The 138861-nt window shown below is 51.3% G+C and overlaps 6 protein-coding genes, 1 long non-coding RNA gene and 1 pseudogene across 10 annotated transcripts; 2 read left to right on the forward strand and 6 right to left on the reverse strand.

Annotated features, from left to right (window-relative positions):
- Positions 1-2341: 2341 nt before the first annotated feature.
- Ak1 (adenylate kinase 1) lies at positions 2342-12160 on the reverse strand. The gene is made up of 7 exons (XM_051166934.1): positions 12041-12160; positions 8578-8615; positions 7166-7201; positions 6682-6845; positions 5730-5846; positions 2727-2918; positions 2342-2571 (listed from the first exon to the last, which is right to left on the reverse strand). The coding sequence occupies exons 2-7, from the start codon at positions 8582-8584 to the stop codon at positions 2503-2505; spliced, it is 585 nt and encodes a 194-aa protein (XP_051022891.1). The 5' UTR covers positions 8585-8615; positions 12041-12160; the 3' UTR covers positions 2342-2502.
- Positions 12161-19427: 7267 nt separating this feature from the next.
- Positions 19428-33476, reverse strand: St6galnac6 (ST6 N-acetylgalactosaminide alpha-2,6-sialyltransferase 6). Of its 2 annotated transcripts, none has more exons than XM_051166909.1 (7): positions 33332-33474; positions 32336-32390; positions 31046-31136; positions 27495-27674; positions 24424-24830; positions 20431-20538; positions 19428-19667 (listed from the first exon to the last, which is right to left on the reverse strand). In XM_051166909.1, the coding sequence occupies exons 2-7, from the start codon at positions 32359-32361 to the stop codon at positions 19478-19480; spliced, it is 1002 nt and encodes a 333-aa protein (XP_051022866.1). In that variant the 5' UTR covers positions 32362-32390; positions 33332-33474; the 3' UTR covers positions 19428-19477. The 2 variants fall into 2 exon arrangements, with proteins under 2 accessions (XP_051022866.1, XP_051022867.1); XM_051166910.1 differs by lacking the exon at positions 19428-19667 and adding an exon at positions 19743-19807 and having other exon boundaries at positions 33332-33476.
- Positions 33477-33903: 427 nt separating this feature from the next.
- LOC127207496 (uncharacterized) lies at positions 33904-34634 on the forward strand. The gene is made up of 2 exons (XR_007832920.1): positions 33904-34217; positions 34514-34634. It is a non-coding gene; the product is annotated as an uncharacterized LOC127207496 (long non-coding RNA).
- A 9887-nt stretch (positions 34635-44521) lies between these two features.
- St6galnac4 (ST6 N-acetylgalactosaminide alpha-2,6-sialyltransferase 4) lies at positions 44522-55908 on the reverse strand. The gene is made up of 6 exons (XM_051166912.1): positions 55769-55908; positions 55318-55418; positions 52500-52685; positions 47776-48188; positions 46280-46387; positions 44522-44753 (listed from the first exon to the last, which is right to left on the reverse strand). The coding sequence occupies exons 2-6, from the start codon at positions 55327-55329 to the stop codon at positions 44564-44566; spliced, it is 909 nt and encodes a 302-aa protein (XP_051022869.1). The 5' UTR covers positions 55330-55418; positions 55769-55908; the 3' UTR covers positions 44522-44563.
- A 3731-nt stretch (positions 55909-59639) lies between these two features.
- On the reverse strand, positions 59640-67588 carry Pip5kl1 (phosphatidylinositol-4-phosphate 5-kinase like 1). Its single transcript, XM_051166932.1, is given in 12 exon segments — positions 59640-60222; positions 62321-62474; positions 62721-62833; positions 63997-64052; positions 64144-64178; positions 64461-64585; positions 64824-64978; positions 65164-65217; positions 66093-66311; positions 66926-66967; positions 66970-67060; positions 67062-67588. Coding segments are annotated over 12 exon segments (1461 nt in total). The 5' UTR covers positions 67211-67588; the 3' UTR covers positions 59640-59954.
- A 3753-nt stretch (positions 67589-71341) lies between these two features.
- Positions 71342-74488, reverse strand: Dpm2 (dolichyl-phosphate mannosyltransferase subunit 2, regulatory). 3 transcript variants are annotated; one of them, XM_051166913.1, is made up of 5 exons: positions 74234-74488; positions 73840-73929; positions 72204-72306; positions 71850-71972; positions 71342-71561 (listed from the first exon to the last, which is right to left on the reverse strand). In XM_051166913.1, exons 1-4 carry the CDS (start codon positions 74471-74473, stop codon positions 71884-71886), a joined length of 522 nt encoding a protein of 173 aa, XP_051022870.1. In that variant the 5' UTR covers positions 74474-74488; the 3' UTR covers positions 71342-71561; positions 71850-71883. The 3 variants fall into 3 exon arrangements, with proteins under 3 accessions (XP_051022870.1, XP_051022872.1, XP_051022871.1); XM_051166915.1 differs by having other exon boundaries at positions 74106-74362; XM_051166914.1 differs by lacking the exon at positions 71850-71972.
- Positions 74489-77925: 3437 nt separating this feature from the next.
- Eeig1 (estrogen-induced osteoclastogenesis regulator 1) lies at positions 77926-108355 on the reverse strand. Its single transcript, XM_051166907.1, has 11 exons — positions 107392-108355; positions 86712-86832; positions 86472-86501; positions 84265-84381; positions 82043-82089; positions 81735-81892; positions 80156-80260; positions 79857-80073; positions 79298-79419; positions 79134-79203; positions 77926-78098 (listed from the first exon to the last, which is right to left on the reverse strand). Exons 1-11 carry the CDS (start codon positions 107535-107537, stop codon positions 78053-78055), a joined length of 1179 nt encoding a protein of 392 aa, XP_051022864.1. The 5' UTR covers positions 107538-108355; the 3' UTR covers positions 77926-78052.
- A 28859-nt stretch (positions 108356-137214) lies between these two features.
- The window catches only part of LOC127206995 (AP-3 complex subunit sigma-1-like), a 6933-nt pseudogene continuing 5286 nt past the window's right edge, over positions 137215-138861 (forward strand).

Below are 138861 nucleotides of genomic sequence, written 5' to 3' on the forward strand. Positions count from 1 at the left end.
CTGTAGTGTAAAGTTTTCCTGGTCGTTCAGGTTTTCATAAACTGGGGCCCACTTGAATTAACTGAGCTGTAATTAACATATAAAGATAATGGGGATTTCAGGACGTGGTGGCGCATGCTTGTAATCCCAGCATTCAGGGAGGCAGAGGCAGCTGATTACTGGGAGTTCGAAGCCAGCCTGGTTTACAAGGAGAGTCCAGGCCAGCCAAAGCTACACAGAGAAACCCTGGCTGGAAAAAACAAACAAAAGATAATAGGGATTTTCAGGACTTTTCTACAGCTTTCTCCTCTCCTGTGCATTTTCTGTCCACCCCAATGCTGATCTTAAGACAACCACATTTATCAGGGCTTTGAGTGGGAGTCTGTGTGAGGGCGTATGCCTGCCCAGTTACAGATAGGGTATAGTGTGTGTGTGTGTGTGTGTGTGTGTGTGTGTGTGTGTGTGTGTGGTGTAGTATATATGTGTGTATATGCGTGTGTGTGTGACTGTGTGTGAGTGTGTGTGTGTGTGTGTGTGTGTGTGGTGTAGTATATATGTGTGTATATGCGTGTGTGTGTGACTGTGTGTGAGTGTATGTAGTGTGTGTGTGTGTGTGTGTGTGTGTGTGTGTGTGGTGTAGTATATATGTGTGTATATGCGTGTGTGTGTGACTGTGTGTGAGTGTATGTAGTGTGTGTGTGTGTGTGTGTGTGTGTGTGTGTGTGTGGTGTAGTATATATGTGTGTATATGCGTGTGTGTGTGACTGTGTGTGTGTGTGTGTGTGTGTGTGTGTGTGTGTGTGTGTGGTGTAGTATATATGTGTGTATATGCGTGTGTGTGTGACTGTGTGTGTGTGTGTGTGTGTGTGTGTGTGTGTGTGGTGTAGTATATAGTGTGTATATGCGTGTGTGTGTGACTGTGTGTGAGTGTGTGTGTGTGTGTGTGTGTGTGTGGTGTAGTATATATGTGTGTATATGCGTGTGTGTGTGACTGTGTGTGAGTGTATGTAGTGTGTGTGTGTGTGTGTGTGTGTGTGTGTGTGTGTGTGTGTTATGTGCACAACACTGGGGGGAGCTGTCACAGAGTGGCATGGGGCTCCAGAGCCTTCCGCTTTCTTGAAGTCAACATAGGGGACAGAGGAATAGGTCTTGAGGCGTCACCCCAAAGCCTGGCCCAGCAGAAGCCTGTGCTTGGTGCTGCGGGCCCTCTCCTCCTACCAGCCATTGGTTTCAAGGTCTTCTTCCAGTACACTCACCTTTTATACCTGAAATACGTTTATTTCTTTTAAAGGACAGCTTAAATAGGCAATGCAAAAGGAAAGGTGGCCCCACTGGCAGTAAACACAAGGGAATGAGCACCGTCACCCCCAGGGGCAGGTGTCCCTGGGGCAGTTGTGGCTGCTGGCTACAGGCTATCTGGGCCAGGGGAGAAGTCACAAGGGATGGGGACAAGAGGCCAAGGACAAGTGGGCACCAACAGAGCCTTCCTATGTGATGGGATCAAAAAATCAAAAGGCAAAAGAGAGGTGGCAGCTCCCCTGGGGGTCTCTAGCTGTCCTCTGCAGGTCCCAGGCCTGGCCCTCGATCCCACATCCTTAATGACATCTCACATTCCTTAATCAGTATGTTCTCGTCCTAACGCTGAGGATAAGGGTTGGGACACGGCATGACAGAGTCAATTTTAGGACCAGCTCAAAGGGTGGTGAGGCCTTTGAGTCTGTTCCTCAGGAAGACCACCCCTGACCTCAGCCTCCCACCTAGCTGTGGGCCTACCGCCCGGTAGCCACGTGGCCCCGGCTGCTGTGCCCACCGCCCACCGCATCCCAGGCCCCAGTCAGGCATAGAGAAACCTTCCCATCCTGGGGATGCAACTCCGTTTGTAGAGCCCTGGCCTCTACAATGGGCAATGGGCATGATTCCGAGCACCCCAAAACCAGCAGCAGGGGCGTTACAGCCCTGCAATCTCAGCACTCAGGAAGAGAAACGGAGGCAGGAAGATCAGAGTATCCTCAGTTACATAGCAGTTTGAGGGTTTGAGGCCAGCTTGAGACACATGATGCTGTCTACAAAAAAGGAGAAAAAGAAAAAGAAAAAGAAAACTGACTCTAGAGATATGGTAACGTAGGGCTAAAGCCCTACAACAGAGACAGAACTCCAGACCCTAGGAACAGCCTGTCAACCCAGGGGCCCCCAGGTTTGACATGGCCTGGCTAAGGAAGGACCTAGGGTGCCAGCAGAACTGGACGGAGACAAGACAGCTGGGCTGAGGCATGGGCAAGAATGGGCCGGGAGTGCTGGAGTCCGGCTGTGGCAGCATGAATCACCTCAATTGAAAGCAAAGAAAAGGGAGTGAGCCCAGACGTCCTTGGCAATTCCTTTAGTGCTCAGATGTCCACGGGACAGGATAAGTGGCTTCCTGTGTCTGTGCACAGCCCAGCAGGGTGGAGGTGCTGGGCACGAGCCAGGCTGCCTGGGGTCAGGGGGCAAGGGTGGGGCGGGCTAGGAGCTAGCCAAGAGCTCCAGTTACTTCAGGGCGTCCAGGTAGGTGCAGACCTGGGAGAAGACAGAGTCCACTGTGCCTTCAGCATTGACCTGTGGGGATAGGAGCCATGAGGGCAGAGACGCCATGAGCAAGAGCCACACAACCCTACTCTAGTCGCCACTTACTGAACTAAGGGGAAAGGGGGAAACTGAGGCAGAGGGAGAGGGATGGGCCTAAGGTCATTAGACCAGGAGGAGTTCCCCACCTTGTGCACAATGCCACGCTGCTCATAGAAGGAAATGACCGGTTCTGTGGCCTTGTAATAGGTCTCCAGCCGCTTTTTGATGGTCTCCTCGTTGTCGTCCACACGGCCACTGGTCTCGCCTCGCTTTAGGAGTCGTTTGGTCATGGTCTCGGGGCCTGCGTCCACATACAGCAGCAGTGTGGGCTGTCCAATCTGTGAAGGTGGACACTGTATCATTCGGAACCTACCCCTGCCGCCATCTCTCAAGCCCTCCATGAGTCCTGCTCAGAATGTCAGTCCCTTCCTGAGGGCAACGGGAGGGCCTTCCCAAAACCACCTCCCAAGCTGGGCATCGTGGTGCACGCCTTTAATCCCAGCACTCAGGCAGCAGAGGCAGGTGGATTGCGTGAGTTCGAGGCCAGCCTGGTCTACCTAGCGAGTCTAGGACAGACAAGGCTATACAAAGAAACTTTGTCTTGTTTTGTTTTGTTGAGACAGGATTTCTCTGTGTAGCCCTGGCTGTCCTGGACTCACTTTGTAGACCAGGCTGGCCTCGAACTCACAGAGATCCTCCTGCCTCTGCCAAGAAACCTTGTTTTGAAAAACTGAAAAAAGCAAAAACAAAAACCCACTTCCCCTGTCGCCCACTCCAAACCTCTTGCCCATCTTCCTAGAACCTTTGAGAGAAAGCTCTAAGTCCATACCAGATCTGGAGCACCTGTGTGTCCTGGCCTCGACCCTCCACACCGCTGTTCCCTTGACCCCCGCCCCCGCTGCTCTCCCTCCTTTGGCCACACTGACCCATGCTTTTTATCTGTCTCCACCTCATGTCAAGACCAGCACGGGCCCCTCTGTTACCCTTTCCCACAACTGGGACTGACTGAACTTCAACTAGACTCTCATCCCTCTCAGACGGTCTCGTCAGATGTGACCCCCCACTATTCCTGGTCCCCTGGTCTCTCGCTACTTACTTGGCACCTCCCACTTTGCTCTGCCAAGGTTGGAGCTGAGGGCTGAATAAGACTTGACTGACAAAAGATTCCAAGCAGGGTCAGGGTAAGGACTTTAAGGAAATCCAAGTGACGTCACTGTCACTGGCATAAGCCACTCATCACAAAGATGGCTTGGAGAGGTGAAGGAATAGGGCCTGGCAGGTCCAGACCTCAGGTTGGCCACCGCTGTCCCTTCACAGTGTCCCCTGCCTAGTCTGGGCCTTGCACTGAAGCTTGTGATGGTCACCCTTCCCTTTCTAGGCTATAAGGTCCCTCAGAGTGGGGAGCCTGCCTTTCTGTCACAACCAGGTCCCCAAGCCTGGTGTGGTCTAGACTGGGTTTATGAGAGAAAGAGAACTCTAGGACTTCCAGACCAGAGAAAAGGAAAGCCAGGATTGGGCCTGGGCCGGGAGGTCTACGCAGCCCTCAGGCCCTCTGTCCTTTAGATCCCAGCTGAGTCAGCCCCAGAGGCCTCTAAGCAGCTGTTGTCATCCAGACAGCACATAAGACTGTCACTCACAGCCAGGCGTGGTGGCGCACGCCTTTAATCCCAGCACTCAGGAGGCAGAGGCAGGTGGATCACTGTGAGTTCGAGGCCAGCCTGGTCTACAAAGTGAGTCCAGGATGTCCAAGGCTACACAGAGAAACCCTGTCTCGAAAAACCAAAAAAAAAAAAAAAAAAAAAAAAAAAAAGACTGTCACTCACAGCTCCTCTCCTGCCTCTGCCCAAGCATGTAACCTTATGGCAGGCTACTGGGCCTTCTGAGTCTGGTGTCTGCCTCCTGGGTGGGTGTGGATTCAATGTGGCAACATTAGCTGCCCGTGGGGAGGAGTGATCCTGCCATCTGCTGACTTAGGACAGTTTGCCAGGTGCTTCTCTCAGAGTGGCAAAGGCCAGACAACAGCTGCCACCACCTGTCCATCAGCCATCAGATGCCAAGGGCCGCTGAGCCCCCAGGACCAAACACAACGGATTTGGTATCCACACTTTGGGTGGGTAGTGGGGCTTGGTACCGGCTAAGGCTCTGGGCAGGGCACCCCTGCTTGTAGCCTCGGTTTCTCAATCTGGAAATGGGCATCTAGCCTAAGGAGAAGGCACTGGAAGCTCTGTGCATTTTAGCCAGTTGGACAAGTCACTTCCAGGCCCACCCCTCCTCCTTCAGTGCAGTTCTGGCACCCCCTAGCGTCAAGATCTGAGAACTTCAGCTACTTGGAATCCAGAGGCTGCCACCAAGCCCTGGGTGGAGCCTGGAGTCTTTGGAAACTCAATAATAAATAGCACAGGACTGATGGGCACTTTCATCTGATGGATGTGGCCCTGAGGGTTGCAGGTAACCTCACACAGCTGGAGGAATGGGGACAGACTGTGCTTCAGGGTTGCCGCAGGCTCTTTGGCCTCAAGGAAACTAGACCAACTCCCATTTCAAAGATTGGCAAGCTAAGGGTCAGAGCAAGGCAAGCGTTTGGCTTTGAGGTTGTGACGTAAAGTCTTCTGTTCCGGCTGAGCCCCACAGAGGTGGGCAAGAGTGAGGCTGACCCCAGCCCATCAGGATGCCCTGTTAGCCCTCCACCCTGCCCTCGCCCTCAGCACCTCCAGTCCCACAGAGTCCCCCTGGTATGGTCTTCTATGACGTAAATGTGTGCACACGTATTACGTGCCAGCATGTGGGTTCACGTGAGCGCACCCATGTAGTGTGTGCTAATATCCAGGCGCACACGTGTGCATGTATGTGCAGTGGACCTAGCCTTATAATGTGTGTGCATCTCACACTGCCTATTGCTTGTGTGGGCATGCACCATGCACACAAATGTCTGTCTGTATACGTGTGGGGTGACAAACCCCCCTGGGATGAAGTCTCTCAAACCCTCATGCCTTTCTTTGAGGTATTATGGGAAGTCCCACAAGGCCTTCCCAGCTGCACCCTGTAGCCTCCCCCATCCATTAACCACCCCACCCCCCCCCCCCCCCCCCCCCCCCGCTCCTTCTCAACTGCAGCCCCGCCCCTGGCCAACAATCAATCAATGGCCTTACCTTCTTTTCGAACTCTTCTCCCTGTTTCACCTCCCTCGGATAGCCATCAATCAGGAAGCCATTGGAAGAATCCACTTTGGCCAGCATGGCATCTCGGAGCATGTCCAGCACCGTGTCCTGTTGTGCAGCATAGAGTATCCTGAGCCTTCTCTCTCTGCCCCTCTGGACCTTGGCTTGGGCTCGCCCACTCAAGCTGCCCTCTTACTCAGAGCATGTGAGTCCCAGCAATGCCCCCCCTTCCAGGGTTGGGCTTCAGTGAACCCCCTGCTAGCCTCCACCCTCACCAGGCCCTGGGGAGGGAACGGACTAGGACACAATTGGCTTCTGATTCTAAGCATGACATAAAACGTAGGGATAAGGTATGGACAAAGAAGGGGACAGGCGGGTCAGCAGGATGGCTCCATGGGTGGCACTCACCCCCCAAGCCTGCTAGCCAGAGTTTGACCTCCAGGACCCACATAGTGGAAGGAGAGAACCGACTCCTTCAAGTTGTCCTCTGACGGCCATATTGGTGCTATGGGAACGTGCATACCCCTCTTCAATAAATGAATAAATAAAAATAACAAGAAGGGGAGCACTGCAGCATGAAGTTAGGGGGGATGTGAGTTCAAGGCTGGGGAGTCAAGGAGGTCTGAGTGCTGGCTGGGAAGATGATTCCAGCCAGAAAGTCCAAAACGCTGGGGAACAGAGACCAGGAGGCAGGGCTGTATCCCACCGGCTAGTAATTTCTGAAAGCAACTCTTGGCCAAGGGCAATGGGGAACCACAGCAGGCTTCAGAGCCAGAGAGGGCCAAAGTCACCGTTGGCAAAAGTGTCACAGCTTTGCTGGCTGACCCACAAGGCCTCAAACTCAGACCCTCCACCCCATCCATCCCCGGCCCCAACCCAGCCCCTAACAGCCTACCCCCCCACCCCTACCCTGCCACCCCACCCCACCCCCACCCCTGCTCACCAGCGGCACAAGCTGCCCCATTTCCATGATGGCTGACAGCTTCTTGCCTCTCTCCGATCCAGAACTGACTTCTGCTCGCAGCAGGTCCCCCGTGGAGAGGTGGGTGTAGCCATATTTCTGCACAATCTTTTCGCACTGGGTGCCCTTTCCTGAGCCAGGCCCACCTGCAAGCACCCATGAGTTCAGCAACTGCACCCACCGCAAAAAAAAAAAAAAAAAAAAAAAAACCAAAGCCCCAGGAGGGACACCGCCAGGGTCCTCAAGGAGGAACAGAGCTCAAGGAAGAGCCCCGTGTGCCTTTAATCCCAACACTTGGGAGGCTGAGGCGGCCGGAGCTTTGTGAGCTTGAGGCCAGCCTGGTTCTAGGACAGCCAGGACTACGTTAAGGAGGGCTTGCCTCAAGAAGAGGGGAAGGGGAAAAAAATCCTACAGAGCCGGCTCAGAACCTCCCTGCTTGCCCACCGCGTGCCTGCCTACAACTCACCCACCACAAAGATGATCTTGGCTTTCTTCAGCTTCTCTGCGGAGAGAGCAAGTGAGCAGGAGTCAGTTTCTGGCCAGACAAGGAGGCAGAGGCTCCTCTGAGTGAGTTGGGATGAGCAGGGAAGCGCGGGTGGGGGTGGGGGAGTGGGGGGGGGGGGGGGTTCTGGAGGCTAAGAACTCCTGCTAAGAATTCAAAGGTTAAGGGACTGGGATGGCAACCCAGAGGTGCCCTCCGGGGGTTGGGGGATCCGTGTGAGGGTGTTGGTCACCTCCGGCCTTTCTGTTTTCCTCTTCTTGGAATTCTCTAGATGAACTGCAGCCCATGATCCTGTTCATGCTGTCACCTCCCCTCCCCCCCCCCCCCCACCCCACCCCTGGGCTTGGCCCTCCCATTGCTGGCCTGCCCCAGCAGCACTAGTGTGGAGCTGGCAACCGCAACATGCGTTGCCATAGAGATGGTTGCCAGGGAGGATGGCTGCTGTGGGCAAAAGGAGCTCTTACTCAGACAAGGAGGTAAGCAAACTTCCCAAACTGCCTCTTTGGCCTTTGGTGCAAGCTCTGTGGCCTAGCTAGCGTGGGTGAGGCCCTGGGTCCCATACTTGACACTAAGAAAAGGGACCTCACAACCCACCAGGGAGAGGGAAACTGAGGCCTAGAAAGGAAGAGGCTTACCCCAGGGACAACTGAACCCAAACTAGAACCCTGGGCTTTCTCCTGGGTTTCCTGTCCTTAGGGTGCTGGACAGGAGCCTCCCCAAGAAGCAAACTCTCCATAAGGAAGTGGGCTTAATGACCCCTGAGGGGGGTGGTTTGGCATCTTGAGGAACTATCGGGGAAATGCCTAAGGCTGAGTGGCAGCTAAGGTGTAGACTGGTGACCACCGACTTTAGGCAGTAGCAGCACACAAGTCTATCAAACCCTTTAAAAAGCCACCCAGGCAGAGGCCCACTGCCAGGGAATGGAGCTGCCAGAAGCCAGGGCCCGCCCACTCCAGGCACTCTGCCCACATCCTAGAACAGAGAAGCCAGGAAGACTCAAGACTTTAGGGTCCACCACACTAGCTGACAGAGACACTGGGTCTCAGCAAGGGCAAGACATGTACCTGCTCACTGCCCCAACTAGCCCCCTCCCCATGCACCCCGGAAAGCTGCTTGGCAGTCGATACAGATGGATCCCCCTCCCACAGACCCTCCTTCCCCAGAAAAGGGGAAGCCTGGTTATAAATACCAGTATAGGTGAGTTCTGGGATCCCAGGAGCCTCCGGGAGGCCTTGTTGCTTCTAAGATTAGGAGCCAAGCATATCGTGACAGGCCAGCGGAGGAAGCCTGAGGCCTCCCACCCTCCCAGACAATCCCTGTGAGAGCCTACCGCTTAACACACAGGCACTCTGAGGCCAAGAGGGGACCGTCCGTACCTTCCATCCTGCTGAGGTCTGGGAGCTAGGTCAGCACTCTGCAAGACAAGGCACAGGCAGGGGTGACGGGCCCTCCTCCCACAGCTTCCACCAAGCCCCACCCACAGCAACGGACGGTGAGTTGTGCCGGCAGTTGCCAAGTTCCCACATGCAATTTCCAAACTGAGAAGGGCCCAAAGGGTGGATCGCGGCCCAGGAGGCAGAAGGACCTTGGAAAAGTCGCCTTCCTACTCGCTTCTACTGCCTCTCACGGCTCCAGTGTGCGTGCCTTGGTCTGCCGGAGGCACCTGGGTAGAGGTCACAGAGGAGCATGAAGGTTACTATGGAATCCCAAGAGTCCCTAGTGTATGAAGCCAGCATCTGCCAGGTGCCTTGACAACACTCCCCCGGGGTCTAGGAATGCTGGCAGGAGTTTCCTGTTTTCTTGCCTAGGGGACAGGACAGGTGGGCAGAGGGATATACAAAGACCCAGAGACACTCCTGGGGCACAGTCCTGTATGGTTTGTTGTTTTGTTCTGTTTGAGACAGGATCAGTCTCTGTAGCCCAGGCTGGCATCAAAGTAACAGTAATCCCACTGCTTAAGCGCCCCCCCCACCCCCAGCACTGGGATAGCAGGTGTGCATCACCACCCCTGGCAACCTCAGGTGTGCTCCTCCACCTCTGGTGACCTTGGGTGTGCACCACCACCCCTGGCAACCTCGGGTGTGCTCCTCCACCCCTGGCAACCTCAGGTGTGCCCCACCACCCCTGGCAACTTCAGGTGTGCTTCTCCACCCCTGGTGACCTCGGGTGTGCACCACCACCCCTGGCAATCTCAGGTGTGCCCCACCAGCCCTGGCAACCTCGGGTGTGCTCCTCCAACCCTGGTGACCTAGGGTGTGCACCACCACTCCTGGCCACTGTGGGTGTGAACTCCCACACTTGGCCCTTTGTGGTTTGTTTTGCTTTTAGTTTTACGTGTATGAATGTTTGCTTGCATGTATGTAAGTGCAGCATATGAGCGCTGTACCTGAAGAAGACTGCATGGGATGTGGAGTCCCTTGGACCTGGGATTACAGGTGGTTGCAAGCTGCCATGTGGATGATGTTAGGAGCAGAACCCAGGTCCTTTGGAAAAGCAGCAATTGCTCTTAGCTGCTGAGCCACCTCTCTAGCCCCTTTCCAGTTTTGGGGTTTTTGTTTGTTTTTGTTTTCAAGACAGGGCTTCTTTGTGTCGCCCTGGATATTCTGGAACTCACTAGGTAGACCAGGCTGGTCTCGAACTCAGAGATCCACCTGCCTCTGTCAAATGCTGGGATTAAAGGTGTGTGTCACCACTGCCCGGTCCCTTTCCAGTTTTTAAAGTAACTTGGTCCCTGGCTCCTGCCTGAAACAGGCCCATGACCACCTCACACATGGCCCTGCCACTCACCCCCTGGGGAATTCACTTCTCTGTTCTCTGTCCCCAGCTTGCCTGTCCTTTCTTCACAACTCCCCTACCTGCTCCGGCCTCTTCAAAATTATTTTCTCACTCCCTACCTGTCCCCACCATCCTAAGACCATCAACACTGCTCTTGTCAGCCTTCTGCCCTGGGTCTGTGTCCCTGGTACATGCTTCTGTCCCCTCACCCCGGCTTCAGGCCCCAGGGACCTCCCCATCCCCACCAGTGCAGCCAGTCCTAGGTCAGCATGCACGCTCCCCACAACCCGTCCCACCTCTGCCCTGCACACTCATATCCCAATCTCCTCTCCAGACTTTCTCCAGCCCAGACCATAGGCCACACACACACACACACACACACACACACACACACACACACACAGACAGCAATGGGCATATTTTCCTTGGCAAGCAACAATTATGTGACCCTCCTGCTCATAGCCTTTCATGCATGGTACTCTTGGCTCCCTAAACAAAACCTGAACCCCTCAACCAGGCTGGCGGGGTCTGGGTAATCAGGCCCTTGCTTTCTCATCCAGTGCAATGTCTCCCCTTCTCCACCCCTCCACCAGGTCTTTGCAGTGTTTCACCTAGTGCTTGGTAGATGTCTTTCTCCAACGCTCCTGGAGGCCTCAAGTGTCACCTCCTTCAGGATGCCCTACTAGAGTCCATCCCCACAACCCCACACTGATAGGCGCTCTCTCTGAACCCAACCTAGGTGTCAGAATACTCTGTACCGTGGCCCTTGGTCCTAGCCCTGACTGGGCCTGGCAGGGGATGAACAGGGGACCGGGCACCTCATTCCATCCTGTCTGCATTCTAGGGAGGGAACTGAGCTTTGGAGAGAAAGGCAGACCAGCCCTAGGCTGTGGCTGGGGTCAAGCTCAGGCCTGGCGCCCAAAGCCAGACATGAACCCTGAGGAGCTTTGCCCAGACCCACCACCTGAGATGCAGCTTCTAAGCCTGCAGAGTGTGCAGGAGGCAGCCTGGAGAGGCCAAGGCCCTGGGTAGCCGACGAGGGGAGGAGGAATGTCTCAGGCCCTGGACAGCCACCAGCATGTCCTAGGAAATCACTCCACTCCACCTGCCCCACCCCCTTTCAGTAACCTAAGTCCCTCGGTCCCACAGACACCTGCTACTTCCTTGGTCTAAAATAACTTGGGTCGTGAGGAGGACTCCAGGAGGCCAGGGGTCCCAGACGGGGTACAATTACAGGCTAAGCAGCCAGGCCTTATAAGGTTCCCTGGGGCAGGGCCTTCAGTGCTCCTAATATGACTGCCTTCTAGGTAGTTGAGGGAGCAGAGGCCCCACGGGACGACCATCTCTAATCACCAGGCCTGGTCGTCCCAGATGCTTGCTCAGCAAAAGCTCTCACAGAGGCTGGCTAGCAGATAGGGCTCAAGTCACAAGCCATCACTCAGCTGCGTGACCTTGGGCAGCTGACGTCCCCTCTCTGGCCAGTCTTGCTCCTGTTGAAGTGACCTGGGTAAAAGCAGCTGAGCAGAACTGTGAGACAGGTCCAAAGGCTCCTGCAGAGCCCTTGATCCGGCAGGAGGTGCTGGCAGGGCTCCAACAGGGCCCCAAGTCCTCCCAACTCTTGAAGTGACATTACATACAACTCTTGGAGCACACAAGCTGCCCCTACCTAAGTCCTCTGGGATAAGGAGATGGGCCTCTGTCCATCCCCTTCCCTTAGGGCCTCTGCAGGGATAGGCCAAGGGACCTGAAGCCCCAGAAACATCAGGTGGGACAAAGGGGTCTCGGAGGCTGGGAGAGGACACACAGACACACAGACACACACAATGCACACTCACATAAACTGCCACAGGGCAATGCACCCAGAGCTGATAGAACACACACACACACACACACACACACACACACACACACACACACAGCTCTTACCGATGGATACAAACACATAAGACACACAGAATCCAAGGGTAGCCTGGCACTAGCACCCCCACCTTCCCACAGGTGATGTCTCCTCACTCCCCTTGGAGGCTTCCACACAGGCAGACAACGGAGCAGTCACACACTGACCTGGGGGGAGGGTGTGGTGTGCGCTGGGGCCAGTGCGTGCCCTGCCCGTCCTCTCAGCCGCCTGCAAAGGCGACTATTTATAAGGCTGTCAGCTCCGCACGCATGGCATGCTGGGAGCCAGCACTCTGGCGAGATGGCAGGGAAAGAGAAAGGGGGGTGGAAGAGAGGGGGAAAGGAGGGGGAAAGAGGAGGAAGTGAGACTCTGATGAAAAGCCCAGTTAAAAGGGCGAGTGTCCTCACCACGCACCCCCAGGGACTAAACCTGTACACAGAAGTTCTGCCACCCACACTGTGCCCACATGACTCTCCATGGACAAGGGATCTGTAGCTGGAGATAGGGAAGCTCAGACAACTTGTGTGTGTAAAATTTCACAGTGTGTGGGTGGCAAAGAGACCAGACCAGGGAAATGAGGAGGGAAGGGAGACCAGGGTGTAGACTTTGGGGTTCCAGGGCCATAGTCCTCGTGCTCTGAGTCCCCTACCCCTGAGACATTTCATTTATTGGGAAAAAAAAAAAAAAAACTTTGAGCTACAGCCGGGCGTGTTGGCGCACACCTTTTAATCCCAGCACTCGGGAGGCAGAGGCAGGCAGATCACTGTGAGTTCAAGGCCAGCCTGATCTACAAAGCCAGCCCAGGACAGCCAAGGCTACACAGAGAGACCCTGTCTCGAAACAAACAAACAAACAAACAAACAAAACAACAACAAAAATTCTTTGATCTCCTCTGAGAGCCCAACTATCTGGTGGTTAGGAAGATAAGCCAGCCTTGATCCCATGAAGCCGCTGGGCACAAAGATAGGGACTTTCACAAAGCTTTGTGTATGGGGGATGGTGTGTGTGGAGGTGGGTAGAGTGTGAGGGCCCTCATTTGTGAGCACCTAGGTGGAGCACTAGGTGCAAGCAGCAGATGCCAGCTATGCCCAGGGAACCCCTAAGCAGAGGGCAGATCCCAGAGGCTGTCTGAGGCTCCCGCGTGGAAAGCCATGTGCTTACAGAGCAAGTGCAGGATATGGGGAGGCACAGGGCAATGGGTACTCAAAACACAGCAGGGCAGAAATGGACCATCAGGGTTCAGATCTCATGTATTTGACCATCAGATCGCATAAGACCTCCAAGGCTGTGGCTCCAAATGATAACATGAAAGAGTTGGGCAGTGGGTGTCTGAGCAACAGTAGCAGCCTGCAGCCGGGCGTGGTGGCACACGCCTTTAATTCCAGCACTCGGGAGGCAGAGGCAGGCGGATCGTTGTGAGTTCAAGGCCAGCCTGGTCTACAAAGTGAGTCTAGGACAGCCAAGGCTAACAGAAAGACTCTGTCTTGAAAAAACAAAGCAAAACAAAACAAACAAACAAAAAAACAAAACAGCAGCAGCCTGCATACCAAGATCTAGTCCCGACTCTGCCACCTAACTTTCTCAGTGGGGGCGAGAGGTAAACGCACTGAGCCAGAGGTTCTGCGTTGGTCTGAAAGGCTCTCCCAAAAGACTTAGGTGAGTGTGTGCACTGGCACAGCTTTGGGGGAGAGCAGCTTCATAGTGTCACCCGAACTTCTTCCAGATCCCACTTCAGACCCCCCCACCCCCCCTTTGAGGCAACACCTGTGCGAACAGCGTTTATACTGGAGAGTTCTTACTCCTAGATGCGACTGACTGGGGCCATGGCACAGCAGGAGTAGTTTGGGATAGTGACCCTGCCATAAGGTCTGAATAAGAAAGGAAACCTCATTTGCCAGGGTAGCAAAGCCCCTTCGTGAGAGACAGGATGCACACTTCCCCAGGCCCAATCTCCCCTGAATAAACATTATATTAAATGCAAGCGGAACTAGGGACGCACTTGCCAAGTGTGCATGAAACCCAGGGTTCATACTGTGTAAACTGGGTGAGGTGGTGCCAGCCTATGGTCCCGGCACCGGATGAACAGAGACAGGGGGATCAGAACTTTAAGGCCATCCTGGTCTACATAGGTGGTTTCCAGGATAGCCCAAGCTACATAGAGGTACTATTTCAAAAAGCTGGCTCAGTGACTAGAAATACTTGATCTTGCAGGGGACCCAGGTTCAATTCCCAGCACCTACATGGTAGCTCACAACTGTAACTCCATTTCCAGGGGATCTGACTTCCGATGGCATTAGGCACACACATCCATCCAAGCAAATCACTTGTGCACGAAAAAATGTAATTTAAAAAAAAAAAAAAAAAAGACTCATAGCATGGACATGTGTTAGCTTGGGCTGCCTCTCCAGCTTTGTCTCCAGTGGGGCCTGACCCCAGATTTTTCCTCCATACACTTCCCCCTTCCTCTCCCCCTTTCCTCTCTCTCCCCTCTTTCTCCTTTGAGACCTAATCTCACACAGCCCTCCTGATCCCTGTTGCCTGCTGGGGTTATCCGCTCACTCACTCCACCATGCTCGGTTTCCTTGGTGCTAAAGACTGAGCCAGAGTTTTTTGGACACTAAGCTTCAACTAGGCTGTATCCACAGCCCTTTTCTTTCTTCTTTTTTCTTTTCTTTCTTTTTTTGGTTTTTCCAGACAAGGTCTCTCTGTGTTAGCCTTGGCTATCCTGGACTTGCTTTGTAGACCAGGCTGGCCTCGAACTCACAGCGATCCGCCTGCCTCTGCCTCCCGAGTGCTGAGATTAAAGCTGATTTCTTTTCTTTTACATTCATTGTGTGGGTGGGTGGGAGGGCACGTGAATGTGTGGGCATGCGTGTGTTACAGCGTACTTGTGGCAGTCAGAGGACAGCTTGAAAGAATTGGTCCCCTTCTTCCACCACGGGAACCTCAGGGGTTGAGTAAAGGTAGTCAGGCTTGACGGGGAGCACTGTTCCCTGCTAGGTCATTGCACTGGCTCTGTACTCTCAATTTTTTTTTTTTTTTGTAACTAGATTTATTCATTTTATGTGTACTTTGCCTATATGTATGTTTGTGTAGTTTGGTGCCCACAGAGGTCAGAAGAAGGCATCCAATCCTCCAGAACTGGAATTACAAATGGCTCTGAAACACCATGTGCATTCTGGGAATCAAAACCCAGTTGTCCTTTAAGAGGACCTGCTGTGCCACAGCCACAGTTGTGAGCTACAGTGTGGGTACTGGGAACTGGAACTTGGGTCCTCTTTAAGAACAAGTGCTTGGCCGGGCATGGTGGCACATACCTTTAATCTGGGCACTCAGGAGGCGAGGCAGGTGGATCACGTTAGTTCGAGGCCAGCCTGCTCTACAAAGTGAGTCCAGGATATCCAACGCTACACAGAGAAACCCTGTCTCGAAAAACCAAAACAACAACAAAGCCAAAAGAACAAGTGTTCATAACCACCAACCCATCTCTCCAGCAGCCAGCACCCCCATGCCCACACAGCCGCTTCTTTTTCTATGTTTCTTGGTTGTCCTTGAACTCACTCTGTAGACCAGGCTGGCCTCGAACTCACAGCGATCCGCCTGCCTCTGCCTCCCGAGTGCTGGGGTTAAAGGCATGCGCCACCATGCCTGGCTCTAGGATTTTGTTTTTAATTTATGTGAGTGTACAGCATGTGAGTGCAAGTAAGTACCTGTAAAGGCCAGAAGAGGGCGTCAGATCCCCTGAAGCAGGAGTTACAAGTGGTCGTGAGCTACCTGAGGTGGGTGCTAGGAATTGAACCTGGGTCCTTGGGATGAGCACCAAACACTACTAACCCTTGAGCCATCTCTCCAGCTCCGGGTTTAAGTCATTTTATAGCTAGAAAATTCTAAATCATGAGCAAATAAAAGTGAAAACAATTTAAAGTACTAAAAAAAATATTTTGAAAGCTTGGTGTGGGGGTGCACACCTTTAATCCCAGCACTGGGGGAGGTAGTTGGAGGCCAGCCTGGTCTACAAAGCAAGTCCAGGACAGCCAGGACTGTAAGAAAAACCACACACAATAAATAAATAAATAAACTTGAAGACTGGGGAGATGACTCAGCAATTAAAAGGGCATGGTGGCGCATGCCTTTAATCCCAGCACTCGGGAGGCAGAGGCAGGTGAATTGCTGTGAGTTTGAGGCCAGCCTTGTCTACAAAATGAGTCCAGGACAGCCAAGGCTACACAGAGAAACCCTGTCTCGAAAAACAAAAAACAAAAAACGCCCCCCAAAGGGGCATACTGCTGTTCCAGGGGAACCAAATTCTAGTCACCCACAATTGCATGGCTCATAACAGCCAGTAACTCTAGCCTCTGGGAGAGCCAACACTTCTGGCTTCCTTGGCCACCAGCACTCATAAGTACATTCCCCCACACAGACACAGAATTAAAAATAAAATTAAATATTTTGGCTACAGAAAGAGCTTGAGAACAGATCCTATAGGGGTTAGCATGGGAAAGGGATAGATGACCCTGGACCGGTCCACAAGCAGGACAGCTGTGGGTCAGCACTAGGAAGGGATAGGAGTAGGGATGCCCCAGGTGCACCAGTGGACCAGGCAGACCACCAACATCTGCAGGAAACATCTGGAGAGGAAGCTGAGAAGAAAAGAAGGGAGGCTTAGCAGCTGCTTTAGGGGAGATGTGATAGCGGGGCAGAGAGGCAGAGGGAGAGTAGACACAGGGCACGGCTTCACAGAGGACCCCAGAGGAGGGTAGACAGGCCAAGGGGCTGGAAACCCCCAACTGCCAATTGAGGTAGGCTTGCTCCTGGCCAGGGAATGGATGGGGAATCCGGATTTCCACAGCCATGGAGAAGTGGGCTTCAGAAACCAACAAGTGTCCAACGAGTTCCGCCTGAGGTTAAGATTTGGGGTGAAGGGACTAGGCCCTAAGACCTCCAGCCCTCAGCTCAATTGGATTCCCAATAACGGCTCCATTTCACACCCACCTCTGGGTAAGCAGTGATGCCAGTGTCACCGGAGAAAATTCTATCCAGACATACTTGGCAGGATCCAGTTTCCCAGACGCCTTTGCACGGAGGTAGAAGTGTGGTCTGTCTCGAGGGCCTACACAGGGCTCCAGACTCCCCTATTATGACACCGAAAGAAGCTTCTATCTCTCCTCACTGTCCGCATCACAATGGTTGCTCAGCTCCCTGGCCTTCCACCTTCTAACCTCCTGTCTAGCCTGCTGCTGTCCCATTGAAGGTCGCAGACAAGAAGCACCAAGGCTTTGCCACCCTCGGGCAGGTATTTCTGGTTGCTAGCCAATCCCTGAGTCACCTGCCTTATTCCCCCCTGCCCCCTCCTGTCGCTGTCACTGAGTTACTGGTCCCAGCTGACACTTTCAATGAACCCACCTTATATGGTGTGAGGCCATCGGATGACTAACGGACCCCACGCGACAAGGAACAAATGCTGGCTGTCTCTCTCGCCTCCGCCCTGGTGGCCCACCATCTCACCTGGCCCAGAGCCCAGGACAGCTCTTTTTGACCACCTCAGCAACCTGCCCTTGTCTCACACAATCACCCTTTGTTAGGTCCTGCTCCCAAGGGCATCTTATCACTCACTGTAACAGGCTGTAATTTCCTCTCTGGAGTCAGGGACCCTTCACCTCCTGTCTGGAGTAAACAGACCTTGTGCTGAGAGGCTGGCAGCCATGTGGGCAACCTGCCAAGTTCACTCTACCTCAAAGGATGTTTTCCTGCCCTCAGGTCCTGGGTCCCAGTGTTGACTTCTGGTCCCAGACCACTGCTCTCTCCCTACAGCCCTTCTCCTTCTGCTCCAGACTCCCCTGAGACCTCAACTTCCCTCAACTTGTCAAGAATTCTTCCTAGACCTCATGGTGCTCTTCCTTCCCCAGGACCCGGGCCACTTGAGGGCAGTATTTAAGCACTGATAACTCTGAGACAAATTGCCTTGCCCAATGTCACATAGACATCTATCGGGTCTGCACACAAGACTCCCCAAGCAGCTAAAACAGAGGACTGACACCCCTCTTGCGAGCTCCCAACCCAAAGGCTACAGGCTGGTCCTTAGGATACCCTGTGCGGTAGAGGGGGAGAGGGTACAAGCGAGAAATGCAGATTTTGCTGGATGTGGTGGTGCACGCCTTTAATCCCAGCACCCAGGAGACAGAGGCAGGTGGATCACTGAGTTTGAGGGCAGCCTGGTCTACAAAAGTCTAGGCAAGGCTACACAGAGAAACCCTGTTGGAAAAAGGGGGGGGGGAGGCAGACTCAAGACACTGACCTGGGGTTTAGGTGTGTTTATTTCTGTATAAATCATTACAAAACCAGATCTGGGGCTGTTACTGCCCTCATTAACAGAGTGCAAGGGCTCAAAGCTTGCCAGTCTCTCCCCATCCCCACTCCACAGCCACCTTCTGAAAGCCCTTCCCTTGCAGGCTGGGAAGAATGGGCATTACGCACCCCCCACCCAGCCCCAACCTTAATAAAGTGCTTGAACAGGGGACAGAATCCAGGTGATCCAGCTCCTGTCTCTCTATTCTCATCCCAAACTTGGGGAAGACACCGCTCCCCAAAGCCCTCAGCATCTCTCCAGACAAAGACTCTCTGGGGCCCTGGTAAGGCCCGGATACCCCTTTCTGAGCCCCCAAAGGCTCCTTGGGCAGCAGAGAGCACTCTCCTGCTGGAGGGTAGGGAGAGAGAGAGGAGATGCCTGGCCTTTCTAGAACCAGGCTAATGGCAGCTGGAGTAAGGGGCTAAGAAAACAGCTTCATGTTTGTCCCACTTCTCTCAGAGCTCCCCAACCATGGGGGCATTTGCGGGAAAATACCCTAAAGTTTCTAGTAGGAGTTGGGGAGAGAGGTTCCCCCAGGCTCCCCATCCCTAGCTAGTGGAGTCCCCCAGCGAGGAATGGTAGTTGCGCGGGATATACACTTAAAAACAATGAAGTGTGAGGTCTCTGTCTGCACACGGGAATGTGATGTCATCACTGCATGCCAGAAAGAGAAGAGGCCTCGTCCAAGGCCACTCAGGAAGAAGCCAAGAACTGGACACTGCCTCCTACCTCCTAGGCTACCCTACCACTTCTAGAAATGCACAAATCTCTGGTCTAGCCTCCTGGCAGCGCCTACCCCATATAGTATCTCTGATTCTGGCAACTGTTGGGGCAACACCAAGTCCCCAGATCCTTGGGACAGGACCCCCGTTGTCCCAGCTAAGGAGGAAGTGATTTGGAGCCCATTCCTGGGGCTCTGAAGCAAGGCCTTATGGGAAAGGACATGTCCTAGGCTTCAGACTGACTCAGAAAGACCCCTGATACCCTGATAAGACTGCGCTCAGACCCTGACTAGACAAGAAACATCCCCTGACACCCGATTAAACCACACAGAATTCCAAATCCCTGATTGGCCAAAAGAATAACCCCAGCTCTGATTGGCTGGAAGGTTAAAAACCCTCATCAAGGCCCTGATTTTATTTGACCGGGAAATAACCCAGCCAAGCCGGAGCCGGCTGGAAGATGGCGGCCACGGTCAAATGGTTGGGGCCCGGAGCCACTTCGCCTGCTTTCTGTCCCAGGTCCGCGGACAGGATGGCTAGGTCCAGGAGGGATGGGAGAAGGTGATGCCGTAGAGCTGGGCCCAGGACGAGAAGACCCTCTTCTCGGTGATGAAGCGGTGGTGGTTGCCCTTCCGGCTGTGCTCATTCTGGATGTAAGTGATACATTCATCGGGCCCCTTGGGCTCGTAATAGTGGTACGGCATGCGCTGCAGGCGGGGCCGCTGGCTGGGCACAGCAAACGGGGAGTCAGGGATATGAGGGCAAGATGGACGTCTGAGAGGGCTCTTTCCTAGTTCCACCCCTCACCTGCTCCAGGGCCTCAGTGGAGTAACTCTCTGCCCTTCCTTGAGCCTCAGTTTCCCCATCTATAAAGATATAGGTATATTACATATACATGGTATATGGTAGGGCTAGGTTTGTGGATCCATCAAGTTTCTTCCAAACAAAAGCGGAACCTTTTTCTTTCCCCAACAGGGCAGCAGTGGAGGTTGTGGGTGAGGCCGTGGTTAAGAACTGTGGGCTGGGCTGGGGGTGGTGGGGCTGGGGGTGGTGGCCCATGCCTTTCATCCCAGCATTTGGGAGGCAGAGGCAGGCATACCGCTGTGAGTTCGAGGACAGCCTGGTCTACAAAGTGAGTCCAGGACAGCCAAGGCTACACAATCAAGGCTACAATCTCAAAAAAACAATCAAACAAAATCTGTGGGCTGGGAGGCCAGGCACCTCTTACAGTTTCTGAGACCTTAGGTCCCCTCATTAAACAGGAAGACAGCAACCTGGCATTATGTGAAGAGTGAATGAGGTAGGAAATGGTGCTTGGTGCATGGTCAGCACCCTGCAGAACGTGGCTAGCACTCCATGGCTTTTCCTACTGCCGTCCCCTCTACAGGAACAGCATGTATAACCATCCAACCGAAGCCCTCAGAAATACCCAGCCCCACCTGTAGTAACTGGGCATGGCCCCCAGGGGGCGCTGGCCAGCAGAGCTTACCTGCAGTAGTCGGGAGGGACCATGCCATAAACATGGACATGGTCACACAACTCCACCGCGATCACCATGGTGAACCAGCCAGTGCTCAACCAGGAATGGGACTTTTCCCTGGGGGGCAGAGAGGAGTCACACAATGAAGGGACAGGCAGGCAGGGATGGGGAGCAGGCTAGGAGAAATGGTCCACCCCCCACACACAGAGGTTCTGAGCTCTACCAATGGTCTATCCAGGCTCTGCCTGTACATCAGAGACCTGTGTGCCAGCCACTGTGGGAACACTCAAACTGTCAAAGAGGAGTGGCACAGTGGAAATAGGGCATGAACTAAAGAGGCTAATTACACTGGGCATGCCAGGAGTAACCATGACCGCAAAGCTTGCTAGCAGCAGCTGTGCCTCCCCTGGGACCAAACTCCTATGGGGATAACTAGTCAGAGACGACCCTGGAGCTACAGCAGCCACCAGCTATGTTGGCTTAGTAAGCACTTGATATGTGTTTGAGAGGTGCTGTGCCAAATACACACTGGAGACATTCGGTACCGTGAAATGCAGAACGTAGACTATGTCATACATAATGTTCTGATGTTGGTTACACTCCCTTTTTTTTTTTTTTTTTTTTTTCTAAGACAGGGTTTCTCTGTGTAGTCCTGGCTGTCCTGGACTCACTTTGTAGACCAGGCTGGCCTCAAACTCACAGCGATCTGCCTGCCTCTGCCTCCCGAGTGTTGGGATTAAAGGTGTGTGCCACCACCGCCCGGCTTGGTTACATCTTTTTTAAAATTATATATATATTTTTTTTTTGTTTTGTTTTGTTTTCTTTCATTCATTTGTTTTGAGACCGGGTCTCTCTACCATACATGTCTGTGTAAACACCATATGAAGGCAGTGCTCACAACGGCCAGCAGAGGGCATCAGATCACCCGGAACTGGAGTTACAGGCACCTGTGAGGCACACAATGTGGGTGCTCGGAACAAAACTCAGGTCCTCTGGAAGAGTGCAGGTGCTCTTAACTACTGAGCCATCTCTCCAGCCTTAATTAAATCTTACATTGAAGACAGTGTGCATGTATTTGATGGTAAACGGCTCATTAAAACATTTAAAACTACACTTCTGGCTGGGTGTGGTGGGCGCACACTTTTAATCCCAGCACTTGAGAGGCAGAGGCAGGTGGGTGGATGTGACTTCAAGGCCAGCCTGGTCTACAAAGCGAGTCCTACAGCTAAGACTACACAGAGAAACCCTGCCTCAAAAACAAACAAACAAACAAAAAACACTATACTTCTGAGCCGGGCATGGTAGTGCACACCTTTAATTCCAGCACTTGGGAGGCAGAGGCAGGTGGATGGATGTGAGTTCGAGGCCAGCCTGGTCTACAACGTGAGTCCAGGACAGCCAAGGATATACAGAGAAACCCTGTCTCGAAAAACCAAAACCAAATAAAAAGCCCAAATCTATATACACTTCTGATAAGTCAGACAAAGAAAACAAAGATGACACAAGTCACCGAGGACGGGAATAAAAGAAGTGATTATATACTCCCTTATGGATGCTAAAGGAAAAGCCCATGAATAACTGCATAAATCTAACACCTACATGAAATGGGCTGGCTCCTTAAAACCATGAACTACCCAAGATGAAAGAGGTTGCCAGAAAAATCTTGAACTAGAACATTAAAGAAGCTGAATTCTGTGATCCTGGGGCCTGGGGCTGCAATTCTGAGAGTAGAATGTGTGCGTGGCATGCTTCGGGCCCCTAGAACTAAAAACAAAAAAATAACAACAAAAACTAAACATCTTCCAGAAACGGACTCTTCAAGCCCAGACAGTTTCACCAACGAACTTCACCAAAGACTTGACAAGAAAGCGCTTCTGCACAGTGTCACCCACAAGACAGAAGGGGGACCGTTTTCAGTTCTCAAACCAAGAGAAATGGCAGCAAAAATATCCTGGGTTGAAAATCCTAGCCCGTACAAAGAGGCAGGGAAAAAAGGGCAGAGATTGGGAAGGAAGGAAAAAAATAATCTGCATCTGCATATAACATGATTAATGTGTGAAAAATCCCAAGAATCTACAAAAATCAACTAGTTTAACAGTCATACAAAAACTTGTCATTTTTTATAAACTACACACTGGCAACAGGAGCGGAGAGACGGCTCAGGGGGTACAGCACTCACTGGGCAAATGTCAGGACATCAGACCCCCAGCACCCACCTAAACTCCAGGTGGGCACAAAATCTGTAATTCAAGTGCCCAGGTTGGGGACACAGGGATGCCCAGAGCCAACTGACTTGCTAGCCTAGCCAGGGCACTGAATCCTGGGTCCAAGTGAGAGCCTTTGTCTCAGTGTACCCAGGAAAGCATCTGGCCTCAGTGTGGGGACTCTATATGCACGTGTGCACATATGTATGCATACTTGGACACATGCATCCATGCTCACGGACACACATACATATACACAGGAAAAAATAAACCAACAATGAATAACTGGGAGCCAAAAATAAAAATTAAAAACTATTACTTGTTGGGGGCTGGAGAGATGGCTCAGAGGTTAAGAGCACCATCTGCTCTTCCAAAGGTCCTGAGTTCAATTCCCAGCAACTACATGGTGGCTCACAGCCATCTATAATGAGATCAGGTGCCCTCTTCTGGCAGAGTAGGCACACATGCGGGCAGAATACTGTATAAATAAAAAAAAAATTTTTTTTTTTAAAACCTATCGCGGGGCTGGAGAGATGGCTCAGCGGTTAAGAGCACTGCCTGCTCTTCCAGAGGTCGTGAGTTCAATTACCATCAACCACATGGTGGTTCACAACCATCTGTAATGGAATCTGATGCCCTCTTTTCGTGTGCATGAAAACAGAACACCCATATACATTAAATAAATAAATTAATTAAAAAAAAAAACCTATCCCTTGTAATAGCTACAAACCTTTAAAAATAATTAGATATAAAGGGGCTGGAGAGATGGCTAAGAGATTAAGAGTACTTCCTGGTCTTCCAGAGGATCTGGGATCACTTCCCAGCACCCACATGGTATCCCACAGCTGCCTGTAACTCCATCTCTGGGGACAGAGCACCCTTTTCTGACCTCCTCAGGCACTGAGTATATATGCGATGCACAGACACATGCAGCCAAAGGCTCAAACACATTATTCTTAGGTATAAATCTACCAGCGCATGCACAGAATGTAGTTTTAAACAACAAGGTTGAACGTACCCATTATTATGTATTATTATTATTGTTATTATTTTTTTTTTTATTTTCATTAGCTACCGTAATGCTGTAAATTAACTGTGGCCTGCTTTGTATTTATATAGGAGGGACTGACTAGGCTTCTAGAGAGGACTAGTTAGAGAAGAGCACTGCAGCAAAGATGTTTCTTTAAAACAGGGCATGCTGGAAGTACCTGTGTGCTTGAAGCAAGGCATGCTGGGAACAGTCTAGAGTCCAGACTCTACAATAGGTGCCACACTGTGAGTACCACTTGGAACAGTGGTTCTCAACATGTGGGTCGAGGCCTCTTTGAAGTCGAATGACCTTTTTACAGGGGTCATATCAGATGACCTATATATCGGACACTTACAGTTCACAACAGTAGCAAAACTACAGTTATAAAGTGACAAAGAAAATAATCTTACGGTTGGGAGCAGGGGTTCCCACATGGGGGACTGCATGTATTAAAGGGCTGCAGCATTAGGAAGGTTGAGAACCACTGACCTAGAAAATACAAGGAACCTACATAGCCTTAGCCCACAGCATTCTGGGAGCCCCTGTTCTCTTGGAGTGGAACACCCTGGGAAGAAGCCTGGGGGGAGGGAGGGAGAAAGGATGGGGGGGGGAGGCGAAGGTGGGATGAGACCATGACCAACACTTTGAAGATGACCCACGTTAACACCTGATCAGAGAGTAGACAAGAAGTGACTACACCCTCAACACAGTGCATGCTGGGAGTCTCAGGCCAGGGATGACCGCAGTGGGCAGGCGGGAGGCTGGTACCTGTCCTTGCCCGTCTCACCCCGGAAGAGATCGTCAAACTGCTGCATGCGGGCGGGAGAGACGGCATAGGCCTCCATGTTAGGGAACGCGAGGCCCGCCCGCTGGATGACACGCAGGAGGCTGCCCTGGGGCTTCTGCATCTTGTTTGGGGGTCCCCAGAAGATGAACACAGTTTCAGGGGTCCGGTTGACAAATTCCTGGGGCTTCCGCAGCACGCGGAACACACTGGAATGAGCCACTACGCGGAAGGTGGTTTTGTTGCCGACGTCGGCAGAGTAGCCAGTGGTGGGAGCATCGTTCATGCGGATGGTGCACTCAGCCCGTTCAATCTCAGGGCCCAGTTTGGTGCCCAGCAGGTGGCTGGAGCTGGTGATGATCACGCACTGGTTGCACCGAGACGGCAGCGTCTGTGGGGCAAGGAGAGGGAGGGACACTATCGCTTTGAGGAATGCTTTATGCTGGGTTCTGCACTCTACATAGCCAGGTCTGCGGGAGCTGTGACCATCGCACAACCTTTTGTGAGACCGAGTTTCTCTGTGTAACAGCTCTGGCTGTCCTGGACTTAACTTTGTAGACCAAGCTGGCCTCGAACTCAGACATATGCCTGCCTCTGCCTCCTGAGTGCTGGGTTTGTGGGCGTGTACCCCCATGCCTGGCTCCCATCCTAACCTTTCAAAGCACATTCATTCTAGGTTCTGCAGATACCCCCTTTTTTTTTTTCTGCAGATATTCCTAATTGGCTGGGGACGGAGCAACAAAGGCCAGCCAGTTCCCCTCAAGATGTCAGCCATCTAGGCAAAAGCAGAAGGCTCTAGAAGTCCAGTCCATCCTTGAGGCAGTTTATGGATGCCAGGGGAGGGGTTGAAGGAGAGAAAAGGGGCGGGGAACAGAAAGTAAGGGAGGGGCGAAGGTAACTGAAATATATTATATGCATGAAAATGTCATAAGAAACCCATTCTAAGCAGGGCGTGGTGGCGCGCACCTTTAATCCCAGCACTCCGGAGGCAGAGGCAGGCTGGTCGCACAAAGATACGGGTAGCACACTGAGAAACAGAAGACAGGCTGGTGGGAACCCAGCAAAGAGAACTCTTCCTCCAAATGCAGCAAGTCATCCGTCCACAGCCTCCAACAAGCTCCAACACCCAGAGACACAAGCCCCCTCGCTAGTCTTCCAGCCATGAGGCTGGGAGAAGTGACACGCCGGGCTCAGGCTCCTTTCCCTTCAAGCCACCTCTACTCAACAGTTCCACTGTCTGCCTTTCTGCGTTCACTCCTCTTATCATGTCCTATGGTCCTTTCCAGGGAAGGTGTGGCCAGAGCCAACAGCACTCCACCGGACACACAGAGGCTCTGAAGAAAATTCAGTGAGGGAGAGCAGTCTGAATAGATGAACACCATAGATTCCCTAAGGCAAGGGATCAAATGACTGGTTCACTAACCAGGTCCACGGAGGGGTAGCGCGCTGAGCCCTAACCAGTGGAGTCCTGTCATGTGACCTTTCTAGCTAGCGGCAGCTTAGCAAGGGCTGGAAGAATCTCCGGCCTCCCATGTCTGGCCTCCCATGTTGTGTGGTTTTAGCCAAGTGTTTCCCCTCTCAGCCTTGATCACCTCATCTCTTCCAGGGGCACAACAGCATGGAGCAGCCGGCACTTGATGATAAAGGGCGACCAAGTGGTCCCCTCCCAAGCTTATGGCAGTGTGTCCCCAGAGATCCACGAAAGCCAAAAGGTTGTTTGGTTGTTTTAAAGACAGGGTTTCTCTGTGTGGCCCTGTGTAGTGAGAATTGTGTGATTTTGGTAAAAAAGCAAACACACAAACAAAAAAACCAGAAGCTAGAGGTGGTGGCGCACGCCTTTAATCCCAGCACTCCCTTGGGAGGCAGAGGCTGGTGGATCGCTGTGAGTTCGAGGCCAGCCTGGTCTACAAAGTGAGTCCAGGAAAGCCAAGGCTACACAGAGAAACCCTGTCTCGAAAAAACAAAAAAAAACCCAAAAACAAAAAAAACCCAAAAACAAAAAAAGGAAAAACAAAAACAAAAAACAAACAGAGAAATGTTATGGGCCTATGCTTTTGTTTTAGTCCCAGGTGTGGGGAGATGAGGCTGCCTCACAGCAGGTGACTATGACTGCCTCGTGCTCTGGCAGAGCCGTGGTTTTACAGCTGCAGAAAGTTGCCGTGAGTGTGTGACCTTTGGAATTCTGGGAACTTTTCAGAGGAGATATAAATGCTAGGTCCTGGAGCGACCAGGTGGTGGTTGTTGTTGGTTGGTTGAAGTCTGTCAAGTGAGTCATGCCCAAAGAAATGAGAAAATATTAGATATCTTGAGACAGTGAAGATCATTAAACTTGCCTCAAAGAACTGGACACCCCTAATCAGCAGGAAGTAGTCGAACAACAACATTGCCCCCTTTTTCTTACGTCCCTTTCTCTCTCCTGTCTAGTGTTAGGGAGTTAACACTAGAGCAGAGAAAGGTGGAAGAGAGCAAAAGCAATTCACAAAGTAGCAAAAGCCAGCGACAGCCCTGGCTGTCCCAGTACTCCCTCTGTAGACCAGGCTGGCCTCAAACTCAGACAGAGATCCTCCTGCCTCTGCCTCCCCAGGGCTGGGAGTAAAGGGGTGTGCCACCACGCCCGGGAGGCAATATGCTTTTTAACTCTAAAGGCAGGACCCTAGAAAGAACTAAGGCCCTCTCTAGAACACTTGTCCAAGATCCTGCCTCAAGCAAAGGGCCACGATCTTGACTCACAGGCCTCTGCCATCCTTTAGGAGACAGTAAGAAGAGTCAGGGAGGTGGGGGGGGGGGGTGGGGGAGTAGGGTAGGGAGGGTGGCGCACGCCTTTAATCCCAGCCCTCGGGAGGCAGAGGCAGGCGGATCACTGTGAGTTCGAGGCCAGCCTGGTCTACAAAGTGAGTCCAGGACAGCCAAGGATAACGCAGAGAGACCCTGTCTTGAAAAACCAAAAAAAAAAAAAAAAAAAGAAAGAAAGAAACAAAGAAAAGAAAAAGAAAAAAGAGTCGGGGAGGTGGGTGGGGCGTACAGAGGCCTGGGAACTCGCCGGAAGCTTCTCTACCTTGTTGCCGAGGATAGGGAAGTAGGCATTGGAGAAACTCCACTTCTTGAGGTTAACCGGCCTGCGCGTGCGGCCCCGCAGGGAGCCGTAGTGGAAGACCTCGTTGGCACTGTTGGAGCTGTAGAGGATCAGGATGGTGATGAGGGCAAAGAGGATCACAAACACTGCTGACCGCTGCTCCTGGGGAGGGAAGAGGCCATTGAGGATCCAGGCACACTCGCACAGCAGGCTCGGTGGCCCACTTGCCCGCTGCCGTTGCTGTCCCCGCCGCCCACCATGCCCTTCATGTCAGACCAGATGAGTTCAGGTGCCACTTCCTCGCCTGACACTCCCCTTTCATGGTTCCTTTTTACTCCTCCCTCCCGCCGGGGATTGAACCTAGGGCCTCACACATAAGAGACAATTACCTTTGAACCATCTTTCCAGTCTGCTCATGTCGCTTGCTAACTGCGATCCCCTCAAACTAGACCTGTATGTAGCTCTGTGTACTGGGACTGGGTGGGGCCTTTGTTCCCAGGCCCCAGGCTGAGGCCTGCAGAAGGCTCTTAAGAAGAGAGTGGCATGATGTTGCACACTCACAATCGATCCTAGTGCTTTGAAGGCTGAGGCCTGAGGATTGCTGCAAGTTTAATTGGAGCCTGGGCTCCAGAGTACTGGGAACGAGGGTTTAAAGGAAGGGCTTGCTGCACTGAACCGGATCAGGGTGACAAGGTTCCCTGCAGGGGAGGCCTAGACACAAGCAAATGCAAGGCCATGGCTTCCCCTGATAGTGACTCTCCATTCGATGTCACCAGAGTTGGCCCCACACATTTCGGGGTCACTGAATTCAACACACCACAACCAACAGTGTGGGCAGATTGTACCAGGACTGAACAGACACAGGTTTCCTAGCTTCTTATTAGTCCCTAATTTTGTGAGGTGTGTTTTTGTCTTGCTTTGTTTTAAGAAAGTCTCTCAGCATGCCGGAGGCAGAGGCAGGTGGATCTCTGTGAGTTCAAAGCCAGCCTGGTCTACAAAGAGAGCCAGGACAGCCAAGACTACACAGAGAACCCCTACCCTGTCTCAGAAAACAAAACAACAACAAAAGAGTCTCTTGTTGGGCCATGGTGAAGCACACCTTTAATACTAGCACTCAGGAGGCAGAAGCAGGTGGATCTTTGTGAGTTTGAGGCCAGCCTGGTTCTAGAATGAGTTCCAGGACAGCCAGGACTGTTACACAGAGAAACTCTGTCTCAAAAAACCAAAAATGGCTGGGCGGTGGTGGCGGATGCCTTTAATCCTAGCACTAGGGAGGCAGAGGCAGGCAGATTGCTGTGAAGCCAGCCTGGTCTACAAAGCGAGTCCAGGGCAGCCAAGGCTACACAGAGAAACCTGTCTTGAAAAACAAAACAAAACAAACAAACAAACAAATAAATACAAAGAAAGTGTCTCATATAGCCCAGGCTAACTCTAACTCACTAGGTGATCAAGGCTGGCTTTGATCTCCTGATCCTTCCTCTGCTCCCTAAGTGCTGGGATGACAAGCACGGGCCACCTCAGCAGCAGTTTCTGTCGCACACCCACTGTCAGTTATCTAGTGATGACCAACTCTACAGAGGATACGCGCGAGTTATGTGCAATCACTAAGCCGTCCTATACGAGGGCCTTGAGATTCCATCCTTGGATTTGTGTCTCCCCAGGAGACCCCGGAAGCAATTCCTTATAAATACACAGGAACGTGTCACTTATCACTCCACAATTATCTGTTTTGCCTGCTTGGTGAAAATGGATCTGGACTCTTTCCTTGCCAAAGCATCTTAAGATTTGATGGTAGAGGACGCTGGAGAGACACTGAAGGAGTACCAGCAGGCAGGGCAGGCCCCCAAGTCCCTCTGGTTCCCACTGGGACCACAGGTTATTTAAAGTTCAGCGCACCTCCAAGGCACTCAAACCACCCAGAAGCAGGAGGAGCTTACTTACATCGGGCCCTTGACTTAACAATCAGGTTGTATCCTGATCAACCCACTGCAAGAAGAAATATCAGAAGCGAGGCAAGGTGCCTGATACACACAGCCTGTTCAGCACTACCCAGGCTCAGCTACAACTGCACAGCAATGTGTCAACTGCCTCTCTCAGCCGGAAGGGATCATGGGAAGCCCAGGCCTCCGTCCCACCCATTGTCACCAGAGGAGTGTCACAATCCAATTCTCACATTTCAAAGTGCAGGTCCCACTAAATGCTTTTCACATTTTTGTATCACCAAACTTCAGGAAGTCCGAGTCTAGGAACTGGGGGTGTGGGTCAGTGGGTGCTGGACCAGCATGCTGGCAGCCGGGGTTGATTCCCAGCATTACCTAAACCAGGCATGGAGGTGTGGGCCTGAAGTCCCGGCACTTAGAAGTTCTAGGTCTTCCTCAGGTGCATGCTGAGGCCAGCCGGGGGCACACCAGACCCCAGCACACGCAAACATTTTTTTCTCTTTTTTTGGTTTTTCGAGACAGGGTTTCTCTATGTACCCTCAGCTGTCCTAGACTTACTTTGTAGACCAGGCTGGCCTCGAACTCACAGTGATCCTCCTACCTCTACCTCCCGAGTGCTAGGATTAAAGGCATGGGATACCACAGTCAGCTTTGGATTTGGTTTTTTTGTTTTTGTTTTATTTTGTTTGAGATAGGTCTCTCTAGTTAGTCCTGGTTGTCCTGAAACTCACAGAGATCCACCTGCCTCATCTTCCTGCTGGGATTAAAGGTGTGCACCACCATGCCTGGCTCACCATTTGTCTTGTTTTGTTTCCAGACAGGGCTCCTCTGTGTAGACCTGGCTACCCTGGAACTCACAGTGATCCACCTGCCTCTGCCTCTTGAGGGCTGGGATTAAAGGCCTGCGCCACTGCCACCCCACTGTCTTTTTCTTTCTTTCTTTCTTTCTTTTTTTTTTTTGGTTTTTCGAGACAGGGTTTCTCTGTGTAGTCCTGGACTCGCTTTGTAGACCAGACTGGCCTCGAACTCACAGCAATCTGCCTGCCTCTGCCTCCCGAGTGCTGCGATTAGAGGCGTGTGCCACCGTGCCCAGCATACCACTGTTTCTTAAGAGTTTCATACCCTGTTGCCATAGCTAATTCTCTGTATGAAACTCTCCCTGTCAAAGGACTGTATTGTCTTTCTCCTAGACTCAGACTAATAAAACCACCTGCCCACTTTCAAATCTCACACTACCGTGGAGCCTGGGAAAGACGTTTGGGGATCAAACACATGGTAGGTGCTCAGGAAACAGGAACAAACGGGGATCCAGGTGCTCTGATTTTGAACAGCACCACTCCCCCACCGCCCCTGCTCACTTCCCCCGGCAGCCGATGCTTTCCCACAGATAAACAAGTCAAGCTTTTATCAGAATCAGAGAGGACCTTGGGTTTCAGGGTGACGCCCAGTGGTGAAGCAGAGTTTGAACCCAGGCCTCCTGAGTCCTGGCTCTCTCCTGTGTGGTTTAGAGTGCTGGTGCCACAGGCTCAGCACTCATTTCTCTCAGAAGGTTTGGAGCAGCTCAAACGCGGATGAGAAATGCAGGGGACTTACTTTGTTGCTACTCATCTCTCTCCGGCGTCTGCTGAGGGGTAGAGGCCAGCGTCCTGCAGGTGGCCCAGGGGGCAAGGTTGTTGGGTCACACCTGCAAGCCACCAGAAAGGGTTATGGCCAGAGGCCCCCACCCCCCCACTGAATGCAGCTGGAATACAGGTGTCGCCTCTACCCATCAGCTCTCCCAAACATTTAGGCTAAGGGCTGCATCCATTTTGTCCGGGTTCCCACTCATTCTTTAAGCCAAGATGGTGCAAGTTTCCTAGACCCTCGACTCCCCCCCAGGGGCCACCTCACAGACCTCTGAATCAATCAATTGGGTCATTGGCCAGAGTGATCTTGGAGTCAAGGGCACAGCCATGATTCTTAGAGGTATAGTGTCTAGGCTGAGAGATGTCTGCAATCACAGCCTTAGACAGGCTGTCCTGCCCAGGCCCAGCTGTGTGCCCCACTCCCTAACCCTCTCCTCCCACCTCTGGGCCTGGCCGGTCCACACTTCACTCCCCCACCTGTAAGCCGGCCATAAGTATTTGGTTCCAGCCGCCACCTCCAGCTGCAAGGTAGAAAGGGATAGTGTAGAAAGAAAACTGGGCTTGGATGTAGAGGGGTTCCCCCGGCTCAGAGCGCTCCCCTGGGGGCCTCTCGGTTCCTGTCACTATCTCCGCCCCCTGACCTAGCTGCTGTTTACTCCTACACCAGGAATAGCTAGAAACCTCAGGCCAGAGCGCCACACACTCATCCTGCTCCTGATTGGCCAGGCCTAGCCCCTCCCATCGCCAAGCACGACCCCGCCCCATGGCGGCTCCCCCCTCCTTGCCCAGGCTTGCGGGGGGGGGCGGGGTTCTCTTGGGCCACCCCTGCACCTCCTGTCAGTAGAGACCCCAGATTGCCATCCGTTCCCACCCGGCCAAACTGAGGCTCATCGGAAGGGAGGCGCGGCTTGTCCTTGGACTCAAACCGTTAGGCCAAAAGACGGGAATCCCGAATCTTAAGAGCCACCCCATCAGCCCAGCCACCTCCAGCATTCAAAGCGCTCCCCGGGCTGGCGAGCTGGCCGCAGCCCCCAGACAGACCTCGGTCTTACTACCCTGTCCTGCGCATGCCCCGTGCTCCAGACACCTGGAGCAGTCCAGGTCCCAGGCCCACGCTCCACTTTCCCACCTTTGCCTGAGCAGTGCCCTCAGCCAGGACCACGGTCCCCCTGGTCAGCCCCGTCACGGTCCTGCTCTGAGAAGGCCATGGTCAGAACAGCATATCAGGTGCCAGTGCGAATGTCGGGTCCACACTTACTGGCTGGGGGGCCTCGAGCAAGCCATGTGACCTCTCTGAGCCTCAGTTTCCTCATCTGTGAAATGGGAGTAAGAACTGGTAACTCCTGGGGTGATTGGAAGGGTGCATGCAGATGTGACAAGGGGCGCCCAGGGATTGAAAGTGCTCTATCAGACGTCCTTGGCCTTAGGGTTACTCCGTTCAATGCCCGCCCCTGCACAAGCCTGTTCCAAAAACCATCCTCCTCCCCTTGACCCCAAGCCAGGGAACTACCCCTATATTACGGAACATGCCACCGAGGCACAGCCACACGCTAAGCACCGCCTGCCTACAGAATCCTCCTTGCAAAGCCTGGTAGGTGCTCTTGCTCCCCATTTCATAGATGAGGAGACTGATGGATCAGCGAGGCAACGCGCCTTGCTAGCCCGGGGAACCTTGTAGACACGTTTGTTTACAGGGTGGAGCCAGGAGGGTCTCCCAGGAGGGTTCCCCGCCACCCCACCTCCAGCCTGTGCGTGCGCCAGGCATCTAGTTCAACGTGGAGTAGACGGGCCTGGTGGGGTCGCCGCTGACTCCCCCGGGGGAAGTGGCAGCCCTGGAGCCTAGACTCAGCCCCGAGGCTGGACGTGCGAAGGATGAGCTCTGAGCTGAGAGTGAGGGCCGCACCCTGAGCTGGGTCTGGGGCTTCGCTTCGCCAGGTGCCGGGAGCTGAGTATCCCCAAGTGCCGCGTGGGAGGCTCAGCCCTGTGCCCCCTTTTCGGCTATTGCACTCCGGGGTCCAGCATCCTGACCCCAGCCGGCTCCGCAAGAGAAGGGTGCGGGGCCGCGGCAGGGTGCCTCCATCTCCAACGCGGGTGGCCCGGAGAACCCCGCAAGCCTTTACATCTCGGGGTGCAATTAGCAAGGAGAGTGGGTTTGGGGAGCCTCGGGGTCCCCCATGCCTAGCGGTTCTCTATCCCCTAAGGCGCAAGCACAAGCCCCCACTCTGCTGCCCGCCCCCGCGCAGCACCCGCTCACCTCCGCCGGGGAGCGCCCGGCCCCCCGCGGCCCCCGCACCCCCTCACATGGCGCCGGGAGCCGAGAACCAGGGTCTGCGCTGCCCAGGCCGCCCAGGCCCCGCCGTAGCTCCGACCCGCGGGGTCCTAGCGCCGGCACCGCCGCTTCCCGACCGGGCCAGGGCTAGGCAGGAGGGCGGAGCCTCCGGGTGCGGGTGGCTCCGCCCCAAGGAGGTGCCAGAGAGGAAAGATGCTCTCCAACAGCTCTCCACTGCATCCTTTCTCTCTCTCTCCGTCTCTCTCTGTCTCTCTGCCTGTCTCTCTCTCTCTCTCTCTCTCTCTCTCTCTCTCTGTCTCTTCTCTGTCTGTCTGTCTGTCTGTCTGTCTGTCTCTCTCTCTCTCTCTCTCTGTCTCTTCTCTGTCTGTCTGTCTGTCTGTCTCTCTCTCTCCGTCTCTCTCTCCAAACGGACACCAGGACCTCGGATGAGGAAACTGAGAAAAGATCACTGGGCTCGGACTCGGGCCATTAATTCCCTGCCCCCCTGGCCCCCACGGAACAGCCTGATAGATTACTTCATTTCCTTGCCTCCGGAAAATAGAGCGAACAAGGTCTCAAAAATGTAGCTTCTGCCGGAGGTAGAAGCCTGAGGACGGCTACAAGTTCAAGGTCACCCTGTAGATATAGTGAGTTCCAGGCTGGCCAGGGCTACATAGGGAGATCTTGGCTCAGCTCTCTTCATCCTATATATCGTGTTATTTTATGTAACTACAGGGAAGCAACCTGGAACTGGAGAGATGCCTCAGCAGTTAAAAATACTGACTACTCTTCTAGAGGACCTGGGGTCTGACGCCCTCTTCTGGCGTCCATAGGTACCGCACATGTATGTGGCACCCAGCCATAAATGCAGGTAAAACACCCACCTGTGAAAAATTAAATTAAAAATTGAAAAAAGTTAAAAACAGCCGGGCGTGGTGGCACAGGCCTTTAATCCGAGCACTCGGGAGGCAGAGGCAGGCGGATCACTGTCAGTTCGAGGCCAGTCTGGTCTACAAAGTGAGTCCAGGACAGCCAAGGCTATACAGAGAAACCCTGTCTGGAAAAACTGAAAAAGAAAAAGAAAAAAGCAACTTGAGGGCTAGAGAGAGAGATAGTCAAGTAAGGCAGAAATGATGCCTGATGCCATGTTTTTGCTTTTCCAAACAGGGTTTCTCCCTGTAGCCCTGGCTGTCCTGAACCTCGCTCTGTAGACTAGGCTGGCTTTGAACCCACAGCTCTGCTGTCTCTGCCTTCTGAGTGCCGGGAATAAAGGCATGCACCGCTGCAACCCTATGATGTCATGTGTTTGTAATCCAAACTCTGGGGGTGTGAAAGAGAGATTCCTCTGGTTGGCTTATCAAGGCCTTCCAGGTTAGCAAGAGAGCCACACTGGAGGTTGACCCTTGGGCTCCACACACATGACAACGTTGGAGGTTGACCTTTGGCCTTTACCCACATGAACATATACATATGTACACACACACACGCAGAAGAGACCTAAGTAGCCCGTTAGAAGGCTGATTAAATAAATACAGACCCAGCCTGTCCACAGTGCTCTTAAGAGGCTGGTCAAATTAGTCAGTGTGCATGCCCGGAGAGAGTGGCAAGGACACTGACGGGGCAGTTTACAGAGTTTAAAGAGCTCGGCGTTGTGTAATCACTTAGGAAAACCACACAGTACACATTTCCACTCTGTACCCTGGGTACCTAGAAGTCCCTGCAGATGAACACACTGGTGTTCACGGCTGTGCGATTTGAAATACAAAACTGGAAATGGTCCAGATATCCACCAACAGGAGAATGGAAAGTTTGGTTTGTGTTTTTGCAGCAGGGTTTCTCTGTGTAGCCCTAGCTTTCCTGGAACTCACTCTGTAGACCAGGCTGGCCTCGAACTCACATCTATCTCTGCTTCCCAAGTGCTGGGATGAAAGGCATCTGCTACCACCACCTGGCAAGGGTTTGTTTGTTTGTTGTATTTTGTTTTTAGTGTTATGGAACATTCACGCTGTGGAATATGCCGCAGCAGGGACAATGGCCACGCTCCAGGTACGCTGGTGAATCCTGGAGACCTAAAGAGTAGAAAGAGCAAATGTGGCCGGGCAGTGGTTGCACACACCCTTAACCCCAGCACACAGCTAGGAGAGGGGAAATAGTAGAATCAAAGCTATCTTCAGCTAAATATCAAGTTCAAGGGCAGCCTGGGCAACTGAGACTGTTTTAAAAAACAAAACCAGATGAAACAGGACACCAGTTTTCTTCACGCCCCCCCTCCTCGCACCTCCTGCTCCAGCCCATGGATGCCACATGTTCCGTGCCCTGGGAAAAGGGACTAAACATCTTCAACTGTAAGCAAAGCCACAATTAAATACTTTCTTTTATAGGGGTTACGTTGGTTGTAGCGTCTCTTCACAGCCATGGAACACGGACCAAGACACAAACAAACCAAAAAGAAACCTACCCGGCATTGCCAAGACCAGGAGGTAGCCTTTGCCCGTATCACTAATTAAAGTTTTAAAAGCGTCGAGAAGGCGTGCACATTACAGTAACTGTGGATATTGAGGTTAAGAGGCTCATAGCGTTCCTGTGCATTGTAATTTACTAATATAACGTAGAGAGCTCAGCCCATCTCTAAACCAGGATAGCACTACTTAAAAAAGAAAAGTTCAGGGCTGGTGAGGTGGCTCTGTGGCTAAAAGTGCTTGCCACCAAGCCTGACGGCCTGAGTTGGATCCCTGGGACACACCCACATGGTGGAAGGAGAGAATTCACTTTTGTAAGTTGTTCTCTGACCTCCACATGTATACTGTAGCATTGTCACCTCTCCCATGAAATAGATAAAATGTAACAAAAAGAAAGGTACAAAAGAAGAAAGATTAAAATTGATTTTTTTTTGTTCATTATCTCTGAGACCACCAAGACCCGACTCGACTCGCAGAGCAATGTGGGAGGCAAGAAGGCTCAGCTTGACTCAGGAGCCAGGGTTGGCTCAAACTTTGGGAGGCTGACCTCAAAGAGTTTATTTTAGGATGAGTGTGGTGGCACAGGTTTGTCATCTCAGCTACTAGGGAAGCTAAGGCAGGAAACTCTCAAGTTCTGGCCTGTACAGCCCCCAAATAAAATAAAATTAGAGGTACAGTGGCCCGTGAATATAATCTCAGCACTCAGGAGGGGGAGGCAGGAGGATCAGGAATTTAGGGCTAGCCTAGGCTATACAAAGTTGGAGCTCAGGCTAGGCTGTATGAGACTGTATCTCAGAAGAGGGTGATGGTAGGATTTGGGATGTTCTTCTCCCCGCCCCCCCCTTTGGGGTTTATATTATCCAAAAGTTTTAACATAATTATACAATCCTTTTTTGTTTTGTTGGTTTGGTTTTTCAAGACAGGGCTTCTTAGTCGGGCGTGGTGGTGAACGCCTTTAATTCCAGAATTCTGGAGGCAGAGGCAGGCTGCCAGCCTGGTCTACAAATAAGTCCAGGACAGCCATGGTTACACAGAGAAATCCTGACTCAAAAAAAAAAAAAGTTTCTTCTTCATGGAGCCCTGGCTGTCCTTGAACTGGCTCCTTAAACCAGGCTGGCCTCAAAGCTCCACCTACCTCTGCCTCTGCAGTACTGGCATTAAAGGCGTGGGCCACCACCACATAGTTTGTTTTTGTTTTTGAGACAGGGTCTGGCTATCAAGCCTTGGCTGTTCTAGAACTTTCTATGTCGAGGACCAGGCCTGCCTCTCCCTCCTGAGAGCTAGGATTAAAGGCATACACCATGCCCAGCCACAGTCCTTTTATGTTTTGCAGGACAAGGTGGTCAAAGCTGCAGTCCCAACTATCAGGAGGCTGAGGCAGGAGAATCACTGAGTTTGAGGCTATCTTGGGATACAGAGTAAAGCCATTTTTAAAAAGTAGCAGGGCCATTCACGGGGGGCTGGAGAGATGGCTCAGAGGTTAAGAGCACTGACTGCTCCTCCAGAGGTCCTGAATTCAATTCCCAGCAACCACATGGTGGCTCACAACCATCTATAATGTGATATGATGCCCTCTTCTGACCTGCAGGTGTGTGTGTAAGCAGAGCACTGCATACATAATAGCAAATAAATAAATCTTAAACAAAACAAGTAGTGGGGGCCCGATGAGCACTGTTGCTCTTGCGGAGAACCCAGGGTAGGTGGCGGTTCTGATGCCTTCTCCTGGGCTAAGAGGGCACCAGCACACAGGTGATTTACATATGGAGAGTCAGGCAAACACACATGCATTGAGTTAAAATTTACAATTAGCTTTCTTTTAGTTTTTAATTTTTATTTTATATATATGGGTGTTTTGCCTGCTCTTTTATTTGTGGACCATGCACATGCAGTGTCCTCAAGCAGTCAGAAGAGGGCGCCGGATCCCCTAGACCTGGAGTTCCAAATGGCTGGGAGCCATCCTGTGGGTCCTCTGCCGGAGCAGCTAGTGTTGTAACAGAAAAACTCTCTCTCCATCCTCCCCGACTGAATTGCACATGCAGCTTTTGTGTGAGCGTGTGCTTGTGAGTGCACATGTGTTGGGGTAAAGCCAGAGGTTAACCCTCCACTGTTCTTCACAGGCTTCCTGTTGACTGCCTAGGAAAGAAACAGAAACTCCACCCTGTTCCGTTTGCTTGAGATTTTTGCTAGGACCTGGAGCTCGCAGGTTACTTCAGGCGAGCCAGAGAGCCTGGGGAGCCAGCAGTCTCTGCCTCCTCCCTCCTTATGGGATCAAAGAGCAAGGACAGGAAGGAGCACCTAGGATTTTCATGTGTTTTGAGGACTATGCTCAAGTCCCCTGGATTGTTCTACAAAGCACTTTACCAAGTGAGCCATCTCTCCAACATTCCCCCTTTCATTTCTTCTCCTACTTTTTCGTTACCCACCCCCTTTTAACACAGTCAACCATGTTTGTAAATGTACATAAAAGGCATGAGATAGAATCCACAGTGAAGCTGGGCGCAGTGGCGCACGCCTTTAATCCCAGCACTCGGGAGGCAGAGGCAGGCGGATTGCTGTTAGTTTGAGGCCAGCCTGGTCTACAAAGCGAGTCTAGGACAGCCAAGGCTACGCAGAGAGACCCTGTCTTGAAAAACAAACAAACAAACAAAAAAAGAATCCACAATGAACTGGGGCGGTAACTCCCTAGAGGTTGGTAGGAGGAGGGGCTACCATTACCTTTAGCTTTATAAACTTCTAAGTTGTTTGCAGTGCATTAATTTAGAAAGTTATGGCTGGCTGGTTGGTTTGAGACAGTCTTACTAAATCAGGGTAGCCTCAAATTCACTATGTGGCCAAGGGTGGCCTTGAACTTGTGATCATTCTACCTCCTTCCAAAGTGTTGTGATTACGAGCATGTTCTGCCATGCCAAATCTACTTTGGTAAGTTAGTAACACTTTATTTTGTTTTGCTTGCTTTTTTGAGACACGCTTTTTCCATGTAACCCTGGTTCTCCTGGAACTCAGTATGTAGACCAGGCTGGCCTTGAACTCACAGATATCTGCCTGCCTCTGCTGCCCAAGTGCTGGAATTAAAGGCGTGCGCTGCCACCACCACTGGCTAACACTTTTTTCTTAACACTTTGTTTTTGTTTTTAATTAAAACAAGTGTGATAAAGCTGGCTGCTCTTCCAGAGGACCTAGATTCCCAGCATACACATGGTGGCTCACAACCATCTGCAACTCCAGTTCCAAGAGATTCAATGCCCTTTTCTGGCATCCAATGGCACCAGTCACACACGTGATGCATAGATATGCAGGCACAACACCCAAATACATAACATAAATAGATTAATTTTACAGGTGGATTTAAAAAAAAAAGTCCTGACTCCAACCATGATGGGGAAGCAGGAAGCAGGCAGCCCAACTAGTGTGGATTCAGGACAGAGAGAGAGAGACAGAGACAGAGACAGAGAGAGACAGAGACAGACAGAGAGAGAGAGAGACAGAGAGAGAAAGTCCTGCCTCCAACCATGATGGGGAAGCAGGAAGCAGGCAGCCCAACTAGTGTGGATTCAGGACAGAGAGAGAGACAGAGAGACAGAGAGGCAGACAGGCAGACAGGCAGACAGACAGACAAAGTCCTGCCTCCAACCATGATGGGAAAGCAGGCAGCCCAACTAGTGTGGATTCAGGACACAGAAACCCTGCCCTCTAGTGTTCACACTTAATGCTTCCTGAACCTCTTACTCTGCCTTCACCCCAGGCCTCCTGACCCACAGAGGGTTCCAGTGAGGAAGAAGACCACATGGGCAGGTGATGAAGTTGACCGCTAAGTGCTCAGGGACCAGAGTGCTGTCACTTGCAAGGACCATGAGTAGAGTGCAGGCTGTGCGGGACATGGAAGCACACCTGTCCCCACCACAACCCCTCTCTCTCTCCCTAGCCCAGGCCCTGCTAGGGACTCTGGAAATGAAAGGATGCTTAAGGCCAGACCCAGACCAAAGCGCAGCTGGAGACCTCCACTCAAGCCTGTCAGATTTCTGGACTTGTTCCAGGAGGGCTGGCTTTTCTTTCTGGACTCCCAGAACAGTAACACCTGCTTTGTGGTACTAATAATGGATGTAAGAGGAAGGGTACACCTGCCATCCCAGGACCCGGGAGGCAGAGGCAGGCAGATCTCTGTGAGTTCAAGGCCAGCCTGGTCTACAAAGAGTCCTGGACAATCGAGGCTACACAGAAACCCTGTCTCAAAAAGCAAAACAAAAGAAACAAACAAGGGGGCGGGTAAGAAAATCATAAAGCCCTATTAGTGGGGTGTCTGCCTCTTTATTAAGCCCTTTTCAAACACCTCACTGAACCCCTAAGAGAAGCCTGTGACAGAGGAGCTACTGGGACGCCACTTTCCAGAAAGTGAGACTCCAGCTTGGGGAATGTGGAGGCAACAGGGCAGACATTAATCCAGACCTGTGAGGTGTTAGGCACACAGACCCCAAGCCGGGGAGAACTGGCCCAAGGCACAGCAGCCATAGCATGGCTGGGGATGGGGTGTGGCGGGAGGGGAGGGGGGGGCCTCAGTCCTGCCTCATCTCTGCAGCTGGTCACTCAGTTTGAGTCCTTTCTCCCCAGGGGAAGTACTGGTGGGACAGCCAGGTACCCCCATTTCCTGCATTTTACCTTTGGGTTGGAAGAGGGGGGAGGGAGGCCTGGGTGTGCTTAGCAAACATTCTACCACTAAACTACACCTTAACCCTTCCTTTAACAAATATCTTTTCTTTTCTTTCTTTCTTTCTTTTTTTTTTTTTTTTTTTTTTTTTTTTTTTTTTTTTTTTTTTGGTTTTTCGAGACAGGGTTTCTCTGTGTAGCCTTGGCCATCCTGGACTCACTTTGTAGACCAGGCTGGCCTCGAACTCACAGCGATCCTCCTGCCTCTGCCTCCCGAGTGCTGGGATTAAAGGCCTGCGCCACCACGCCCGGCTCTTCCTTTTTGGTTTTTCGAGACAGGGTTTCTCTGTGTAGGCTTGGCTGGGATTAAAGGTGCACACCACCATGCTCGGCTTCTTTAGCAAACTTCTTTGTGTTCTCATGATTGTCCCTGGGAGTCTTCCTCACCTACTACCTCAGTGCCACAGCCAGAGCTGTGCTGAGCTCAGCTGAAGCCAGGCCTGGGCACTCCAACCTTCAACCAGGACAGAGGAGACTGGGAACCTAAGCAGAGCCTAGTACTGTGGTCATAGACCAGGAAATACCTGGGTCTCCATGGACAGGGGTGGCCAACTGTCCCAAGTAAGCAGAGGGGTGGGGGAGTCCTTTCCTCTCTGAACATACACCAGAGAGCAGCTCTTACCTCAGCCAAGACCACCCCCACCCCAGGAAGAAGTCCTAAATTACCCCGTGGCTGTGGGACGCACCTAGCTTCCTCTCTGGGCCTAGATGGAAGCAAGTTTGCTGAGAGACACAGGAGCCAGAGGAGGGATAGGAACACAAGAGGCTCCCCAGTCTGTAAACTTGTTTGAGCGCACAACGCCTCAGGGCTGCGCTTCTGTAAACTTGTTTGAGCCCACACCGCCTCAGGGCTGCGCGCAGCTCCCTGCCCCTACTCACCTTCCAGCAGGTACCAGGCCCACACTGGCAAAGAAGGGGCCTCTTCAGCTTCATCGCGGGAGAGTCTTCAGTAGACCCTGTGCCAAGGACCATACCCATCAAGAGGGCATCTTTGTGTGCCTGGAGGAAGTAGGTGACAGTCTCTCTGAGAAATACAATTATTCAGGCCAACCCAGCAATAAACACCTCACCCAGAGGCAGGGCTGAGCCAGAAGCATTTCTGTGTGCTTGGACCAAAGGGTTGGGCCAGCATTTCCTGGTGGCTAGGAAACAGATAAGGGTTAGCTCCCTTCGGGACCAAGGGGTCTCTTGGCTCTGGACACCCAGGGTGAGGGCACAGGTGGGGAGGCTTCTAACGGAGTGGAAACCCCATTACCTACCGGTGAGTGAAAAGTAGAAAGAAGCTATGCCTACAGTGAAGGCCTAGAGGCCAAAATCACCTTATCTCAGAACCATCTTTAGCATCAAACAAGCATTCCTTATCTATCTTTGTCAGAATATCCTGCAACTAAGAGATAAAACCTTTGCCATTAACTCAACAGATTCCTGGCTTTTAAAAACTCAAAGCCAAGAACGCCATCAAACGAGCATCTCAGGCCTATAAGAGCCTTTCCCTCATCTTGCAGTGCCTGCCTCTCTGATGTGCCCACCAATGTATTTTATTCGTTTCTGGTGTTTGTTTGTTTGTTTTCCTTTGGTTTTTCGAGACAGGGTTTCTCTGTGTAGCCTTGGCTGTTCTGGACTCGCTCTGTAGACCAGGCTGGCCTCAAACTCACAGTGATCCACCTGCCTCTGCCTCCCAAGTGCTGGGATTAAAGGTGTGTGCCCACCAATGTATTTTAAACCTGCCTGGATTTAGGACTTTCTTCTGCAAAACTATAAAATTTCATGAAACTGTTTCCACGTTGGAACATGGAATTTGTGGTAACCTGAATCTGTTTTCCTGGGACAGGTCATTCAAAGCAACTCCAGAAGAAACTATTCCCATTAATATGCGAAATCTAAGCCAGGTGTGGTGGCGCATGCCTTTAATCCCAGCATGTGTGAGGCAGAGGCAAGCAGATCTCTGCGAGTTCCAGGCCGGCCTGGTCTACCAAGAGAGTCCAGGACAGCCAAGGCTACACAGAGAAACCTTGTCTCAAAAAACCAAAAACAAACAAACAAAAAACAAAAAAAAAAAAAGAAAGGAAGGCTGTCTTGAAACAAAGAAACAAATAATAATAATAACAAATAGATGAGAGCTCTATTTTTTGTACCTGACATCACCTATTCCAGGGTGAGGCAGGACCACCCACAGAGGAGGGCACCCCACTTAAATAGTGGCTTCCACACACAAGTGCCAAGTGTGTGCTAAGCCCCAGGGACAGCTTAGCATCTCTGAACTCATACGGTCTCGTGAGGTAGGAACTACTTTATTGCCTTTATACATGGAGAAACTGAAACCCAGAAAGGTTCTAACCAAACAGAGCCAGAGAGCAGAGAAGAGTGCGAGAGTCGGGTTGGGCCTGCTGCCAGGGCCCTCCACTCACCCACTACTCACCTCTGCCCTGTTCCTACTCACAGCCCCTCAGCACCACCCAGCCTGAGGAAGTGGCTTGGCATCCAGCCTGCATCTCAGGCTCCCGAACTCAAGCCCCTCCCTCCCACCTACTTATAAGGCTGACACCGGACAGGGAGGGATGTAGGGCAGTGCTGAGCCTCGGGCCAGGTCTCCAGTTACTCCTGAAGAAAAGGAGGATTGGGCTAGGGCACAGGAGTCCTCAGGGTGATTGTGTGTGTGTGTGTGTGTGTGTGAGAGAGAGAGAGAGACAGAGAGACAGAGAGAGATGGGTGTGTGTGTCTGTCATTTGTGGGATCCAGTACAAAAGCAGAACCTAAAAATTAAAAACCAGAACCTAAAAGAATTTCAAGTTTGCAGCAGGAGAGGTTAAGCTGAGCACAGGGCTCCTGGAGACTGCAGAGCTCATACCCGGGTGGGGGTGGGGGATTGTTCAGAGCTCTGGAGCCAAGCCCAGAGCTAAATTCCACAGGCTCCAATCTTCAGTCTTTCAAAGGGAGAAGGAAGGGGCAGCAGTGAGCTCCCCAGCCTGAGAGCGAGCATCCCAGCTCCGCCACCTCAGGAAAGCTAGCCTATAGGCTACCTCATCTGAGCGAGCATCAGCTCCCTCCTCATGGTGGTCACACCCTCACCAACAGCAGGATGGTAGTTAATGCGTTCTAGTACTGAAAATCAAGGTTCAGAGAAAGGGCTGGCCCCAGAGACCACTCCCTCCAGGCAGCGCCACCGCCCACCGTGAGCTGCCTTCTGCCTCCATCTCACAACGGAACCAAACTCCACTGTTAACGGGGCAGTCTGACTGGCAAAGATTTTGGAATCTGACTCATGGGACAGGGAAGTGATGTTGGGTGGAATTTCTTTCTCATCCCAAGTCTCCTTGCTCCTGTTTCTGCTGAGTGAGGACAGAATGGCGCTCCTGGACCAGCAGTGTCCTGTGGTCAGACTATAAGAGGGCCCGGCTCGGGAGATGTTGGGACAGGAGGCTGTGGGGCTGATGCCCAGCTACAATGCTGGAAGAGTAGATGGCTGCAGGCCTAGATATTGGCTGAGACGCTCAGTCTGTGCTCCAGCGAAGAGGTTACAGGCCTGTGTCCTAACCCTCAGCCCACATCTGTTACCACACTAGACACAGCGTCCACAAAATACACATTTACCGGTGCACTCCTGAGACAGTCCCGGGAGGCTGATGCTCAGGTGGCCCTTGCACCCATCAAATCCCAGGTTCCAGGCTGCACCAACCAGGGCCACCAACCAGCCTGAGAATGTGGCACCATGTGGCTGGGGATAGGTAGAGGGGAGATCCAAGACTGGCACAAAGTCACGATGCTGGTGAGGGGAGCCCCAGGGCAAAGGCCACAACCCCAAAATGAAGATGAAGATTCTCCTGGGGGTAGGGGTGGTTATAAAGAGCACCCTCCTTGACTTCCCTTCAAGTCACAAGGCCCGAGATTTCTCCAGGGGCACCCAGTGTGTAGTAAACGGAAACCCCAGGTACCACTTGGCATTAGGCAGAAGCCGAGGGTCATAAAGTCAGTGTTCATGACGGGAGTGTGGTAGGCCAGAATGGGCTGCGGGCCCTCGGAGGCCCAGCGGACGCTTGGCAGCCACTGGCAACGGGAACTATTTGGCCCTCCAGGATGGGTGGGCGAATACAATGGGCCTCTTCTTGGCCCAGCGAGAGAACACAGCCTTCTCGGTGATGAACCGATGGGCACTCCGTGGTGCCTGCTCATGAAGAAGGTACATCTGACATTCATCCAGCCGGCCCTTCTCAAAGTAGTGGTAAGGCACAGAGTGGGGACTCTTCTCACTGTGGGGAGGGAAAAGAGTCAGGTGGGAAAGACACAAGACCTCAGGGCTGTCCACCTCCAGCTGTGCCTCAGCTGCTTGGCTGAGGGACGGATACCCGCATCTGGACGGAATGGCAAAAGGCCAGCAGGTGTGGAGCCCACTGGCCAGGACTCAGAAACTGCTTCTTGCCAGCTGGGTGACTGTGGGTCAGAAAAAAGCACACCCCAGCAGCCCATCTGGAGTAGGGTGTTCAACTGCAGGCAGAGCAAGCCAAAGGATAAATTCACCACAGGAGAGGTGTCACTCACTGTAGGAGCGGTGCCTGACCCATGCCCAGGGCTGTCAGTCCTGCATGCCCACCTGTCCGGAGGTACTCTGCAGGCCAGCCATGGCGGGGCCCTGCTCTAACCATTTTGTTCACGTGCCCAAGACACAGGTTCTGAAGCGAAAGGGGTGAAAACCTGGGATCTTTTTCAAACTCCTTAGTTATACTGAAATGTAACGATGTAATATTGTCATAATGCAATCCCATATCCACATCTGAACTCAGTATTTAAGTGGCACTGCAACTAAATTTGTAGTGTTTTATTAAAATAGATACAGGCTGGGGGGGGGGTGATGAGCACACTTTTAAAGATTGTTCCATCTGGTGGACTCAACCCAAGGCCCACTTTGCTAAATCTTTTTGGCAACATAATTTTTTTTTGCATTTATTTATGTGTTTGTGTGTGTGTGTGTGTGTGTGTGTGTGTGTGTGTGTAGGGTGGGTAAGCACCTGCCACAGTGTACATAAGAATCCAAAGAGAACTTAAGAGTCAGTTCTCTCTTTCCATCATGTGGGTCCTGGGGATTGAACTCAGGCTGTAAGACTTGGCGGCAAGAGTCTTTACCCACTTCGCTGTTCCACCAGCCCCCTATTTGGTAACTTGATGGCATGGTTCTTTTTCTTTTCTTTTTTGAGGCAGGGTTTCTCTGTGTAGCCTTGGCTGTCCTGGACTCACTTTGTAGATCTGGCTGGCCTCAAACTCACAGAGATCTGCTTGCCTCTGCCTCCCAAGTGCTGGGATTAAAGGCGTGCGCCACAGTGCCCAGCTTGGTGGCATGGTTCTTAAGTGTGAACTCTGTAGGTGACAATGTGTCATGCAGCAATGTCAAAGGTTAGACCCACATCCTCTGAGAGGGCTCAACAACCTTCTGAGAGATGTGCAAGTTTCCGTTTTAGTTTGAGTTTTTTGAGAGGCTCTCAAAAAGGCGGGTGGGGTGGGGGTGGGGGAGGTGAGGGGGGAGGAGACACACTTGAACTTGACGTGTGTGGAACCAAGATCACCTCTGATCCTGACATGCCTGCCTCCGTCTCCTAAGTGGGGTTACTATGCCCAGCTAGAGGTTACACTTTTACCCCAAAGGCCTACATTTGGGGGTGTCTGTGCCTGGGTCACCTATCATGAAGCCTTCACAGCTCACAGACCCTCTGGCTCAAGGCCTCACCCCTTCCCCTCCTCCCCTCACCCCAACCCCCACCCCCAGCCTGGGCGCCAGTCTGACCTGCAGTAGCTGTCACTGACCATCCCGTAGACCACGATCTCCTCACACAGTTCCAGGGCCAGGATCATGGTGAACCAACCAGTGCTAAGAAAGGAACCGGACTGCCTCCTGGGGAGGGTGGGACACCGTTAATGACCCCTTCTGACATCCTCCACTCCCACCTGACAACTAGAAAGGGGTCCAGGGGAGGGCGGGGACGGGGTGGCGAGCCAGCCTGAGGGCTGCAGTGCTGAAGCTGCATGCTAACAAGGTCTGTTTAGTTTTACAGCCCAAGCTGATGATGGGCTTAGGGCCCCGAAGAACCAGGCCTGGGGAGACCACAGGTGCAAGAGAGCACCCTGGGTAAAAGCGAGGGAGTCTGTTTAAATCTTCCCGTCCAAGGCTGCCTCTGCTGTAAGGCACCCTACTCACTCCTGCAACCCTCAGCCTCAGTGGCCCAGCTGGAAAATGAGGAGACTTCAAGGTGGCTTTGAAGAGAGAACCCTGTCAGTCCTGCCCATGCCCCGCGCCCTCATCCTGCCTGAGTCAAGGTGCTGTGGCAGCCCCAAGCCTCAGCTGTCTTGGTGGCAGCTCTGGGTACTCTCTAAGGAGAAGGTCACCCCCTCTGCCTCTCCTAAGGGTACAGGCTGGCTAAGCATGGCCCAATACCTGCCCCACCTGGTGCTAACACTCAGGGAGGAAATACGTAAACATATGTCAGGTGGTGTCAGCAGCTAGAAAAAGGGGGAAAATACAGAGTATCAGGGGGGCCACTCCTTCAGAGGAGGTGGTCAGGGAGGGCTTTCCCGAGTAAGTAGCAGTTCATTTAGACCACAGCAGCCAGAAAAAGCCAATCATGGGAAAATCTGGAAGAATGTTCTAGGTAGAAGGCACAAAGCATGCTGCTGGGAACACATTTGAGCATTTGAGGGGGCCAGGGCACATTACGGAGGTGAAGAGCTGTCTGGTGTAGGCTGCTGAACTCTGAGCCTGAGGCCCAAAGGCAGTTGAGGTTTTGTTTTATTTTTATTCTTGCTCATTTTTTAAAAGATTTATTTATTACGTATATACCACTCTGCCCACATGTACACCTGCCCGCCAGAAGAGGGCACCAGATCTCATTATAGACGGCTGTGAGCCACCATGTGGTTGCTGGGAATTGAACTCAGGACCTCTGGAGGAACAGTCACTGTTCTTAACCTCTGAGCCATCTCTCCAACCCATTCTTGCTCATTTTTGAAGTAGTTTCACGTAGCCCAGGCTAACTCAACGGAACTCCCTATGTAGCTGAAGATGACCTTGAACTCCTGACCTCCATGCTTCTACTTCCTGAGTGCTGAGATCACAGTGGTGTGCAAGGTCAGTTTATGTGTCGCTAGGGATGGAACCCAGGGCCTCACGCATGCCAAGCAAGCACTCTGCCAACGGAACCACACCACCAGCCGGAAGTAACTCTCACTTCAGTTATCTGGAACGGACTTCCGAGGCCACCCTGATGCCAAGGGTCCCCGGCTCACCGGTTCTTGCCTGTCTCATCCTGGAAGATCTGGTCGCAGTAGGCCATCATGCGTTCAGTGAAGGTGTACACCTGTAGGCCTGGGTACATTCTGGTGAGCTGCAGCAACGTGCGGTAGGTGCGGCCGCCCAGCATCCGGTCCATGTGCCTGCCCTGGCCCCACACCACATAGAGTGTGTCTCGAGCATGCTGGAAGTAGTGTGAATAGTTGCGCAGAAGCAGCGGCACGCTTGTGTGCGAGATCACACGCAGAGTGCTGCGCTGGCCCACGTCCTCCTCGAAGCCCACGGTGGGGGCCTGGTTCATGCGCAGAACACACTCAGCAGCATCGATCTGGGCACCCAGGCCAGAACCCAGCATCTGGCCCGAGCTGGACACCACTGCGCAGCTGCGGCACGGCTCTCGGATAAGTGGCTGTAGAGGGAAGCAGAGAGAGATCAGGAGCCCTCAGCACCAGCTGCTGCCCCTTCCCCTCACGCTGCCATCATGCCTACTCACGGGCCTGATGGTTGAATCAGTTCCAAGGACTAGAATTTACTGTGGTTTTCCTGCTTGCTTGTTGTTGTTGTTGGTTTGGTTTTTTTTTTTTTTTTTTTTTTTGATTTTTGGTTTGGTTTGGTTTGGTTTGGGTTTGGTTTTCAGAGACAGGGTTTCTCCGTGTAGCCTTGGCTGTCCTGGACTCACTCTGTAGACCAGGCTGGCCTCGAACTCACAGAGATCGGCCTACCTCTGCCTCCCGAGTGCTGGGAGTAAAGGTGTGCGCCGCCACAACCTGGCTCTTTGGTTGTTTTTGTTTTTGGAGGATGGGGCACATGCCATAGTGCACATGTGACGTCAGTTCTCTCCTGCCACCACCTGAGTTCCAAGAGTAGAACTCATCGGCCTGCAAGCTTTGTAGGAAGCGCGGTCACCCATTAGGCTACCTGGCTGGCCCCGGGGTTTCACTGGTGACAGTAAGTCTCGCTTTGTTGCCCAGGCATGTCTCGTGGCATTTCTTCTGCTTCAACTTCACAAATGCTGGGACTATAGGTGGCAGCCACCATGTTTGCCCACTTGGCAAGCCAGACGAATGAAAATGACTTTCCCAGACTTCCTTATCAGCCATAAGCCAGTGTCGTTGCTGCTCCCTAGGCCCTAAAAAGTCCCTACATCATTGGGACCTTGTTTCAGTTACACGGTCAAATATTTATAAAGCACTTATAAAGAGAGGCCTCTGGCACCTACTGGATGTCATGCATTCATTAAGTAAACATAAGCTCAGTTCTTCAGAACCACCTAGACCACCCCCCCGCCCTTGCCCTGCCCAAGCCCAACTGCACACACTTCTGTTTATAATAGAAGGGGCTTCCTAGTGCCATGGCCTTGGGCAAGGCATGTCACCCCTCATCTGTGAAGTGGGTGTGCAAAAAATCTGCTGACCCTCTTGTGAGAACAGCCATAGAAAAAGTACAAGGAAAGAAAGAGCTGGGGAGGGGGAGGGGGGTGACAAAGGGTGGGTTTCAGGACAGTAGGCCGAAGTCAGTAGGCTGGCACACAGGGTGGAAAGGAAAAAAATCTCTCTCTGTGCTCCAAGCCTCCTCTAGCCCTTCTGAGAGCCAGAGAGGGCTGCAGAAGGGCGCAAGAGAACCTTTGGGAGTGACAGAACAGTTTTGTGCCATCAAGGTGAAGGTTATCTAGGCTCTCCTACTGCTGTCAAAACTCACTGACCAGGTATGGTGACACACGCCTTTAGGCCCAGCACTTGGGAGGCCGAGGCAGGCAGATCTCTGTGAGTTCAAAGTCAGCCTGGTCTGCATAGCAAGTTCCAGACCAGCTAGGGCTATGTAGTGAGACCCTGTCTATAACGAAAAAGCTCCACGAACTGTTTACTTAAAATTGGTGAATTCTGTTACAATATGTTAACTTGTTTGTGTGTTTGCACGTGTGGACACACATCCATGTGGAGGCCCAAGGTTGATATAGAGTGTCTTCTTTGATCATTCTCCATCGTGTACACTGAGACAGGGTCCCTCCCCATACACCAGAAACCACACTTTGCCTAGACTGGCTAGCTGTTGTACCCTGGGGAGCCCATCTTCCCAAAGAGGGGGTTACAGCAAGATGCTATGCTACCCTCGCTTGTTGTGGGTTCTGGGGGTCCACGCCCCAGTCCTAACAGACACCTGCACGGCACTTGCATCATGCCTGAGCCATCTCCCTGGTCCTGCCTCACTTCTTTTGAAATGAGGTCTTGTTACACAGAGACTGCCCTGGGCCTCAGGTGCTGGGACTACAGATGTGAGCCCCCAGCCAGATCTCAGGCCCAGTAAACCGCACCCCCCCCCCACTCCATCCACCACCCTGACCCCATCTCCAGTTTGTTAGCCAGCAAGTGGCAGGGCTCCCAGGAAAAGGCCGGGCCCTCACCTGGAGGAACTCCAGTTTATAGAGGCATGTGGAAAATACAGGGACATTATGTCCACTCAATAAAAGACATTGTGAAATACCACTCAGGTCCTTTTTTCTTTTTTAAATAAGATGTTGATTTAAGAACACATAAATTAGCCAGGCTTGATGGTACCCGCCTTTAATCCTAGCATTAGGAAGGCAGAGGCAGGCAGATCGTTGTGAGTCTACAGAATGAGTCCAGGACAGCCAAGGCTACACAGAGAGACCCTGTCTCAAAAACAAACAAACAAACAAACAAATGTAGAATCTCGGGGCTTTCTCCAGCACCACATCTGCCTGCATGCCGCCATGTGTCCTGCCATGCAGATAATGACCTACACCTCTGCCACTGTAAGCCAGCCCCAAAGGAAAGATTTCCATCAGGTATCGTCCAACTGGCCTCACAAGCCCTTAGATTGTTTCCACTCAGCACAAGAGAGGAAAAGGTACATTCAAAATCTGCATTTCCCACTGAAGAAAAACAAGTGGAGGGTGGGGAGAGGGCTCCGGACCCTGTGGAAGGAAGGAAGAAAAGGCAGGAGGGAGAGGAAGGGCAGGCGAGTGAGCTGGGCAGTGTGGCATGCACTTGTAATTCCAGCACCAAGGAACTAGAGACAGGTAGTTCCCCAAGGCTCACTGGCTAGGCTAGCCAACTTAATTCCAGGCAGTGATTAAAAAAAAAAAAATTATGGGGCTGGAGAGATGGATCAGAAGTTAAGAGTACTGTCTGCTCCTCCAGAGGTCTTGAGTTCAATTCCCAGCAACCGCATGGTGGCTCACAGCCATCTTTAAGGAGATCTGGCGCCCTCTTCTGGCAATCAGGAAAACATGCAGACAGAACACTATACACATTAAAATAAAATACATATATGCTTGTTCATGTGTGTGTATATGTATATATGAATGTGGTCAAGGTCTGAGAAACAAAACCCAAGGCTGACCTCCACATACATCCACACACACAAAAGGAAAAAAAGAAAATCTTCTTTGAGGGCCTAAGGAACTCTGGCCACACTATGGCATGTTGGACAGTGTCCACTCAGCACACCCTTCTTGGGAGTGGAGAGTTCACACTACCAGGAGTTTTGGTGCTTTGCTTTGGGTTTGGTCCTAGAAATTGGACCTAGCGCCTGCCCTGGCTACCACTACGTCGGACCTACAGCCCCAGCCCACCCCAGGTGCTCTTCTCCATCAACACCTCACACAGCAGCCGCGCTGTGCGCTGTGCACTGTCTACCCGTCACCCTTTGGATCCTTGAAGCAGCCCCAACACAAGCAGGAACGGCTTCAACGGTCCCCGGAGCATGCCCTTAGGGCCAAGTGAGAGCCAGAAAACTAAGAACCTGAATCTTAGTGCCAAAAACTATACAGGACGCCTTTAGGGAGCTGTTAAATGTGAAATGTGACACAAGGGGCCACTACTGTCAGGGTCAAGGATATGAATGCCCCTGTGCCACATCAGGTAGAGCAAATATAGGGAGGTGGGCACCATGGATTTTTTTGTTTTGTTTTGTTTTGTGTTTTTTTGTTTTTGTTTTTGTTTTTGTTTTTTGTTTTTTGTTTTTTTTGGTTTTTCGAGACAGGGTTTCTCTGTGTAGCCTTGGCTGTCCTGGACTCCCTTTGTAGACGAGGCTGGCCTCGAACTCACAGCGATCCGCCTGCCTCTGCCTCCCAAGTGCTGAGATTAAAGGTGTGCGGCACCACGCCCCGCCATGGATGTTTTGTCAGTCTTGAATCCCAGTGTCTCCCCCCACTCTCCCCGCCCCCCGCCCTCTCCTTCTTTTAGTTTTTTGAGACAAGGTTTCTCTGTGTAACCCTGGCTGTCCTGGACTCCCTTTGTAGACCAGGCTGGCCTCAAACTCACAGCAATTCACCGGCCCTCTGCCTCCCGAGTGCTGGGATCACAGGCGTGTGTGCACCACCACGCAGCAACTTTGGCTCTTTATCCGCAGCTGCCACACAATGACAGACCTACTTAGTGGAGGCGAAGCCCTATTTGTTGAGCAGATGGTGTGGAGACACAGAAGTCTGAAGATGCACGGGGTATCCCAAGTGGGCAGCTACCCTTTCGTTACCAGCACGTGGTTCGGAGTACCCAGGCAATTCTTGCTCAGTGCAAACCCTCTTTCCTCCTAGACCTTGAGCCCACAGAGGGGTTAGGCAACTGGCAGACACCACACAGCTGGTGAGCAGAGAAGCTAGGCTCAGAGTCTAGGCTGGCTTGCCACCAGTGCCGCACTCACTGCTCCCTAGAGCTGGGAACACGCTAGGCTCCTTAGCACTGCCTGGCTCACTCACCTTCCCATCCGGCACGCTGCTGTAGCCACTGAAGTGCAGGGGTCCTGGCACAGTGGGTCTGGGGGCCACAGGGAGGGGGTGGTCCAGGCAGGTGGCCAGGCAGAGGGGCAGGCAAGCCCAGCAGCACAGGAAGACGTAGCCAGCAGAGAATGTCAAGGCACACAGTATGAGGAGCAGAAGGCGACCCTGAAGGAGACAGCGGTCAGGTGCCAGTGCAGTGCCTGCGGATAACATCCAGCCTCCCCGTGTAGAACCTCCACAGTAGAACCCCATCTCCACTGATGAGGCCTTCTTCAGGGGATGCCCAGCTCTCTGTTGCCCCTTGAATCTAGAGATAGCTCCCCCAAGTCCCCTCCTCTAGGGTCAAGACACTGACTCGAGATACATAGGATGAAGCCACATAAGCAGGGGTTCAGGGTACAGGTTGGGGTCTTAAATCCAAATGGCAGAACCCAAATTCTCACCTAGAGCCCAGATACACTATGCAGTCTGGGGTCTCAATGGTCTTCAGCCCAGGCCAGTGCTACCCCCATGACCCTACCTCCATTACTGCACCCTCACCCGACCCACTGTGTCCCCAGGGCTGATGCTAGGACCTGAGTGGGCAGTCCAGGAGATGGAAGGGGACTTGAGAGAAACATCACTTAAGAAATGCCTTCAAGGGGGCTGGTGAGATGGCTCAGAGGTTAAGAGCACTGTCTGCTCTTCCAAAGGTCCTGAGTTCAATTCCCAGCAACCACGTGGTTCAATTCCCAGCAACCACGTGATGGCTCACAACCATCTATAATGAGATCTGAGCTCTGGCACCCTCTTCTGGCCTGCAGGCAATACATTCAGGCAGAGCACTGTATACATAATAAATAAACAAATCTTTTAAAATAAAAAGAAATGCCTTCAGAGAGCTGGGTGCACCTGGCAGTAGTGGTGCACACCTTTTATCTCAGCACTTGGAAGGCAAAGGCAGGTGGATTGCTGTGAATTCGAGGCCAGCCTGGTCTACATAACGAGTCCAGGACAGCCAAGGCTACATAGAGAAATCCTGTCTCAAAAAACAAAAAACAGGGGCTGGAGAGATGGCTCAGAGGTTAAGCACACTAACTGCTCTTCCTGAGGTCCTGAGTTCAATTCCCAGCAACCTCATGGTGGCCCACGACCATCTATAATGTGATCTGATGCCCTCTTCTGGCCTACAGGTGTACATGAAGACAGCACTGTATACATAATAATAAATAAATAAATCTTTAAAAAAAACAAAACAAAACAAAAAACCCAGAGAGCTGGGTGTACAGTGGTGCACGCCTTTAATTCCAGCACTCTGGAGGCAGAGGCAGGTGGATCGCTATGGGTTTGAGGCCAACCTGATCTACAAAGAGTCCGGGACAGCCAGGGCTACACAGAAAAACCCTGTCTTGTGGAGGTGGCGGGGGGGGGGGGGTGGTGAAGAAATGCCTCCAAGGCCTGGAAAGACGGCAGACGGCTCAGTGGTGAGCTTCCTATGCTTGCAAAGGAGCCAGGTTCCCAGAGCCCAGGCAGGGTGCCTCACAACCACCCCTCATCTGGGTAAGCAAATACAATCAGTATCTCCAGGCACAGTAGCTCATCCCTTGCCTGAGGCCGGACAGACTGTTACAAGTTTGAGGCCAACCTGGGCTACACTGTGAGTTCCAGGCTATCCTGGGCTACAGACTGAAACCTTGTTTCAAAAACAAAACAAGCAGACAAAAAACAAAACAAAACAGAAAATGCTTTCAGTAGTTGGAATGCTCCCCCTTGGTCACTCCCACTTCTAGAAAGACATACCAAAGGCCACCGACAGAAACCCTCTGGTCCTCTCATGGGAATGGCCTCCTGCATACCCACTGAGCACCCAGAAAGCTTTGCAAGAGTCCTAGCCCAGGTGTCAGCCACTTTGTGCTAGGCCATCCATTTCAATACCTGTGACTCTCTGAGCTCCTGTTCTAGGCCCAAGGCCACTCCAGAGGAAACAGAGGGAGCTGGCCGTTGCGCCCAGAAAACCAGAGACTCAGAACAGCGCCCCCCCACATCCTGCCAGCGGCCCACCCTTCCTTGTCTGTCCATAAGCTACATCAGTTTCTAAAAATAAATCTCTTTGTGGCCAGTTGTCCAGGAGACAGGGTTCACAGCTCCTGAGGCCTCTGGCTTGGCACACCAACTGGTCCCCTGCCCACAAGGGACGGGAGACCTTGACTCAGGCAGTGGTGACTAATCTCCCCACCCCCAACATTCGGGGTGCTCACAGTAAAGACAAGAGCAGCTGACCCGAACCTTCACACCCAGTCTCACCCCCTCTACTTGGTGACAACTGTACTGCTACTTGCAATTCTAAGTGAGAACAAAGTAAAACCAAAAAAGGAAGCCCCTCCCTGGGGTCACCCAGCCTCAGGAACAGGGTGGTGGCACAGCAGCAACCCCTGGGGCTGTGGGTGGGACTTTGTGTAGGTAGGTGCTCAGCTGGTGTATGGCTCTGTGTTCTATGCCCAACACCAAATGGGGTTGGGACGACTCCCAGCATGGGAAGCCGGGCATGGTGGCACACATCTTTAATCCCAACACTTGGGAGGCAGAGGCAGGTGGAGTGCTGTGAGTTCGAAGCCACCCTGGTCTACAAAGCGAGTCCAGGGCAGTCAAGGCTACACAGAGAAACCCTGCCTCAAAAAACCAAATAAATAAATAAATAAATAAATAATAACAACAAAACAAAACAAAACAAAAAAACTCCTGGCATAGGAAGGTGGCTGTGAAGTTCTGCCCAGGTTACCCCCAAATCCTAGCCAGCTTTCTTTTCCATGTCACTTACCGGGGCCTTCATGCTGTCCTTGCCCTCAGCAGTCCGGAGGCTGCTGTCTCCAGAGCTTGGGATGGGAAAGGCTAGAAGCTGGTCCCAGGATATGAGGGAAACTGAGGCAAGGGAAGACACAGATCCAGGTCAAGGCAAACGGACCCAGGAACCAAAATCCTTAAAGTCTCCAAGCACGCAACAACGATCTCCATCCTAAAGGATGTGGGTTCAGAGACCTTGCCAAACCAATCCCCAAGGTGCAGACAGGGAAGGAGAGGCAGAGGACACTTGAGCACTCTCGGCTCAAGGTCACCCATTCGGTCAGAGGCAGGCAAAGAAAGCCAGGAGTCAGAATTTCTTCCCTATCCAATCCCACTCTCTACGATGGAGAGAGAGGCCTGGGGCAGGCAGGATGTAGGGTTTTCACCCTGCTAGCTTCCACCTTCCCCTCCCCAAGCTGAGTGCTAACCGGATGGGTAGGCTGGTGTGCGCCGGGGTCTCAGGATGCGCCGTTCGGAGCTCCATGTCCAGTGGGCCGGGCCAGAGGGGCTGGAACCGGGCCCCGGAGAGGAGGCGGTGCTGCCGCCGCAGCTCCGGCAGCTCAGAAGCTACAACCGTGAGGGCGGAGGCCTGGGCGGGGCCTGACGGAGGGGCGGATACTTCGCGCACAAGGGGCGGGGTCTGCCCAGCTCAAGGCCAGCCCTTGCGTGGCTGTCTCAGAGACCTCCCGGCTGGGCGAGAGGTCTCGACGTTGGGGGCGGGGCCTGCCTACTTTGGCTTTTCACTCTACTCCTTGTGTGCCGAGGGCCTGGAAAGAAGAGAGGGCGAGATCTCCAGGTCTGAGCCACCGTGCAATGGCTGCTGGCCTTGGGGACTTGTGCTTCTCTATTTCTGAAATTACCGGGGAAGTGACAGGGGACAGGAAATGAAGCAAGAAGAGAGAAGCAGTACCGGGTTTCAGGATGGAAGGGTTGTCAGCTCAAATGAAATCTAGATGTGAACTTTAATTTTCAGCTTCAGATAGGCAAGGAAGAAACATTTTTGCTTTTGAGACACAGTCGCCCATATTTCAGGCCGACTTCGAACCCACCAAGATCCAGCTGCCTCCCCTAGAGGTCTGAGAGCTGGGATTGATGGCTCAGGCTGTTTTTCTGTTGTTGTTGTTGCTGTTTTTCAAGACAGGGTTTCTCTGTGTAGTCCTGGCTGTCCTGAAACACAGTTAGACCAGGCTGGCCTCGTACTCAAGACATATGCCTGCTTCTGCCTCCCCAGTGCTGGGATTCAAGGTGTGTTTTTCATATAGCCATTCAGCTGTAGATGCAGCCTTCTTCTCTGTGAAGTGGAGAAAATAACCCTCCCCCGGTGAGAAAGGGCAGAGGTGGCTCAGAGCACTAGCAGGAAATTTCGTTCCCACTACCTATGAATCCCTCCAGCAGTAGCCACCTTCTGACCTATCGCATCAAACCCACCCCCACCTCAGAATCTCGCTCTTGCTGCCTTCTCTACCTGGACTGCTCTCATCACATTGCTAGCAGGGCTCCTGGTCCCTCAGCTCCTCAGGAAGACCCTCGTCAACCACCCTTTCCGATGGGCACACCCAAATGTGTCACTTCAGACAAGATCTATGTAGCTGTCCCAGCTTGCTTTCTGCTGCCGTGACAAACACCGTGACCGAAAGCAATGTGGGGGGAAAGGCTTTATTTCAGCTCACAACTGAATTCCCACATTGCAGTCCATCCTGAAGGGAAGACAGGGCAGGAACCTAGAGGCAGGAACTAGAGCAGAGGCCAGGAAGGAGTCAACTTACTGCTTGTTCCTCAGGCTCACATTCAACTACCTTTCTTTCTCTCTCTCTCTTTTTTAAAGATTTATTCACTATTATGTATACAGTGCTGTCTGCATGCACACCTGCAGGCCAGAAGAGGGCATCGGATCACATGGTAGATGGTTGTGAGCCACCATGTGGTTGCTGGGAATTAAACTCAGGACCTCTGGAAGAGCAGTTGGTGTCCTTAACCTCTGAGCCATCTCTCCAGCCCATCAACTACCTTTCTTATAACCACCTAAGATCACTTGTCTGGGGGTGACACTGCCCACAAGAAGGCTGAACCCTCCTACATTAATCACTAACAACAATAACAACAACACAACACAACAACAACAAAGAGAGAGAGAGAAAAGAAAAATGCGATGACAGGTCAATGATGGGGGCATTTTCCCTCTTCCCAGATGACCCTAGTTTGTTCTAAGCACAGTCCAGGATAGTCTGGGATCCTCCTGTGGGAGTCTCACAAATGCTGGGATCACAGGCATTAGCCCCACCCCGCCCCCAGCAGTACACTGTGAAATCATGTCAGTTCCCTGTTCTCATGCCCTTATGCTCATTAGACTCATCTCCATATGATGACAGTCCCAGCATCTTCAGCACCCATATGGTACCCGACAGGAGCAAAACAAGGTGGGAGAGCCAGGGGTCCCTGAGGGCTTAGGTCACTTCCCTCAGCCTCAGTCCCTGCCAAGGTTTCTGTCACCTTCATGTGTGACCCCAGCGGTCTCTGAGTTCAAGGTCAGTGCCATGGGAGTCAGACCCCAGAAGATGTGGCAGTCGATCCCAATTCCTGCTTTGTCACACTCCTACCTTTCTATGTCCCTGGCTGGACACCTCTGGGTGGCATCAGAAGCCCAACACCATTTCTCAACTTCCTGCCAACCCACAAGGAATCCCTGCAGCTGTGACAGCACACAATAATCACCCAACAACACCCAGAACGGGCCATGTGGGTCTGCTTGAAAAGCCCCCATTCCTGGAATGCCCCATCGAGGCCAGTCTCTTCTGCTCTCCCTTCTCTCTCTGTCCCACTAGCCACTTTCCAAAGTATGGCCACATCTGTTGGGCCAGTAGAACAGTTTATTAAGAAGTTTTCCCAGAGTCCTGGCTGACCGGTCTTGGGGAGGACCTTCATTTCCTACCCCATGACCCCCACAGTGCTACTTCTTGCTAAAATGTTTCCTTTTTCCCAAATTCCAGGTCCTTCACTGTGCTGTTGGCCTGGGACCCAACAGGGACATCTATGACCCTTCTGGTGTCAGCTTAGAAGGTAAGGCCTCCTCCCTCCTGACATCACCTGTGAGATGATTGGTAGTGGGCCCCAGGCTTCTCCCCAAAGCTGTGTCATCCTAGCTGATAGCCTGTTACAGGCGGTACCTAATGTGTTCCTGAGGTCTGTGCACGTTCTTTTTCCATTTCACTCCTTAGACACAGGAGGCAAGGGGGCAGCTAGCACCGTGCCCCAGAAACATAGCCAGGCTCGAGAACTCCTTGAAAGAAAAGACCATTGAGAACCGTTGGGTCAGACTGAGGTCAAAAGTCATGCTAGTTTCCCAGAGGAAAGAGAAGAGATGGCCCAGGGATGCAATAGGCTAGCCTAGAGTCCTTAGGCTGGCCACTGAGGCATCCCCATTTGACAGAGGACTGAAAAGCCACTCAAGATCAATAGTGACAGCTGAGCATGGGGGAACATGCCTTTAATCCCAGTCCTTGGGAGGCAGAGGCCAGCCTGGTCTCTCACTTTGTAGATCAGACTAGCCTTGAACTCACGGAGATCTGCCTGCCTTTGCCTCCGCAGTGCTGGGATTAAAGGCATTTACCACAATCGGCATCTGGGGCTGGTCTTGCTCCTAAACCTGTACCTTAAAACCTCTGGGCTTGATGGGCAGTGGTGGCGCATGCTTTTAATCCCAGCACTTGGGAGGCAGAGGCAGGCGGATCTCCGTGAATTCGAGGCCAGCCTGGTCTACAAAGTGAGTTCCAGGACAGCCAGAGCTGTTACACAGAGAAACCCTGTCTCAAAAACAAAGCAAAACAGCTTTACCTTGCTCTTCTTCTAGACTGGGAATGTTCCATGAGGGCAAAGATTTTATCTGTTTTGTTTATTACTATATCAAAAGCATTTAGAATACTGCTTGACAAAAGTTATATCACATGTATAGGTGTAATAAATTAACCATTAATTTCATTGCCAATCCCTTAATTGCATAACAATAAATCTCATAGTTTACATATTATAAAGTTGTTGGTTGTAATGTGTGTCTTTTACTGTGTGTGAAATTTCAAGTGTGTTAAGTATTAGCTAAGTTGGTAATGAAACTCTCTATGTATTAATAAATGTTAATGAAAAAAACAAAGCAAAACAAAACAAGAACAAAAACCAAACAAACTTCTGGACTTGTTCCCCCATTAGAACAGGGACAGAGCTTCCCCCCTTTACCCCCCCATCTCCAGAGCATGAGGCTACAGGAGCTAGGTGGCCAAAACTAAGTGCCCAGGCTGAACGCATGGTGCAAGCTGCTTCCAGCGTTTATTAGTAAGTGTGCCCGCTCACCCCCTTCATGCCGTGAGCCTTCATTTCGCGGTCTGTAAAAAGAGAATATCAACATTTTTAATAGTAAATGAGCTAAAGTGCGGGGTGTCCCTGCTCTATGCAGGGCCCAGTACCATCACCAAATGGAGCTGAGTAGTTACAGCATTAGTTAGGGGGTGCTGTCCTCCTGTGGCTGATAAGTGGAACTACAGGTTAGCTCCCCGGGTACTGCTGGAAAATTGTTGCGGGCGCATTGTCTAGTTGGGGAGAACGCAGACCAGACGGGGGGTCGAGTCATTCGGTGTGCGCCTCCGCCCACTGACAGAGGCGACGAGCATAGCGAGCCGGGCTGACGGTGGAGAAGCTCTGGCCTCGATAGCGCATCGTCTTCCACAGCTGCTCTAGCCGTTTGCGAAGCCCATAGACGGTGGTCAGATCCACCAAGCCCAGAAAATAGCGATGCTCTGGCCCATCCAAGGTATGGAGCGCATTGGGGATGTCCGGCAGTAGCCGGCGGTTCTGACCCTCCGACTCTCCAGGGTTGGGTAAACCGTAAACGGACCTACGTATAGCAATAGGATAAAGTCAGTGAGCTACAACAACCAGGGGACAGGAGAATAAAGGAGTTGACAGAGCTGCACCGTCCCTTTTACAGCCACTGGCCAGGAATGGCTGCTGAGTCCTTGAAACAAACCCAGTGTCACGGGAAATAGCTGGCTCCAGAATAAACTGAACTTCAAAGTCAGCACTGAGAGGCTGAAGTGATGGCTCAGCCCTTTTGTTGCTCGCAGCTTACACGGAGAGCCTCTCAAAACCGCCTGTAACTCTTGCTCCGGGAGCTCCAGAACCATCTTTTGGCCTCCGCAGACAGTTCACTCAGATGCACGCACACACAATTTAAAAATAAAAATATTTTTAAAAAGCAGTATTGAAAACAAAGCAAATGAGCACATCAACTTTTAGGTTGATGAGATAAAGTCATCAAAAGCATTGACTCAATATTATTGGTAAAATTTGTTTGCTTTTTGTTGTTATTTTGGATGATGATGGTGATGATGATTTTGGTTTTTTGAGACAGGGTTTCTCTGTGTAGCCTTGGCTGTCCTGGACTCACACTGTAGACAAAGCTGGCCTCCAACTCACAGGGATCCACCTGCCTCTGCCTCCCGAGTGCTGGGATTAAAGGTGTGCGCCACCACGCTTTCAAAAGTATTCTTAAGGGCAGGTTCGCCATGGATCGCCAAATCCTGGTAGAAGCAAGTCCAGTATCTCTACCTTGTCCGTCAGGGGATCCTATAGGGCAGCGGTTCTCAACTTTCCTAATGCTGCGACCCTGTAGTACAACGTCTCATGTCGTGGTGAGCCCCAACCAGAACATTACTTTGTTGCTACTTCATAACTGTAATTCTGCTACTGTTACAAATCTTGATGAAAATGTTTGATATTGACAGTGGAAAAGGGGGGAGTTGGGAAAAAAAAAAAAAAAAGAAAATGTTTGATATGCAGGGTATCTGATTTTCAATCCCCAAAGGGGTTGGTATCACAGACTGGGAACCACTACAGGGCTTTTTAATTTTTTTTTTTTTTTTTTTTTAATTTCTATGGGGCGGGGCAGGGCTCATGGAGAAAATAAGTCAGCCAATGAGAGACAAGCCCCACCACAGTATCGACCAATCAAAAAGGTGGTCGGGCAAAACCCACGACAGCAGCTATGCATCAGCAGGAGTTACTAGCCTGAGGGACACTGCCCTTGACAGACACTCATTATTTGATCTGGACATGGTTGGGATGGGACTGTGTGGGGAGCCAACATGTCTGCATCCTATTGAAGTCTCCTCCACGCCAATGCCTCTTCCATAGATGAGACGGGAATAGAAGCTGCACGAGAGCGGAGGGCACCCTCATCTTTTATTGTTTTCCCTGTCTATGCACAAGACCCATAGGCTTGGGTTTGAGTTGGTGTTGTTTGGGCAGGGTCTCACTATGTAGCCCTGGCTGACCTTGAACTCAGAGACCTACCTGCCTCTTTCTCCTGGGTGCTGGGATTAAAGGCCTGCTTTAAAGGCCACATCCAGCAGGCCTGAACTCTTCAATGGCCTTTCTGTTCAACTATAGGGATGAACCTTGGAGAACTGCTATTAAAATAGGAGTCCTAGCCGGGCGGTGGTGGGAGCCTTGTCACATGTGTGACAAGTGAGAATCAGCTCATAGTCTCACTGAGGGTCACATCACACATGGAAGGAGTGACGGTTACTTCTACATAGAGAACATGATGATGGTGCCAGTGGCAATGACTTCAGGGCTCTAGAGATAGAATGACTGGGTTCAGAGGGCACCAAACAAAATGGTTTTTTTTTTTTTTTTCTCTGCTCAGAAACCTCTGGTGGCCTCATACATCCTGCCTGAAAGTAGGCAGACGGTTCAAACCATCACTAAAAGGCCTCATTAGACTCTGTCAGTTCTGTCCTCTGCTGTGGTTCATCTGGGACCTTTACCTCTAGCCATACTAACACACGCGCACACATACACACGCGCACACACACACACAACTTCTCGGCCTTCAAGCCCTGTGCCGTGCCGCCAGAGGGAAGGTAATCTTAGAGCTCACTGCCTACCTTACCACACCCATCCCAGCCCTTCCACCTGGAGGCAAGGCACACCTGATCGTGCGGAAAATGAGGCAGCTGTAGCGGTCCTTTTCATCCTGGTGGAGAAGCTGAATGGCCACCAGGAGACTGTAATCCAGGATATTGAGCTCCTGTAGGAAGGCGGTGTCCAGTTCCATCTGGCGGAGGAACCAGCTCCGCTGGGGCCCTGGGAGAACACCAGACCCCACCCGAGTCCTCACCACGTGCCGCCTGCACCTGCGCCTTCCCCAGAAGTGTGAATGTCATGCGTGACCATCCCCATTCTATAACTGGCTTGGCACCCCCACCCCTACCCCAGTTGTGTAAGCCTGGAGTCAGCATTTGAGTTCTGAGCTGCTAAGAATTTGGGCAGAGGGGAGCCCTCCCCCCAATTCCAAATGTCACCCTACACAGTGACCACCATGTGACTCACCCAGTTTTATGGTTTTTCCCTGAAAGTTGAGGTCTTTCAGCACCAAGAGAAGGGGGCTGCCCTCAGGGGCTGGTTCCACCCAGCGGCTTATCTCACAGGCCTTGATGTCATACCTGGGAGGTAGGGTACACACGGGGATCCTTGGAATCAGAGCTTCCCAGATGTGCTTGTCCTTATATGGGCTAAATCACTATGAGTTACCTCCAACCTTCTAGGCTGTGTCCCCATGTTAGAGATGGGGACACAGAGGCTCAAGCATTAACTTCCTGTGTCACCGGGTAAGAAGAGAACAAAACAAGGGTTCAAACTCAGGCCCTTCACAAGCCCAACCCAGCTGTTAGCCTTGCTTCCCTGTCTCTCAGGATCTTGTCTGCCAGGAGAGGAACCTACGAGCAGGTTGGGCTTGTTTTCCAATTTTTGCTACATTTATTTATTTATTTATTTATTTTTGCATCTATGAGTGCAGCATTCCTTAGAAGGCTTGAAGGAGTTGGTTAGCCTGTTTCACTATGTGGGTCCTGGGGATTGAACTCGGGTCCTCAGACTTGGCTACAGGTGTTTTTTTGTTTTTTTTTTTTTTTTTTTTGACTGAACCACCTCACCTGACCTGTCCTCTGATTCTATTAGTCTTCTTCAGTTTCTCAATTATAAAATGAGGGTGGCTAGCCCAGTGCAGTGGTCCATAATCCCAGCACTGGGGAGATAAGGGAAGAGGATGGGAAGTTGGGGACTAATCTGGACTACAGAGACTATTTCAAACTGAAAGAAAGAAAGAAAGAAAGAAAGAAAGAAAGAAAGAAAGAAAGAAAGAAAGAAAAGTCCTGGTGGGAAATATAGCTCAGCACTGAGTTGTATCCCCAGAGCCCGGCATGGTGGTGCATGCCTTTAATCCCAGCACTTGGGAGGCAGAGGCAGGCAGATTGCTGTGAGTTCGAGGCCAGTCTGGTCTGCAAAGTGAGTTCAGGACAGCCATGGCTACACAGAGAGGCAGAGGCAGGCAGATTGCTGTGAGTTCGAGGCCAGTCTGGTCTACAAAGTGAGTTCAGGACAGCCATGGCTACACAGAGAAACCCTGTCTCGAAAAACCAAAAAAAAAAAAAAAAAAAAAAAAAAAAGACGAAAGAAAAGAATGCAAACAACTCAATGCATTTTAAGAGAAGTGAGTGCCGGAGATGTCTGTCTCCAGGCCTACGGAAACTTGCTTGGGAGCATCGGTTCTTCCTGAGCCTGTTTGGTGGTCTGGCGGTTAAGCAGAGGCAGCTCTACGCGGACTCACCTCTCTGAGATGCGGCTGGCAGGGTAGAAGACGCTCTGCATGATGATGAAGTACTTCTGGGGGCAAAAGGGTGGGGAGTGAAGGAAGCGCGGACCCCACCCTCCAGCAGCCCCCACTGATGAGCCACCTCGCCTCTGCTACACCTACCTTTCTTCCCTGAGCCACCCGCAGACTGTGCACTCCTGAAAGAGGAGAAAGCAACCAGGTGAAAGCCTCTAACGCCACAATTCTAGATCCATGTCCCCGGAGTTTCCTGCTCCAGGCCTCGCATCTTTCTCAAGACCGGCCACATACATACCTGAGCCTGTCAGTCCAGGTCCCGCCCCAGACTCTTCTCATGGACCAGAGACATCACTTCAGTGATACCCCGACCCCAATCCCAAATTGGCCCCTTTGGGCCTCTCTCCACAGACCCCGCCCTCCCCAGACCCTTTGCTGTTTAGGACCCGCCCCCAGGCGCGTACCCAGCAACCGTGCCAGCAGTGAGTGTGGGTGCTGCCGCAGGTGCTGCATGTAACGGGACAGGTGGGCAAGCAGCACCTGCACTTCCTTGCGCCGCTGGGTCTTCAGGAAGAAGCGCTGGTCGTGGCTGCGGGTGGAAACCAGAGGTCACTGTCCAGGCTTGGCTCGAGCGGTTCCAGCCCAGTCACTATCCTGCGCCTACTTTTCACAATGATGGATGATGTGTCTGGCTACCCTTCCGTGCTTCATCCCACGTTTATCTGGCCCTGATCCTCTCTGCCCAAGACCGCTCTTTCTTTCCCAAGGGCCCTTCCTCTAGCCCGGAACTGAGCCTCAATCCTGCCCAACCCTTGCAGCAAGCTCACGACAAGAAGAAGCTGGCCTTGCTCTTGGAGGTGCTGAGGAACTGAAGGTAGGGGCCACCAGGGCCCAGAGTAGCCTGATAGTCCTCCTCCGTCAGGCCTAAGGATTGCCTCAGACGTGCAAAAGCTGGACCGGCCAGGGTGCCCAGCTCGAAGCCCTGTAGGGAAGAAAGCAGGGCCCAAGGGAGTCCACCCACCCCGGTCCAGGTTCAGATGTATGCAACTGGGCCAGGGTCGGCAGAGTCGGGACGCAGCAAGTTTCTGGAAACAGGGCATCACTCTCACTCACAGGTGAGGGGGAAGGAGCCAAGGCAAAGACTCCAACCCTCTCTGGACTTCTTACCTCTTCGTGAAACTGGGTCATGACTTCCGAGTAATCCTTCTGGGTGGGAGGTCCCTGCAGGCGTGGGTAGAGGGTTTCAGAGAAAGTCAGGGCCCCCCATGGTCTACCCAGAGACTGTGAGTCCAGCACCTGACCCCGCCCTTTCCCTTAGCAGACAGGCATCTGACAAGTCTTGTTAGCTGAAATTGGGCAGTAGGGGGCTTCTGGTTCACCCAGGGCTGGAGGAAAAATGGGTGTGGCCTGAGACAGGGAAAAAACACTGGCAGCCAGGGGAAGAGGCTTCAAGTGTTTGAAGCTGGGAAGTGCAGTGAAGTGTGGGTGGGTGAGTCTGGACAGCCAGCCCTGCAGTCAGCAGTCTCTTCAGGCTGTGCTCAGTCCTAGGGAACCGGAGATTTTCTGCAGGTAGTGAGGTTAGGCTGTGTTCTAGAGAATTCCTCCAGCTCTTGTCATTGAACTGTGCATATATGCACATACACAGACAACATACAGGCTTACCCGCCTACTGGGTTGCTGAGCTGGCAGTTGGGTGACCCTCTCTGCTGAGCCAGCGTGGTCCCAGCCTGACAGGCTCCAGGGAGGATGGACTGGGTTGGGCTTTGTGGGGGTGGGGGCCCCTTCTTAACTATTCAAGCTGGCAGGGCCCAGGGGCCTCAGAAACCAGAGGGTATTAGCCTCTCCACCCATTATACAGATGGGGCCACTGAGGGCCCACCTGCAACGCACACCTACCACTTGAAGCTGGAAGTCTCTCAGACCTCCTGGACTTTCCAGCTTCCCACCCCATCATTTCTGCTTCCTGACACAAATCCCTGGCTCCTTCTTTTTGGTAGGCCTCTCTGATCCTCAGTGTCAAAGTCTTAGCAAGACAGATGGCCAGCTGGGTCTCCCTCTTAGAGTTTGAGGTACACGAGACAGAATGGGCCATTCACCGTGGGTGGGTTGTCCATGGAGACCTGGATGGCAGCCCACAGCCCTTCCTGCATCATGCGTGTTATTCTATGCAGCTCATGTCCTGGACCGATCTCAAACAGGCCAACTCGATTGTGCTTCTCCCGGAGGCGCCAAAAGAAGCCGCCTCGGCTCCCTCCACTCCCTCGGCTCACTGAGGAAATTGCCCTGTATCCAATATCTGCGGAGGAGGCCAGGATCTGGTGGGAAGAGGCACAGGAATCAAAGAGCATGTGGTAGTGTTTCAGAAGGGAAACACGCAGGTTCAAATCCTACTTCCACCACTGACTAGAAATCTTATCTCTCTTTGTTTCACTTTCCCCGGCCATATAATGCCATCTCCTCAGGTGTTGAGGGGCCACATAGCATCTGGCACATGGTATACAAACAGGGTGGAGACAGAGCATGCTTTCTGCAGTTGAATCTGACTGGCTCTAAGAGGCTGCATGGCCTTAGGTCAGCCCCAGACTTATTTTCTCCTCTGCCACATGTAAGGTCTGTAACATGCTAACTGCTGCTGTTGTGTCTGAGCTGCCTTCACAGGAAGGCTTGCTAGCAGGCTAGGATGCTGGGAGATTTATTTGGTGACTCCTGTTTCCACCTCTGGGCTGCTGCTCTGTGCCAAGAAAAGGGTCAAATGGACGTTGGAGTCATCACACTGGTTGACCCATTCCTAGTGGAGACCCATCATGTGTGCAAAGCTCAGCGCTTGAGCTCCTTACACCCTTATCTTCTTACCCTGATTTTCCTGATGAGGAAACTGAGGAAGACCTGGCTTGGGGGGGGGGGACGACACACCAGATCACTCCCCCACTTCATACCATGTGGGATGTGTCCTGGTCTTCCCCTAGCACAAGAGTCCCTCCCTAGATGAGATGGGGGCGTGTCCGCACCTCTGGCCAAGAGGAAGGCGGGACTTGCTCACTTACCCTTCCCTCCCTTGTCCCCGGTCCGCACCTACCTCGGGGGGCCCAAGGCTTGGCACGGCCATCGCCCCCAGATGCAGCTTCTCTGGCTTTGATGGTGTCCCCAAGGCCCAGATGCAGGAATCAGGCCCCGCCTCTGCATTGCGACTGACCAATTGCGAGGATACTGCCATGATCGCTCCCACTCCGCGAGTGGGGCGCCGGCTTCTGCCTGCGGATCCCGCCTCCGAGCCTGAAGCATCAGAGGATGCTTGGTCCTGGGCAGGCGGAGCCACCGGGTGTAGGCTGGGAAGCCGAAGAAAAGACTCTCCTGCCACGCTTGAACTCAATCCACGAGTGCGGCGCCGGCATCTGCCTGCGGATCCTGCATCCAAGCTTGCAGCATCCTCTGAGCCCTGGTCCTGGCCAGGCGAAACCGCCCGGCTTTGGCTGGGGAGCCGAAGAAAAGACTCTCCTGTCTCGGTAGCTCGCGATCCACGAGGGGGGTGCTGGCGTTTGCCTGCAAGTACCACATTCGAGGTTGTAGCAGCCTCGGAAATCTGATCCTGACTGGGCGGGGCCACCGGGCGTCGGCTGGATTGCCGGTGAGAAGACTTTGTTTTCAATTTCCTTCTGAACCGAGGGGGCAAGTTACTGGGGCTTGCTGTGGTGTCAGGTAGCCTAAATCGTGCTTCTCGAGTCTTCTCAGACATGAAATTCCCATTGACTGTCTCTAAGGTGTAGAAACTAAAAGCGGAGAAAGAAGTGACCCTCTCCAGTGGTACGGAAGTGAGAGCATCCTTCCATGCCATTGAAACACCCCCTGGGGGCCACAGCAGAGCCAGACTCCGCAGATTTCGTGGTAAGCTAGCTAGAGGGACACAGCTTCTAGCGTGGTCTTTTAAAAGCATAAATGGGACGATGTCACCCTTGTACTGTAAGTCTCCAGTGACTTCCTGTAGGCACCATTTGTGTGTGTGTGTGTGTGTCTATTTTATTTGGGTTCTTTTATCTACCACCTTTCTCCACCCCAATCCCTTCCAACCCCCCAACACTAGGTAAGCAAGAAAGGTTAGAGGGAAAGGAGACTTAGATCTCTTTAGACTACTTCCTATTGACTAGGGTCCTTGGGTTCCTTGGGACAAGTTCAATCTTCATCGTCAGGATATCTTCAACTCCTTGCCACACCACAACAGCAACCAGGAGCATCGGGGGAAAACGGCAGCCTTTGTCTTCTGAGTGTTCCCCACCACCACCCTTCTGGGGCTCTGGCATTTACACCCTCTCAAGAGTCCCCCGGAATTCCAACCACAAACTCCGTAGTTGGCAAAGATCACACCCCTGCTAGTGCACGAGGCAAATCACAATCACCTGCTGTGAAGCAACCTAGTATCCCATACCTGGGATTAAAAAATAAAAACAACAACATTCACATAACATAACTGGGGTTTTAAAGACACCAAAATCTCTGACCACAACGTCTCTTGGCAGTGGAACAGAATTCAAACTCCTCACCGTGGCCCAGGCCAGCTGCTGCCCTACTCTAGGCATGACTCCAAACACACTCCTACCCTCAGCCTCAGCTACAGGATTCCACCTCTACAGTTCCCACCTTCCTGGGATCCCTGGTATCAGTCCTGTCTGGACTTTTACTTGCCTTGATCCTTCTTGCCACCTTGCAGGACTCTATGCGCTTGCCCTACTCTCTGGATCACATGACCTTTATTCTCATCATCCTTGACATGAGCAGAGATTGTCTTGCTCATGTACTGGTTTGTTACATCAAACCTCCTGAAATGGGAGTGCCAGCAGGGCAGGAAGTACATGGGCCTCTTTTCCTGCCTCAGTGCTCAGCACAGACTGGTGCTTGAGAAGTACAGATTGGAATGATGTGAGTATGGGGCACAGAATCCCCACAAGAAGAGACCACAGTAGCTGTAGCAACTAGAGATGGTCCCTGGCACATAGGGCCTTGGGACAGTGGGAGGGACAACCCAGAAGGGAACTAGAAGAGAAGATGAGAAAGATGCTTAGACATGCTGGCTTTAAAAAATGTTTATTCAATACCCTATCAGCATATACAGGGGGAGGAGGTCCCCCTCAGTCACAGTCATAGGGGGAGTAAGGGGAAAATGGGAGGGAGGGAGGGAGGAATGGGAGGACACAAGGGATGGGATAACAATTGAGATGTAATATGAATAAATTAATAAACTATATTAAAAAATCCTACATACAGTGACCCTTGGAAATATCTAAAATAAATGTTTGTCAAAGTAGAGAAGGAGGTTAAAAGCGAGCATTTAAAATAGTGGTCTTATAACAATTGAGATGGAATATGAATAAATTAATAAAAGATTATAAAAATGTTTATTCACCTTTAAAATTATGTACATGTGTCTGGTACGTATGAGTGGGGACTCCAGTGGCAGCCAGAATAGACTGTCAGATCCTCTGATGCTGGAGTCATAGGTGTTGGTCACTGGATGTGAACTCTGAACTCTGGCCCTTTGGGATAGCTGCTGAGACATCTCTCCAGCCCCATATGTATGTTTTTTCTTTCCTTTTTTTTTTTCATCTTTTTTTCCCCTCCCCTCAAGACAGGGTTTCTCTGTGTAGCCTTGGCTGCTCTGAACTCACTTTGTGGATCAGGCTGGCCTCAAACTCACAGCAATCCACCTGCCTCTGCCTCTAGCATGCTGGGATTAAAGGTGTGCGCCACCATTGCCCAGCTTATGTGTTTGTGTGTTTTTTTTTTCAAGACAGGGCTCCTCTGTGAAGCCATGGTTGTCCTGGAACTCCCTGTGTAGACCAGACTGATCTTGAATTCATAGAAATCCCCTGCCTCTGCCTCCTGAATGCTGAGATGAAAGGTATGTGCCACCATGGCCAGCCCAGTATGTATTTTTTGGGAAACCATCAGAATGAGGGAACCCAGGTGGCTCTGTATCTGAAAAGGGGGTGAAGATGGCATGAGAATATTGGCCTGAGAACTGTGTAGATGAGAGGTGCGGGGGAGAGCCAGCGTGAGGGACACAAGCGTAAGCTTCTAGAGGAGTGTTCCAGGGGCCCCTTAAAACACTAATTCATCCGCTGGAGGTGTCTTAGCGGGAAGAGTGCTAGCCTAGCAAGCACGAAGCCCTGGATTCAACCATTCCTACTTGTGGCATCCCAGCCTTGGAGTCCCAGCCCCAGGGAAACAGAGTCTAAAAGGTCAGAAGCTCAAGGTCATCCTCCACTAAAGTTCAATGTCAGTCTGGGACACACAAGATCTAAAAAGGTATGCTAGGTTCTGACTCCCCGCTGTGATTTTTTCCCAGTTAGAACCAAATCCTTCCCAGTTCCTGTTTTACCTTGTGTCTAATTTAGGGACAGCTCAGAGGCACAACCTGAGATCCCCTCTGTAATGGGAATTTTGTACACTCATGTTATGTAAACATGTTTTTGTTTTAATCCCAAGTGTGGAATCTTAGTTTTGGGTTTAGTATGTCCACAGTTGGTAATTGCCTCCTGAGGGGCCTGGTCTTTGTCAGCTGGTAATGGCCTGCCTCCTGAGGCTCAGAGAGGGGTGGGGTCTAGGACTCTGAGGAAGATAAATAGGAGAGCCGGGAGAAAGTGTGGCATGCTGCACGTTGCAGTTTGGAAAGACTAGAGATGGATAGTCTGCCAGCAGCTTGGAGAGAGACAGAAAGGAGGCTGCTTGCTGCATTTGCTGTTGATAGAAATTGGTACTGCCCCCAAAGAACCCAACTGACCCTAAACAGCTGGGGTTAAGGTGTTTGTGGAAGGGAGGCAGAGGCTTCAATACCCCACATAAATTGGTTTTAAAAAGTGTCAACTCACTGTGCAACCAACCAGGCAATCCCCGAGCCTCCTCCAGCCAGTCTCCCCAAAGCAAGGATGGCAGACAGACAAACGCCAACATGATCAACATTTATTTGTAAGTTTTCCCAAACAGACCAGCTGGAGTCTGGTGTGTCCGCCAGGATGTGCCCCTGTGGTTCTGGGGCTTGTCAGTCTTTCCCTAGGGCACTCTAGGTCCAGAAGTCCTCACGGAGCCTGGGCAGTGTCAGACTCAGAAGAGCTGCCTTGTGAAGGGCCAGGATTTGTGTAGTGAGACAGAGAGACTGCACATGGCCGTGGAGCCTGCTAAGTCTATCAGCACACGGTAGGAGGAAACTGGGAGCAGAACTCTGTACGAGGGACAGGGAGCTCTGAGGTGGACAGGACTGGCAATGTTTAGCCTCTGAGCGCAAAGGGGACAGAATGGAAGGCTTCCCAATCCACCTTCCTCTTGGCTTTGGAAAGGATGAACAAGAGAGAGAGAGAGAGAGCCTGCTTTGTCAGAGCTGAGTTGAGTCCTAAGCACCCCCACATCCCAAAGAGGGCTGCAGTGCAGCTGGGCGACTGTCTTGTAGGCTGTGGCCTTTGGTCCCTTCCCTAGAGGAGATGCAGAGGCGGCTCTGGCAGCCTCCTCCATGCTGGACCTTCACTGAGCCTTCTTGGTCACCCTCTGGCTCTTCAGCATCACACAGGTGATGAACACTCCTGGAACACACAGAGCAGACAGGACTGGGAGGATACGAGTGAAGGCTAGGTGGCCGGGGCAAAACAACCCACATGCAAGGTCAGGCTCCCAACCAACTGCCCCGAGGATACAACTTCCCAGTCATCATCCACGAAGCCATACAACTACTCATGACAGGCAACCATCAGCAAGTGACCAGTGCGAGATGCTCTGTTGAGTCCTTGAGATTTCGTGGGGGAGTGATCTGCCCTCCCACCTCCTAGCACCCCTGTGGCGTCACTCATCCAGCCATGAGGGTCCTCAGTCACCTGAACCCACTCTTCTAAGCTCCTGTGCTAGAGCTCAGGATACCGTAATGATGAAGACACAGTCCCCAACCCACAGAAGCAGTAAGAGATGCCAGGGCGAGGAGAGGGTCGGTGATGATGAGGCTGGGACAGGAAAAGGGAGACATGTCCTTAAGCCCCCAAAACCTGAAGCACTGGGAACATCACAGGGGCTTCTGCCTATGGCCTTTAAAGAAGAAGGGAGAAACCCCAGGGAGAGGTGGGGACAAGCAACCTCTATGCAGATGCATGGCGAGCGCCGAGGTGTAGAAGCGCACTCCTGGCCGTGGGTGGCCTGCCCCAGCTCAGGAGAGCTTTGGAGAACGGGAGACTTACCTACAAATAGGATCAGCAGGAGGCCTGCGGCCAGTGGGATGAGGACAGCATAGGCGCGGGGCAAGAAGTACTTGTGGATGACATGTTGGCTGTCAATGAACGGCTGGCACCAAGGGTGAGAGCTCTGGTGAGTACTGCTCACCTTACCCAGCCCCAAAGGGAAGCCACCCCCCCCCCCACACACTGCCTCCGTTGAGGGGGGCTTGAACCCACCGACAACACTGAGTACTGAGGACCCGCCCTGGAGGCATCCCCAAGAGGGTCCCAACCTGGGCTCTTCTGGGTGTGGATGTGTATTTTGACAAGAGACTCAGTCTGTTATCACAGGTAGTCCCGAACTACTGCCTTAGCCTTCCGAGTGCTGGAAACGGTCCCTTTTGTTTTCTGAGGCAGGGTCTCACTACATAGCCCTGGGAGACCTCACAGAGACAGGCCCACCTTCCTCTGCCTTCTGAATGCAGGAACTCTAGGTCTTTTAAATTTTATTGTATTTTTTGATTACGTGAGGGCAGGTTTCCTCATCTAATCCAACTCCTAACAGGACCTGAGCAGCATTGCTGTGCCGGGCACTTTTGCTGGCGCTCCAAGAGCTGCAGTTATAGATGGTTGTGGCTGGCCATATGAGTACGGCAACTTGAACCCCAGTCAGTCCTCTTTACCACTGAGCTCTCTCTTCAGCCCACCTACTTTTCTCTCTTCTCTCTAAAAGGATACCAAGTACTGCAAGAGTCCCATTTCCAAGCGCAATACACTTTTAAACAATAACTAACTTTCCCACATTAAAAGGCGGCAAGCCAGGGCTGGAGAGATGGCTCAATGGTTAAGAGCACTGGCTGCTCTTAAAGGTCCTGAGTTCAATTCCCAGCAACCACGTGGTGGTTCACAGCCATCTATAATGAGATCTGGTGCCCTCTTCTGGCACGAAGGCATATATATATATATATATATATATATATATATATATATATATATATATATATATATGTATATATATGTATATATATATATATGTATGTATATATATATATATATGCAGGCAGAATGTTGTATATATAATAAATACATCTTTAAAAAGAAAGAAAGCCATCCATAAGGCGTTAATAAAATCCACTGGTGACTGCTACACCAGAGAATGAGCTGGCTAACCGGGAGGACAAACCTAAGCCAGGGCTTTACAGTGCAGCAGTTAAGAGGTTGAGCCAGGCCCAGCGTGATGGAACACTCCGGAAGGCCGAGGCAGGCAGATCTCTATGAGTTCGAGGCCAGCCTGGTCTACAAAATGGGACGAGGACAGCCAAGGGTACACAGAGAAACCTTGTCTCGAGAAAAAAAGAAAAAAAAAAAAAAAAAGAGGTTGAGCCATATCCATCTCCCTGGGCCTCAGCCCCTTCACTTATAAAATACAGATAACAAAACAAAAACCAAACAAGCAAAAAACAGACACCATCAGCAACCAGAATGGAGATTTCGTGAAATTAAGGCAGGCCAAGCATCCAGCACAGTACCTGGCACGCAGACGTTAAGTCGGTTAGGAGCTGGCTTGGAGATCCAGGAAGGATAAAGGTGAGCAGAGGTGTGTGTGTGGGGGGGGTGTGGGTGTGTGTGGGGGTGTGGGGTGTGGGGTGGGCGTACATACCAAAAGAATCACCCAAATGGTGTAGTAGGTGAAGATGATCAGGCTAATGGCGACGAGGCCAAATCCCACCGCTTGGTCTGTCCCGGTGGCCTGGAGAAAAAAGAAGGCTCAGCTGGCGAGATGACTCTCCGTGGAAGTGCACTAATAGAGAGCCTGCGCAGCCGGTTTACACTCCAAGCTTCTCTCTCATTCATTCAACAGCTGTACACCGGGGCTGACTAAAAGTAGCTCTCCGGCTTAGAAAGCCGTCCCAGGCCTCGTGTCAACTGTCCACAAGCGGTCGGGAGAGCGATCCTAGTTCGGAGAGCCCAACCCCATCTCCTAAGGAGACTCCGACTCGAGGCCCGACCCCGTGGTTCCCCTAAATCACCGAGGTACCGCAAACCAAGCTCACCATCTCCCCAGGGGTTCGCCGGAGCAACAAAATACATCCGGTTCCTGATTCAGGCCTTTCCGGCTTGTAAATCCCGTGGAACTCGGGGAGTTGTAGTCCCTGGACGTGCGGGGACGTTTCCCCGCCCTCCTTTGCATGTCGGGAAATGTAGTTTCTGAGGGAACTATAGGGTTGGGACCTCCTGGTCTTTGCGACTACAACCCTGTCAAGGCCCTCCCCAACCAGTAATCCTTTAAACATCAGTCTCAAGCCAGAGTGAGATGAACCCCAGAATCGGAAGTCCTTTTTGTCACGTGGGAAGTGAGGCTCAGAGAGGGACAGAGCGTAATCTGAATCGGTGGTGAAGCAGGGTCTTATTTCCTGACCCTGATGTTAGTGAAGAGGCTATGTAGACCGATCACCACTGGCCTGGGAGCCAGCAGAGATGAGGATCTCCACTGGAAGAGAAGGGGATGCTCCTGGTATTGGCTGGCTTCCTAGGTAACCTTCTAGGCCTCCCTTCACCGCCCACTTGTAGGTCCAGACTGCCACAGGTTTCAGAATGGCCCTGTGTAATTTGTCCCTGTAGTCCTGAAGGGCCTTTCCTCTTAGAACCAAGAGAGGTAGGGTCAAATTATCTTTTTTCCTCCCCTTGGTTGTTCGAGACAGGGTCTCTGTGTTAGTTTGGCCGTCCTGGACTAGCTTTGTAGACCAGGGTGGCCTCCAACTCACAGCGATCTGCCTGCCTCTGCCTCCCGTGTGCTGGGATTAAAGGCGTGCGCCACCACGCCAGGCCGGGAAATTATCTTTGATGCTTTTCTTCTGAGTTTGCCTCCTGGAACACTACTTCCACAGCACAAAGTGATTGGCTGCTGCCAATCCGGGTCTCCAGATGCTGCCTCTGCAACTAGAGGCAGCAGCTCCCTCTTTGTGCCCCACATCCCCAGGTATTTTAGAGAGTTTCTTCGTTGATTAGTACCCCAAGCCCAGAGAGAGCAGCTGGCTAAATCCCTAGGACCAAGAGTGAGGCTCTATCCCAAAGCAGAAGCTTGGACTGGACCAGCGTTGAGATTCCCTAGTGCATGCTGGCCATGGTCACAGCATGAGGCTCAGGTTTTCTTAAACCACAGGGCTAAATGAAACCTTGTAAACATCAAAATCAACACATTGTATTCTTTCCCCCAATGAGAGTGAGCTATCTCAAACAAAAAGATGTGCGGGCCAGTGAAACAAATTAGCAGACAATGTTCTCTGGCTTTGCCAAATGCCCATTCCTCACAAACAGAACTGAAGATGTAATTAAGATGTATATATTTAAAGGATATGAAGATTATGACTGGGGCTAGGGCCTGAAGAACTCTGGCCTCCAATACTTTGTCCAACATGTCATCCTACAAAATCTGTTGTTTTTGCCAAGTCAACATATTAAAAAGAAACACCGACAAGAAACAGAGTAACAAAAACATCAACGTTTAATTTCACCCTCCACCCCCCCCCCAACCAAACATTGACACTAGGCTGATTTCCCCGTTTGACATCATTTTCTACTATAAGCAGAGACAGCCCCTGGAATGGGGAGCAGTGGCAACATTGTTAGAAAGGAGGGGAGTAAACAAAAGCCAACACTCCGCCCAGTCACCTCCCCACAGAGGAAGATGAGCCTTCTCCATCCTGCCGGACCATGCACCATGTGGTCAGTTGTGGGGTAACCAGAAAAGAATCCTAAAATTATTGTAGCTCTTTATATTTCCTTAGTAGAAACATTAAACTGTCTTTCAAGAAGGTCCTAAATTGACATTGCATAGACCAATTCTTTTCCAAAAATATCTCTAATATATCCTTTCTGTATATAGAATTTGAAGTCCAAGTGCTCTGGGCACCAAGCTCAAGAGGAAAGGCTCTTAGCCTCTGGCCCCTGTCAGTGTTCTTTTGGTTGTGGCCATGTTTTCAGCCCAGTTATCCTGGCCCAGCACCTGGAACGGGAGGATGTGGCAGGCTCTTGTCTACTTCTGGAGTCACCGTCTAGTTTAGACCCTGGCTTGGATTGGGCAGGGACTCCAGGTTTGGTGGAGTCTTCCTGACAGTACAACTGCTTTGAGTTTGGAGACCTGGGACTTTGAACCAGATCAAAATAATGCTCTCATTGGGCAAGCTCACAGACAAGCAAGAGCAGTCCTCTGGGGGTCACTTTACCCAGAAACAGAGCTGTTAGCGTCCCTTGAAGTGCCCGGTACCTGGTGGGCAGGAAGGCACTCTGTGCTGACAGAACCTTCTAGCCTAGTTCTGCCCTGCCTTGGCAGCATCTTCTAACATTCATTTTTAAAAGAGTCATCAGGTGATTTAAAATAATAGCAACAAAATCCCTAGAAATGCTCTGGTCCCAGCACCATCGAGTTCCAAGACCACAGCCCCAATTTGCCAGATGAGAAAGACAAAAACTAGGCATGGAAACCTCCCGACCTGGGGAGTCCAGCCATCCCCACCCACAGAACCAGTGCCCCACACCCACCTGTGCCCAGCCCTGCTGGGATGCAGGTGGAGTGGAGAACAGAGGCACCTACCCGCCCCCTTGCTGGGGGTGGAGGGGATACGGAACTGTGAACTCAGAAGGAAAAGGAGAACACCCAAAGGGCAAAGGAAACGCCAGCCTGCTGGGTTGATACAAATGGGTGAAACTTAAAGGGTTTAATCCAGCGCCACACTGGCAGCCAGTGCCCTCCTTCAAGCAAATTACAGGACAGACGGAAAGTGCTGGGGGTTGTGGAGGTACCAAGAGGGTGGGTAGTGAGAGATGGCCTGGGCAGGGCACAGGGCCAGACTCCCCAGGGAAAGCATGCCCCTTGCCCAAAGGAGGGCTGAGGCTTGTCTGGCAGTAAGCCAGTTCCAGTCCAACCAGTCACAGCCCACCTGGCTGACTGCCTCCCTAGCCTGGAGCCCAGCCCAGGTCTGCTGACATGAGAGCAGAGGAAAGGTCTTTGCTTACCCAGCACAGCCGGGCCTCACCCTCCCTTTCCTGCAGGAAAGCCAGCTGCTCAGGACCCAGCCCTGAGCAGATGGCACCATGATGCTCAGACCTTTCCAGGCTCTGGTCAGATCTGAGCTGGGGGTAATTAGAGGGAAGGGGCAGTGCCACGTTCCAGCCGGGCTACTGTGCCCTAGGTCTGGCTGCACAGCAGACAGCACCCAGGAGTTCTGGAGAAGGGCAGGGGCCAGCGGCTGTGCTGGGGACAAGCATGTGCAAAGTGCAGGCTGCAGGGCATCAGGAGAACATTTGATGAGGGAAGTGGGGTCTCAGTTCGGAGTGCAGAGTTGAGGTCTTGACTCCCAGGAGAAAGCTGCCAGCAGGTCTCCTCAGGATAGAGAACGACGGTAAAGCACTAAGCAGAGGGTCAAAGGTGGCAGGATTCTGGGAATGGCCCAGTTCCTGAAGGGCAAGGCCAAGGGAGCAAGGGCCCTGTCAGGCTCGCTGAAACTGTTGCTCCTGAAGTGGGTCACGGGGGTGGGATGGGGGAACAAGCCACAAGCACTCCAACATGAAGGAGTGGCTATGTGTCCTTTGCTGGGCCCAGGTCCTCTCCAGTCAGGGCAGTCCTGGCCAGCTTCATCTTGCCCCGTTTTCTAGTGGTTCTGAAGACAATATTCACAGTGGCACCCAGGACTGTTGGTTCCAGGGTGAATGGGGAATGGAATGATGCTTTGGGGGCTGCTGTGACTAGAGTAAGAGGAGGCACAGGTGCAATGCAGAGCAGATCCATAGGGCAGGTTCCTGCTCCTCCAGGAATGCCACCGGCCTGGGTGCCGGAGATGGCAGGACCCTTCTTCAGCTGGACACCTGGTCCCTCAATGGCTTTCAATCACGACTGGCTCGTAGACTCCAGAGGAGACTCTACAGGGTAGAGAGAAAGGTGAACTTATTCCCTTGGATGCTCCAGTTACTGGGCCCATCCCTGGGCTAGGCCCTCCCCTGGGCTAGGCCCTCCCCTGGGCTAGGCCCTCCCCTGGGCTAGGCCTTCCCCTGGGCTAGGCCCTCATGGGTACTTCACATGCAATTACTCTGCCCTTCTGTTGTAGACTGCTTAAAACAGATGCCCCAAAAGATGTTTAGTCATTGGCTCAGGATCACAGAAACAGCATCAGTCAGTGGGGTCCACGGCTGTGACTGATCCCCTCTGGACAACAGCTGTGTACACACCTGGGTGTACCATTCCTATCCTTACAGTAACCCTGGCAAGGAGGGACTGTTCCCTGTGTCATTTGGCAAACGAAAAAGCAGGTAAGATTTATCAAGATTTATTAAGAAGGCACGACAAGCCGGGCGTTGTGGCGCACACCTTTAATCCCAGCACTTGGGAGGCAGAGGCAGGCGAATCGCTGTGAGTTCGAGGCCAGCCTGGTCTACAAAGTGAGTTCAGGATGGCCAAGGCTACACAGAGAGACCCTGTCTCGAAAAACCAAAAAAAAAAAAAAAGAAGGCACGACAGAGTCAAGGGGCCACATCTACTCTTTTCATTGCTTAGGTCTTGCACAAACCAGGTTGGGTTCCCTCCACCAATCTCCAAGTCTCCGCTTCTCATTTTGCAAGTGGTCTAAGCAGGTCTTTATTTAGGGCAGCCCAGAAGGACGGCTGGGAGAGCATGGTTGTCATTCTAGCTTCGTCCAACAGGGGTCATCAGAGGAACACAAGACACCTTCTTCCCAAAGTTTTTTGGGCTTTGGATCAAAGAACAAGTTCTTAGCTCCCAGGAACACCGGGAAAGCCACTACTCTCACTGGCTCAAAGGCCTGGGGAACCAGAAATCCTGGAGCTCACTCTGCACAAACTCCTGTGGGAAGGGCTTTGAAGATGGGTGGGCCCAAGGTCCCTTGGGACAAGAAGATACCCCACAGCTGCCTTACCACGCCTCCCAGTCCCTAGCCCTACCTGTTGGCCAGCTGAATGCCACTCAGTGTGGTGGAGCCATCACGGCTCACAAACAGCCGAAGGTTACTGTCTGTAGGGACACAAGGGAGGACAGAGGTTGAGTGGGACAGGGATCACCTCTGGAGGCTGTCATTACCCCAGCTGGCTTGGAGTGAGTAGCTCACCTTCAGTATTGCTGCCATCGGTGAAGTCCTGGCTCTGCATGATCTTCTCCACAATGTCATCTGCGTCAATGCGAGTATCATCCACCCAGGTTGGGTGGCTCTCCACCGAGTCCTTCTTTCGCCTTGGGGAACAGGGACAGAACTATGATAGGGCAGAGATAGTTGTAGCAACAAGACAAGGATAATAAGCCCAGCATTGACAGCACCGGGCAGTCTATGCACGCCCATGCTGAGCTTCATTTAGTCCTCCTACTCGCCGTCATGGACAGGTGTTGATACACAGGAGTCTACGACTAAGAGGTTAAGAAACCTGTCTGGAGCCAAACAGCATGCACGCAGTGGATCTACTGGGTCTACAGACTAATACACAAACCCAGAAACAGCAGCACTGTCTAAACAAGAGCACATGGCTACCCCAAGGCTGTGCTTTTACAACCAGCAGTTGGTTAAATCATAACCAATCAACACTCTGAGATGGGGGAATCTATTCTGTGCAAAGAGGTACACGGAGCACTGGAAGGGTTCTGTTTACCAGGGAGTCCCAAACAATGGGACTCACCGAAACGAGCGGTCTGACAGATGCAAGGGCCGTGGGGGTCGTGGTGGCTTCTCAGGAAGCCGAGGTGGCTTCTCAAGGGGCCGGTGCTCCCTCTCGATGCCCTCAGGACCCTCTATAGTCATGCTGAGGCCCCCAGAGGCGCTGCTGCTAGTAGACGTGTTTCTGCGGTGGGTCAAGTCGGACAGGCTGGAGGAGCGGGAGTGCTCTGTGCTGTAGCCTGGGAGGTGGACAGAATTGGGAAGGCGATTACAGGGGCCCAGGGCTGTAGGAGGTCCCAAGTTTAAGGCCTGACCACTTACCAGACAGCTTGGACTGCTGGCTGGCATAGCTGGAGTTGCGGGAGTGGCCAGAGTGAAACACCTCCTCTGGACTGGACAGGCTCTGGTCTGGCTCCTCTGGTAGTCCTAGAGAGAGGAGCAAGGATACACTCACCCGCAACCCTCCTCTTACCAAGCCTTCCACAGGCCTCTGTGTTTCTATTCCAAGGCTGAAGACTAAGGGCTGGAGGAACAGCGATCTGCCTCAAGCCCAGGTCACCCATTCCACAAACAGCTGTTGGGACCTTCTTGAGTAGAGTATCTGTCACAGGCCTTTGAGGACAAAAGCTTAGCCACACCACAACCATGCTGAGTGGTGTGGAGCAGGGACAACATACATGGAGGGCCTGGTCAGCCTGTGGATCAGGGAAAGCTTCCCCCAGAGGACGGCCTAACACTGAGACCTTTAGGACATCACGGAGGGAAGCCAGAGAAGGCAGGGGGCAGGGGGCCTTCCAGACATGGGGAACAGCATACTAACGGCCTTGAGGCTGGAATAAGCTTGGGCTCATGGACAAATCTGGGAAAGGAAGAACAGGGTGGAGGACAGAGACAGGCCAACAGCTTGTGTTCCAGATCATTTCAAAGCATACTTTCCTAGCACGCCCCAGCTGTAAACACAAGGGAACTAGGCGGGACCAGGCAGCGCCCTGTGCATGCACACATCCCAGCCTTGCCAGCCAACACAAGATGGAAGGACCGGACTCATCCTTTCCTCCTCTACTCCAGAGATGAGAATGTGTACCCAGGCTACAGGCTGGACTCAGATCTGCCATGGCAGGGTTTGTTTGAGATAGGGTCTCACTAGTTAAGTGACCCAGAACTCATTATAGAGACCAAGTTGCCTCTAACTCAGAGATCCACCTGCCTCTGACTTCTGGAACTAAAGGTACGTACCACCATGCCCAGATTTTGGGATTTTGAGAGAGTCCTATGTAGTCCAGGCAAGCTTTGAATTTACTATGTAGATAGAACTTCTCCTGATCCTCTTGCTCTACCTCCCACACTGGATTACATGCATGTACTACACCAGCTCAACTAGACTTCAAGTTCTCAACATGCTCTGTGCATATGGGGAACCAGTTGCTAAGGCATATGGGTCTTCAAGTACCACTCTGCCCAGGAGAGAACTGCATCTCTGTAGTTTACACAAGGGCAGCATCTGTGCTGAGGTGACCTTGTCTAGGCAGCTCTCTCTCCTGCTCACCAGCCCCCACAAGCTAGAGAGGGTAATGGTGCTGGGAGGTCCCAGTCCTGTACACACCAAGCCAAGGCAGGCAGGAACAGCCATCCTGGACTCACTTTGTAGACCAGGCTGGCCTCGAACTCACAGCGATCCACCAGCCTCTGCCTCCCGAGTGCTGGGATTAAAGGCATGCGCCCTCTTCCACCATCCCCCCACCCTCTTTTTGAGAGGCGGTCTCACTGTGTAGCCCTGGCTGGCCTAAGACCCAGGCGCCACAGCCTGCATCCTCCTCTTGATAAACATCTTTGGACAGGATGCTCAGGGAGAAGCTGAGGTCACAGGCAGGGGAGAGAGATAGGCAGATAAAAATGGTACCTGAGCCCAGGATGGTAGGCCGGGGCTTGGGGGGCCGGGACCCAGTCAAGGAATTGGTGCTATTGCTGCCACTGCTACTGGTCCCACCACCTTTACACGTCAGTTGCAGAGAGGAGTCTTGGCCCGGGATGGAGATGGACTTGGCAGTAGATGGTGGCCTTGAGAGGACAGAGGGGTGTATGTGACTGGCGTGTCCCAATATCTCTCTCTCTCCCTCTCTCTCTCTCTCTCTCTCTCTCTCTCTCTCTCTCTCTCTCTCTCTCTCTCTCTCGGCCCCCGTCCCCACCTATAGCCAGGATGATACTCACGTCTTGAAACAAGGGTCCCCAGAGAGCAGGAACATGCCAATGGTGACCTATGGGTAGAAGAGAGAAATTAGCACGAGCTGCTAATTAGGTCAGAGGCTTAGGTCAGCCTCTGGGCTCCGATGCCAACTCTGTCCCTTCCCACTGGTGGCTCTGGCACAGCCACTTGTCCATGGTAAGCCCTGTATCCTGTGTGGAGGACATAGTAGGTAGCCCAGTGGAAAAGTGACAACATAGCCAGGCAGTGGTGGTGCATGCCTTTAATCCTAACACTTGGAGGCAGAGGCAGGTGGATCTCTGTGAGGCCAGCCTGGACTACAAAGTGAATTATAGGACAGCCAGGACTACACGGGAAAAGCCTGGTTTTTTGGGGGGGGGAAGGGGAGGGAAGGAAGGAAGTGAGTGAGTGAATAACAAGATGAAGCTCATTTAGCTGATACTTAGCACCTGAGGGAACAAGTTAGCTCCTACAATTATAAATTACAACTGGGCTCTGAACTCAGGGGCTATACTCACTCACACTTGCTTTGCCCAGGTGTGTGAGGACAGAACCTCAAGTTGGGGAACAGGGCACAGGAAAAGCAGGGGCTAGAAGAAGTTTTTTTGTTGTTGTTTGGTTTTTCAAGACAGGATTTCTCTGTGTAGCCCCAGCTGGCCTAGAACTCAAGACATCCACCTGCCTCTATCCCCAAGTGCTGGGATCAAAGGCGGAGGCCACCACTGCCCAGCAAGTTTTTGAAAAATGAGGTAAAATATGCAGCCAGTATGGAACTTAACACCCACTGCAAACAACTCTGCCAAATGGTCCCAAAACACAGGCTGAGAATATCAGGATGGGAAAGAAGTGCTCAGATCCTAGGTCACCAATGACTTGAGTGTGATGGTGTCACCATAACCTCAGGGCTCAGGCTTTTTTATGGATCCTTTCACTGGGCTATGACGACAGTCTACTAAGTAGGTGACAGCCCCAGCTGCAGGTTGAGGGTACCAAGACTAAGAAGGTAGCTGACTTCCCGAAACTCAGCAGACAGGACATAGGGGAGCTTGCCTTGAACCCGAGGCTACCTGGCCCCAGGCCTCTTCCACAGTCCTGAGTACACAGGCCTACCAGGGGAGACTTTCCACTTCTAAGTCTTTCTTTCTAGAGGGTCTTATAGGTCCTGACTGCCTGTCTCTGACTCCTGGGATTAAAGGCATGTATCACCAATTAAAAAAAAAAAAAAGACAGGGTCTTGCTGTGTCACTCAGGCTAGCTCAAACTCATGACCCTCCTATTTGAGCCTCAAAATCTGGGATTACACAGTATGCTACCACATCCACCAGCCTAAATGCATTTGGATGTTTCTCAGGTCCTGCCAACTACCTCATACCCAGCTCTGTGCCAGGCATAGCTGGCCACTCCTAGGTCAACTCAGACACAGTGTTAGGCAAACCTGTTTTCTTGGGCAACTTGTAAGAGGGTGTGGAAAGGGATAAAGAAGCATGCCGGTGCAGACAACCTGGATATTTCTGTTTCTAAGAAAACAAGTCACAGCCGGGCACAGTGGCACACTCCTTTTATCCCAGCACTCAGGAGGCAGAGGTAGATATCTGTGAATTTAAGGCCAGCCTGGACCACAAAGTGAGTCCAGGACATCCAAGATTACACAGAGGAAAAAGACAAATCACCACCTGCCTGAGGGAAAGAAGCTACCTGGGTTACTGTACTGGGAACCTGTGCAGCCAGCAGCAGGACAAGCCTGCCTTGGAGCCCCGTGTGCTGCCCCTACGTGGCACGTGTGGGTCCAGAACATCAGTTCTGCTCTCTGATACCTCACTAGGAGCCAGGACATCTCAGATCACAACAGGCAACAATTAGGAGCTAGGCTGTGCACTAAATGACTGGTGGGATTAAGCATCAGCTCTGTTTATGACCTAGGGCAGACTATGGAACTTATACTGTCATCACTCCCTCCCTGTATTCAAGCTAATAACAGACACCACACATGTAGGCTGTACTTGCTATTACGGTCACAAGACAGAAAAGGGCAAGCACATGGCACAAGGTTCATTCTGACAAAGGTGCTTATCAAGCCCTTACAAAATGTGGGGGTCACACCCAACCACGGATGAGAAAACTGAGGCCATGACCCAGGGCCTACTTCCTCCCAGCATCTCTGAGCACTGTATTTTCTGATGAGTCCCTACCCCTTTGTAAAGCAGAAGAGGCAGCAGAGCCCTGGTACCTTGAGGATGGAGTTGTCCTGGCGGGTGTTCTTGGTGTCATATCCCTCCAACAGGCAGCAGCGCACGGTGGAGCCTGAGCCTGCAAACTCAGCCAGGTTCAAGTCAGTGAAGCCCAGCTGGGAAAAGAAAAGAAAGCGTAAGAGACTGAGGGAGAGCGGGTGCTAGGCAACAGATGCACCAGAAGGGTTAACTTGGTGGGGAGGGGAAGGGAGGGGGGCAGGCCCATCCCACAGCCCCAAGTGACTGTTTCATAGCCAGGACTCAAGGACAGGATCCTGGGTCAGCAGCACCAATGTGGCAAAGCAAGGGGCTCACATCCCTGAGTGGCACAAAGCACCCTTTGTGTGGAGTCCCAGGGTGCACTAGGGCCAGTGGGCCTGAGATGAAAGGACATTGTTGTCTGTGACACAGACACATTGTTCCCAGGGAAACAAGGCCATGCTGTCGGGAGCTGACAGAAGAGCAGGCAGAGGAGAAGGGAAGGTCCGTGGGAACTTGGTAGCAGGGTGAGGTGATGAGATACAGAATGGGCAGGACCCTATCAAGTCCCTGGTGGAAGGAAGAGTGAAGGGCCTACCACAAGGCCACAAAGCCAGGGCCTGGGGCTACTCCTCTTCGAATGTGTACAGGTGAGACAGAGAGACACAGAAAGGGCAAAAGCAGTACCACAGGGGCACGGGGTGAACGGAATCCACACCTGCCTCAAGTGAGGGAGTACCAGGCTTGAGGATCACCAGGGTAGCAAGCTAAGTGGACACTTATTGTGCACCAGTTGCATACACGTCTCTGGTGCAGCATCTAAGGGCACATGCTTCAGGATCAGAAAACTGGGTTGAGACTCAAACCCTTGTAATGACTCAGAGGGAACCATTTTACAGTCCAGCCCTTCTGTGGGTGCTAGTTTCCTCATCTGCATAACGGGATGAAACCCATGATGAAGGCCTGCTATGGAACAGCAGGGGAAGGTCTGACAGCGTGTGATATGGGCTGGAGGCTCCTTGGCTATACACTGCTAGTCTTTACTCACGAGTAAACAGCAGACACTTGCTCTCTGACACACACCCCCGCCCTCAACTGCTGGGCTAGGACAGGCACACAGAGCTGTGGGCTTCTGGAGCTCTAGCAGTGGGATGTCTGAGGCCTTGCTTATCTCAGGTATCTCCCATGGGGGAGGGGATGGGGGGGGAGTGTGGAGGGGATTAGGGGGGGTGAATGTGGTGAGGGTAGTCCATCCCTCCTGTGCTGGGTTGGCTGAGAGTCCCCCAGAAAACAGATGGAGGCCAGAACAGGTGCACGCAAAGCTAGGCCATCTTCACCCACCTTTTCCCATAGAAAAGGTTTCACTCCTAGAGCTGAAGCCAGTGGTGGAGGTGGCGGTGGAAGACAGGCACTAATGCAAACCTGGGATCCTCATGGCTCTACAACAGCAGTGGGACACTGCTGCCACTATAAAGAATACAAAAAGCTCCCAGCACTCAGGAGGCAGAGGCAGGCGGATCGCTGTGAGTTCGAGGCCAGCCTGGTCTACAAAGTGAGTCCAGGATGGCCAAGGCTACACAGAGAAACCCTGCCTCGAAAAACCGAAAAAAAAAAAAAAAAAAAAAGAAATACAAAAAGCTGAGGTGACCTGAAAGACACCCACGAGATACTGGGTAAGTAAAAAGTTCAAGCTGCAGAATCTGAACAACTGCTGCTTATAAACACACGTGCGCACAGCACTCACTTTCTGTTTCTCTAAGTCATATGGATACCTTTAATCAGCTTTGTGTGTGAATTTCTTTTTTCCTTAGAAAATCGGGGGCAGTGGTAGAGTATTTGCCTAGAATGTGTGGGGCCCTGGGTTCAATCTCCAGCAAAACACATGCACACAGCACACGCTCAAAGTACAGAAGGTGGGTATGGTGGCACATCCCTTTAATCCTAGCACTTGGGAGGCAGAGGCTGGGTGGTCTATGTTGAATTCTTTTTTTGTTTGTTTTGTTTTCAAGACAGGGTTTCTCTGTGTAGCCTTGGCTGTCCTGGACTCACTTTGTAGACCAGGCTGGCCTCGAACTCACAGCGATCCTCCTGCCTCCCGAGTGCTGGGATAAAAGGCGTGCACCAATGCCCGGCTCTATTGAGTTCTTAACCACTCCCTAGCCCAATGAGTAAAGTCCTAGAAAGAAGGGGGGGCAGGGGGAGTGGTGTGAAACAAGGCCCTTCTTACCTTGGAATAAGCCTTTCCACCTTTCAGCTCCTGCAGAGAGATGGAGACACATAAGGTATGACTAGGGAGCCCTGGCAGAGATCTCCCCAACGTATCATGAGGAAAGAACACAAAGAGGGGCACTTCTCCTTGGTGCGGACATGTTAGAAGAGTGGCCTATAATCGCAGCTCAGTTAGTCCCATGTCCACCCTCAGCTCTGAGCTCAAAGGGCCTAGGCACAGTCATAGAACCCGCCTCACCTTGCGCACAGACACTCGAAAGATGCAGGGGTCCAGCAGGCCTGTGGCTGGGTTGGCACTCATCTTACACACAAAGGTGAACCTCTTCCGCCACCTCACACAGTTCTCCTGCACCTCCTCCCTGCAGAGACAGGACAGAGAAACATGGGACAGGTTAATGAGGTTAATGTGGAGCACTAACCCCCCACCCCAGTCCTATCACAGACAGAGCAAAGGCCCCGCTGCCAGTGTTTTCACTACACTACACTAGCATGATTATAAACACCTAAAAAAGCATGATGTGGAAAAAAAAAAAAAAGCAGCCATTGGGTGGTGAAAGGTTAGGGCAGGTAGCTTTTACAGAGCCCGCTGATGTGCCAAGCCTCTGCTCCCAGCACCTTGACCTTGGCTGTTCCTACACTCCCATTATCAGCCCCTCCCAGGTTCCTGCTGGCCGCCTTGTGACCCCCACTTCAGTCTTCCCAGGATGGACTCACTGGACTCACTGTAGAGATAAGAGGCCAAGGCTAGGTCAGTTCCTCAGATCTCCCAGCAGTCTGCCTGACCACAGCTGGGTTCAGCCATACTCCTCTAACAACAGCTAATGCTATATGCTGCTTCCCAGGTGCCAGCACCAAGGAACGGAAGGTTCTTTGATACCAGGTGGGATTCCGGCCTCCCAGGCCTGGAGTGTGGCCACAGTTTAACAACCCAGCACTTCTAAATGAGGCGGCTGTCATGTGATGGGAACTCTGGGAGCAGCTCGTCCAAACCTCACCCAGTTGCCGTAGGCTCAGCGAGATATGGGGGTGACAGCAGTGCACAGCCTGGAGAGCTGAGCTGCGGTACCACTACAGTCCCCACCCAAACCCTGAACTGGTGCTCAGGAAGGGGGCAGTGTGTGACAGGATCTCCATTTAGTGTACTCCACCTAACTGGACCTACCGTCACAGACAACTGACCTTCCCACACCCTGTGGGACACAAGAAACATGGGTTTCCTGCCAGTTTTAAGCTTTGGGGTGAGAGTCAGAGCAACCTATAGTCAGGCGTTGCCTGCTTTTCATGGCAGCCTGGGTGGTTGTAGATCTAGGCCACCCTCTTTTATAGTTGGTGACATTGGGGCTCCAGCAAGATTGTGACTCACAAAGCAGGGCACAATCCAGCCTGTCTAGCTTCAGAGGGAGAACCCTAGGCTGCCACATTGGCTCAGGGGCGCAAAAACCAGGAAAGCTTGGCCACTGAAGCCCAGAGGCCTGTGAGGCCGGCAGTTCCTCATTACCGTATGACCTAGTAATTCTACTCCCAAGTCCACAGCCAACAAATCCAGAATGTACATCCACACTAAAACCTGCATAGAGACGAGCCAAGCAGCGCTGTTCACAATAGTTAAAAAGCAGAAGCAACATAAACACCCACTGACAGTACAGGTACATACGTGTGGTCTGCTCATGAGCAGCAGTGTTCTTTGGTAATAAGAGGAAGGAGGCACTTACACAGTGCTACTAGCCTTGAACACATCACTGCTAAGTCAAGCCAGGCACACAGGAGGGTCTAGTGTAGACTTGATTTGTAAGAGATGCCCAGAATAGGCAAATCCAGAAAGACAGAAAGCGAAGCAGACTGGTGATGGCCAGGGAACAGGGTTGGGGAAATAAAGTATGTGCGGGGTTTCTTGGTGAAGTAATGAAAATGGTCTGCAGACGGCTGCAGCGAGGAGAGCACAACCTTGTGAACGTGAAAAACCACTGGCTTGTGGAAGAGAATGCATGCTGACCATGTGCAAGGCCCTGGGTTCCATCCCTAGCACCAAACCCAAACACTGTACCATATGCCCCACTGAGATGGACTGTGTTGTATGTGTGTGAAGTGTTGTCAGCAGAACAGGAAACAAAGTGCACAGCACATCTGATAAACAGGGACGTGGGAAGCAGGGCAGGGAAGGTGAGAGATGGGCAGAGACAAGGCAGAGCAGCTACCTGAGGGAGTTGTTCAGAAATGGGCCTTGCAGCAGTGAGGCCTCAGGTGAGAAGCAAAGGCCCCCATGCGAGAATATGCTTGTAAAACAAACATCAAGCAAGCGGGGAGAGGAATGGACATCAGTGAACGGTGGGGAGCCAAGGTCTGCTCATGGCTGCCTCGCCCCCACGGATGTAGTTTAGATGGAGGAAGAGAACAGACACATAGGCAGGGAGTGGAAGGGCAGGGAAGAAACTGAGGCCTGAGCCTGAAAGAGGACAGGATTGGGAACCATTCTGTGTGGACCCTCACAAACACACACACATCTAGGAGTAGGAACAGCTGCTTGAGACCTGCAAAAGCAGGAAGGCTGGGCACTTGAAACACCCAGAGAATTAGGATTAGCAACTGGGAACAAAGGCCGATAGCATACTACCTACACCTTAGAGACTGCCACAGGATACCAGCTGGGAAGCTTGAGGCAAAACCATGGTTCCTGCCAGGGAGAGCAAATTTGGAGAAGCCTTTCCCAGGCTCGGGTGACAGGACCATTCCCTCTTTCTACAGTAAGATGAGCAGGGCAGGGTTTATGGGATCAGCCTGGGCCAGGGCCACCCTCCTGTTTGCATAAAGGTTCTGTACAATCAGTATTACATGTCACCACCTCTGGGGAAAAGCAGCAGCCAGCAGCCTTGCCAGGGCCAACCCCAGGGGGGTCACAGTAAGGGTGTAATAAACACTACAGTAGTGGTCACTTGAGTGCCTGCCATAACTCAGCCCACAATGCTTCAACATAGAGGTGGCTGTTTCCCTGTCAAAAATAAAGTTCAGAGCCAGGCGTGGTTGATCCCAGCACTCCAAGAAGCAGAAGCAGGTGGATCTCTGTGACCAGGTTGGTCTGCAAAGCAAGTCTAGGACAGCCAAGGCTACATAGAGAAACCCTGTCTCAAAAAAGAAAGAAAGTTAAGTCAGGAATGCTGCAAAGCTCACCCAAGTTTTAGAGCTGCGCTCAGGCCTGAGCCACAGACCTGCAGGGCGATGGAGTCTAGAGGCTCCAGCAGACCCAGGCCCCTATGGAGGAGCAGAGGTTCTAGACACAGCAGATATGGTATGGGCGAGAACTGGGGCCCAGGGGCAGGACTGCGGGAGTCAAAGGGCAGCCATGAGCCCTGCGGCAGGAGCTGGCCATGCTGGGTTTAGGAATTATCCGCCTGGATTCACTTCAGATCTATGAACTGAAACACCCATAGTGTGCTGGGCACTGGAGAAATGAGCAGTAAGTACACAAAGCAGGCAGAAACTCCTACCTTTGAGGGGCTGCTACTCTGGCAGTGGGTAAGAGACACAGAAAACCTAGGCAATGCATGTCCTAGGTATTAAAAAGGGAATGGGAGACGGTGGGCAATGGCCAGTCAAGGGAGACAGAGATGTGAGGGGAGGTGGCCAGGGAAGGTCTAACAAGAAAGTAGCATCAAGCCAAAAAGCAGTGAGAGTGAGCCACACAGACACCTTCAGATGAAGACACAGGAGTCGCAACAACAAAGACCCTGAGGTAGGAAGGTGACCAGTGTGTGTGCTGAGGAACAATGGGGGCAGAGTGGCTCAGAGAGAGGAAGTCTTGGCCCCAAATTACACAGGGACCACATGAGGATAGCGTGAGTAGCCAAGGCTTCATAGGTAGGCAAAAACAGGCACAACTCCAACCTAAGAGACTGCTTAGTCACATCAAGTAGGAAACCAGTAGAAAGAAGGGAGGGAAAGCAATCCCAGCACTCAGGAGGCAGAGGCAGGTTGATCGCTGTAAATTTGAGGCCAGCTTGGTCTACAGAGTGGGTCCAGGACAGCCAAGGTACACAGAGAAACCCTGTCTCAAAAAAGTACCCCCCTCTCCAAAGGACATATGTGCAATGGTATGCACAGAAAATTCAGAGATGCCCACAACATCATTTGACAAGTGAGGGCCACCACTGGGCACGTGAGTGTATGGAGACTACAGATGAAGACAGGGGATGGGGGAAGAGATACCATGCCTTTTTTCCCCGCTAGAGATGGACTCAGGACCCTATGAGTGCCAGGCAAGCATTCTACCACTGACGCTCAGACTTTTTCTTTTCCCCCTCTCTCATTATTGGTGGTACTAGGGACTGAACCTAAGGCGTTGTACATGTTAAGCAAGCACTCACCATTGAGTTAAACCCCCAGCTCTTTATTTATTCATTGAGCTGTTACTATTCGTTGTATATTTTCACAATGTCTGCCTAGGTAAAGGGAACTAACTCCTCTAGGAATCTTGGAGTATGCAAGAAAGCAGAAGCAGAAAAGCCATTCTGGCTGGGTGTGGTGGCATACACCCCTTTAATCCCAGCAACTAGGAGGCAGAGGCAGAAGGATATTTGTGAGTTCAAGGCCAGCCTGGTGTCTACAAAGTGAGTTCTGGGACAGCCAGAGGCTGTTACACAGAGAAACAGTCTTGAAGGGGGGGAGCCACTCTGGGAACAGCAGAAGCCCCTCTAACACTGGGAGATCCTGAAGTATGAAGGATGCTGAGAGCTGAGCACCACTGTATACGATCTGCAACCTCAGTGGCCTGGGAGGTGCTAGGAAGTCAGAGACTGGGCATGCCAGGGTACCACAGGCCCATGCACAGCAGTGTTATATCCCCATCCATCAAGAGCACAGTGGGCCACCAGCCGTGGAAATCAAGAAAATGTGAAAAGATGAATCATACTTAAGATGTAAACAGTGTACACCCCACTCCCTGTTCTGAAAACATGGCTCAAGATACCCAGACAGCAGCACATATAATACCACAAAGCTTTAGCATTCTCAGCCCCAGATAAGTGAATAAAATAGCAAAAACCAAGGCTCAAAGAGATCATCCCAGGTCCAGGAAGACCAACACCCTCAACTGCCAGCTCTCTGGACACCTGGCCTACTCACACTAACTGAAGGACAATGGGCAGAATGAAGGGGATAACTCAGTGAAGCCTGGCAACTTTTCAGGTGAGAGGTGGTTGGGGCCACTTTATTTTTGTTTAAGAATAGTTCTCCTAGTTAAAATTTAACTTTAAAGGAAAAGGGAATTGATGGGTGGTTACAAGCAAAAGGACTGGAGCCACAAGTATCTGATTCAAGTCCAGGGTCTGCCCTTAACCACCTGAGGCACTGCCAACTGGGGACCTGCTGAGTGATGTGGGGGGGTGGGGGCTGGAAGCCTGGCAGTCAGCTCTCCCAGTTTGGGGTTTTAGGGTATGCATCCCTGCTGCCACCGCCAGGGACAGGTAATTAAAGAGACAGGTTTTGCTTTTAGCTTAAAGATATACAATTAGATGTGCAAATTTCAGTGAGACAGGGCGAGCCCTTCACCCATTGTGGCCTCTGTGGGTACCATGCAGTTATTTTTGAACTGTCCTAAAATAGAGTAAGCGCCCCACAAAACAGTGGTCTCAGATGCTCTGGGCTTTCTAGATCTCTTTTGGCTCTAGCAGTCTCCCTGGCCACCTCTGCCTACCCCAGGCAGCCATAGGTTAGCAAGACCCCTGGACTGTCAAGCAGACCTGTGAGGTATCTACGGAGACTGGCTGCAGGCACCAGTGAAGGCTGCAGGCGTGGCACGAATCTCCTGTAGCGTCCTGGCACAGATTGGGAAACATGTTACAAGAGAATCAACTGGCAGCTGGCAGTATCTCTAAAGAAGGCTACAAGACCACTCGACAGAATAGGATAATGATGTCAAAGCCAGGGTTTCAAACGCTGGGGTCAGCTGGGTAAAAATGAAAGAAAAGGAAGTCTCCAGCAATAGGAATAACACAAGGAAAGCCTGAAGAGGAGATGGCGGCAAGCCCACTGCATGGGACCGTTATGGTGACTCCTTTCTCTCTGCTCACCTCAAGAAGCATGTGAAGAAGTCCATCAACCTAGTGTCTGCAGGCCCACATCTTCCTAGTATCGGCCTTGCTGTGTCTTGGGACCAAGAAATGTGGCTGGCCACCATCAGGGTCCCATGCTGATGGGGACCACATTTCTGTCTGTTATCATGGCCTCTCTCCCTAAAAGCCCAGGACGGAGCTGGCCGGGTGGGATCTATAAGTGCTCTTTGGCCCCTCTAGTTCATTAAAGCATCCCCCGTGCCTTGAGCTTACTCTATGGGATTCATGATTCAAGCCCAGGCTTGCAAACTCTCCCTGGGTCCTGAGGTCTGTGTAAACACCACCCTGTGCTGCATGTCAATAAATGGGGTCCAGGAGAGTAGAACTAGTCACGGAACACCAGGTCTCCCTGCAGCAGGTTGCTGCGAAGTTTCCCAGGTCACCAGCCATTCAGTTCCCTCTAAAGGAGGAAGGTAAACAGGCACCATGAAGGGAAGGATCACTCTACTGCCTCTCTGGTTTACAACAAACAAGGCTACTAAGGAGGCCCCAGCCTGGCAGTGGTGGCCCATGCCTTGAACCCCAGCACTCGAGAGGCAGAAGGTCCTAGGACAGCCAGGACTACACAGAGAAACCCTGTCTCGAAGAAAAAACAAAACAAGGAGGCCCCAGAGAGTGGGGAGGGTGGGTTTCTCTGACAGAAATGCAGTGTCTCCATCAGCAGTCACCCCACAGTCTGGCTTCATGGTTCCCAGGAATGCGCTCACTGCAACCATTACTATACCTAGAAGCGTCACTGCTTACAAAGTGCATGTCAGGGTCCTAGAGCTTTGGCAGCCCTAGGTCTCCACCATAGAGGTGGCAAGGGATTGGATGCCATGAAAGCTCCCTCTTAGCCATAGGCTGCCAGGAACCAATAGGCCAAACGGAACGCTCCCCAGAGTGGGTGCTAAGGACTGGCAGTTGCAGAAAACAAGAAGTGAGGCCCAGAAAATAAAGTAGCAGCCCAGTTCCTAATGCAGGGCTCCAAGGTAACACCAGGGCCACCTAAAACACTTGACTTTTCCAGATGTAAGTGCCCACCGGGGGCCAGCTAACAGACTCACCTGGAAAAGGAGCTTGGTGCACAAGCCAGGCCTAGCAACCTCAGTTCTATCTCAACACACAAGCTACATGTATGCACGCACACATGCAGAAAATCTAAGTGCTCATCAAGCAGTACATCACTGGCATGCTCAGGACAGGGCATTAGACTGACACAGAGTTAGGTGCTCAAATCTCCTGGGCAAAGTAGGGCACAAGCCCCAGCACAACAAGCATGTGAGCACACACATGTCTACTAGCCTGCCACCAAAGAGGACTCCCATCAGGCCTTCCAGGACCACGTGCTCTGCAGGATGGAGATTTTCTTTGTGAGAAGCTGTCCTGTGTGCTGTGGCACATTTAGCTGCACCCTGCTAATAGAGTAGAACAACTCCTGATGTTTCAGATGTCTTGGGACTTAACCAAATTAGCTCCAGTTGAGATGCACTACTGGGGGCCCTGGAAGCCATCTGCATCCAGCTTCCAGCTCACTCTGGCACAGGGAGGTAGACATTCAAGGACCCTATCCCAGCCCTCTGTGCTCCTGGGTGTCAGGAAATCTGTTTTTTGTTGTTTTGTTTTTTTCGAGACAGGGTTTCTCTGTGTAGCCTTGGCTGTCCTGGACTCACTTTGTAGACCAGGCTGGCCTTGAACTCACAGCGATCCATCTGCCTCTGCCTCCCGAGTGCTGGGGTTAAAGGCGTGCGCCACCACTGCCCGGCTGGGTGTCAGAAAACTTAGTCCTATGATTCAGCCTACAGGTACTGCAGCAAGTTCCATCACTTGGCACCCACTCCTGTTGTCCAGCCTGACCCTCCCTGGCTTTGAACCCCACGCTTTGCCTGGTTCCTTGAGGAATAGGCAGTCCTAGTGATGCAATCGAGACTCCAGGCTGATGAGAGGCTGTCCCAGTCCAAGTGAGAGTCTAATAAGGAAACAATTTAAATCGACAACATCTGCCAGTGCTTTCCCGAAGAGAACGGCACAGCTGCCTGGGGAGGGGCCTACCCCAGGGATCAGCCAGGGCATCTGTCCAGGGGCTGCAGGCCAGAAGGGCCAACGTGGCAACCCAGCAGTGTCTGGCTCCTGCCAGTTCAGGGCCACGTGCAGGGGAAGCAGTTCCCTACAGTTCTGGCACGCCGGTCTCTCCTGTGGTGAGGTAAGTTCCTAGAAGCCAAGTCCAGTGGTGGTTCCCAACACTGGAGGGCTTAGAGAAGCCCATTGGGGCTCCATGATGCCTTTTCTGTTCCCCTGCTGGCCAGAACCCTAAAAATGGCTCAGGGGTTGACAGAAAGGCTGTGAGTACAGGCTGACATTGGCAAGAGACCCTCCCCAATCAAGCACAATATGAGCAAGCTGCAGCTTTAGAAACAGAACAACAGAGAAGTGTGAGACACAGGGCATTCAAGCTTGCTGGCTTAGGAGCATCAGATTTAAACACACCTGGGTTTGAATCCTAGTGCTCTTCAATCAAGTAATCTGGCCTGTCCTCGACCTATATGCCCTCAAACTCACAGACCTACAGAAAGCCCAGGACAGGTAGGTGTTGGCCTTCTTTGTTTACAGACACAGCATGGGCTGCCCTGTTCTACCTTCTGCTCCACAAGCAGGGTGCGCAGACCACTCATGTTACCACCCAGGCAAATGCCTGTAAAACTTCTCTGAAATGGTGTCAGGAGTCACACTATCTTTTTCTTTGTTGGTGCTAGGGTTGGGACCCAGAACTGTGTGCATGCCAGATAGAGCTCTACCACTGGGCTGCAACCTCAGGCCCCAGTTCCTGGATCTTGCTTAGGTGAAGGGGTCCATAGTTAGCTGCCGGCTTTGATCCAAATGCAGGTCTAGACCCATATACTAAATAAAGGTGCCCCATGGCTCTGTTTCCTGCATCTCTTCCTGTGTGCCAAGTTGAAGTGTTTTTCACATGCTGACTTCCTGCTTCTATTTCACAGATCAGAACACAGAACACAGAATCCAGAGACTTGAGGCAGGTCTTACAGGAATGGAGGGGCAGTCTGTGCCCTGCAACCCCAACTCTGCAGGATCCCTGGGAAATCTGTCAACTCAGAAGAACTAGTCTCAGGCTAACCCTAGGCCCTGGCCTCATCTTTTGTTTTGTTTTGCCTTGTTTTCCCAGACAGGGTTTCTCTGCGTAGCCCTCGCTGTCCCGGAACTCTCTTTGTAGACCAGGCTGGCCTCAAACTCACAGCAATCCACTTGCCTCTGCCTCCCAAGTGCTAGGATTAAGGGCGTGCGCCACCACCGCCCGGCCCCTGGCCTCATCATTTACCATGAGTATTCGACACAAGGAAATAGATACAACTCGCTTCACACCAAAGGAGAGATAGGCACAGAATCACTCTCAGTCCCGTGTCACAGGCAAGGAACACAAGGCACAAGAATTCACCCGCCCAAGGTCTACTGACTGGAGGTTGGGATTTGAAGCCATGGCTGTCTGACTCTGGGTGCCCAACACTACAGTTTTCCATGTAAGGGCTGGGAAACAGAGGAGTTCAAAGCAAGAAGACACAATGGATTACACTGGGATGTGGTACCAAAGCTGTTGAACTGGCTCAGCTCAGGGAACTTCCCTTCCTGTACCCAGGAGGCTCACGAGAGGCATGGGGAGCAAAGATGGGTCCAAGCAAGCCTCTGTGAATACCAGAGTTCTTCCGGTCTCAGTCACCATCCTATCCTTTCTCATTAAGTTGCTGGCGCCTGGCCTACATACAGTAGGCACCTCTGCTAAATGGGGACAGTGCCTAGCCCTTAAAAGTACCTGCAAAGAAGCTGGGCGTGGTGGCATACACTCTATAATCCCAGCACTCGGGGAGGCAGAGGCAGGTGGATCTCTGTGAGTTCAAGGCCAGCCTGGTCTACAAAATGAGTCTAGGACAGCCAGGGCTGTTACACAGAGAAACTGTCTCAAAAAACAAAAGCAAAAAGTACCTGCAGAGAGAGCCCTCAGAGGCAGGCAGCCCTGAAAGCATGCAAAACTTACTGACCCAGCCCTCTTCCTTGCCCTAGACCCTGGGTCTGCCCATTTCCTCAGATCTGAAAGCTGACTGTGGTGTCCAGAGGTGTGGCAGATGGCCAGGAATGTGTGACCAGTTCCTGGCTGACTCAGGCCTGGGTGGTGCTTGATTCACCCGAAGAGGAAAGAGTGAGAGGAAGGAAAGATTCCTGTCCCTGGGGCCTGTTTCCTGAAGTGACTGGACTCCAGTCACAGGGACACCTTCACCCAGGCCCATCCTATGGGCACCTGCTGTCTGTGCACACAGGACTGGGTCTATAGGTGTAGTAGGAATCAAGTAAGACCCCTGTCTCCCAGAGCCAAGCTCCTAGAGGCAGGGTCTCTAGGAGCTCCTGTCCTCAAAGATGGTGCTGAGGATCTGACAAATGACTGAGAGATCTCTGTGGTCTATGTTCATGAAGTAGTCTGGTCATACTATTTCCATGTAGGGGCTTCCCAGATGTGGCGGCACCTTGTTCTCTGCAGTGTAAAGAGTCAGGCACCGTCATCACTGCTGCATCTGCTACCCAGGTTCCTGCTGCACACAGGATTCTCCACGGCTCTCTGAACTTCTGAGGTGACAAGATAATCAGGAGTCATTTAGCCAGAGTCACCTTTCTTAACAGACTGTCACTGACTCAGACCTGTTCACCCAGTTGTGCTCAGCAGCCAACCAAGATTCCAATCACAGGACAGAGGACTCAGGGTTAGACAGGACCATGAGGCCCTGACTCACGGGGCTCCGCCTCCCCCATGAACACCTGAGACTGCAGACCTGGATCAACCATTGCTACTGCCACTAACTCACTCTTATTTACTGAGCACTTACTAGGAGTCAGGCTGAGTGTGCCTTCCAGGCACGGGCCACACAACAAGGATAATCCATCCTTCTTGAACCAGAAGGCCTTTGAACTCTACTCAAGTGTCATCATGGATCTTGCCTTGGGCCTTATTGTTCGACAGTGTCGTGTGATGGGCCCTGGTCTGTGATAAGGGCTGCTACAGAGGATGCCTTCTGCAACCCAAAGCCCCAAGCAGTCCACCCTACTGTGGCCCAAGATGGGCATGATCAGCCTCACAATCAGGTCCAATTTTCCCTGTTATCATTTTAGCAAGCACAAACCCCGTAAGAGTTGCTGAGCCCAGGGTAAGCCTTCTCGAGGGACTTAGTGGGGCACACCATTTATCCTAGTACTCAAGAGACAGAGGCAGGCACATCTCTGTGAGATCCAGGCCAGCCTGGTCTATATAGTTAGTTCTAGGCTAGCCAGGACTACATAGTGAGACCTACCTTGACTCAAAGCCAACAACAAAAGATGAGGTGGTGGCACACACCTTTGATCTCAGCACTTGGGAGGCAGAGGCAGGTAGATCACTGTGAGTTTGAGGACAGCCCGGTCTGCAGAGCAAGCTCCAGGACAGCTGAGGCTACACATAGAAAGAACCCCTGTCTCAAAAAGGAAAAAAGAAAAAAAGGGGGTGGAGAGGAGGAAGGAAGAAAGAAACTAGAAAAACAAAGGTGAGGGTTTGGAGCCAATATAAGCTTAGCAACAATCCCCATCCCTTTATGTTCTGAGTTCTCTGAGACTGGTATGTCTAAAGGCCTCTTCCTGCTCACAGGCCCCAGGCAGAGACCGCAAGGGCAGTGAGTAGCTCAGCTCTAATTACACTGTTTCAACAGGTGACCTTCAGGAAGAGAACTGCAACAACTGAAGGGAGAAAGGAAGCAATAGGACCTTCCTTTTATGAGTCCACCCCAGATCCCCCCCTAACTACTGCTCTGGATTGAAACTAACTATGGCAGCTCCCCCCCCCCCCCAGCGGCAGAGTTTGTCTGTGTAGCCCTGGCTGTCCTGGACTCGCTTTGTAGACCAGGCTGGCCTCGAACTCACAGAGATCTGCCTGCCTCTGCCTCCCAAAGTGCTGGGATCAAAGGCGTGCGCCACCACACCTGTCACCATGGCAGCTTTTACTAGCATGTACTGAGCCACAGGCTATGATAGGTAGGTGACAGGTTCACCACGGTATCCAGGTACCATGAAGAAAATTCATTATCCCACCACAGGCAATGTTCAGAAGACACCCACTGGTCTGGCGGTAGCCTCAGAATTCCTCCCATCCCCCTCCAAGCTTTCCAACTGCTAAGCTCCAGAGCCCGGAAAGGCCTGCTCTGCTGGGGTGGTAAGTGGCAAAAGGAAAATCCCCAGCCCAAGAAGACTGCCTGTAGTTGCCAGAGGAACCTCTGCCTCATAAACAAGAGTAATGCTCATCAGGTTGGAATGGTTAAGGCTGGCTTGCCAGAAAGACCCAGGAAAAGCCCCAAAGATCAACTTCAGACTTCTAGGCACTCTTGTGTTTGTCTTGAAAGCTTTGGTACCCACCTAGAGCCCAGAGGTATGGCCATCTTCAAGGCCGGTTTCTACAACAGAGATGCCCACCTCACAAGTCCTCACCGAGAATATACTTATGTAACTAAGTCCAAGTGTTTGAACTCTTCATAAACATCAGCCCAGACCCTTGCTTTGGGCCTTTTCTCTGCAGTACCTGTGCACCTTATTAGCTGCTCCAAACTGGTCCATGGCTGGGAAGATACCATTCTTGGCCTAACACAACTGCCTTCTGATAACTGGCAGTCCTAAGCAGTCTACCCCATTGCTACTTTTGGTATTTCTAAAATACAAGTCTGGGAGCTAGAAAAATGGCTCAGCAGTTAAGAGTGTCAGATGTTCTTCCAGAGGATCAGGATTCAATTCCCAGCACCCACATGGATCTGGCAACCATCTGTAACTACAGTTTTCATGGGATCTGACACCCTCTTTTGGCCTCCATGGGTACTGCACACACATTGTGTAGACTTACACGAAGGCAAAACACCCATATACATGTAAATAGCAGTGAACTAAGAAATAAATAAAATGAGGCTGGAGAGATGGCTCAGAGGTTAAAAGCACTGGCTGCTCTTCCAGAGGTCCTGAGTTCAATTCCCAGCAACCACATGGTGGCTCATGGCCATCTATAATGAGATCTGGTGCCCTCTTCTGGTGTGCGGCATACATTTAGGCAGAACACTGTGTGTGTAATATATAATAAATCTTTTTTAAAAAATCAACAAAATGTAAATCTAATCGATTCAAGCCCACCCCAGGTTCCCCATACTGTCATGCCCTTTTCCAAGCCTTCCCTGGCCACCGGTTCTTTCAGCTACTCTTCTCCCACAACCAAGCTCTAACTACCCACCCCAAATCCACACCACATCCTCAAGGCCTGTCCAGCACTGATTGGGCAGGTGGGATCCTACAGGTAGACTGTATCCCATGGCCCCAGACATATAATGTGCCCAGGAAACACTCATGGAACAACCCAGGGAAGTAAGTACAAGCCACAGGTGCTGCCTGCATACGTCTGCAGAGTCCAACCCTGCAGACAGGAAGCAGTGGGAGAAGAGGGCACTTCCCATGTGAACAGGGCCCAGCCTCTGTTCTCCTGACACCAGGTTGGATACTTCCTCTCTTGGCAGGCTTAGTCAGTCTGTGCTAAGTTCGCAGGGCCTGACCACGCACTGAGCAGGTACCTTGATCTTGAGTAGTTCTGCTGCCCTCAAGCAAGTACCCCCTAGAAGAAGAAACAGTCTGCAGGGATAAAGCCCTTGACCATAGTTCAGAGCAATTCAGCAGCTGCAAGATCCAATGGCAGTGCCTGAGCTCACTCTTCGTCCCAAGCCTATACGGATCTGATAGCCTTTGCAAGGGATACACTCAACTCAGCTAGTGGGCAGTTGGCTGCCTCTCAATTGCACTCTTTAAGCCCACAGTGGTACCCAGCTGCCTGGTATATGGATAAGGGTTCCTCCTGGCACAGACTGATACTTCGGGCACTGGGTGAGGGGTAGGCTTGGGCTTAGCAGCTGGCAGTAGCCGCCACATAGTCAACACCAACAACCACATTGGTTCAGAGCCAGGGGAGAGAAGTCCCAGCCTAGGACAATGCCAACACACAGCAAGAGGCCCAAGAACTAAGAAGCAATGGAGGCTCTCTTGGCCTTGAAGTGTCATAGTCTAGGAAGGAGCTGGATACAATGAACAGGGACTTTAATACTTTGAAACAAAGTGCTACAGCAGGTAATAAAGCCAACTGGGGGGTGGCAGTGGGGGGGGGCGAGCCTAACTTCCCAGAAGTGGCCATTGGGCTGAGCAATAGTTCCACGTGATAAAGCTAGGTGAGGGGTTTGAGGGAAAGCAGAGTAACTAGAAAAGCAAAGGGTAGGATGTGGACCACTGAAAGACCTTGGGTTGCCTCATCTATCCCTACCAGGAGACTTAAAGCCAGTGCCCTGCTTGCAGGGTCCCTGAGCAGCATTCAGCAGACCAGGGCTAACCCAATAAATAGGGAAGGGAAGGTATGTGGCCCCCACTTCAAACCCCACTAGGCCCTCAGCTTAGACACTAGGGTGCTCCCTCCTGGCCTCCATCCCTGCTGAAGGCAAAGGAGCAAGCCTGAGCAATAGGTACCCTCTCTTGTCAGCATCACAGTGGTCTAGATCCCCATGGGGAGTACCAGCTACTAAGAGGCATATACCACTTGGCCCAGAGGGAATAGGACAGAGTTCAACTATGGACCAGGAGGCAAGCTGGTATTCCAGCAAGCACTGTAAGTACATCCTCCAGCAATAGCAAACAGCCCTGCTTCAAGGGAGATGGAAGAAGCTGGGGTTTAAGTCCTTTCTTGAAGGCATAGGCAGTGAACAGCAGGTTGGGGTGGGGCAGTGGGTAGACAAAGCAGAAACCTAACCAGCAGAGTCGGTTCCTATCAGCAGTGCTCCTTCCGCCCACCCCTGAAACAAGGTGACCACAGAGCTGAGGGCTGCCAGTTAACGCCGGCAGAATGGGATAAAAGCAGTTTGAGGTCTATATTCAAGAGCTCTTCTAAACCACGGACAGGTGCCAATAGAGTCAAAGCAAAAAGACCACAAGTTTGCAACCACAACTCTCTGAGGACACTAAGGCTAGGTATAGGTTGGACAGTTTCAAGCCCCTTTAGGGAGCCAGCGGGCCCAGAACATCGCCAGGACCTGGGACAAATCGAACATTCCCACAATCCAAACCACTCACCAGAGAGTAGATATAGAGGAGCTATATGCCCTCCCACCCCGTCTTAGTCCCAGGTCTCTTACTGGTGTCTCTCCCTTGCTTACTTCTCTTAAGCTGGTTTACTTCCCAGTTCCTTATATTCCACATACCAAGTCCCTCAGTTCCTGAGACCTGGAGGCAGACTTACTAGCTGGCAAGTCAGGGTTTCCAGGTTCCAACAAAGCAGAGCTCAAAGTCACTCAGGGGCCTCTCAGCCACTCCCAGGAAAACAGGACCTACAGGCAGGCAACATTATTGCTGCCAAGAAGCCACAGCCAACCAGGAGCTCCAAGCAAAGAGCAGGCCTCAGGGAGCAGCCTTGGCTCCACAGAGCCAGATCACCTCAGGTCAGGGCTACTGCCAAGCTACCAGGCAGGCAAAGGCACAGCCAAGGTGGCACATGCCAACAGTGTAGCCAGTTGGCAGCAAAGGCCAGATCCAAGCAGTAGCACTAGGCCTGGAAGAGGCTGGAAGCTTCTTACCAAGGCCACCAGTAGTATGATCTAACTTCAGAGAGTGCCAGGTAAGCCGGTGCCACAGCCAGCCAACTTCTAAGGCCCACCCCTCCCACTCTCCTTCTGCCCTGGGCCCTGTGCACTGCAGAAATCAAACTGACAGTAAGAGACACCCAGAACATGCCATGGATCTGACAGTATGCTGTGGGAGGAGGAAGAGCCCTCGAAACCCAAGTGAGGAGGCAGTGACAAGGCCCCTTGTGTTGAATGCTGCCTCACAGCTCTGTTGTCTGTCTACTTAAAGGAAACTGAAAACTTGGACTTTTACATGAGCCATAGTTTCCTTTGACCACTATGTACACTATGTGTCTACCTCCTAGCAACTCCAAAGTATGGTGCCATGCCTTTAGGATAGAGACCCCTCCTGCACACTTGGCCTGCTACCTTCTCTCCAAGTCTGTTCTTTCATTTCTCTGTGTGCCACTACTCTGCCAGGCTAGGTCAGCACTGTCCATAGTCTCTAACCATGGCTCAAGAGCCATCATTTTAATTAGTAAATTAAGATGACACTTTGTTCCCCTGACCCCCGTAGGATCCCCAAGACTGGAAATAGTTCAGGTCAGGCCACCTTCCATCTTTGTTTTCTCTAGCCCCTCAACTCTTTTCACACCCCAATCCTATCTTGCCCAGACAGACATGCCTTCAAGCTTCTCCTCTACAGGTTCCTCCCCATCTTCAGTTTCTAAGACAGCCATAAAGCATTCCTTCCCCAGGGAAGCCCCCCCTACGGTGATGGCGTGCTTACCATGAGACAGTGAGCTTGGGGTAGGGGGTGAGAAGAATTAGAGGCCAGGGAAGACAAAGATGGACAGATGTCTGAACAAAAACATTTAGCCCGCTGGTCTGCCAGGGTCCACTGGAACTCACAAGGACCTGCCCCAGATTAGCTTGGCCTACCAGGCATACTGCCACCACCTAACTGGAAGCCTGAGGAACAGGACTGCCCAGTCCCGCTCACCTCTGAAGCCAGTTGGAAGGGAGTCTCAGTCAAGGACTGAGCTGTCTGCTAGCTTCTTCCTACCTTTCCAATTACTCAGCACACAGCCTCCCTGTTGTGAGCAGGGCAATAAATGCCTTATGCAACTTGGGGATCCTCTCTGCTTCCCACTCCATCTCCACTCTGCTTTCTCAGAGGCCCATATCAAGCTATCCCAGAACATGCCTTGCACAAGGGTGAACCCATTGGCATCCTACAGCTCTTTTCAATGAAGGAGGATGAGAGACTGAGGGATGGAACCCTGGCCAAATGTGTGGCTTAGGTAAGGACCGACCGAGCCCCCTGTCTGCCCCGGGGGCCAGACTCAAGGCCTGGGTACAAGGCTTCCAGATGTAGAATCCCAAAGGCTCCTTTGAGTACACTACATGATGAGCACATGGCTATGCACACAGACAGCAGACAGGCTCTATTTACAAAAATAAAACCCCACTGAAGGCCCACTGAGGACTCCAAGCTGGCCAAGAAAAAAGGACAAGGGTCGTAGGGAGGCCCTCTCCAAGTCACAGTCAGCTTCTCAGTCAGCCTGGCACTCAAGTACAGAGCAAGAGGTGGCCTTGCAAGAGATCTTTCTTCTCCTCCTGCCTCACCCACTTTGTTCATGCAAAGAGAAGGACTGAAGCACAGGGGACAGAAGTAAGAGCTAGACTATGGTCTGTCCAACTGGGTGATTTATCCCTCCTTCCCTTCTATGAAGTAACTCTGGCAAGTCACTTCTTCCACACTTAGCCCACTGGCTAAAAAAACAGTATCTATGTCTCTTCTCCATCCTCTGAAGTAAGTCAGTGTTCCCTTGCACTCATCTGCCCTGACACAGCTACCACAAGCATGTGGCAAGTCAAAGGACCAATGCTGTTGAGAAGCAGGGCCCCTGGGAGGTTTGGTCTTCTTCTGACCTGAAGGCCCCTTGGACACACTAGCCTCTGCCAGACTCACCACACTTGGAACGTCTGTATCCTCCTGGACACCCTCCAGACCTGAAAGTCCTGCCAGGTACTACTTGGGATCATCTTCCTGGAAGGCCTCAGGCAAGGACACGTGGCCACCGCCCACAGTACCCCAGTGACTTCCTGTGCCTACTACAGACACACAGTGATTACTTCAGCACCTCCCTGACTTCAGTCTTGAGGACTCTCTACCTTGAGCTTCACAAAACCCAGTTCGGTGCCTCTAGACCACCAAGGCAGGGCTCTGAATTAGACCGGCTGCAACCAAGTTCTAGCTCTGCTACTCTCTAGCAGGGTGGCATAGGTTCGGTCACTTAATCTTTCCTGGCCCAGTATCCTCACCCACAAGTAGGGCAGATGGTCAGGTATTTGGGTAGCCCAGCAAGTTCCTGCCATCAGCAAGTACAAAACTGGAGAAAAAGATTTTCTCCACTGCTATTTCCCACCTGGTAGCTCCCCAGCTTGTGGTTTTTACCACTCTGGCCTCAGTGCCTCTCCAGATGGCTAAGAGGATTGATGAAGATACCCTGTGCAAAACACTCAGCACTATGACTCGCACAGTCTGGGCACTAAGATTCTGGTGGCTCTGTGAACTGCTGCTCCTAAGGCACTGTCAGAAGACAAGGCTAAGAAACAGCCCCAGGAATCACCTGTTCCACCTGTTCCAATTGGATCAGATGGAGCTGAGCTGTTGCCATGGCACTCAACACACTGAAAAACACCAGCTAGGAAAGCAGGCGTTGCAGGGGTGGGGCCTAAAGCTGCTGTCAGTCTGACACCGCCCATACTGCCAATAGCACATCTGCCATCCAGAGGTCCCTAGCGTTGGGAAGACATTCTGTCATGTCTAGGCCCAGGTTCTAAGCAGGTCTAGTCACCTCAGTCCCTACTCCAACTTATAAACAACAAGGTCATAGTAGTAGAGAGATGGTCAAGGCTCCTGGGCTACAAGAGCAATGTGGGAGGGGTGCGGGCAGAGGGAACACCAACCTAGGAACCCCCATCTCTTGGGTTAAATAAAGACCACAGAAGCCAAAGCCGTAGCCTTGGCTGTCCTGGACTCACTTTGTAGACCAGGCTGGCCTCGAGCTCACAGCGATCTGCCTGCCTCTGCCTCCCTAGAGTGCTGGGATTAAAGGTGTGTGCCACCACGCCTGGGGCCAAAGCCGCTTTTAAGAGGCTCGGGTTCCAACATCACTGCTCTCTGCAGCCACATCTGCCCAGCAGTACCCAGGTGCCTCAATGCCAGCTCCTTTCTCTTTATTACTCCTGCCCCCAAAGGAGGCTTTATCCAGGATGAGAACCCGGGAAGGCTGCCTGGGCTCAGCTGGGTTCAGAGAACCTGTGGCTTCTTGCCAGGAGGAAGAAGGAAAAACAGAGGTGAAATCCAGAATATGTATGCTAAGTAAGTCCTGGAACTTTCCAGACTTTCCAGGACGTGGGGGCAAGTCAGGGCAAGGGAAAAGCTGACAGGTACGGTCACAGTTGCTGGCTAAGGGTCTAGATGAACAGGTGAACCAGCAGCCTGGGCTGGGTCCTGTGTTCAATCCCAGGCCCCAAACACCTCTGCTGAGTAAGGGGAGGGGGTGCACCCCATGACCTGGGGTTAGGGGGGCTAGAGCCTGGGCCCCTTACAATACAGCAATAGTACTGCTGTAGCGACTCCCCTGGCCAGACATGGTACACTCTTCATTCCGACTCAAAACCGAAAGGTGGGTATTACTTCCCCCTTTTTACAAAAGAGGACACTGAGGCTCAACGGCACAAGGTAGCAGTTAGAGCCACTCTGAGCCTGTTTCCTCCTCCGTAAAAATGGCCCCCCAGGGGTCTCCTCTACTCCTGCTCCACAGCACAGTCAAGGGGTTGAGCAATGGTAGTAAAAGTGCGCAGGGCACCAATAATTGCTAGCTCTTGAGATCAGGGAGCCTGGGTAATTCACCCAAAGCCACTTAGCCTAAAAGCAGCTGACTCCGGGGTGGAGGTGGGCCATCGCTAAGCACAGCCCTCTGACCCTGTGCTTCACAGGCAAGGGATTGCAGCCACCCCCACCTCAAAGGGCAGCCCTTTCCAAATTCCTCAGATAAGCAGCACCGGAGGCCCAGCACACAGAACAGGCAGGCACCGCACTCTATCTATCCACAGGTTCCAAAATCTCAACCAGGCCACAGAGCTTGTCATCTCCCAACAGGCCATGTTTGGTTGACAACTGCCTCTGTCAAAGTCCCTGGCAACCCATTTACTTCCTCTTTCTGGGGCTCATTATCCCAATCTGTAAAACACACCTCTGCGAATCGCAGAACAGTGAGGCACTTCTTGCAGCTAACTAGGCCCACAAACCTAAGGAGCAAAGGACAGATTAGGTAAGAGGGGCAAGCATCCCAGGCCCTGAGCCAGGGGCCTGTCTACCGCAACTTCTCTCTATACAACTCTGATGGAGAAACCTGTATTAGGTGCAGAAGGGGAAACAGGAACCCAGAAAGAGGCCGAACTTGAGCCCCCATCTCCCATCAGTTGGACTCTAAGGACCTCTGCAGGCAGACCAGGGCTGTGTGACCCCCATGAGCTCAGTGCGCAAAGGGCATACTGGGAACTCAGAATCTCAGTAGCAATAAACTGGGAAGCCGGACCTACCAGGATGATGAGCAACACAAAACCAAACTCCAGGGCTTTTTTTCACAGAGGAAAGCAGTCTCCCTGACAGGGCCATTTGCAATGCAAAGCAGCCCAGCTTCAGCCAGAGGAGGGCAGTCACTCAAGAGGGGGCTGGGCAACCCCAAATCCAGCCACCACCCTCAATCAAATCCAGGGAGTGCCTGAGACTGGGCTTTCCCAGCCAAAGGGAGACTGCCAGAGAACCTGTGGCTGGCCCAAGCTCTCAATCATATGACAGCCACAAGAGCCAGCTTGGTGGCAAGGTGGCTGGGACACCCCTTTAGGTGCAAATCTCACACAGCTCTCTCCATGCAAGTTTGCAAAACCGGTGACTTGGGGAATGCGTGCAGGGCCCTGAGGGGTTTCTAACTGGTCACCTGCAGACAAGTGCCTGGCACCCTGCCAGCTCACTCGGACCCAAGACTTCCCCCAGCCGAGCCCCTCAGCCAGTCCCCAGCAGAGGCTTCCTCCCTTCTAAGCGGCTAGACCTCACTCAACAGCACCCCTCACCCTTCCCCGCAAACGCGATAGCCTCAATGCCTACCTGGAGGACAAGCTGACAAAATCCCCGCCATCCAGCAGCCGGACCTTGCAAAAGAGGACCCCGTTCACGAAGGGGACCGCTGTCAGCTCCTCCAGAGTGAAAGTGGTTTGGAATTTGAATTTCTTCTTCTTCATCAAAAAAGCCATGAGCGAGTTCCCTGAGTATGAAGCCCGCAGGGCCAAAAAAAAAAAAAAAAAAAAAAAAGAGAGAGAGACAAATAAAAAATAAAAAAAGAGGGGGGATCCTAGAAATCCTCAGGATTCCTTCCCCGACAATACAATCCCCTCCTCAAAAACACCAGAACTGGATCCAGTCCAGATGGCGGCAGAGGCTGCGGGGCAGGAGAGGATCGAAGTCCGGAGCCCTGGCCGGGTCTGAGCGATCAGTCCCGTGGGCCGGTTGCTTTCACGCTCGGGGGGCCCGGGCTCCACCGGCATGTAAACAGCGAGGCGCGGCCCCGGCGGCGGGGGCAGGCGTGGAGGGCGGCTCGCGAGCTGGCAGCAGCATCCCCAGCCGCGGGGCCCGGCGGACCGGTGAGACTGAGACGGCCGGGCGAGCCGCGGGAGGCCCAAGCTGCGGCCCCGCCTCCGCCCCGCTGGCGGCCAGGGGAGGCGCCCAGGCGACGCACACGCCTCCGCACCTGGCGCACCGGGGCCTGCGCAGGTGAGGCGGCGGGAAGCGGAAGCCACTCAGTGACCGCCGGGGCTCCGGGGGGACTGCTCCGAGAAGCGCTGCCGGCCGGGGGACCTGTGCTGGTCGGCCTCCGTCTCAGTCCTGAGAATCACACCGCGCCTGCCCCGACGGAGTTGTGAGGCGCCTTCCGACCCGGCCGGGTGGCTTCTGCCTCGTTCAGCTCCCCAGGAGCACAGCGGCGCCGTCGCCCGCACCTCCGGACGCAGCCGGCTGAGCCCGACGCAGCTCGGCGCTGCTCGGAGAATGCCGAAGCCCCAGCGGGACCGCCCGCGGAGCCACGGCCGAGCGCGGCAGGGGGCGGGGCGCTCGAGGTTCACAGCCAGCCTGCGATTGGACGGCCCGACTGTACGAATGCGGACTTTTATTGGCTGGCGGTGGCGTTGGGCGGGGCTCGCGGAGGCAGAGCCGGTTCAGGGCGCTTGGATTGGAGTGCTCGAGTAGCTGGACCCGCCTCCATGAAAGCGGTGGGAGGGGGGGTAGGGGACCTAGAGGGGGGCCGGAGAGGCGGTGGGAGGTCGCGGGGTGGGCGGCCGGCGCTGGCAAGAACCGGAGAGGAGCGCGAGCCCAAGAAAGGGAGAAACAATGACTAGGAGAAGCAATCTGGAAACTAGGGCTGGACCGGCCTGCCCGGTCCCGCCAAGACCTGAGCTCGATGAGCACTGCAGCAGGCTGAGGAGGTAGTGAGCCTCTCCCGCCCCCCATTTCTCAGGAAAACGACTCTCGCAGGGGGTGTCCCAAGAAAGCAGAGCTTTCTCGCTTTCTCTGAATGTGACAAGCGTCTGCCCTGGCGTTGTCGCTCGTGAAGATCCTGTGGAGCCCTGCAGCCTTGTGACCCAGCTTGCCTCCGTTCCAGGCCGTTATCTAAGGCTTTTGTTCTTTGGTTTCTTGGATAAGTTACGGCAGAGGACACTTTGGGGAGCCTCGTACTCTCCAGCCGTCGGCATTTTGTAATTCTTTTTTTTTTTTTTTTTTATCCGGCTCGCCAGTGTTTTAGGGGCTCGGGCGGTGAGTCAGGCAGGCCCCTCAGTAAGAGGACTGGATGATCACAGAGGGAGCTGCAGCCCGCTGAAGAGCTCAAGTAGACGGATATACAGGAGGCATGTAGCTTTTGGATTGGGAAGGCAACTCAAAAGGGTTCAGACACAAAGCAGTCCAAACATCAGGGGACACGCAGTGGCAGCCACCAGAGGCCTGCTGGCCAGGCAGCAGGGTACTCACACGGTTTTGAGCACCCCTGGACGTATTCTAATTTGAGAGAAAAGGAGATCAGGCTAGACTCTGGCACAGTCTTGCAGACCAGAGCAAAGAGAGCCGTCGCCTGGTGGTGGTGCTTTTTTGTTTTGTTTTGTTTTTTGAGACAGGGTTTCTCAGGTTAATACCCTTGGCTGTCCTGGAATTCTCTTTGAAGACCAGGCTGGCCTCAAACTCAGAGATTCACCTGCCTTTGCCTCCTGAGTGCTGGGATTAAAGGCGTGCACCACCACAACCTAGTTTTTTGAGCTAGATAATGACTTGCTTGTTCTGGCCTCAGGTTATTTAGAGGAAAGAAAATGGGGAATGGGTGACTGAGAGGCCAGTTTTGATCCAGGCAGGAGATAAGGCCTGCAAGACTTCACTGTGGAAGATTAAGGAGAGTTTTGGGCTGGTTGGGATTCACTGATACCGTGTCTGGACATGTAAATGAAGACTTTGATGTCTGAGCTTGCATCTCAGTAGCGTGGGTGGCAATCTGTACCTCTCACAGGGTCTGTGTAGCCTTCACTGTCCTCGACTCCTTTGTAGACCAGGCTGGCCTCGAACTCACAGCAATCCGCCTGCCTTTGCCTCCCAAATGCTTGGATTAAAGGTGTGTCCCACCGCCACCGCCACCAGGCCTAACCTGTACCTCTCTTAATTGTCCCATAATATATGTAGAAGACACAGGCAGATTGGAGGAAAAAATGCACTAATCTAGTCCTCCCTGATATAGCTGGGCATATCTTTTTACAGGTGGGGAAGTAGAGGTTTTGTCCTCTTAAAAATAAATTACAGAGCTGGGCGTGGTGGTGCACACCTTTAATCCCAGCACTCGGAGGCAGAGGCAGGCAGATCTCTGTGAGTTCAAGGACAGCCTGGCCTGCAAAGGGAGTCCGGGACAGCCAAGACTACACAGAGAAACCCTGTCTCAGAAAACCAAAAATAAATAAATAAATTACATTTTTTATGTGAATAGGTACATGTCACACAGAGTGGTGGAGGACATGGAGAATAACTTGTGTTCTCTGCTTCTACCATGTGGGTCATAGAGAGTGAACTCAGGTTATCAAACTTGACAGCAAGCTCCTTTACCTGTTGAGTCTTCTTGATGGTTCTCCCCCACCCCCACCCCCCGAGACAGGGTTCCTCTGTGTAGCCTTGGCCATCCCGGACTCACTTTGTAGACCAGGCTGGCCTCGAACTCACAGCGATCCGCCTGCCTCTGCCTCTGCCTCCCGAGTGCTTGGATTAAAGGTGTGCACCACCACGCCCAGCTCTTTTTTTTTTTTTTTTTAAACATGGTATCTCCACGTCTGTAGCCCTGGTTGGCTAGAGGTGACCCTCTTGCCTTTATTGATTAAGCCCTAAGATTACAGGCTTGTGCTTCCACACCAGACTTGGCCTAGAGGGTTTCAATTCCTTGCCTGGACTCTCAACCTTTACCTCTAGACCTGCTCCATCAGGGAAGAGCCTGTGGCCTTTAAAGAGATATGGGAGAAGTCAACCAAGGATGTCAGGAGGCCTAACTGCGTCCTCAGTTTCAACTGTGTGTAATCTCAGGCAACTCCAACCAAAAGTAAAGTCTGCTTTGCCACCAGCCTTGGCTCCATTCGGCTCTGTGCAACCGAAAGACCCAGGAACTGTCTATTCTTTCTTACTTCCCAGATGGTACAAAAAGTGTGCTACCAGAACAGGATGCAAAAATTCATGTGGTAAACTCTAGTTAGAATGCTGGCTATGGCTCAGGGACAGCCTGGTCTACAGATCAGGTTCCAGGACAGCCAGGAGCTTAGTTGGGGGCACTGAGGCTTAGGATGTACAGGTGGCAGTGGGAGTGTCCCATGTGATATAGTGAGGACTGCTTTCTTTAGAGCCAGCAGTACCAAGCTCAAAATCTAGCCAGCATACCATTGGCAGTTTCTGGCACAGAAGCTTGGGTGAAGCTTTGCATGCACAGAAAAGATCGTGGAAGAGCTTCTTCCAGGAGAGATTAGGCTTACTGCCTGTACTCAATACTCCAGTAAAGGGGCTGGAGAGATGGCTCAGTGGTTAAGAGCACTGGCTGCTCTTCCAAAGGACTTGGGTTCAATTCCGAGCATCCACATGGCTGTTCATAACTGTAACCCCAGTCCCAGGGGATCAGACACCCTCACATACAAATACAAGCTGGCAAAACACCAATATACATAAAATAAAAATAAAGGGAGCCAGGCATGGTGGTGCATGCCTTTAATCCCAGCACTTAGAGGAGAGGCAGGTGGATCGCTGTGAATTCGAGGCCGGCCTGGTTGACAAAGTGAGTCTAGGACAACCAAGGCTACACAGAGAAGCCCTGTCTTGAAAAAATAAGTAAATCATTTTTCAAAAGTCTTTGAAAGAACACTCCAGTAAAAGAAACAAGAATGAAAAGTAGGTTTATTCCATGTGGTCATATTGGGGAAAGGAACAAGTAAACGCAATGACATCCCAAAGTCACTGGGCTACTGATGGGAGGTTTAGGTTTAAATAGAGGGCAAGCAGTATGGGAGTACCATCATCACGTCACTCCTGCCAAGTGTGGTGACACATGCCTGTAATCCCAGGACCCAGGAAACTGAAGCTACAGAATTCCCAGCAAGGCCAAGCTTATCTCAAAAAGAAAGTGGGAGCTGGGCAAGGAGTCAGAGGCAGGCAGATTGCTGTGAGTTCAAGGCCAGCCTGGTCTACAAAGGGAGTCTAGGATAGCCAGGGCTACAGAGGGAAATCCTGTCTTGAAAATAAAAAAGTAGGCAGGGGAAGAAAGGAACTTCAAAGGAGACACCTTAAACTTTTTCACCTCTAATTGCCCATTTCTTCCCTTGCAACTTTTCTAGAATGTTGTGCCTATGAAAGACTCAGGAAGCCAGGTGTGATGGTGCACGCCTTTAATCCCAGCACTCAGGGAGTCAGAAGCAGGCAGATCTCTGTGAGTTTGAGGCCAGCCTGGTCTGCAAAGCAAGTCCAGGACAGCCATGGCTACACAGAGAAACCCTGTTCCAAGGGGTGGGGTGGGGTGGGGGGAGACTCAGGAGTAGAGAGACGAGAGGGTCTGAGCAAGTATCTGTGGCATCTCCTGCCAGCAGCCTATTCCTTCAGTGCCCCAGCTCCCAACCCTTTACTGCCCTGCCTTGCTGAGGCCTTAATTAGATGAATAAGGGACCTAACTGATGCCAAGCAGGACCAGTTCAGACTGATAGTCTTGGGGGAAAGATCTAGGGAGATAGTCTGAGCTGGAGGTTCTGATTCAGGCATGGCTAAGGGGTACCTCGGAGGTGTCATCTCAGCTGAGACCTTCAGTAATTCAGGAGACCCAGCCACACACGGTTGCACTAGGGGCAGAGGCAAAAGTTTGCATATTTAGGGGACTCTATGTGACTTCTGTCATCCCAGCACACAGATGGCAAGAGCGTTGCCACAAGTTGGAGGTCATCTTCATCTCCGTAGCAATTTCCAGGCTGGCAGGGCTAAGTCGTAAGCCACAGACAGGAGGCTGAAGCCAGTCCTATGGGTAGAGACAGAATGACGGGAAGAGAAAGGGAACACACATCACAGGGAGCGCTGGTAGGTAGGTCCTGCAGCGTTGTGTTACTGCTCACTCAGAGCTGTGCGGGCAAGGGCTGGAGAGGGGACTTAGCAGTAGAAGCGGTTGCTGTATGTAAGCCTGCCAGCCTGAGTTTGGTCCCCAGAATCCATCATGGAGAAACAAAACTGACTCCTGAAAGTTGTCCTATTTCGTGTTTAAAAGGAAAGCCACAAGTATCAAGCTGCCGATCATTGGAACTGCCTGGAAGAAGAAGACGGGAAAGAGAGAAAATGTCATGCTTAGCCTGACATGGAGGCCAGCTGTGTGGCCTACAGGCAGCCACAGGGTGGCTAGGGGAGCTTTAGACAAGCAGTGAAGGCCCCTGTGGTAGGAAAAGCATGCTTAGAAAACGGATAATAAGGTGGAGCCTGGTGGCGCACGCCTTTAGTCCCAGCACTCGGGAGGTAGAAACATGCGATCGCTGTGAGTTCGAGGCCAGCCTTGTCTACAAAGCGGGCCCAGGACAGCCAAGGCTATATACATAAAGAAACCCTGTCTCAGAAAAAATAAAAAACAAAACAGCTGCATGGCTGTGCCTCTAAAAGTGACTATCAAATACAACTTTTATTTATTTATTTATTTTTGTTCGTGTGCTTTGTCTACATGTACATCTGTGTACCACATTCATGTCTGGTGCCTGAGGAGGCCAGAGAGCCTGTCAGATCTCCTGAAATGGAAACGACAGATGTGGGTGCTAAGAAGTAAACCCAGGTCCTCAGGAAGAACAGCCAGTGCTCTTGACCACTGAGCCATCTCTCCAGCCCCCCAGAGAGTTTGCTACCTGTGGAGTAGCCTCAGTGTTTTTTTGTTTGATCGGATGCCGTCCGCAGTGTTCTTGATTAGAGTCAAGTGACAGTTAGCAGCAAGGGTTCAAGCATAGCAAAGACGTGGAGGAGAATGAAGACATTGTGTGTGACCACAGCCTTCAGATCAGAAGAGCAAGGAGAGAAAGCAGGGCGCCACAGAGAACCTTCCTCTTCTGTGCTGGGAGGGTTTTGTTGTTGTTGTTGTTGGTTTTTTTTTTTTTTTTTTTTTTTTTTTTTTTTTTGGTCAACTTGACACAAGCTAGCGTCACCTGAGAAGAGAGGAAGAGAGGCCCTCACTTGGGAAAAATGCCTCCACCTGATTGGCCTGTAGCCAAGTCTGTAGGAGTTTTTTCTTGATTGCCCATTGAGGGGCAGTGTCACCCCTGGGCAGGTGGTGCTGCTTGTAGAAGGAAGCAGGTTGAGGAAGCCCCGGGGTGCAAGCCAGGAAGCAGCTCTCCTCAATGGCCTTTGCCCCAGGTTCCTGTTCTGCTCAAGTTGCTGCCATGGCAGTGCCCAGTGGTAGAGAGTAAGCCAATTAAGCCCTTTTCCTGCCCAGATTGCTTTTGGTTATGGTCTTTATCACAGCAACAGAAAGCAAACTGACACACCATCTCCTGCTATGGCAATACTCTGTGGCCCTGTTGTCCGCTCTGGCCCATTGTAGCAGGAGCCGCAGAGTCAAGCCCACCAGGTTCTTTTATCTAGTTCAAAGCCTGCCACATAACACGTTTCAAAACTGTTTGAGCCGGGTGTGGTGGTGCTGCACGCCTTTAATCTCAGCACTCGGGAGGCAGAGACAGAATCTCTGTGAGTTTGAGGCCAGCCTGATCTACAAAGAGAGCCCAGTACATCCAGGGCTACACAGAGAAACCCTGTCTCAAAAAAAAAAAAAAAAAAAAATCCCACCCCACCCCCCCAAAAAAAACTGACCAAATGTATCTGTATGTGGAGATATAGGGGAATGGCTACATAGTGGACAGATACATGAGTGGGTACGTGCATGGATGAGTGTGTGAACGGGTGGGGGTGTTGGATGAAGGACTGATTGCGCATCCACTCCTCAAGATAACCATTGACTGGGCTAAAGACATTGCTCAGTGGATAAAAGTGCTCACTGTACATACCTGATAACCTGTTTCAGTACCAGACCCCACTGTGGTAGGGGAGACACATTCTTGAAAGCTGTCCTCTGAAATCCACAAGTACACCATGATATGCACACTCCTACACACACACACACACACACACACACACACACACGCACACACACAAGTTTTTTTAAATTTAATTCAATGTGTAGCAGGTCGAGGCCCCACACACCTGTAATCCCAGCACTCGGGAGGCAGAGGCAGGCAGATCTCTGAGTTCAAGGCCAGCCTGGTCTACAAAGTGAATCTAGGACACAGAGAAATCCTGTCTTGAAAAAACCAAAAAAAAAACAAAGCAACAACAACAACAACAAAACAATTCAATATGTATAGTTCTAGTCACTGCAGAGGCTAAAGCAGGAAATTGCTCCAACTAAGGTTCCATGCCAGCCTAGCCAACAAACAGGACCCCATATCAAAACTTTTTTCATGCAGAATTCCTCTTGTTTGAGAAAAGGGTCTCACTATAGCCCTGGTTGGCCTTGTATTTGCTGTACTTATACAGAGTGTCCTCAAACTCATAGCAGTCCTCCTGCCTCAGCATCCAAAGTGCTGGGATTATAAGCATGTGTTATAACACCCAGCTCTCGTCCTTTTCACAAATGACCCAACTGTAATACTTCCGTGTGCATGGGGAAAATAGGTACACAAACCAGCCTGACCTACCCATGTAATGAGTTCCAGGCCTGCCAGCACTACAGAGTGAGACTGCCTACCAACACGCAAGACAGCCCTGCATGCTGTGTATTATGGGGAGATCCTGGAAGGAAGAGAGATGCCCCCAGGACAAGGACTGCGTGTCCCCCCTACTCCATCCTGGATGTCCTATAAGGCAGGTGGCATCAATGGGCTCCTGAGAGGCTGCCAAGGCCGATATGTGCTAGGGTGGAAGGTGACCACAGTTCTCACAGAACAATGTGTAAAGGGCAAGCTTGGTTTTGTGAAGGAAAATAAGAGCTGTTTATGTAGGCATAGAAAAGATAATTGGGAGGGATACACCCGAAAGGGTTGTTTGCAGAAGCTTCCATCTGAGAGGCTTTGGGAAGACATTGGTTTGAGTGATCCCAGCTCTTCTGGGTCGGGGTGTGGTGCAGCAGTAAAGCATTACCTAGCATTTACAAAGCATGTGGAAGCTGAGCTCCAGCACCACACGCACCACGCACGCACCCACGCACGCACGCACCCACGCACGCACGCACGCACAAAGTACATTAAGAAAAAACGCTTCGAGCCGGGCGTGGTGGCACATGCCTTTAATCCCAGCACTCGGGAGGCAGTGGCAGGAGGGTTGCTGTGAGTTCGAGGCCAGCCTGGTCTACAAAGTGAGTCCAGGACAGTCAAGGCTACACAGAGAAACCCTGTCTCGAAAAATAAAAAAAAAAAAAAAAGAAAAAGAAAAAGAAAAAATGCTTCAGGCCTTTGTTTACTTTTTATGATAGAATGAGTTAGGCGTGTTGCTGTTTATTTGAGACGCTACAGTATCAGCTGCCCTCAAACTCGCTATGCAGCCAAAGATGACCATGAACTCCTCATCTTCCCTTCTCTAGCCCCAGGTGCTGGGATGACAGGCATGGGCCACCATGTCCAGCTTCCTCAGTGCTGGCATGGAACATATGACTCCATGTGCTAGCATGTAGCAAGCATGCTACAGCTGAGCTGTTACATCCCCACACCTGCATTCCTCTGTGCCATTTAACGACATTAATTACAATAATATCATAAACAAAAGCCCATGCCCATTTCTGTCCTCCTCTGTAAAAAGCCAAGTTCCTACTTAGCCTGGCATGTAGACCCTTTTAGAAGTAGCCGCTCCGACCCTCTGCCCACCTCCCTCAGACCCCTCCTGCCCATCTGATAATATCACTCAGTGTCTGGCGCTAGCTCACGCATCCACACCTCACCCTTCCCCCTCTGAATCAAGGTCCACTCCCTGCTCTGCGTCCGCATGGTACCAAGCACGCACATGCTCAGAAAATGAGGGCCCAAGGTCCTGTTTACTCTCCCCTGCCAGGGCTTAGAAGAAGCCCTGGCCACCGTAATTGAAAGAAAGAAACGGAGAGAAGAGACTAGAGACTGATCAAAAGAGAACCAGACACAAGAGAAACAAAGGTAGGCATGGTAAATATCACTCCCCCAAATCCCCTTGAGGGCAGCCTACCCAGCTGGCCCAGGCTCTCTGTCACCTGACCCCCAGCACAGAGCCTTGCTCACACAACCTCGCCATGCCAAGCAGCCTTCCGGGCCGAGCTTGCCAAGGGCAGCCAATGCTGATTCACCAGTGACTGGGCTCCAATTATTTGCAGAACCGGAATGGCAGCCGAGCTACCAAAGCAGTTGACCAAGGACGTATTGATTTGTCTTGGGCTCCTTGCTGTCATCTGAGCCAGCCACACAAAAAGATAAAGACTCCAAAGAACTCGCCCACAGCAATCCATCCTGCTTAAGCCTCCTACGGCTGAGTCCACAGCCCTTTGGATAATGCGCCAACTCTGCCCTTTCCAGCCCAAGCCTGACCATCACTCACAGGGCAGTCATGGTTCATAGCACGGGATCTGGAGTCAGCCATCCTGCGTCCGGCCCAAGGCTTATTGACTCAAAGGGTGTTTGCAAATTTACCATTGAGCGATGCCCCAAGCTGCCTACTAATGTTGGATACAGTGACATTGACATGTCCCAACAATGTACAAAGCCACATACATTTCCATGGCTTCTAACCTGTTGGAATATACAAGCAAGAAAAGCTGTATTATTCCACTTAAATCTCTCTCTTCAGCATATTTTCCTTTTTTAAAAACTATATTTCTTCTACAAATTGTCTATTTTCTTTTTCGTTTCTTTTGTTTTTGTTTTATTTTTCTAGAGACGGGGTTTCTCTGTGTAGCCTTAGCGTCATTGTCTATTTCTTTTTTTCTTTTTTTTTTTTTTTTTGTCATTGTCTATTTCTAAACTGAGATAATAGTATTTTTTTATTTGTAGCAGCTTATTATATAATGTGAATACCAACTGCTGCTATGTATGTATTGAAGTATTGCTCTCATTTAGTAAATAATCTTTTTTTTTTTTTTTTTTTTTTTCGAGACAGGGTTTCTTTGTGTAGCCTTGGCTGTCCTGGACTTGCTTTGTAGACGAGGCTGGCCCTGAACTCACAGCAATCCGCCTGCTTCTGCCTTCCTCATGCTGAGATTAAAGGTGTGTGCCACCACGCCCGGCGCTAGTAAATAATCTTTAGATTTCATTTGGTATTGTGTTTCCTCATAGGGACCCTTACTAAGTCTGAACTAAGATACCAGCATCAGTTGACTTCAGCGGAGAATACACTGGATGGAGAGTGACTAGTAGTTTTTTGTTTTGTTTTTTTTACGACAGGGTCTTACTATGTAGCCTTGGCTGTCCTGCAACTAACTATGTAGACCAGGCTGGCCTCAAACTCTCGAACTCACAGCAACCCACCAGCCTTTGCCTCCCGAGTGCTGGGATTAAAGGCAAAAATGTGTAGCTCAGGTTGGCCTCGAACTCGTGATCTCCTACCTCTGCCTCCTACAGTAAATCCTACCAGTGTGTGCCACCACAACCAGCTCACAGCAGTCAAGATTTGTGAATATATGTAAAAGCCTAGGCCTGACATGGCAACAATGGAGCTTGATGTAATATGGGTCCTCAAGGCAGGCTTCACAGAGGAAGTAGCAGAAGTCAGCCAGGGGAGGCAGCTTTGGTGGGAAAGAGGCAGCCGACTCATAACAGGAGAAGAGTCTAGAATTTTCCAGAAGGATGGGCAAGCTAGCAAGGAATACAAGCCCAGGGCTGCTTTTTAAAATCTATATAGAAGGCCCCAGGGGAGGTTGGTAAGCCCAAACCAGATCCATGTGGCCTTTGGCTGCCCACAGGACTTCACCTTTCCCCTCTCCATCTGCTGCCGCATCTCAGAACTCCTCAAGGACACAGGTGCCTAGACCTGCCTTCTGTCTGAGATATGCCCTGAGTTCAGATCCCAGCCCTGCCACTCCTTGGCCCTATAGCTTTAAGGAAATCATTAACCTGTTTCACCTCCAGTGTCCTCACCTGTATAAGGAAGATAAGGACACCTTCTTTGCACAGTTACATAAGGCATCGGGGAAAAGGACAGGACACAGAGACATCCAGGAAGTCAGTGGAGGCTCCCCTAGACGTAGAGGCATGGGCTGCCTGAGATCGCTTTTGGGCAGCCTACCCAAATGCTAGGCTACCTCCAAAGAGGCCTGGGCAACTTAGAGTGGCTCTTTTTCATCTTTTCAAACTCCCGCCCAGAGGCCAGATGTGGGCTGCAGGAATGGAGCTTACATAAGCTGGCAGGACCTTTCACCCAGTGATCAGAGTTGTGTTCCCCACAGAGAAATGCCCAGGGTCACCACCCTGTCCTTAGACACCTGAATACACAGAGCCCTTTAGCCTTCGCTGAGCTGTGCATAGTTGCTAAATTCTTAGTCATACTCCTCAGACCGAAACTGGTATTGTTCTTTTTAAAGATTTATTCATTTTATTTTATGTTTTGCCTGCAGTGCATGTCTGTGAAAGTGCCATAGCCCTTAGAATTAGAGCTACAGTCAGGTGTGAGCTGCCATGTGGCTGCTGGGAATCAAACCCCGGGTGCTCTGGAAGAACAGCCAGTGCTCTTAGCTGCTGAGCCATCTCTCCAGCTCTGACTACCGATAGGGCCAGATGTGGCATTCCTGAGTTTCAGCTTTCTCACTTGTGAAACGGGCTTTGTGGCTATACTAGCCTTGTGGATGTGACAGTGTTCAAAGAACCATCTATGATGCGGAACACTCTCTGTGCATTATAGAATATATATAAAAAAAGAAGACTTTGTGAAAATGCCTAGCAACAGGAAGCACTCATCAGACTATTAACAGCCTGTTGTTGGTGCTGCGTCATTTGAGACAGGATTGAATAGACAGACACTAAGCTAGCCTGAAACTTGATCTACAACCAGAGATGACCCTGAGACCCTGATACTCCTGCTGCCACTCTCCTATTGCAGATGTGTGTCACCACACCTGGTCTGTGAGGATCCAGCCCCAGGCTGTGTGCCACGTCAGGCAAGCACTCTACCAACTGAGCTACAGCCCCAGCCTGACCAGCCGCTGCCCAATGTGCGTTTTTTGCTCATCTGACTTCCCCAGGGACAGTAGGGAACTTACACTGTTGGAGTTTCCCATGAATCCCAACTTCCTGATAGCCCAGGACCAGGGACTGGGCCTGGGTACCTTAAATTTTAATGTTCTGGCTGGGTGTGGTGGCGTATGCCTTTAATTCCAGCACTCCCTCAGGAGGCAGAGGCAGGCGGATTGCTGTGAGTTCGAGGCCAGCCTGGTCTACAAAGGGAGTCCAGGACAACCAAGGCTGCACAGAGAAACCTTGTCTCAAAAATAATAATAATAATAATAATAATAATAATAATAATAATAATAATAATAATAATAATAATAATAATAACCTTAATGTTCTACTTAATCCTAGCATCCTGCTACCTCTCACATTTCAGTCCCCACTTGGGGAACCATGGACGGTGGACAGGTTGCTGCTTGTTCTGTCTTGCTTCTGGGTGCTCTGATTCTGCCTCTCAGAGCCCAAACTGCGCCTGGCCTCCTCCTCTCTTCAATCACTGGGTCAGCAAGGGTCACTCGCATGTCAGGCCCTGCCTCAGCCGCTGAGTGAGCGCAGGCAAATTGCTTACCCTCTTTCAGCTTCCATTTCGGAACTCTTAAAATATGAATCGTCCTAATGGCCATTTAGAAGGTGTTTGTGAGAAGAGGATTAAAAAATGGAGGGCTGCAGAGATAGATGGCTCGATGGCTTAGGGACACTTAGTACTCTCCCAGGGGAGGCACCTTTGGTTCCCAGCACCTACATGGGCAATCACAGCTGGCTGCAGCTACAGTTTTATGGGAGCAGACATACTTGCAAAACACCCAAGTGTGTAATAAAGAATAAATTATTTTTTAAAAATGTTTAAATGGCCGGGCAGTGGTGGCACATGCCTTTAATCCCAGCACTCGGGAGGCAGAAGCAGGTGGGTCGCTGTGAGTTCGAGGCCAGCCTAGTCTACAAAGCGAGTCCACGACAACCAAGGCTACACAGAGAAACCCTGTCTCAAACCGCGCCCCCCCAAAAAAATGTTTAAATGGCCGGGGGCTGTGGTGGTGCACACCTTTAATGCCAGCACTTGGAAGGCAGAGGCCAGCCTGGTCTACAAAGCGAGTCCACGACAGCCAAGGCTACACTGAGAAACCCCGTCTTGAAAAACAAAAGCAAACAAACAAAATGTTTAAATGGAGTACTCACTGTGTGCACTAGGGTGCTTCTGTAGGCACTGGGAGAGAAAGGGCAACCACAGGCTCTGAGGTTTATAATGTATCACCCCCTCAGTGATACAGCTCCAAGGAGGCCTGGTGTTGGCCACCCTGCTTTATTTAAAGGTCTCCATGTTCCCCACCTTGCTTGTCAGAAACAAGAGCAATGACTTCTATGTTTTGGCCTCAGCCTGAGCACTATGCCCTGGGCTAGTTAAGATCTGCTCTAATGCCAGCTACAGCCTTCCAAAGCTCCCCTCATCATGCCCATTTCACAGAGGCAATAAAGACCCAGTGGGGTTTTACCTCCCACCATTCCTAGCGCCTGTACAGCAGTGGCCAGAAAGTAACCACTGAACAGATGAGGAGGTGGGCATCAGAGCTCAAAGACTCAGGAGCTCTGCAGCTCCCAGAGGACAGGAGTTTCCTGATTGAAATAGCCGGTGGCAGCTTAGCAGAAGCATCCCCTTTGCAGTGGGCCCCTCCCCCTGTCATCCTCCTACACAGCTTCACCAAACCTTGTGCTTCATTGGCTGCACATGATGCTGCCACAGGTTAAGCCCAGGATTCCTGCTTGGAAGCCTTCCTACTTCTTCTCATGGCAGTCCCATGGGGTAGGAAAGATGAGGCACACCATAAGCCCTGAATATACAATTTGTAGTCGTTTTTTACTCAATCTGAGGGTCTGCATATTTACTCTATTAATATTGATTTTTCCAAAAAAGATTTATCGTATTTTTATTTTGTGTGCCTGTGTGTATGAGTGTGTGAGTCTGTGTGTGTGTCTGTATGTGAGTATGTGTGCACATGTGTCTCTGTCTGTACACATCTGTGTCTCTGTGTGTGTCAGCATGTGTGCCCACATGTGTGTAGATGCTCTCAGAGGCTAGAAAAGAGCACCAGATCTCTTGGCGCTGGAGTTACAGGTGGCTGTGAGACTGCACTATGGGTGCTGGGAACTGAGCCTGGGTCTTGGGTCCTCTGCAAGAGCAGCAAGTGCTTTCGCTGTGAAGCCATCTCTCCAGCCCCCTGACACTGCTTGTTAATGCACAATTTCAAAAACTGTTCATCAAGCCCAATTTATCTCCTTTTTCTTTTGTTACCTTTGATGTCATAGACAGGAAGTCATTGCCAAACCCAATGTCATGAGGTTTCCGCCCTTTGCTTTCTTCTGAGCGTGTCATAGTTTTCAAATCTTACATTGAGGTCTTTCTTTGATCCATTTTGAGTTAATGTTTGGGCTTTGTTGTTTTTGTTGTTGTTGTTTGGTTGGTTGGTTGATTTTTTTGAGACAGGGTTTCTCTGTGTAGCCTTGACTGTCCTGGACTCACTTTATAGACCACGCTGGCCTTGAACTCATAGCGATCCACCTGCCTCTGCCTCCCGAGTGCTGGGATTAAAGGCGTGGGGCACCACTGAATGGCTTTGTGTTTGTAACCAGTGTTAAATATAAATTATTTCACAGTACCACTCATTGGAGGACTGTTTTTTCCTCCTGTGTGATCTTGCCAACCTTGCCAAAAATCATTTGGCCACACCCGTGAGGGCTGAGTGCTAAGCTCCAGGTGCCTTCCATTGTTCAGTCTTTAAGCCTGGTCAGCTCTCTTGGCTGCCATTGTTTTGTACCCAGATTGTTTTTGTTTCTATTTTAATTTTTATTTTATTTATGAGTGGTTTACCTGTATGTATGTGCACTCTGTGTGTGTGTGTGTGTATGTGTGTGTCGCCCTTGGAGGCGAGAAATGGGCATCAGTTCCCCTGGGACAGATGATTAGAAGCCATCATGTGGGTGCTAGGACTAGAACTTTGGTTTTCTGGGAGAACAGCCAGTGTTCTTAGTCACTGAACCATCTCTCCAGATCCATACGCCCCACCCATTAAAAAGAAAAAACAACCAAGTATGTATGTGTATATGTCTGTGTGAGCAAACGCCAGTGTGTGGGTTCCTGTAGAGGCCAGAAGACTTGGAGCCTCTGGACCTGGAGTTACAGGTGGTTGTGAGCCACCCAGCATGGGTGCTGGGAACAAAGCTCAGGTCCTCCTGAGCAGGAAGTGCTCCTATCCACTGAACCATCTCTCCAGCACTGTATACAGTTGAAACCAGCAAGTGTGAACTCTAGCTCTGCTCTTCTTCCGGATTGAAGGTGAGGTTGGTTCTTGGGATGCCTTGAGAATTCTAGGATGGGTTTTTGTTTGTTTGTTTTGTATTTCAGACAGATAGACAAACACACACACACACACACACACACACACACACAGGCCACATGGGGGGGGTGGGGGGGGAGGAGATTTCAAACATCACGTGTCTTTCCCAGGCCATTACCATTTGTTTATTCCATTAATTTTTTCCATGACAGTTTGTATTTTCAGTAATTAGTCTTTTTTACCATCTTGGTAAAGTTGATTCTTATGTGTTTTATGCTTTTGATGCTAACATCAATTAAATTATTTATGTAATTTCCTTCTCAGAATTTTTTCGCTGCTGGTGTAGAGAAACGCAACTGAAGCAGGAGTGGCAGGATCCTGAGTTCAAAGCCAGTCTGGACTAAATATTCAGATTAGTTTCAAAATGGTCTGGGGAGATAGCTTGGTGCCTAAAGCACTTGCCCAGCAAGCATGAAGTCTAGTTCAGATCCCCAGAAACTCATGTAAATGTAGGTGTGACATCCTGTCAGCTATCCAGCCCCTGAAGGCAGAGATAGGAGATCCCAGAGCAAGCTGGCTAACAATGCTAGCCATATCCATGAGCTCTGGGTTTGATTTAATTTAGAGACCCTACCTCAATGTCTAAGGAAGATGATTCTCAACCTTAACCTTAGATCTCTCTCCTCTCTCTCTCTCTCTCTCTCTCTCTCTCTCTCTCTCTCTCTCTCTCTCTCACACACACACACACACACACACACACACATATACACAGTGTGCCCACACATATGCAAAAACATGCATATACACGCACGTGCATAAGAGACACACACTTGGGCTGGACGTGGTGGCACACCCAGTACTAGGGAGGCAGCCAAGGCTACACAGAGAGACCCTGTCTTGAAAAACCAAAGAGAAAAAAGAAACACACACTTGAAAAATAATGATTGCAGTGAGGTATAACTTTATAGCTTTTGGGAGGCACATACAATTATATTTCATGAATTCGAGACCAGCCTGGGCTACATAGAGAGTTCCAGGTCAGCAATAGCTACATAGTGAGACCATGTCTCAAACAAACAAACAACAGCAAGAAAAAGCCCACAAAAACTAAAATAACAACAATGAAACATTGTTGATTTATCTGATAGGCTGTGTTAGAATTCTGCTTCAGGCTGGGCATGGTGGCACAGGCCTTTAATCCCAGCACTCAGGAGGCAGAGGTAGGTGGATCGCTACGAGTTCGAGGCAAGCCTGATCTACAAAGCAAGTCTAGGACAGCCAAGGCTACACAGAGAAACCCTGTGTCAAAAAAAAAAAAAAAAAAGAAGAAGAATTCTGCTTCAGTTTGCCTACCTATGATATCATTGCCTACCTGCCATGCGAGTGTGGCCCTGGCTATATAAAAGGACAGACCCTCCTTGTGGCTCTCTTTCTTACCCCCTTTCTCTCTTCCTCTGTCTCTGTCCCTCTCTCTTCCTCTGTCTCTGTCCCTCTCTCTCTCTCTCTCTCTGGGGTGCCCCTCCCCACTTTCCTTCTCCTCCCAGCTCATTTAATAAACGTCTCTGTATCTAAATTCTATTGCCTGGCATCTTATCATCTTTTTTTCTTTTTTGGTTTTTCAGGTTTCTCTGGGTAGCCTTGGCCTTATTTTCTTGTCTTACCTCATTATAGGCTGCTCCTTGCTCAAATAGCTGTTCAGGACCCCTTAGGCACACAGCATACAGGCTGAGTCCACCCTGGGACTCAGACGGCTCCTGGGAGGGTAGGGGCTTGCAGGCTTTTACTCTTCAGGTCACAGTGCAGCGAGCTCGTTAAGCCTGCTCCTGCATGCCGGTGGGAGAGTCTGGAGTAACTTCTGGGAGCAGAACCTCTGAGCTGAAGGGCAGGAACATGTGAGGTTCCCTCTAGGAGGCAGAGCAGCTCTGTGCAGAAGGCAGAGGACACAGATGTCCCACTTTGTTGTCATCCCCTCACCCCCACCCCACCAGGCCCTCTACTCTCCACCTCTGCCCCATTTGCTGTTGCATTTGTTGAACGGGTTAGCCTTGAGGCCTCCTTGCAGTCATGTTTGGCGAAGAGTACAGCCCAGCCTCTCATGGTGACAGATCTGGCTACTGCCATTCAAGTCCAGAAACTGCTGGTGCTTGTCAAGAAATTTCACCAAGTGCCTAAGCTGAAAACACTTGTCAAAACCCCCGACATTGCTTGTAAGTCATTAGAGAAGCCAAGAATGTCCCACATAAGCCTTTGGAGGGAAGCCAGCCTCCGATAGCATCTCCATGCCGCTCGCTCCCTTCCTCCATCACACCTCATTTCCCTGACTCATCATGACTCCGGCAGACAACTAGAGGTTATGTCCTTCAGGACGCTTGGGATCCAATGTCTTTCTGAGTACATCCCCAGAGTGGTTGTCTCTAAGAAGGCTGTAGACATCTTCCTGTGATTGGTGGTGGGGAAGGTAGAGCAGGGTCATGGAGATCAGGGCAGGGCTCTTACTATGGCCTGTCATCAGTGCCCAGGTGGCCTTTGGCAAAATGCTTATCTCATCTAGGGCACATTGCATATGCTGTCCTCTGTGACCTGGTGTCCCTACACATTGCCTGGCTCTTCTTTGTCATTCGTCAGGCTCAGCTCAGCACATTCCTAGCCCCTCCAGAGAGGGTGGCTGGCCCCTTTCTAGAAACTCTTTTTGTTGTTTTGGTTTTTTTGAGACAGGGTTTCTCTGTGTAGCCTTGGCTGTCCTGGACTCACTTTGTAGATCAGGCTGACCTCAAACTCACAGCGATCTGCCTGCTGGGATTAAAGGTGTGCACTGCCACATCCCACTAGAAACTTTTTTTTTTCCGAGACAGGGTTTCTCTGTGTAGCCTTGGCCATCCTGGACTCACTTTGTATACCAGGCTGGTCTCGAACTCACAACGATCCACCTGCCTCTGCCTCCTGAGTGCTGGGATTAAAGGCGTGCGCCACCACGCCTGGCCCACTAGAAACTTTTAAACAGCCTTGCAGCACCCAAAGCAGGAGTATCCTCAAGACCAGTTTTTTTTGGGGGGATTGTTTGTTTGTTTCTTTGTTTTGTTTTGTTTTTTCAAGACAGGGTTTCTCTGTGTAGCCTCAGCTATCCTGGACTCATTTTGTAGACCAGGCTAGCCTCGAACTCACAGCAATCTACCTGCCTCTGCCTCCACCTCCCAAGTGCTGAGATTAAAGGCATACACCACCCCACCTAGCTAAAACGACCAGTTTTGTCCCTTCAGGTCCTCAGGGAGGTCTATACAACCAGACCTATGTCTGTCTGTCTGTCTGTCCATCCGTCCATCCATCCTTCTGATTATTTTTTTGTTTTGTTTTGTTGGGTTTGTTTGTTTATTTGTTTTTTCGAGACAGGGATTGAAGGCGTGTGCCACCACCGCCCGGCTCATATTTCTGATTGTTAAAACAGGATCTCCCATAGCCCAGGCTGGCCTCAACCTTCCTATGTAGCTAGAGGTCATCCTGAGCTTCCAGTCTTCCTGCCTTTACCTCCCAAGTGCTGGCATTACAGATCTCTCTCACTGAACCCATTTTATGTGGCATATATGAGGATCAAGCCCAGGGCTCCATGAGTGCTAAGTGAGCCACATCCCCCAGACTTGTATCTTGATTTATGTCCTAGTCTCTGAGTTGCATCAAGTACAAGGAGCCCAGTGGACATTAGCAGGATGGGACAGCCTACGACCCAGGTCTGAGTTTTACCTCTGTCCACTAAGCAACTTACCGAATATCTGCACCCTGCACCTAACTTTCCCTGTCAGTAAAATAATGCTAAGAGCCTGTTGTGGTAGCACACACCTTTAGTCTGTAGGGAGGCTGAGGCAGGTGGATCAGATCGCTGTGAGTCTGAGGCCAGCCTGGTCCACATAGTGAGCTCCAGGACAGCCAGGGCTACACAGTGAGACCTTGTCTCAAAATAAGTGAGTAAGAATACTGTCTGAGCTTACAAGGTAGTGCATGCCTTTAATCCTAGCACTCCGGGAGGAAGAGGCAGGCAGATCCCTGTGAGTTCAAGGCCAGCCTGGTCTACAAAGCGAGTTCCAGGACAGCTAGGGCTACACAGAGAAGCCTTATCTTGAAAAAAAAAAAAAAAAAAAAAAAGCAAAAAACAAAACAAACAAAATACTGCCTGAGATTCCAAAGCACAGGCTCTCATGGCTGTGTGTTCTAGTGCTCTGGACTACTGAGCTCCACCTGCGGCTCGTCCTGTGCCACCTGTGGTCTCCCCCAGCTCAGGAACCTGGTGGTTAAAACTGATGATGCTGTCAAGTGTTCGCTGCATCTGCACTCTTTGGGGCCAGTGTGTATGCCAGGATGGCCAGGATGATTATGGACCTGAGACTCACCCTGGGCCCACGCTCCGCGGCACAGATGGTTGTCAGCATCAGTATTGCCTGTTGGGGTACAGTCATCCTGACAGACCCTCCCAAAGGGAAGGCCTACCGAGTTGTTTGAAAGCAAGGGTAATAATTTAGTTTTTTTCTTTTTGGTTTTTTTTTTCATGACAGGGTTTCTCTTGTAGTCCTGGCTATCTTGGACTCACTTTGTAGACCAGGCTGGCCTGGAAACTCACAGCAATCTGCCTCCCAAGTGCTGGGATTAAAGCCACACCTGGTTACATTTGTTGTTGTTTTTTTTTTTTTTTTTTTTTTTTTTTTCTTTCTGTGCCTGGCAGAGCAAGGCCTTGGTTGGTGGATATTCTGGGCAGATATGGATGTACTTCATCATAGAAGATGACAGACAGGGAAGACAGTAAAAATGTCAGCTGTCAAGCTTGGCTATGACTGTTTGTGGCTTCCTTTCAGGTTCTATAGGGACCAGTGACTCCTTCTGGTGGAAAAAGAATACACCTTGGCTATTAGTAGGAGAGCTGCCTGAGTGGGTTTGAAAGGTGGGTGCCTGGACTATAGCATGGGCTGGCTCAATGCTAAGTTGACATTAAATACTTCTGGTTGGGGCTGGACCCTTGATTCAGTGGTTAAGAGCACTGGCTGCTCTTGTAGAGGCCCCAGGTTCAATCCCCCAGCACCCACATGGGCACTTGCAACCCTCTGTAACCTCAGAGCCAGGGGACCTGGCTAACCACCAAAGGCACCTGTCACACCCAGGATACAATGCCTTAAAATGGGCAAGCAAACCAGGCGTGGTGGCACACGCCTTTAACCCTAGCACTCGGGAGGCAGAGGCAGGCAGGTTGCTGTGAGTTCAAGGCCAGCCTGGTCTACAAAGCGAGTCCAGGACAGCCAAGGCTACACAGAGAAATCTTGTCTCGCGTGGGGGGTGGGGGGGAGTGCGGGGGGGGGGGGCGAGGGAAAACAAAAGAACAAGGAAAAAAATTCGAGGGGTTGGATGAGGATCCCCTGAGGTCCCATGACAGCAGGCCCTGGTAACTGTCTGCCAGCATCCCCCTCTATGGGAACTGTTTAGCAGGTCGTGGAAAGTAGTTCTTTTTAAAGGTTTATTTACGCTTATTTATGTGTCTGTGTGCCACGTGTGTATAAGCCCCCAGCCTGCCCTTCCCCCCCCCCCCCCCCCAGCCCCCTATCCATCCCTCCCCCACCCCCTGAGCTGGACTTACAGTTATAAGCTCTCTGCGTGGCTTTGGAGAACCAAACCCAGATCCTCTTGTGAGAGCAGCAAGTCCTCCTAACCGCTGAGCCATCTCTCCGGCCCCTTTGGACAGGCTTACTCTGTAGCCCAGGCTGGCCTGGAACTCATGTCAGTCCTGCTGCCTCAGCCTCCACAGCGCTGGAATGACAAGCATAAGCCATCACATCCGTCTCAGGTGGGCAACCTACTAGGGAAGCAGAGAAGAAAGTGCGCCATAATTGATCTGATGCTTCAAGTGGTTTTCTAGGTCCTTTTTCCATGTCTAGGGGGCGTGTTCTCTTTTCTCTCCAGCTACCCTTTTCTCTCTGTAGGCGTCCCCTCCCCGTTCTGTGTGGGGTGGAGTTGTTCCTGGGTGGAGGGCAGAGGATAGTCTCAGGTATCGATCTCAGGCAACTTTGTTTTATTTTGTTGGTTTTTTTGAGACAGGGTCTCTCTGTGTAGCCTTGGCTGTCCTGGACTCCCCTTGTAGACCAGGCTAGCCTGGAACTCACAGCAATCCACCTGCCTCTGTCTCCCCAGTCCTGGGATAAAAGGGGTGCGCCACTATGTTTTGCGTAAGATTGGGTTTTTCATTGGCCTGAGACTTTGCCACATAGTCCAGACTAACTGTCCCGGGAGGTTCCAGGGATCCGCCCATCTCTCCTTCCACCTCCTCGTGAGTTCTGGGGAGCGTCTGAACTCAAGTTAAAACCAGGGTCTTTACTCTAGTAAGGCAAGCACTTTAGGAGGCATCTCCCCAGTCCCAGACGGTGAAGCTACATGCGAGCGGGAGAGGGGGGGGACGCAGGGGGTGGGGGCGGGGCACTCTCAGGCTAGCCTATGCATTTCCCATTACCCCTGCCCTGCCTCTGCAGAGGAAACCTGTGGTGCTCTGGCCGCCGGCACTCCCACGGCCAGCACCAGGGATTTACCGACTCTCCAAGCTTGACCCTGAGCCTTCCGGGAAACATCTGTGGCTACTCCCGTCACTGCCACAGAGCACGTGGGACAAGCTCGTCCTCGGGCCAGCACAGGAAGCCCTTGAGTCTGTGTCATCTCCCGTCTCAGGCTAGAGGGGAGCAGCCACTATACAGGAGCCTCTGTAAGGTCAGCGGGGGCCAGGTTCTGCTCAGGGCTCTTGTTTTTTCTCTTGCGAAAATGGAAATTGCTTTTATTTGTTATACATATAAATGCAGACATAATGGTGTTTAAAAAAAAAAAAAAAAGCCAGGCTTAGTGAGGCGCGCCTTTTATCCCAGCACTCCAGAGACAAGGCAGGCAGATCACAGTAAGTTCAAGACCAGCCTGGTCTACAAAGTGAGTCCAGGACAGCTAAGGCTACACAAAGAAACCCTGTCTCAAAAAACAAACAACAACCACACACACACACACACACACACACACACACACGTAGAAGCAAGAAAGTTGAAAGTAAAAGTCTCCTCACTTCTGATCCCATCCCATTTCCCACAAAACATGCATGCACAAAGCCCACCTCAGAAAGGAAGTGGAACTGTACATACTGGGAGACTCGTGTTTTGTTTTGTTTTTTTAATGTGCACTGGTGTACCCTGGAGAGATGGTTCAGTGGTTAGGGGCCCTGACTGCTCTTCCAAAGGTCCGGCATTCTATTCCCACCTCATAACCATCTATAATGTGATCTAATGCCCTCTTCTGGCCTGCAGGTGTACATGCAAGCAGAGCACTGTGTACATAATAAATAAATCTTTTTTAAGAATGTGCACTGGCAGGTAGTGGTGGCACACGCCATTAGGATTTGCTGAAGGAGGCAGAGGCAGGAGGATCACGAGTTTGAGGCCAGCCTGGGGTACACATTTAAAAAGCCGGGCATGGTGGTGCATGCCTTTAATCCCAGTACTCGGGAGGCAGAGGCAGGTGGATCGCTGTGAGTTCAAGGCCAGCCTGGTCTACAAAGTGAGTCCAAGACAGCCAAGGCTACACAGAGAAATCCTGTCTCGGGAAGAAAAAAAAAGTGTCCTGGTAGTTTGCCTGGGTGTATGTCAGTGTGAGAGTGTCAGATCTTGGAGTTGCAGACAGATGTGAGCTGTCAGTTGGGTACTGGGAATTGAACCCAGGTCCTCTAGAAGAGCACCCAGAGGTGCCCTTAACCACTGAGCCATCTCTCTCACCCGAGCCTCATGATGTCTGTAGTTTGTTTTGTTTGAAGAGATAGGCTTCACTTTGTAGCCCAAACTGGCCAGAAACTTATTACGTGGCCCAAGCTGACTTCAAATTTTCAGCAAGTCCTAGGATTATAGCATTAACCCCTCAGCTTTCTTTTGTTTTGTTTTGAGACAGGGTCTCCCGTGTAGTCTGGCTTGACCCTGAATTCACATCAATCTCCCTGCCTCAGCTTCCCAAATTGGCATCTAATTTATAATAATAATAATAATTATTATTAGTAGTAGTAGTAGTAGTAGTAGTAGTAATATTTCATTATTAGTATTAGTATCTATTATTATTGTTGTTGTTCTATTACTATTATTTTTGAGACAGGATTTCTCTGTATACTTCTGGTTGCTCTGGAACTCTCTATGTAGACCAGGGTGGCCTAGAACTCAGAGATCCACCTGCCTCTGCCTCCTGAGTGCTGGGACTAAAGACCTGTACCACAATGACTGGCTTTTTTATTTTTTTAATTTGTTTTTAAGAGACAGGGTCTGGAGCTGGGCATGGTGACACATTCCTATAATCCCAGCACTCAAGAGGCAGAGGCAGGTGGATCACTGTGAGTTCAAGGCCAACCTGGTCTACAAAGTGAGTCCAGGACAGCCAAGGCTACACAGAGAAACCCTGTCTCAAAAAAACCGGAAGAGAGAGAGAGAGAAGGAGGGAGAGAGAGAGTCTTATTACTTAGTCTTGACTCCCAGTGTAGACTAGTTTGACCTTGAACTCAAAAGAATCTGCCTGTCTTTGCCTCCTCAGTGGTGAGAGTGTGTTCCACCGTGCTGGGCTCAAGTAGGTTTTTTTTTTTAAGATTTTATTTATTCCTTTTTTGTTAGTTAGGTTAGTTTCTCTGGATTTTATTTATTTTTATTTTATGTTTATGATTGTTTTTCCTGCATGTATATAAGTGCACCTCATTCATGTCTGGTACCCTCAGAGGCCTGAAGAGGGGACCAGATCTCCTGGACATGAAGTTAAGGATGCTTATAAATCGCCTTGAGGGTTCTGGGAACTGAACTGGATCCTCTTCAAGAACAGCAAGTACTTTTAGCCACCAAATCATCTCTCCAGCCCCCAAAATAGTTTTACTTACTGGATGGTTTTTCTTTTAAGCTCTTATTTATTTATTTGTTTATCTGAGACAGGGTTTCTCTGTGTGGTCTTGGCTGTCCTGGACTTGCTTTGTAGACCAGGCTAGCCTTAAACTCACAGCAATCTGCCTGTCCCTGTCTCCCAGAGTGCTGAGACTACAGGCATGTGGCACCAAGCCTGGTTAAATTGTTTTGTTTTGTTTTGTTTTGTTTTGTTGCTTTTTTGAGACAGGGTTTCTCTGTGTGGTCTTGGCTGTCCTAGACTCACTTTGTAGACCAGGCTGGCCTCAAAACTCACAGTGATGCACCTGCTTCTGCCTTCCAAGTGCTGGGATTAAAGGCGTGCGCCACCACTGCCCAGCTTTTCTTTCTGCCCTTTGATTCTTTAACCCAATTAAGGCCCCTAGATGCTAACAATCAGACTTGCAGCAAGTGGCCTTGCCCCCCGAGCCCTCTCATGGCCCTCTAGGCTGTGACTGTTCATGACCACACAGCCCTACAAGCCCTGGGAGCACCATTTTATCTGATAGGTTTCTGTGTACATACAAACTTGCATATGTATTTCTCCAGGCTTGCCTGTTTCCTTCCTGGGGCCCAGGTGGGTGGAAGGGACGGATGGACGTAGGTTGTTAAGGCTTTGTAAACCTGCCCCCAGCTCATCTCATGCCTTTGGAAGCATATAGGAAATGGTTCCTGTTTCTAATTCAGGCCGAACCCTCCAGAGTGGTGAGTTGCAGGGTGGGAGGAAGTCTTTCAAGTGTGACCCTATGACTTCTGGCAGGAAGCCAGAAAAGAGAGTAAATTGGCCACAGGACTCGCTTGAGGCAGCCTTGGAAAGCTCCTCAGTGGGGCTTGAGGGAGGGAGCCAAGACACTTGGGATGAAGGGAGGAATGGAGTCAGATCTGGAGGTGAGGCCCAGTGCAGTCGGTTCTGGCTCGGAGGCCTCGGCTCAGCCACTTGACCCTTCCTAACTGGGCTGTTCCCAGGGTAGAGCCAGTAATATTAACCTCAAACTGTGGGCACACACATTCTAAACACAAAGGTGGCCTGGCTGCAGAATTCCAATTCTTCTCCAGAAAGCTGAGTAGTCCACTGTGAGGCACTTTGACTCAAAAACCGGTCTCCACAAAACAAAAGCAACCAAACCAAGACAGAAACAAAACAAAACAAAACCAGGAGGGAACTAAAGGGTGACTGACACAAGAGAGTAAGTAAGCTGTGGCTGCCACACATACCATGGATACATTCAAAAAATAAGTAAACAATTCTTAGCACCTGTTTATTTATGTATTTACTTATTAACACATTTCACGGATCCTAGACTGACTCAAACACAGTGTACAGCTGAGAATGATTCTGAACTCTAGATCCTCCTGCCTCTACCTCCTGAATCCTGGGACCAAGGTATGCATCGTGTGTCTACTTTGACTGTGTTTGACTTAAAGCCTAGGGTTTTATGCACATGAAATTAGCACTCTATCGACTGGACTATAGCTCTATGCTACACTATTTGTTGAGCATAAGAATGTTACTTAGGCCTGGGCGGTGGTGGAACACGCCTTGAATCCCAGCATTTGGGAGGCAGTCAGATAGATCTCTGTGAATTCGAGGCTAGCCTGGTCTACAGAGCGAGTTCAGGACAACCGGAACTACACAGAGAAACCCCATCTCAAAAAAAAAAACCAAAAACAAAACCAAAAAAGAATGTTATGTGACATGGACTGGGAGTGTAGCCCAGTGGTTAGAGTGTTTGTTCAGCCTGGGCAAGGGTCTTGATCTTCAACTCTCTTTCATCACAGAAAAACCCTGCCTGATGCATCTCATCTACAATCATCTCCTCAGTATTCTTTTTTTTTTTTTTTTTAACTTTGTTACCTCTGTGACTGTGGGCCAAACCATGCATGGTGTGGCCCTGCTGACCTGTCTGGGCGAGCACTCTCTCTTTCTCTCTCTCTCTTTTTTTTTCTTTTTGTTTTTTGATTTTTTGACACAGGGTTTCTCTGTGTTAGCTTTGGCTGTCCTGGACTCTTCTTTGTAGACCAGGCTGGCCTGGAACTCACATCGATCCACCTGCCTCTGCCTCCCAAGTGCTGGGATTAAAAGCGTGGGCCACCACACCCGGCCCTGGGCTCTCTCTTTCACCCTCTGCATCCTGCTTCTCTTAGCCCCATACATAAGTACGACTTGCCCTTCTCCTCAGACGTCATCGCACAAGCCGTGGTACCGACCAGGAATGCAGCCACCTGGCTTCCACCCACATAGCCCGACATCCTCTGCTGTACCGAGGAGGCTGGCTGATTTCCCCGCCTTCCAGATAAACCAGCAGCAGTATGCCGGTCCAAAAATACACCCAGGTGTGTCCACCTGACTGGCATTTGCTTCTCCCACCACGTCCTTAGGGCTAAGAGGTCCGACTGTAAATATTTGCAGAAGGAATAGGCGTGTTTATGGAAGGAGCCACTGCCTGAGCCCCTGAGGTTGGTAGTGTTCTGTGTCTCTCTTTTGGAGTCACGTAGCCAAGACAGGCACCTAAATTTGCTATGTAGCCAAGGATGACCTTGAAGAGATTTCTGATCTCTTTACTTCTGCCTCCTGAGTGGACCTGGGTGTGCACAGCCATTTTATGTGGTGCTGGGAATCGAACCCCAGGGCTCTTTGTGTGCTAAGTGAGCGAGTACTCCATTAACTGAGCTAGTTATATCCTCCCGTCCCCTCACTCACAGTTTTTTAAAAGCAGAAACGGGCTCACACAAGAGGAGACTTTTGTCCAAAGATACCAGAGGAACTTGGAAGGCTTCCATCTTGCAGGAGGCAGTGGCTTCATATCATAGCCTGTGAGAAAGGGGTCAAGGCTAGAGGAACTTGGGACAAGCCAAGAGACAGGTCTCCAGGGGAAAGGCCTTCAGGAGGATGTGCTGAGCACAGCTGCCCAGAAGAGGAAGGAACCCATGGCTGGAGTGGAGGGCATAGACCCTGTGCCCGATGGCCCAGCAGGTGTTCCCACATCTGGCCTCCACCTATCCTACCTCCAGCCATCTTGTAATTCACGTGTTCCCGTGGCCAGTGTTGCTACAGAAATGGCTTTTCCAGATGGATAACATGGGGAACAGACAAAGGTTGAAGAGCAAGCCTACTTGCCCACAGTGGGTAGGAGTGGAAACCAGTTAGCACTACCTGGGGAAAGTCTTTGTCGATGTGTCATGGCACTGTGACCCACGAACGAATGTGCTAGGGATTTACCCTAACAAAACACTAGCATAGCTGACACTGACAGTCACAGAGAGAGTGTATGTTCACTAGGGCAGCAAGCCAGGACCCACCTCCTGTCCATCCGCAGGGGACAGGAGAACAATGGCACTTCACTCACCCCATGGAGTGATGACGTCATTCAGAGCCTGAGCTGATCTAGTAAAACACTTCCTGGCATGTGTGTGGCCCAGGGTTACATCCCCAGCAGGACAGAAGTGTAAAGAAACTGACAAGCTGAGTGGATTAGTATGAGCTGACATAGGAGAGTGTTTGTGACAGTTCTGTATATGTGTGTGTCCATTACATATATGTGTAGAGGCCAGGGGTCAACTTCTACCCTCACTCTCGTCATTATTTCGTGAGATAGGGTCTCTCCACTAAACCTGAAGCCCAAGGATTCTGCTTGGCTGGCTGGCCAATATTGCCACCAAGGCTGGGATTATAGGCTACAGCCATCATGTCCAACTTTTTACTGGCTTCTAGGGATTTGAACTCAGGTCCTCATGCTTGTACAGCAGGCACCTTACTGACTGAGCCATCTCCCCAGCCCCAAGTTTTCTGTTTTTTGTTTTTGTTTTTGTTTTTTGAGACAGGGTTTCTCTGTGTAGCCTTGGCTGCCCTGGACTTGCTTTGTAGACCAGGCTGGCCTCGAACTCACAGAGATTCTCCTGCCTCTGCCTCCCAAGTGCTGGGATTAAAGGTGTGTGCCACCACGCCCGGCTTGAGTATGTGCTTTTTTTTTTCTTAATATTTATTTATTATTATGTATACAGTGCTCTGCCTGCACATTCACCTGTAGTCCAGAAGAGGGCGCCAGATCACATTATAGATGGTTGTGAACCACCATATGGTTGCTGGGAATTGAACTCAGGACCTCTGGAGGAGCAGTCAGTACCCTTAACCTCTGAGCCATCCCTCCAGCCCAAGTATGTACTTTTTTTTGTTGTGTTTTTGTTTGTTTGTTTGCTTTTTCCCTTGAGAAAGGGTTTCTCTGTGTAGTTTTGGTTTTTCAAGACAGGGTTCCTCTGTGTAACAGCTCTGGCTGTCCTGGAACCCTCTTTGTAGACCAGGCTGGCCTAAAACTCAGAGATCTGCCTGCCTCTGCCTCCCAAGTGCTGGGATTAAAGGCGTGCGTCACCACACCTGGCCTGAGTATGTATATTAAAAATACATATACAAATATATTTATATGTAGATAGATAGATTTTTAAAAATATGTTCTTGCGTGTATGTGTCCAATGTGTGTGTATGTGTGTATACAAGTTTGTATGTGAAGGGTATTTATGGCCAGGCTATACATATGGAGTCAGAAGACCTCTGGTTATGTGCCCTCCCCTTCTACCATGGTGGTGCACGCCTTTAATCCCGGCCCTAGGGAGGCAGAGGCAGGCAGAGCTCTGTGAGATAGAGGCCAGCCTGGTCTACAAAGCGATTTCCAAGACAGCCAGGACTACATAGCAACATCTTGTCTAAAAAAAAAAAATATCTCTCTCTCTCTCTCTCTCTCTCTCTCCATATACATACATATATGTATTTACAGATAGATATTGTACATATGTATATACACACATGCATATGTATATATAAGGCTCTGTTTATATCATGTATATTACTAGGGTCCCCGTTCATCAGGGCTGGTCAGATGATGAGGCTCCCAGTTTATCCTAAGAACATCCATTGCAGGATGTGCATGTTAGAGGCAAGACCTGGGGGCCATGACGGCCACAGGTAAGCGCAATGTGTGTGGTGAAGTTGTACATGTGTTAAGAAACAGTGAGCCGTGGTGGCGCACGCCTTTAATCCCAGCACTTGGGAGGCAGAGGCAGGAGAATCTCTGTGAGTTCGAGGCCAGCCTGGACTACAAAGAGAGTCCAAGACAGCCAGGGCTCTGTTACACAGAGAAACCTTGTCTCCAAAAAACAAAACAAAACAAAACAAAAAAAGAAAAGGAAAAGAAACAGTGCGATGGCTCAGTGGCTAAAAGCAGTGGCTGCTCTTGAGGGACCTGTGTTAGATTCCTAGCACCCCATGGCAGCTCCCAACTGTCTAATAACTTCAGTCCCAGGAGATTGGAACCCTTTTCTGCCCTCTGAGGGTAATGTGTATATGTAGTGCACAGACATCAGACAAAATATTCATATATTAATCTTTTTAGTACAATTTTTTTGAGACAGGATTTCTCTCTGTGTAGCCCCTGGCTGTCCTGGAATTTGTTCTGTAGACCAGGTTGGCCTGGAACTTACCAAGAACCTGCTGCCTCTGCCTCCCGAGTGCTGAGATTAAAGCCTTACACCACCACTGCCGAGCTTATTACAAAAATTCTAAATACAAAATACACTATTGTTGTTGTTGTTGTTGTTGTTATTGTTGTTGTTGTTGTTATTATTATTATTGTTGTTGTTGTTGTTGTTATTATTATTATTATTATTATTATTATTATTATTATTATTATTATAAATGAAACTATGGGTGCCCGCGCGGGTGGGCAGACCACCGCAGATGGGGAAGCAGAGGCAGCAAGCTTCCAGAGGCAAGGCTCACACGCCGGCCCAGGCCCCGCCCCCTGCCCAGGCCCAGCCATCATCAAGGCTACCCTCATCTTCAACAAGCATGGGAAACAGCGGCTCTCCAAGTCCTACCAGCCCTATAGTGAAGTTAACGCAACAGCAACTCAGCGGGGAGACTTTTCACTTGGCATCTAAGTGAGACAAGAATGTTTATAATTTCCTGGAAGGAGGACCAGTAATTGGAGGATCTGACAACGAACTGATTTATAGACATTATGCAACACTATATATATTTTTTTTTCTCCTTCGAGACGGGTCTCTCTGTGTTAGCCTTGGCTGTCCTGGACTCGCTTTGTAGACCAGGCTGGCCTCGAACTCACAGCGATCCGCCTGCCTCTGCCTCCCAAGTGCAATACTATACTTTGTCTTCTGTGTGGATTCCTCAGAAAGTGAACTTGGCATTTTAGATCTAATACAAGTATTTGTGGAAACAATCGACAAATGTTCTGAAAATGTCTGTGAGCTGGATTTAATACTCCAGGCAGACAAGGTTCACAATACTCCTGCAGAAATGGTGGTGGGGCGGGGATGGTATTGGAGACCAGCGTGAGTGCGACTGTTACACAGACGAAGGCACAGAATAAGCTGGAGAAGTCTGAGGCTGCCTTAGTGGGAGCTCCAGTCCTGCTATATCTGCTGTAAAGAATAAGAATCTTCCTGAGGTCCCAAGAAATAGTGCCATTAGTGACATCTGTAAAAAAAAAAAAAAAGTGCCAAACCTGCCCTTTTAAATAGAATATTAAAAAGGCCACACCCAGGTACAATCCAGAGGGAAAGTCAGCTAAATTCACCGTG

This window comes from Acomys russatus, chromosome 24, assembly GCF_903995435.1.
Source record: "Acomys russatus chromosome 24, mAcoRus1.1, whole genome shotgun sequence".
NCBI classification, from domain to species: domain Eukaryota; kingdom Metazoa; phylum Chordata; class Mammalia; order Rodentia; family Muridae; genus Acomys; species Acomys russatus.

What these genes read in the sequence shown, in the direction of transcription:
- Ak1 (XM_051166934.1), bottom strand. An exon ending in GAGAAGAGTTCGAAAAGAAG is followed by an intron (nt 2,919 to 5,729) that starts GTAAGGCCATTG and finishes CCACCTTCACAG; the next exon opens with ATTGGACAGCCCACACTGCT. An exon ending in AGCGTGGCATTGTGCACAAG is followed by an intron (nt 2,572 to 2,726) that starts GTGGGGAACTCC and finishes CTATCCCCACAG; the next exon opens with GTCAATGCTGAAGGCACAGT.
- St6galnac6 (XM_051166909.1), bottom strand. Translation starts at nt 32,361, where the DNA reads ATGGCTTGCTCGAGGCCCCCCAGCCA. An exon ending in TGCTCGAGGCCCCCCAGCCA is followed by an intron (nt 31,137 to 32,335) that starts GTAAGTGTGGAC and finishes GGTGGCTTGCAG; the next exon opens with GTGTGACCCAACAACCTTGC. An exon ending in GAGAGATGAGTAGCAACAAA is followed by an intron (nt 27,675 to 31,045) that starts GTAAGTCCCCTG and finishes TTCCCTCCCCAG; the next exon opens with GAGCAGCGGTCAGCAGTGTT.
- St6galnac4 (XM_051166912.1), bottom strand. An exon ending in GCAGCGTGCCGGATGGGAAG is followed by an intron (nt 48,189 to 52,499) that starts GTGAGTGAGCCA and finishes TTCCCTCTACAG; the next exon opens with CCACTTATCCGAGAGCCGTG. An exon ending in GATGAGACAGGCAAGAACCG is followed by an intron (nt 46,388 to 47,775) that starts GTGAGCCGGGGA and finishes CACCCTCCCCAG; the next exon opens with GAGGCAGTCCGGTTCCTTTC.
- Dpm2 (XM_051166913.1), bottom strand. Translation starts at nt 74,473, where the DNA reads ATGTTTAAAGGATTACTGGTTGGGGAGGGCCTTGACAGGGTTGTAGTC. An exon ending in GGCGAACCCCTGGGGAGATG is followed by an intron (nt 73,930 to 74,233) that starts GTGAGCTTGGTT and finishes TTTTTTCTCCAG; the next exon opens with GCCACCGGGACAGACCAAGC. An exon ending in CCTGCTGATCCTATTTGTAG is followed by an intron (nt 71,973 to 72,203) that starts GTAAGTCTCCCG and finishes TTCCTGTCCCAG; the next exon opens with CCTCATCATCACCGACCCTC.
- Eeig1 (XM_051166907.1), bottom strand. Translation starts at nt 107,537, where the DNA reads ATGGCTTTTTTGATGAAGAAGAAGAAATTCAAATTCCAAACCACTTTC. An exon ending in AGGACAACTCCATCCTCAAG is followed by an intron (nt 82,090 to 84,264) that starts GTACCAGGGCTC and finishes TTCTACCCATAG; the next exon opens with GTCACCATTGGCATGTTCCT. An exon ending in CGATGGCAGCAATACTGAAG is followed by an intron (nt 79,204 to 79,297) that starts GTGAGCTACTCA and finishes GTGTCCCTACAG; the next exon opens with ACAGTAACCTTCGGCTGTTT.